The sequence below is a fragment of the Triturus cristatus genome, chromosome 4_1, assembly GCF_964204655.1.
Source record: "Triturus cristatus chromosome 4_1, aTriCri1.1, whole genome shotgun sequence".
In the NCBI taxonomy this organism is placed as follows: Eukaryota; Metazoa; Chordata; class Amphibia; order Caudata; family Salamandridae; genus Triturus; species Triturus cristatus.
Window position 1 is genome coordinate 792,563,854 of NC_140585.1, and position 144,179 is coordinate 792,708,032.

The window sequence follows — 144,179 nt, forward strand, 5'->3', positions numbered from 1 at the left end:
GTCTTTATCTTCCAGGCACTGTAGTCATTTGTTTGCACAGCAGCTGGGGTGGGATTTCATTGCCTAGCACTTCCCACTTGCGTGTTTGCACATTGCCTACCAGCTGACACCGATATTAAACCTGTTCCTTGGTTGCATTGATTTTATTGTACATGTGCTTGTTTGTACATTAGCTGGGGGGAAACCTAATCCCTCATGCCTGACCACCTGTGTATTTGCACATTACTAATTAGTTGTCCTTGAGTCTCCCCCTTGCTCGTACAGTCTCTTTTTGGCCTAGGAAGTGGTTACAACCTGACAATCCTGAAGGCACTGTTAAAATGCGAGGCAAACATACAACCCCTGCATCCACAAAGCCAAGCTGCTGCTCCTCCTCTCTGGAAGGCTACATCAAATGTTCTATGGGGGCTTTAAACAAGAAAATAGAGAACATGGAGTGCCATGTATCGCCCTCTGGCTGAGGGAGTTAGATCTAGTCCCACTCCTTTGGGAGAATCAGGAACAGAGGGCTCATAATTTACATAATGTTTGACCCCTTTGACTCCCCACCCCGGCCGGGAGCTTATCTCCCTAGGATTTTTTTTCCGACATCTATCTTATAAGTCTGTTGGCCCTGATCCTCGACTTGTTGCTCCTCCTATTTTGGGCACCCATCCTTTTCCACTTGCATTTTCAAATATGTACAATGTTTTGAATGTCTTGCAGGTAGTAGATTGATTTCAAGAAGGAGTGGTTACCCCCTATACTTCGGGCCTGAACGTTCCCCCAGCCCCTATTAGTTCATCTCTTTGCCATACTAACATGTCCCAAATAGTTTTCAATGCTCCTACCTCAAGTACTCCCCCGTTGCCCAGCAACGGGATATTGGTAAGGATTTCTAACAAGTCTGGTCCAACCACCCCCTTATTTCAATCCAGAGACAATGGGTTATGTGTTTTTTCTCATAGAATATCTCGGGGCTTCAGAATAAGTTAACTGCCCCAGATTGGTTTGAGGCGATCTGACGCCAAAGTTATTAGCAAATCAAAAACAGCTTTTTAATAGAAATCAGGTCCTAACTATAACTACCTACTGGCGACCACCAATTCACCTCTCGGCTTGTGCTGACTGTCAGTAAACCTGGAGAGTGGATCCTTTCCATGATAAAGGTTCGCATTTGGTGGTCAGGTCGTTGACCCTATGTGTGTACTGCGGAGTTTGCTTCTCCTTAAGGAAAATGACTTTGGTCTTGTTTAGCCTCTGTTGTGGATAACGATGACTTGATCTCCACTGTAGTGTGAATTAGAAAACCTCTTAATCGCTTTTATTACACCATGCTAGGACAGGGGTTAAATGATAGACATAGTTGATTTAATTCCACATGTAAACAAGCTTATAGATATTTGTGGGCTGCCCTTCACTGTGTCCCAGGAGATTATTCTGTTATTAAGCCTCTAAGAAAACATTATAATGAGGTGTTAGCCTATAGGAAAAAGGAGTTAAGGAAAAAGGCCTGGTCAAATCTGGTCCCAGCAGCAGAAACCAACGATAATAATCTGTTCTGGTATACCGTAAATGCCCTGTTTCTGAAAAATTATTCGATCCCCGAAGTAACATCACATGTCGCCTTATAAGCTTGGGTAGATCACTTTAAAGGGATTTTTGATCCTCCGGCCAATAGTTTATCTAAATCCAGCCCACTGACTAATGCAGACACAGACATGAGACCCATTTTCAAAAATAGCTTGCACTTGAATTTCAGCCTGGAAGAGGCCCTTGTCGCTTTGAAAGGTTGTGCCAACGACAACGTCCCAGGACCCACTGAGGTCCCGGTTGATGCCTTTATTGGCATAGGTGAGCTATGGGGTCCCATTTTGACTAGAGTTTACAATGCAGCAGCAATGGCCTCAGTACCCTCCCAATGGGTCAATTCCATCATTGATCCCATCTTTAAGAAAGGGGATAGGTCCAACACGAAGTGCTACCACACCATCTCCCTCCTTCATCTGCAAAGCTCCTGGGAAGGGTTGTTTTGCAGAGACTGGAAATCCGATAATTCCATTCTCTCGGATGTCCAGTATGGATTTAGGAATGGACTGGAGACGGTGGAATGATATTGAAACCTCAAACTCCTGATCAGGAAATACACAAAGGTGAAGGCAGGATCCCTTTAATTGTGTTTTGCCGATCTTAGAAGTGCTTTTGATTTTAGTGGATCACTCAATTCTGTAGCACACCCTGCTGTCATATGGGGTCCCTGAAAATACTTTTTGTCTTCTTTCCCGGCTGTATGAGAATCTTATAGCTAATGTATGCTATGGCCCCAATAGAGAATGTTGCCTATCTTTTAGAATCAGACAAGCTGTGAGACAGGGGTGTGTTGGCCCCATTTTTATTCTCACTTGTTATAAATAGTGTGTATAATACCCTCCAGTCCTTGCAGGCTGATGCATCAACCATTGCTGGTCGCCTAGTTCCGGTGCTCCTTTATGTAAATGACACAATTCTACTGTTTAGGACCACTGCTGGACTGCCGAGATTAATGGACACCTTTGCTGGGTTCTTGGAATCGAAGTAATTAAAGATAAATAAATCCAAGATATTTACAATGTCATGTGGGACTACATCACAGAAGGCTAGATTTTTTTTCATGTAGGGTGCCCCCATTGCCAATGTGAATTCTCTTTGCCATCTGGACATTCTCTTTTCTAGTAACGGTTCTTGGGTCCAACACATACAGAATGCCTGAATGATGAACAGAGTGTGCCAGGGAGTGTTTATGTTTTCCTGTAAATTTGGCTGCTGCCCTATCAAGGACATGATTACCATCTATAAAGCGAGAGCACTAGGGTGTCCCTTCCTAATAGCGAGTCGCAGGAGGATAGACAATTGTTTTGCACTGGAATGCGGATACAAAACAATCGCAGTTTACCACCTACTTCAAGTAGGTAGTATGCCAGTCACTAAGGGGAAGGGGTGCACAGGGGGCCCTTTCCCCTTTGTAAATGGTAGAGAAAATGGCCACGCAGCCCCCTCCAGAGGCCGATATCAGCCCTGGGGAAATGTGCTGCCTTTCCAACAGAAATGATAAGAAGGCTAGGACCCATATTTTGGCCTGCTCCGGTCCTTTCCTATCCTGAAAATTTCACGGTGATTCGTCAAGCGGGGGCCGGGAAAAAAGGGGGTCCCAAAACGCGTTTTCCCCATGCATTTTCTCATAGGACCTTTTGACGCAGCTACAGCCCGAACTGCTGAACAGATTTATACCAAATTTGGCAAAGAGGTAGTCCTCAGTTCAGACTCATGCCTTTTGCTTAAATGGTGTAAATCCGTTCAGTAGTTCCTGAGAAAATCAAAATCAAAATCATAGATGTATCTATGGCCTCGGAGGATCTGCGCACCCTATGCGCACCCAGTGCGCACCCTGCCATGCACAAGATGTATTCTAATTGGCTGTCAACACTCCAGATCAGGAGGTGTTGACAGCCATCTTGTGCCTCGGTAGAACCGAGGCACAAGAAACCTAAAAAACAAACGCGAAAAAAGCAAAAAGGGGGCAGGATAGAAACACCCTAGGCCTGCTCAAGGGGTCTAACACAACAAGAACCCCCCAGGGCCCAAAAAAGCATTTTTTTAAAAAACAAATCGGCGAGATTCGCGCATCCAGCGCGAATTGCGGCCGAAAAAACAACAACAAAGAAGCGCGGGCTCCCGCGCTTCTTTGGTACTTGGCCCCCGGGGGGGCCAAATCCCGGGGGCAATAGTTATGTAAAGGGGGGCCCTGAGGGGCACCCCAGCCCCGGGGACCGCCACCCCCGGGGCTTATTTCAATTGTGTGGGGGGGTTCGCAGGCCCCCCCAGCCCCGGGGATTGCCATCCCCCGGGGCTTCTTAATATTCATTGGGGGGGCTCTCAGGCTTCCCCAGCCCCGGGGACAGCCACCCCCCGGGGCTTCAATTTTTTCATTGGGGGGCTCTCAGGCCCCCCCGTGGCCCTGGGGCCCGCCACCCCCTGGGGCTTTATTTAAAAAAAATATACCTGGTGTGGGGGGCTCAAGCCCCCCCACACGCCCCGGGGACCGCAACCTCCTCGGGGCTCTAAATATGTAAATTGGGGGGTGCTTGAGGGACCCCCCAGCCCCAGGGACCACCACCCCCTGGGGCTTTGAAAGAGATGGGAGGGGGGCCACGCGGCCCCCTTCCTGGAGCCCTTGATAGCTCTGGGGACCGCCACCACCCAGGGCCGGCTCCTGTAGTGTCCCGACACTGCCGTTTGCAATGACAGGGCGGGAGCCTCGCGGCTCCCACCCTGTCATTGCAAACTGCTTTGCTATTTGGAAGAGAGAGCAGGGAACCTGCTCTCTCTTCCAAATAGCAAAGCAGATTGCTTTCCACATGGAGAGCAGCATGTTAGCTGCTCCCCATGTGGACAAGCAAAGCCGGCTCCCGTAGGATGCGGGGAGCCGGCTGGGACCGTGGGGGGATTGGGGACCCCCCCACGGTCCCCAACGGAGTGGGCCAGCCCCGGGGGATGGGGTCCTCGGGGCTATTAGTGGCCCGGGAGGGGGCCACGCGGCCCCCCTCCCCAAAATGATTTTTTTATTTGTTTAAATAAAAAATAAAAATGGGCCTGCCCCGGGGGATGGGGCCCCCGGGGCCATAAGTGGCCACAGGAGGTGGGCAAGGCAGCCCCCCTCCAAAATAAAATTTTTCAAAAAAGGCCCATGCCCCGGGGGATGGGGTCCCTGGGGCACATTATGGCCTCGGAAGGGGGGCCACGCGGCACCCTTACCTATTTTTTTGTTTTAAAAAATAAATTTGAGAGCAGGCCCTGGGGGATGGGGTCCCAAGGGGCAATAAATTAGAAAAAGAAGGGGGGCTACACAGCCCCCCTTCTCAAAGAAAAAAAAAAAGAAAAACGGGATCGGGCCGGAGGCCATGCCCCCTTCTTGCACCACTCTGCAAACGACCTCCCAGGCGCGTTTGCAGAGGGGGAACAAATTGCCCTTGAATACTGGGGGCCCCTGGGGGCCAACTAGCCCACCAGGTACCTCCAGTATGCGCCAGGGAGCTACGTTGCAGAGAGGTGTTCTGAGGCCACGCCCCTTTTTACACCACTTTGCAACGCAGCTCTGTGGCGCTTACTGGAGGTAGCTGGTGGGCTAGTTGCACCCCAGGGATCCTCAGTATTCAAGGGGAGTTAATCCCCCAACTTAAAATGCGCCACGGGCGCTCTTGCACAGTGGTGAAGGGAGGGGGCGGGGCCTGAGTTCACATGTGTGCAAACACTCCCTGTGCCCGGTTTAAGTTAGGGAATTAATTCCTTGTCAATACTGAGGGTCCCTGGGGGTCAACTAGTCCACCAGGTACCTCCAGTAAGCGCCACGGAGCTGCGTTGCAGAGTGTTGTAAAAAGGGGCGTGGCCTCTGAGCACCTCTCTGCAACGCAGCCTCCTGGCGCATACTGGAGGTACCTGGTGGGCTAGTTGGCCCCCAGGCACCCACAGGATTGAGGAGGAATTAATTCTCTAACTTAAAACGCGCCACAGGGTGTGTTTGCAGACATATCACCTTAGGCCACGCCCCTTTCCTTCACCACTGTGCAAACGCGCCCTGTGGCGTGTTTTAAGTTGGGGAATTAATTCTCTTTCAATACTCAGGGTCCCTGAGGGCCAAATAGCCCAACAGGTATCTCCAGTATGCGCCAGGGAGCTGGGTTGCAGACAGGTGTTCAGAGGCCACGCCCCTTTTTACACCTCTCTGCAACGCAGCTCTGTGGCGCTTACTGGAGGTACCTAGTGGGCTAGTTTGACCCTAGGGACCCTTAGGATTGAAGGGGACTTAATCTCTCAACTTAGAATGGTGACAGGGCGCGTTTACACAGTGGTGAAGGGAGGGGACGGGGCCTGACAGGATGTGTGCAAACACGCCCTGTGGCGCGTTTTAAGTTGGGGAAAAAATTCCACTTCAAACCTGAGGGACCATGGGGGCCAAGTAGCCCACCAGGTGCTTCCAGGAAGCGCCACTGCGCTGCGTTGCAGAGAGGTGGTGCAGGCCGTGCCCCTTTTGACATCTCTCTGCTACGCAGCTCTGTGGCACTTACTGGATGTACTACGAATTCCGATTTACTCACCTGTTATCAGGAGAGACCTCAGTGCTGCATCTTTGACACCAGTACTGATCCTGAAAAGTAATTCTAACCATACTTACCAGTAACTTGAATTTCCTTCCATAGGCTGTGGAGTTTTGGAACTTTAAAATATTCACCTAAAATCATCCGAAGAACGAATTCCGATGTACTCACCTGTTATCAGGAGAGAACCCAGTGCTGCATCTTTTAGCCCAGCACTGACCCTGAAAAGTAATTCTAATTGTACTTACCAGTAACTTGTATTTCCTTCCATAGGAATCCATTGTCTGGTTTTCAGCAGAAAAGTTTCTAAGTGTCTATTTTCACAAACTAAAAATATTCATTAAAAATTGCCTGTATGACTTAAATGTATTCTTTCAACTGTTTACAGGAGATGCACCAGTGCTGGATCTAGGATCCACCACTGAGTAAGAAAAAGTGACGATCACACTACTTACCTGCTAAGTGAATTTCCTTCCATAGGGTAACATTGACTGGTTTCACTTGAAAATTCTTCTAAGTGTGGAGTTTTGGAACTTTAAAATATTCCTATAAAATCAGCAAAACTACGAATTCCGATTTACTCACCTGTTATCAGGAGAGACCTCAGTGCTGCATCTTTTAGCCCTGCACTGACCCTGAAAAGTAATTCTAACCGTACTTACCAGTAACTTGTATTTCCTTCCATATGAATCCATTGTCTGGTTTTCAGCAGAAAAGTTTCTGTGTGTATTTTCACAAACTAAAAATATTCCTTAAAAATAGCCTGTATGACTTAAACGCATTCTTTCAACTGTTTACAGGAGATGCACCAGTGCTGGATCCAGCATCCACCACTGAGTAAGAAAAAGTGACGATCACACTACTTACCTGCTATGTGAATTTCCTTCCATAGGGTAACATTGACTGGTTTCACTTGAAAAATTTTCTAAGTGTGGAGTTTTGGACCTTTAAAATATTCCTATAAAATCAGCTGAACTACGAATTCCGATTTACTCACCGGTTATCAGGAGAGACCTCAGTGCTGCATCTTTTAGCCCAGCGCTGACCCTGAAAAGTAATTCTAACCGTACTTACCAGTAACTTGTATTTCCTTCCATAGGAATCCATTGTCTGGTTTTCAGTAGAAAAGCTTCTAAGTGTCTATTTTCACAAACTATAAATATTCCTTAAAAATCGCCTGTATGACTTAAACGCATTCTTTCAACTGTTTACAGGAGATGCACCAGTGCTGGATCCAGGATCCACCACTGACTAAGAAAAAGTGACGATAACACTACTTTCCTGCTAAGTGAATTTCCTGCCATAGGATAACATTGGTGATTCTATGTGAAAAACACTCTACAAAGGAGAACCATGATATGTTTAAACAAAAGTAAACAAAACTATGGCAGAAACGCCATGTTGGTTGGTAATTGGTGGCAATGTGTAAAAAATCGAAGGTGGATACCAAGTCACTGAGAATGTCCTTGAATTTGAAAACACCCTATTTTGCATATTTAAAGTACAAATTTAAAGAATAAAAATATAAAACAAAAGCAACTACGTAAAAGGAAAGGACAGAAGAGTTATTATGTAGGTAGTAACGACACGGTGTTCTCAGTGAAGAGGTGAAGTATAGTAATATAGAGAGCTGAATATATAGGTTATGGGAATAAGAATGTAGACATGTTTGTAGACATGTTCTTATATAGAATCATCTATGTCATTTATAGCATGTGAAGCGTACATTGAAAATCTAGAACAACCTGATACTAAAATTTGCTATGAGTACTGATTTCAAAACTTGTACAGGGGTGTTCTGACAGAAAAGTCCCTCACATGGCGATGGACATGTACCCCTGCCCTGAGTGTCCCAGCTGCAATGATGTCTGGATCCAAGGTGCTGATTTTTCTTGTCATGAGCTAACACGGTTTATGCATGTGCACCATTGGACCGGTAGGGGCGCTCAACGCACTACCCTCTTTGTGGTGAAAGTAGTTTGCTTTTTCTAGGAGTTTAGTAGCACAAACACGGTGGTGGCTGCATACCTTGTAGTGATCAATAGAAGTGAACAGGCCTTTTTGCTTGTGTCATTGGAGTGAGGCCTACAAGCTCACTCATGTAAAATTCCACTGATTTGTGCTTAACTCACCCTTGGCCCACATCAATTTAGTATGTACAGCTGAAAAGCACATGTGTCGTTAAACGTGTGTGGTTTGTGTATGTGTACCTGTGAATGATACAATACATGGAGGATTCTGGGTTCTATTTTGGGAGACTCGGGACCGACTTGAGGAGCATGTGAAGGTAGAGGAATCCCTCAGACAGGATTGTGGATTGCTCCAATTGTGTGAGCTGGGTGGGATACACTCTGGAGGAAGGAAGAGCAAAGCTCTTTAGTACACTTCAAAGGGTGCTTTTGATTGAGGAAGAGGTCACTGGGAAGGGGACTGGACACACCTCAGGAAGGAGATGGGACTGATAAGAGAAAGGTTGGGGCCCTGGGGTAACCTTTTGTTACACATATCACTGTGGCTGACATCCAGGTGTTAACCTCTAGTCACTCTCATGGCCTGTGTTGTGGCACTATCAGAGTTGTAGTCACTCCTGCTGTGACAGACTGCTTTCTGGAGAAAGGGAAGAGGAGTTGGCGTTTCAAAAGGAAGCAGACTCCCATCACAGTCACTTATCAGAGTCTCCCCCTAGTTTCTCAATGGCCAGGTCTATATTGGCATGCAAAGGGAAGATTTGGTCTTTGAAAGCTGCTTTCTGAAGCTTTCTCTCCTTTGTGACTGATCCAGACCCAGCCCTACTGGCCTTTCAGGTGTCATTCACAGAGACTGATTCCCAAACAACCAGTTCTACACAGTAAGGGGAAGGGTAGATTGGGTCTGTGACAGCTGCTGTCATAGGTTACCTATTTGTGACTGATTCATTCTTGGCCCTACTGGCCTCCTACGTGTTCTTCATAGAGACTGGTTCCCCAGTAGTCAGTTCTGTATGGTTGGGAAAGGAAAGATTGGGTTGTTAACCGTTGCTGTCTGGGGGTGCCATGTCCCACAGTGTCTGTGCCCAGTGCCAGCTTCATTATCATCTAGATGCTGTCCTATGGGTGTGGACCCCCTCTCCCTGTATTCCAGCTTCTCCTCATTAGCCCCCTTCCCCCAACTTGTCCACCGGGACCCCAGCTCCTCTCTGGTTGGCCCTATAGGGGAGTGTAACATGCAAGGTCACCTATTTAGTGCCAGCTCTCATGCAGTGTGGGCATTGTGGGTAGTGAGGGGGATTCTCACAGTCACTCACAGTTCAAGCTGTCTGAGGTCACTCAGATGCTCCCAGTATTGACTCTCTAAGGTCTCAAAATGTATCACAATTTCTCACAGTCCTAGCAGTCTGTTGTTTTATTCACAAGCTCTAATAGTCACTAGTTATGTCATAATCATATGCAGTCTGAGGTCTCACAGTCACCCAAAGTCTTGTCCTCCTGAGTACTTATAGATACATAAACACACAAAAAAGAAGGGGCGAGAGGTTCAACTCTGTTCCCATTCTCCCTGAATGAATCCCCTATCAACACAAATGGGGGAAAGGAGGGAGAGACTGGTGGTACAGAACGTGCACCTGTCTCTTCACAGCATCTTTGCGGAAACTAAAGGGCACCTTCAGGTGCTCATCCCTATGTACAAGAGGTTACATGGACACCGAATAAGATAAATAACACTTTCCGAGTTGCAGTTAGTATGTCTAGTTTGGACCCATGGGTATCTGAGTCAACTCTCTTTGTGCTACATGTAGTGAGCATACCCCGCAGCTTCCACATGGGGTATGAACTGACACCGGGTCCATAGTCTCGGTTGTTGTTATTTTTCTTTGAATTGTGGTCTCGTGTGTACCACCATGTCCCTGATGCTAGCACTTCTTTCTAAATGAGAACAAGGGAGTTGTGACATGTAAACCATTCGAGTTGATGATCCGCCAGTTCCTTGTAATTATTTTTTTCATATAGTTCGAGGCAGTGTTGTAGGTGGTTACACATGTTATCTTATCCTCCTCCGTCTTTTCTTTTTCCTCCAGTAGGGCCCCTCTGTTGGAGTTCCTGGCCCTTTGTTTGGGCTCTATCCACGACTTTCGGGGTAGTCCTTTGCCCTCAATTTTGTCCGTAAGTTTTCCGATTCCCGATTATAGTCTCCTATCTTAGAACAGTTCCTATGGAGACGCAGAAGCTGTCCAAAAGATAGGTTCTCACGGAGGGATTTGTGATGAAAGCTCTTCGAGGAAAAGAGATTGTTCTTATCTGTAGATTTATGATAAACCTGTGTATTCAGTCTTCCTTCCTCTGCTTTGATCACAAGATCAAGGAAGGGTAAGGATGTGTTGGTAATGGTAGATGTAAAGTGTAGGAAGGCATTACTTTGAATGAGTCATTCTTTTCTTTTCTTTTTGGACGTGATTAAAGTCATGATATTAGAATAAATATTTATAATTTAGCATATTAGATGCAGGAATTACCTAGTCATGGAAAAAGAATTTACTTCTTCTTCAAGCCCTCAACCACGAGGAAAATGAACCTGACAGAATGTCTCTCTTTTGTTCCTGCATTGGTGAATTTTACAGTCTGTGACTACAGGGGGATACTCCCGCTTGCGCTCCACTGGGAGCACCTACACATATGAAACTTGGTAAGAAGAACCAATTTCCATCTTTACTTTTACAGATGAGAAGTGTATAAATTGTTACACATATTGATACTCCTAAAAAGCAGCACTGGAAAACACGAGGTTTTGTGGTTTGTTTTGTATCTATGTAATGTATTTATTTATGTCTTTCAGTAACACACACAAGTATTTACATAGAAAATGACAAGCAAGGTCATTATTAGTGTTTCATTTATCACATTTGAATCACAAACACTTCCTTGAAGATTTGGTAATTAACCAGGAAAGGGAGTGTTATACACCAGGGATCCCAAGTCCTGAAGAAGGCCGGCACGACCCCGGTTGGGGCAATTTACACGGCTGAAACATGTCGACATAACAAGCAGTAGAGGAGAAGAAGGGGGTCCTGATGTTTTCCCCAATACATTCTCCACCTATTTACATTTTATCCTAACCAGGGAACCTCAGAATAAAGTTAAACAGAAGGCATCTCTGAGTTAGTTATTAGACTTCGCACTACTACACGTTTTACTGCATCCCAACACATTTATGTTTGTTTTTGTCTTCCCCTTCCTTTGCTCCATTCCAGGCGTTGGTGAGCGCAGGGATGTTGTAGCAGCCCTATGATGAAGCATGCCACTACCTAGGGCGAGGGCAGTTTTTTAAGATACTCATAGGTACTCCCGGCCTTGACCATTCAAGGTCTCAAAATGACACTAAACTTATGTAGGGTCTCTTAATCCCAGCTATTTCGGCCTATCTAGATTTGGATGGTCTTTGTCATGTGGGGTCTCACAGTCTGTCTCACAGTCACTCACAGTTGTGTCATCCTGGGGTCTCACAGTCAGTCACTCATAGCCCAGTCAATACAATATGTCACGACTGTTCACAGTCCAGTACATAAGCCTGCTCACAGCCCCTCAATGCACCAGTCATTTGGAGACACTAATCCACTCAGAGCAAAGCCCAACAAGATCTTATAACTTGTATGTGCCCAGACCATCCATTGCCTCACAGCCGTGTACAGTCCTGGCCTTCTGATATAGCAGAACTGCTCTCAGAGAGCAACGCAAGGAATCAAAACATCTCACAGCCACAGGCCACGGCGAGTCTTACAACATTTTACACAGGAAGACTAGAAGTTGCAGGAAAGCTGGAGGGCTAAGCTCTTCAGCCATCCTACTTGCAGATTAGAAGAGGGCTGGGCAGTGATAGCAAATGACTTGTTTTTCAGTGCTCGAATCCGACCGTGTTGTCTTGTGAATGCAAATGAGTCGAAAGTGTACCACTAGACACACTTCTAAATATCCAGTCATCTTCATGGGAACTCTTCTATATCCTCGTTGGTTTGATTTCCATTTTCCTCAGAATTTTATTTCACCAAAAACATTCTTCCCACGTTTGTTGAGACAAGATTTTTAAATGTGAACAAGAGACAAATTAAGGGGCATATTATCAAGGAACTGCGTTAAAACTATCGCCGCTGGTGTGAACATGGGCTTCTATGGGAATTCTCAAGGGTGTATTATCAAGCCCATTATCGCCGCTTTAGCGGCAGTTTTCTGCCGCTAAAGCGGCGATAATTTGAACCCAGTCCCTTGATAATATGCCCCCTAATTTTCACCCCTACACCCTCAATAGACACTTCATCCATGGAATGATCACGTCTACTACTACTAGTCTATAGGAAAAGACCCCCTCTCTTTTTAATGTCTTTACTTTACATTCAGAGAAATTACCTCTTTTCCCACACTTATTGCACTTAGCATGTACCGCTGGACAAGCTGTGGCATTGGCTTTATTTCCACTATGACCACACTGATAATATTCACTTATAATGTAATACTTTCATCATCACCATCTACTATCTTTTTCACCACACATACCTTGTCATCAACCTTTAATTCTGAAACAACTTTAATTTCTTTTGACATACTCAAGTCCCCAACACATTTCATCATCTTTTCCACTCTAATTAATTTGTCCAGTGGTGGTGCATCCTTCCTCTAAAGTTCTTCTCTCACTTTATCTTATTACATTTTAATACCAATTGATCAGGTTTCCTCTTTTCAACCATATTTCCAAACTTACTACTTGCCGCTAATTTCTTTAAACTTGTTACAAAGACTTCCAAGCCTTCTTTTGTACCTTGTGCTGGTAAGCCAAAATGGAACCTTTCTACAATAGGACTTACTCTTGGCAAATAGTACCCATCCAATTTCTTAATTACAATTTCAGTCTCATTAAGTGGTCTTTTGTCGTCAACATCCAACGACTGTAAATTTTCTAAAGCAATAGTGCAAAACCTCATGTTTCCTTTTAGCAAGTAGTTTTGTGCCACATACACTGGCATACATCTGGAATACTTTCTTCCACTTGCTCCATGACATAAGATATTTACCAGGTGTTGGAAGAAAGAACAGAGGAGTAGTGTCATTTTGCATTAGAATGGAGGAGGAGTGTCATTTTACATTCTGGCTTTAAAACGAATAAGCTATTACCAGGAAGATAACAGAAACACATGTTCAATAGGCACTACAATGGTACAGATACACTTGTCACCAAGCAATAACACGTTGTTAAGTATATGTCACTGGTGTGGGTATGCCTATCACCGTTTAGGAACAGGCAGCAGACTGTACCTTTTGTCTGAAGAAGTACTTCAAGTGAGCCAAGGACCAAATTCCAGGTGTGCCTACCACCACACGGTAAGAGGCTAGCCAATTTCAAAGGTGCGCCTATCACCATGAAGCAACAGGCTAATAGTCTCTGTCTTGATGGTACTCTCCTATACTAACAAAGGGGCATATTTACAAGGGCTTTATCTATGCTTTTTTGGCTTTTAATGCCAAAAAAACGGAGATAAAACTATCACCCTATTAACAAGAGGGTGCTAACATGCATTAGTGAATGTTAGCACCCTTTTACCCGACGCCTCCCCTTGCATCTCTAATGAGATGCAAAGTGGGCGTCACTGGGCAGTACAACCTAGTAAACATCGCTGATGTGCACATTGCGATATTTACAAGGCTGCCAACGCAGTTTAGCAGATGTTAGTTTTGGGCAAAAACTGCTGTTTTCGCTGAAAACTAACGTCTGCTAAAATGCAGACTTAGGCATACCTAATATGGGGGTGGATTGTGCTGATACGACCACAAGGTCATATCAGCAAGGTTATCGCCGTTTTGCAGGGAACATCGCTGGAAAGCCAGCGATGTTCCCTGCAAAACGGCGATTTCCCCGCTCTCGCTGGTAATTATATCGCCCTGGGGAAACAAGTTGTAAATAACGCGCTAACAGGGCAATATAATCCAGCCCTCTCTTCTCAACTCGTTACTTCTTACAGCCTTCAACGCATGTAAGTCATATCATGTCAAGATATCTGTGTGCCAGTCTAATTATCAGTTTTGAAATGATCCCATCTAAATTACAAAGGAAACTATCAAATCCCTAGCAGTATTATGTGATAAAACCACACTGTAGGATCATCAGTACCAAAGCTAGCGCAATGTGTTGGAACGGCGTCTGCGGAGGAAACGCATCTTCTTTAATATGATGTGTGAAACCCTACTAAAGAGTCTCAGTCTTGTGCAATGGGCTGTTTCCTTATGCCTGCCCTCTCTTTGAAGATAGCCAAGGAAAGGCTACCTTACCCATGCCTGGACTTCCGGTGAGGTGGGGCTCTTCCAATTTATTGTAATATGCCTCTTTTCTAGTAGTAAGGTCATGTCTATAAATTTAATCGAGGCTTTGCTCGAGGCCGGTCAGGAAAAAAGCCCAACACCAATAGATCTAGGGAGTTATCTAACCGTCTGCCCCTAACCTGGGACTGTAGATCGGCAACCCCAGTCTAATAACCAGTAGGTGACCCACAGGACCAATGCATATGGGGTAACTCTGCATCAGGAGCCTGGATCCAGGTACAAAGTAAGGATGCTCCCGGGTATATCTTGGCAATATGGTGTGTAGTCAGGTATGTCCTATTCAGGACGATGAACTGAATATATTTGAAAAGTGAGTTACAGGAGACCTTGTGCACATAGCATAATATTCGCTGCCACTCTGAGTCATGGAGCGGGCGAGCTAGGTCCCCTTCCCATTTTATGCAAAGGGAGCCCGTAGACTGGTTCTGCTGCTGCTGGAGGTGAGCTTTGGGCAACCAACAAACCAGTAGCGATTCCGTATTTTTAACACAAAATAGACAGCGCAGAAATTGTTTCATTAAAGCGTAAATGAGGAAATGCCTAGGAGCATATCTGACTCAGACATAAGGGCCTCAAACATACACAATTCTCCAGCAGTAAATAAATCAGATAGAGTAGAAATACCACGGTCTGCCCACAACCCCAAATGTGTCAGATGGATACAATCGGTGTCAGTCTGTAATCCATTAAGAGGAATAGTTTGAGCATATGGGGAGACATTCGTGAGGATTATCTATGAATGCTGAATACAGTCCAGTGAAGTGAAAAATAATGGCGTTTTGAGGACAATAATACCAAATTAAGACACCAGGAGCTACAATCCCGCACAGAGAGGACAGTTTCATACAGTGAACAACCTGCCAACCAATGTGCAGGCCATTGAAGCTGTGCTGTGAGATGATGCTGCTCAATATCCAGGAGCCGCACCCTGCCCACCTAGGCTAAGGGCCTGATTTAGATCCTGGCGGATGGGTTACTCCATCACGAAGGTGACAGATATCCCATCTGCAGAAATAGAAATCCCATTAAATCTAAAGAACTGGCAAGCTCACCTGGGATTTTCTGCTCTCTACTACTTCTGCTCTCTACTGATGAAGAGCTAAACCGAGAAACACAAGTCTTGAGATAACAGCACTACCTGCACCAACTTTGGTGAACAACTACAGACACATTAAAGTAAGCCACCTGGTGGGAGCCAATGGAGACTCACCGCTGTGCGGAATGACATCAGGTCTGCCATACAAATCAGGATGCCCCAAACAGCCAGTCGCACTGCAGCGGAGAAACCGCCCAACCAGAGATGGCGGAAGCTCGACAGCAGGGCGCGATACCAGATTCCCGGTCCATTCCACCCGGCCCTGACCGCCATGGATCCAGCTCTACTCGTCTTCCCGGTGCTGTACCTGATACATCACCAGCAAATCATGCACCGTCGCAGATGCCGCCTGAGGTACGCAATAACACAATTCCGCACACAACCACAACACACAACTCATGGGCTGATACAGGGTCCCTGTCCACACCAGACACACTGGTGGGGACAGGAACACATCCATAAGTGTACCCAAACATGTCCTACCTGGCACCAAATCAACCCTCCGCATCCAGGTCACCAAACTACCGCGATCATGAGGTAATGTCCCGGTCACGTCACCGCAGTGGTGAAGACGCGGGAAACCATGCGCACAATGCAGGAGGCAGGGCCAGGGCCAGGCATGGGCAGTGCACAAAGATCACAGGGCCACACCTCCACCCTCCACACACTAGGCCCCTCAACATGAAGGGACATGCCATGTGCACCTCATGTGCACCCACATGCACAACAACTAGCTAGGTGAATCCACACCCTGCACCACAAAACAATCAACTAGGGAGACAGCCACAGCAGGAGTGGCTGCAGAGGAACACACAGCACAGAAGCATGGCCCAGGGCAACCCACACACCACCACAACACCACACACATGGCAAGACAACTGAGTCCAAGCACAAAGGAACACACACAGAGAATGAACAACCACTCCACTGGACACACAGCCTGACAAGTCACACAGACATACCCCACACTGACACACAGCCACATACACAGACCACATGCCAGCAGCAATGGAGCACAACATATAGGAAAGCCAAAGTGAGGTGCACACAAATGGAATGCCACGGAGATAACCACCAAGCATGTGTACATCACATGCAAGACAAGGAACAGAGAACAACACCCTCAGACCATCAAAGCACACAAGGCTGGCACATTGAGTGAAGTCAAACCACAGTCACCTCAGTGCAACAACTCAGGGAGACAGCAAGGCAACCCATGTATAGGCACAGGGATGAAAGGAAGGCCCTGAAGTAAAACTGTGAACAGCCACACATATGTATACAATTACTTCACAGGACTATGCCAGCAGCACAACCCACAGGGCCCATTGACACACTCCATGACTGTCAAACACAAGTACGAATCTCCACGCATCCCCCTCCTCACACCTGCAGCACACAACACCAGTGTCAGACACACAGAAGGGTGTCAATAATGTCCAATCAATACACAGACAAACAATCGCACTGCCTGGGGGTATCCACAAACATCACACACACACAGGGATGCCAGAACCAATGTCTGCACAAAAACAACAGCCAAACACATACCTCAACAAAAACACACACAGAACCACAACAAGACCAGACATGACCTGTGCAGCAAAACTGTGGAAAGGCAATGGGAGCACATACAGAACAGGAGTGCACAACCTCATCAGTCAGGAACAATGCACAGACAACATACCACAACACAGACAAGAAGTGCACCAACAAAGAACAACACAGCCACATCAAACACACTACAGATGCACAGGCCAAAACATCACATAGCAAACACAGCAGGACATCAGGGGATGCACACCAGGCAAGGACAAGGCAACATACACCCACAGCACTGCATGCACAACGAGCCATGTGTGCATACACAACACATCAGTCCCACACAGATATGAGTGACACACCATGAACAACCACAACAACAATCAAAACAGCACACTGACAACATCATACTCAGGAACTCAAGCAGCACCTCAAAATACACACATACACCCAACACAACACCCACTGATACACAAGTCTGGGACACAAAAGTGGAAACAACTTGACCAGAGGACTGGGCAGCACAAACACTTGAACTGCATATGAGCAACCATGAGTGCTAAACAGTACAAGAACATCACATATAACTAATTGGGAAAATGTCCTGAGTGGCACATTGCTCCTGGCCAAAGATCTGCACCACAAAGCACAGTGTCACAAATAAAGCACCATGTGACAGCAATGCATGAGAAAACACACCCACAATGTCAGCATGGATCAGCAGGTCTGCACAGTGAGTGCAAACAATATCAAGACACATGGCTGATCAACAAAACACAACACTGAATTGCCATTCACACACTCTGCATTCTCACAATTGCCAAAAACAACAAGTAGGAGTCAGCCTCAGGGTTGAACAATCCAAACAACAGGCAACCAACTCATGGGTAACACATGTGTGTAGTTGACATTGCAGGGGCACACACACATCAACACTACCAACAAAGTCACCCCCTGCACACTGCACACTTCTTGACCACCCAAGTGCACACATTGAAAGTAACCAATGTGACTAGGATGACTGACCATCACAAGATGAGCATACACCTACACTGCTGGGCACACATGAAAGCAAGAACACACATACATGATGACCCTGGCCAGCCTGCCTGCAATCCTGTGGATAGAATCCCCCTATGTAGTAGCAGTGCCCCCAAACCAGACATGTGTACAATATAGCCAACATGAGCAAAGAATGAATATGATAACGGTATGTCATCTAAAAACAACATCATTGCACCCACAAGTATTAGAGTCAGGAAGAACTGAAGTCTCTGTCAACCCTGTGAAAATAGAATAAGTGAGACAAGCCATTGGCAAAGTTGAAGTGGCACACAAGCATGTGTCACAGTAAACCATACACACACAGAAAAAACTTTATTTAGTAAGGACGCAAACAAAACTGACAACAGGAGCAACTGTCTTTATTCACATATTGCACAGATAGGCACCAAGATTAGAGAAGAGCAAGGCACACAATGCACAGTATGTCCATGAAAAGTAGCACAGGCAAGGGGAAAACAGCAAAGCCAGTGGCCAGTCCAAGGTGCAGAGTATGTCCATGAGAAGCTGCACAGGCAAGGGGGAAAAAACAAGCCCAGTGGCCAGTCCAAAGTGCACAGTATGTCCATGAGAAGTTGCACAGGCAAGGGGAAATCAGCAGCAAGGCCAGTGGCCAGTCCAAGGTGCAGAGTATGTCCATGAGAAGCTGCACTGGCAAGGGGAAATCAGCAAGGCCAGTGGCCAGTCCAAGGTGCAGAGTATGTCCATGAGAAGCTGCGCAGGCACGGGGAAAACAGCAAGGCCAGTGGCCAGTCCAAGGTGCAGAGTATGTCCATGAGAAGCTGCACAGGCAAGGGGGAAAAAACAAGCCCAGTGGCCAGTCCAAAGTGCACAGTATGTCCATGAGAAGCTGCACAGGCAAGGGGAAAACAGCAGTGAGCGACAAGGCCAGTGGGCAGAACAAAGTGCAGAGTGAGACCATGAGAAGCTGCACAAGCAAGGGGCACACAGCAGTGAACGATAAGGCCAGTGGGCAGGACAAAGTGCAGAGTGAGACCATGAGAAGCTGCACAGGCAAGGGGCACACAGCAGTGAACAACAAGGCCAGTGGGCAAGACAAAGTGCAGAGTGAGACCATGAGAAGTTGCACAGGCAAGGGGCACAAAGCAGTAAACAACAAGGCCAGTGGGCAGGACAAAGTACAGAGTGAGACCATGAGAAGCTGCACAGGCAAGGGGCACCCAGCAGTGAACGACAAGGCCAGTGGGCAGGACAAAGTGCAGAGTGAGACCATGAGAAGCTGCACAGGCAAGGGGCACACAGCAGTGAACAACAAGGCCAGCGGGCAGGACAAAGTGCAGAGTGAGTCCATGAGAAGCTGCACAGGGAATGTGTGCGACTGCACCCTGCCATGGTCAGCAACACAGTCAGGGGGTAACAATGGGCAGTACAGGCACCGCTGTAGGAGAGATAGGTGTGTGAGGGTGACTACCACTCAGACTTGGCTGTCAGTTGGACTGGGAGCTGGCTGTGTGTCGGGGACAGTTGGAGCACTTGACCTGGGAGAGAGAGTCCCAGCTGAGGTAGAGGCATCAGTGGCTTAGGAAGTCGGAGGGCTGCTTGGACCAGGTGGTGTAGTGGCACGTGGAGGTGGAGCCTTGCTGACGTGAGACACAGTGTGGGTGGGAGATTGTGGAGGGGTGCTTTTTCACTATTTGGGGATTTTAAATGGCTTCCCTGTCTTGGGGTTAGTGGGAGGTGGCGTAGACACAACAGGCACACTCACCACCAAAGCAGCATCAGGTGCATACGCTGGCCCTCCCTCTGGGGACGTGCTGGATGCAGCGGTACGCTTCGCCTGCCCTTGCCTTTGCCCCTCCATCCCGTTACCCAGGTGTACCCCCTACAGTGCCCTCCTTTCCCTGCTTCACTGGGCTTGGAATGGGAGTCGAGGTAGTGGGTGAATAAGCCTTTGAGCCCTTCTTATGTGTACCCTTGTCAGGCACCGCCTTCTCAGTGACCAAGGAAACACTCTGCTTGTCTTTGCGAGACACTTTTGGGACAGGAGAGTCCTTGTCTGGGGATGCCTCTGAGGCATGTGAGCCTGCGGCCTGCTTCTTGCTTTATGTCCCTTGGTGTCACCTGACGGGCTTTTGCCTTTTTGCTCTGGGGTGGCTTTAGTTTTCTGTGGGGATGGTGTCTGCTCCCTGGACCGCGTGGGCTGCTGCTGCTGCTGTGTGCTATGTGTGCTGTATCGTGACCTTGAGGTTTATGGAGCGTGGTCACTATCGTCAGATGTGGCCACTGGCATGGGGGTGGACAAAGGGACTGGAGCTGGACTATGAGATTGTGCCAGTTGAAGGACTGCCGTCACTGTGGATGACAAAGACTGGACAGTCCGGTGCAGCCCACCCACGTCTGAATGTATGCCCTCCATGAAAGCAACCACCTGTGCCAATTTTTTGTCGTGGTCTATGAATGCATTGAGGAGAGCTGTCCGGCCTACACACAGCTGGCGCAAAAGGTCCTCAGACTCAGCACTGATGGCATCAGGGGGGACAGGGGCAAGGGCAGCTATGCCTGGGGTGAAGGACACTCTTCCCCTCTTACTGGGGCAAGCACGGGCAGCACCAGAGGAAGTGGCTGTGTGGGTGGGCACTGTTCGCTGTGTGGTGGAAGATGATGCAGAGTCCCCGTTCCCTGTGCCCGCCAACATGGATGCATCACCGCTGACATCAGATGACGTTGAACTTTGCGTCTCTGGCTGTGATTCCTCCAGCAGACTCCTATCCCCCTCCAAGGCGATGGTCACATCTGTGTCACTGGGCTCCTGTGCAGCTGTTGTGCTTGTTTCCCCACCACTGGTGTTCGTCCCCTGTCCCTCCGTGACCACGGGAGATGCTGCATGAGAGAAAGAGATGTAGGGTCAGTTCAGTGTCAGCAACATTACAAACATATGCAAGCAAAGCATCACTGAAGATGACTAAATCTACATATTGCACACCACCCTGTGCAATCACATTGTGCTAACTCACTTTATTGACTCAAACAGTGCGCATAAACAAGAAAATCAGGCATAAGTGAGCCATGTGAGGACCACACAGCACAACAGACTGCTGGTGGCTCAGTTCAACCAGACGCACAAATAGCTCAGAGCACACATAGGGCCATGATGGGGGCAAGGATGAAGCCTACAACATATTGCCACTGTCAGATCTGGATGGAGCAGGAGGGTACAACACAGATACAGACTACAACATGACATTCCACAATAAACATGAGCCCATGCCATCCACCATGTTGTCCTTTGGGGCACAACTACTGTTGCACATTGGCATCAGATGTCTACACTTCACAAATCTGAGGTCAGGCAATGCATGCATTGATGAAAGCACACTCAGAACAGGCACACTGCCGTTCACTTCCATGGGATTTCCCAGACTACCCCAATGCAGACCTGAAACCCACGACTCAGAATGCAATGGAAATGCTCAGTACTCAAATTACATTAGGAAGTACAGGTAGGGCAAAAGCATGACAGCTGCACCCAGCACAGAGGCCACTCACAAGCCACTGCATCAAACTACCAACATCACATAGGCCAGCGCTGGCACAGGCTGTGTACACATGCAGCCACTCACAGCCAAAGTCACCCTTACTAGAATACTCACCCATAGCTTGCTGCTGATGCTCCTTCAAACGTACATCCAGGTCAGGCTGTGTCACGGCCAAGGTGCGGACCATCAGTGGTGTCATGCTGCGCCATGTCAACCTGCCAGTGCGAGGGAGCAGCCCCAAGGTCATCTCTGCCACGTTCTTTGCCAGCCGGCTGATGTTGTCCCATCTCTTGTGCCAGTGGGTGCGCCGTCGGTTTGAGACACCCAGAGCCCGCACCTTGGCCTCAATGGCCCTACACACAGCCTTACGATGGTGTACCTTGAGCTGCAGGCATGGGAGACAAGAGGGGGAAATGATCAGTGACACAGTGTTATGTAACAAAATCCCTCAGGACATTAGTATGATAATGGCTCATCACAAATCCACTGATCTGTTTTTCTGAGACAAAAATGCATCTCACATTCTACATTTGCATGGGAAAAGCATACGTAAATGCATGCAGGTGTGAGGGGGTAGACAATACCTGCACATTTCATACACATGCAGGATGCCAGCACAGAAAGCCATGTGTAGTTTGCCCACATCTACTGTCCATATCTAGGTTGAGCAAGACATACATCACATATCAACATGGGTATAGGGGTAGACTCACTGTGTCCAAGACTGCGCAGCCCTCAATGTCCCTTCCCTGTGAATAGATAACTGTGTCATGGATGTCACATTGAGGGACATGATCTCACAAACCCACAGGCCTGTCATGTGCAATGTACAGTACAGAGATGGCTCATTGCTAGAGTGCAATGAGATGAGACACATGTAAAACTCTGTAAGTTCTATGATCTGTCCTTGTCATTTTGGGCGGTGACTGTGCAGGCCATGTGGGCTCACACGGAGATGGACAACAGGGAACCACACAGCCATTCACACAAGCAATCACTGTCCTGATGCTTGCGTTACCAACTTGCAGAGTCACTGTATGGCTGACAAGACAACACATGTCCCTCAAATATTGATCTGCAGGCAGGGAAACGTGGTGCACACCCCTTCCCACTGGAGAAAGCATGTTAGGCAGCGCATGATACGACCCCACACCCTCAGGCACATACTGCATCAGACCAACTACATGTGTGCTCCCCCTGTACTCTCACCTCCCTGTTGAAGACTCACCACAATATTAGGGGCACCATATAGCCTTGGGTACTGTGTGAGCACCTCGTCCACCAGGACCTCCAGCTCCTCGCTGGTGAAGGGACTGGCACAGATCTTCTCAGTCCTTGCCATCACTGTGGACATGAGACAGCACCGGCAGCAGCAGCAGGCGAGGGGTCTCATGCAGCAGTCCCTGGAGGCAGCAGCAGGTGATGGGTCTCAAGCAGCAGTCCCTGGAGGCAGCAGCAGGTGAGGGGTCTCAGGCAGCAGTCCCTGGAGGCAGCAGCAGGTGATGGGTCTCAAGCAGCAGTCCCTGGAGGCAGCAGCAGGTGATGGGTCTCAGGCAGCAGTCCCTGGAGGCAGCACCAGAAGGTGAGGGGTCTCAGGCAGCAGTCTCTGGAGGCAGCAGCAGGTGATGGGTCTCAGGCAGCAGTCCCTGGATGCAACAGCAGATGAGGGGTCTCAGGCAGCAGGCTCTGGGAGCAGTGGAAATGTGAGGCTCTCTCCCACCCATATATATCCCACCTGGGGTCGTTTCAGTGGTGCTAAGGTGCTGCAATTGGTGTTCCAGGTCTGCCTTTTTCAAATTCATCCAATGACCGGCTCCGCGGTGGTGGAGCACGCCTACCGCGATTTTCAAAATTGCATCATGCTACCGCGATTGCACTTCCCATTGAATGGAAGGGCATGGTCCATGGCGGTGACACACCGCTGGTGCCAGGAGGTGGCTACTGGGATTTGAGTGCCATAAATTGATATGGGTGGCCGGGATTTGGGTGGCGGAGCATGCCAACCGCCATTTAGCGATACATATGTACCTATCACTACTGCGATTGTGTCATGGTCCATGGCGGTGACACACCGCAGGTGCCAGGTGGTAGCTACCGGGATTTGGGGGCCATACATTGACATGAGTGACCGGCATTTGGGTGGCGGCGCATGCCAACCGCCATTTAGCGATGCATATGTACCTATCCCTACCGCGAGTGTGTCTTGTGCATTTGCGGTGACACACCGCTGGTGCCAGGCGGTTGCTTCCGCGATATGGGTGCCATACATCGAATATTCTGGCCGTGATTTTGGTGGCGGAGTATGCCAACCGCCATTAGAAGCTATGTATATGCCTATCCCTACCGCAATTGTGTCTTGTGCATTGGCGGTGACACACCGCTGGTGCCAGGCGGTTGCATCCGCGATATGGGTGCCATACATTGCATATACTGGACGTGATTTTGGTGGCAGAGCATGCCAACCGCCATTTGAAGCTATCTATATGCCTAACCCTACCGCGAGTGAGTCTTGTGCATTACAAAACACACTCGCGGTAGTGATAGGCATATAGATAGCTTCAAATGGCGGTTGGCATGCTCCGCCACCAAAATCACGGCCAGTATGGGTGGTCACTACGACGAGGCTGCAGCATCACATTGTTGACTCTGTGCGTTATTGGGTTTTTGGAGCGCGTTTCAGGCACCTATGGACACATCATGCTGTGCCAATATCAATGGTAATTTATGGACTTAGAACAGTGGACACTTACATTTAATCATGGCACTGGATGTCATTGATACGGTCTCCTGTTACGAATGACAGCCTTTACATAATATCTACCACCAAATGCCACACTGTAATTCCTAATGTTACACAACAATTACCCCCAGTTTCATACCTGACACCATACATGAACCCCAATTTCATATTGGAGCCCATATGTCACCCTAAATTTCAATATTTACTCATAATTTAAATATGAATGTCATCACTGAACACATGTCACCCTGTTGTCATTTTGGCAAGACCAATTACAGCCTTCATGTAATGTTGTTTGACACACTAGCAACTCCTACAGTGTATGTCCACATGTACGTGTGGGTGATCTACATGCTCAAGGATGTTAAGTAAATCAGCACCACACTTGGCATACTCTACATTCTTATTCTTTGTCACTTGGTATATGCCTTAGTGGATATTTTGTCTACATGTCTGCCACCTGTAACCACAGTGACTTGTTTTGTTGTGTCTGGTATGTGCTCATGTTGTTGGGACTGTCGTATGTGATTTTGTCACATGTATATTTCCACAATGGTGAGTTTGTTGATATTGGATTTGAGTTGTGTGGTAAGTTCCATTGGTACTCACCAACAACTAGTGCATTTCCATTGTTCACATCCAGAATTTTGCGTTGGATGATGGACTGTATGCAAAATTGGGGATAGTGCTCACTGCCTGCAAAGTTTGATATGGCATTTGTGAACAGTCAACGGTGCTCCACTATTGCCTACACATTGATGGAATGGGTGTGCTTTGATTGGCAGTAATTGTGTGCAGTGTTGCTAGGTTGCACAAGTAGGACACGTGTGCAGTCAATTGCCACCAACACGAGTGTATGTGCCAGCTATGGCGTGGTAGCCTTGCTTGCTCACAAGCTGTTCCTGCGCAGTGTGGGTGAACTGAATGTGCTGGTGAATCAAGATGATGAGAGCATCCAAGACAGGTGAGTTGTACCTTGATAGGGCTTCCTGTGAGACTCATCCAACTCTTACTTTTGTTCATATGAAGGTACCAGTGGCCACCAAGTGATGAACAGCCAGCAGCTTTCTCTGTGGAGGGATGTTGATTGTCCGCTGTGTCGGTCCTGCCAGCCTGTGGGGAATGTGGCTTTGGAACATGTGGTGTGAAATTACATCCGCTGATGTCATGTGTCTGAGGCTATTGTGCATTTGTAAGGCACCCAGTCTATTCATGCGCTGACTTGTTGGTATACTGGGTTGGGTTTGTCCTGGTAGTGTTGTGGGTTGGTGTAGTGGCACTGTTGTGTCTCCAAGCAATTGGATGATTATCTCCATGGCATCTGCTGTAGTTCATATGTGTCTTTGGGCAGTGCTACCTTCATACTGCATGTCATTGTTCTACTTAAGAGCAGAATAAAGGTTGTCTACAGTCCCTGCTGACCACATACCTTTGACAATCTGTCTGCTTGTTGAGAGTATTGGGCAGTGGTGTAATGGTGGCTTGTTACACGGGTACACCTACTCTGCAAATGCTCTGCATTATCTGTCACTGTCAAACTTTGAATTGTAATTAGCAGCAGATATGGCCTGTCTACTGATGACAGTGGATATTAGCACATGCTTGTGAATATGTATGTGAATGTCTCTGAACTTGTGTGGATTTTAAGTGGCCTGAATCCAAAACAGTCCTACTGAACTAGCCACATTGTGTTGTTAATGTGTCCCCTGTCATGATTGCACAAGAAGGTGTGGCAGGTACAGCAGCCACGTGGAAGCCAGCAGTGTCTCTGCTTCCCCCATGTCCTGTATCATATACTCTCAGGGCTGGGTACACAAGAGCTTGAAATGTAACTATTAGCATTTACAGAGACAGTTTCCATGTTGGTTCTACTCACTGTGCAAATACAGAACAGGTGTACGAATATTTTGTACAAGGTGGCACAACATATTACTTGCGCTGTATGCTTTAAGTGATGCCAGTCAATGTTAGCACTGTGACAGGAAAAATTTACGATTTTGGGCACATCTAATTGTGTGTTGCAATGACGTGTCCCCTTTCATCTCACCTAGGAGGCGACCTAATGTGTATCGTCCCTTCACCCTGCTGGCTGACATGGAGGATAATGACGTAATACGCCGATTCCGTCTGGACAGAACAAACCTACCAGACCTATGTGCAATGTTGGAGCCACACCTGCGTCCTTACAGGACATATCCAACAGCACTCACAGCAACGTCAAAGGTGATGGCGTTCCTGCATTTCTTGGCTACTGGGTCATTCCAGAACACGGTGGGCATTGCAGGGGGTATGTCTCAACCAACCTTCAGCATTGTGCTACGGGATGTCCTGTTGGCTATGATGTAATACAAGGACCGATTCATACATTTCCACAGGAGGCAGGAATTGGCAAATGTATAGGGTGATTTTTATGCACTTAGACACATACCTAATGTTGTTGGTGCAATAGACTGCACACATGTTGGCCTGGTTCCACCACAGGCACGGGAGCACATATACAGGAATCGGAAACATTTCCATTCCATCAATGTGCAGGTGGTGTGCCAGGCTGCCATGATCATCTCACATGTCTGTGCCAAGTTTTCAGAATTATCCCACGATTCCTACATCATGCACAACAGCATTGTGCCCCAGCTGATGGCCAATCTGCTTCCGGAGCGGGCATGGATTGTGGGTGAGTATGCAGAGTCAAGTCATGTGCTATATGTATGCTATGCTGTCCTCGGCCACAGTTAAGACACTCAATCTGTATGTGTATTTCACACTTAGGTGACTCTGCATATCCCAACGGCCCTTGGATGCTGAGCCCACTACGCAATCCCAGGTCACCAGCTGAAGTCCGCTACAAGAATGCCCATGGGAGGACACGTCAGGTGGTGGAGTGAACATTTGGACTCCTGAAATCGCTTTTTCGCTGCCTGGACAAGACTGGAGGGGCTCTGCTATACTCTCCCAAAAAGGTGTGTCAGATAGTAGTAGCATGCTGCATGCTACACAACCTGGCCTTGCGAAAAGGGATCCCCTTGATCCTGGATGATGATGACCAGCCGCAGCCCCGACCTGCAAACCCATAAATGTCGAGTGACGAGGATAGTGGAGAGGAGGAAATTGTCGACCAGCGTCAACAGCTCATCAACAACTACTTCACTTGAAGGTGAGTGACAATGTACAACGGGGCCGTTGTCTGCTGATGTTGTGCTTGGTGAAAAGGTCTATGTGAGCTTTGTGACTGCAGCCTGTTGTTGAGTCAGTGCTGGCTGCAAATGTGTTGGGAACAGGGTAGTTTGGCACAGCTACTTGATGTCTATGTCGGTACTGTTGCTCATTGTAATGTGTGCAGATTGGAGTACCTTGATGACAAGTGTTGTGCGATGGTTGATAGGCCACCACCTGAGTAGCGACTAATGTTCTGTTGTGTTTTCCTAGGTCCCTTCAGCTTCTACTTGCCTGCAGAGAATCCCTGCTCCTGTGACATTGTATTCATGGGTAACATTGTACATACTGTGATCAACATGGAGCAGACACAACTATATTGGTGCGTGATTAGTGTTTATTTACAATGGGTATCTATGAGAGGGAAGTGGATATTTACATTAAATGTGAATGGTGAATCAATGATTTGACAGGGATGGTAGATGAGACAATTGATTAAGCATCACATTGATGTGGTGACACAGCCCAACAGACGGATGCTATTTCCATGGCAGTGTGGGTGAGGACAGTATACAAAATCAATGACAGGGTGAAGAGGGGTGCCATCATGGCTGGCTCCTTGACTGGAGTATGGCAGGTGCTTTGCACGGGATACTCCCAAGGATTTCTTCAGACGGCCCCTTGATCTTTTGGCAGGGGGGACACAGGTGCAGGCTCAAGGGAGTCTGAGGAGTCCCCCCTCTCCGTGACCGCAGGGGAGGATGTGGAACTGTCATCCTGTGGGCCACCGGAGGGAGGTGGAGGTGTTGGTTGTGCCGCAGGCCTGTCCCTCAGTACTGCCACTAGCTGGCCCAAGAGGTCCACGATTTGGCCCGTGCGGTCCACAAGTTGGCCCATGCGGTTGTCTATGGACCTCAGCATCTGTTGTTGCTCACGGGCTTCTTGCTGAGCCTGTCCCATTTGTCCCTGGGCCCGTTCATAGGCCCCAACAACTCTGGTGATGTTTGCCAGGGCTTCGGTCCCAGTGTCCTGTTGGCTTCGAGTACCAGTAGGCTTCCCACCTGGCCTGCTGTCACGGACCTGTTGCCACACCACTGTAGGCACCCGCCTACTCTCCCTGACCTCTGCAGTTGCTGGGGTGGTTATCCTCTGGGGCAGGGTGAGTGTTGCAGGCAGCAGTGGTAGTGGTGGTGGTGGTGATGGTGGTGGTGGTGGTGGCACAGGTCGTTCCAGCAGGGGTCAGCATTGATGTTGTTGCTGAGTGGAGGGGCAGTGGGGGCCTGGGACAGATTGCGCCCTGGCACAGCAGATGGGTCGGCTTGGACCTCCACCTCCTCAGTATCCTCGTAATCCGCATCAGAGTGTCCATGTTCCGGGGGAGGGGACTGGCTCTGCAGGTTGAGGTTGTCGTCCTCTGCAGTCAGTTGCTGGTCACCTGTGGGATAGAGGGTAGATGGTCATTGACTTACACCCCTCAAGCCTGCTGTGTTTGATGTCTCTTATTTACATGTTATGCTACACACAGTTAAGTATTTCACACATTGTATGTCTGCACAGTGATGTGCGTCATGACATGATGTGGAGTTACATTCATTATTTTCCATGGTGTGACATGTAATTGGATACCATGCCCCACATGTAGGATTTCTTATTACGATGAAAGGTTGTCATCTGACAACTGGCGTCAATACAACTTGATGTGAAGCATCTTTGCTGATTACTCTGCCTGGCAGCCATTACATGTGCGCATGAACTAGCCATTGTCATATCATGCCTACCTTTGTCATGTCCTGTGCTTGGATTTCTTTGTACAACAGACCATGCTTGTTTAGTTTTCCTATGGTCCTTCATGCTCAGCACCCATGGAAGGTACAGATGACATTTGGGGCAGTGCATGTATGGTCCCGGATTTGCGTACACATGATTTTTGGGGAGTCACAGTTACGTACGCTTAGCTGTCTTCATACTGTCAATAGATACATTGTTTGGTTCTATTTTGGTGTGAAGTGAGGCCTTGCGTTGTCATACGGCTCAAAGCTTTTGTTGAGGGATGGTAGGGTGCATGCACTGTCGGCTTACCTGCCCAGTTGTCATTTTGGGGGGTCTTTCTGATACATGCTAAGGGGAGGATAGAGTGCTCCATCCTGCTGAGGGGGGACAGGGGGGCTGGTGGGACTTGTGGAGCAGGCCTCCCTACCCCAAACAGCCCTCCCTGTGAAGATGGCTACCTACCTGTTAGGTGAGGGTGAAGCAGATAATGGTTGACACATGCTTCTGGGTGGGGTGTAGTGCTCCATCCTGCTCAGGGGTGGGACAGGGGTGGCTGGTGGGAGATGTAGTGCTGGGTCCCAAGACACATTCCCCCTCCCTGTGAAAATGGCTACCTACCTGTTAGGTGAGGATGAAGCAGAAAATGGCTGACACATGCTTCTGGGTGGGTGTGGAATGCTCCATCCTGCTGAGGGGGGACAGGGGTGGCTGGTGTGAGTTGTGGAGCAGGCCTCCCTACCCCAAACAGCCCTTCCTGTGAAGATGGCTACCTACCTGTTAGGTGAGGGTGAAGCAGACAATGGCTAACTTATGCTTCTGGGTGGGGTGGAGTGTTCCATCCTGCTCAGGGGAGGGACAGGGGTGGCTGGTGGGAGTTGTAGTGCTGGGTCCCAAGACACATTCCCCCTACCTGTGAAGATGGCTACCTACCTGTTAGGTGAGGGTGAAGCAGACAATGGCTGACACATGCTTCTGGGTGGATGTGGAATGCTCCATCCTGCTCAGGGGGGAGAGGGGGGCCTGGTGGGAGTTGTCGAGCAGGCCTCCCTACCCCAAACAGCCCTCCCTGTGAAGATGGCTACCTGCCTGTTAGGTGAGGGTGAAGCATACAATGGGTAACACATGCTTCTGGGTGGGGTGTAGTGCTCCATCCTGCTCAGGAGTGGGGCAGGGGTGGCTGGTGGGAGTTTTAGTGCTGGGTCCCGAGACACATTTCCCCTCCTTGTGAAGATGGCTACCTACCTGTTAGGTGAGGGTGATGCGGATAATGGCTGACACATGTTTCTGGGTGGGTGTGGAATGCTCCATCCTGCTCAGTGGGAACAGGGGGGCCTGGTGGAAGTTGTGGAGCAGGCCTCCCTACCCCAAACAGGCCTCCCTGTGAAGATGGCTACCTACCTGTTAGGTGAGGGTGAAGCAGACAATGGCTGACACATGCTTCTGGGTGGGTGTGGAATGCTCCATCCTGCTGAGGAGGGGGACAGGGGTAACTGGTATGAGTTGTGGAGCAGGCCTCCCTACCCCAAACAGCCCTCCCTGTGAAGATGGCTACCTACCTGCTAGGTGAGGGTGAAGCAGACAATGGCTGACACATGCTTCTGGATGGGTGTGGAATGCTCCATCCTGCTGAGGAGGGGGACAGGGGTAACTGGTATGAGTTATGGAGCAGGCCTCCCTACCCCAAACAACCCTCCCTGTGAAGATGGCTACCTGCCTGCTAGGTGAGGGTGAAGCAGACAATGGCTAACACATGCTTCTGGGTGGGGTGTAGTGCTCCATCCTGCTCAAGGGTGGGACATGGGTGGCTGGTGGGAGTTGTAGTGCTGGGTCCCAAGACACATTCTCCCTCCCTGTGAAGATGGCTACCTACCTGTTAGGTGATGGCGAAGCAGACAATGGCTGACATATGCTTCTGGGTGGGTGCGGAATGCTCCATTCTGCTCAGGGGGGCCTGGTGGGAGTTGTGGAGCAGGCCTCCCTACCCCAAACAACCCTCCCTGTGAAGATGGCTACCTACCTGTTAGGTGAGGGTGAAGCAGACAATGGCGGACATATGCTTCTGGGTGGGTGTGGAATGCTCCATCCTGCTGAGGAGAGGACAGGAGTGCCTGGTGGGAGTTGTGGAGCAGGACTCCCTACCCAAAACCGCTCACTCTGTGAAGATGGCTACCTACCTGTTAGGTGAGGGTGAAGCAGACAATGGCTAACACATGCTTCTGGGTGGTGTGTACTGCTCCATCCTATTCAGGGGTGGGACAGGGGTGGCTGGTGAGAGTTGTAGTGCTGGGTCCCAAGACACATTCTCCCTCCCTGTGAAGATGGCTACCTACCTGTTAGGTGAGGGTGAAGCAGACAATGGCTAACACATGCTTCTGGGTGGGGTGGAGTGATCCATACTGCTCAGGGGTCGGACAGGGGTGGCTGGTGGGAGTTGTAGTGCTGGGTCCCAAGACACATTCCCCCTGCCTGTGAAGATAGCTACCTACCTGTTAGGTGAGGGTGAAGCAGACAATGGCTGATACATGCTTCTGGGTGGGGTGGAGTGCTCCATACTGCTCAGGGGTTGGACAGGGGTGGCTGGTGGGAGTTGTAGTGCTGGGTCCCAAGACACATTCCCCCTCCCTGTGAAGATGGCTACCTACCTGTTAGTGATGGTGAAGCAGACAATGGGTGACACATGCTTCTGGGTGGGTGTGGAATGCTCCATCCTGCTCAGGGGGTACAGGGGGCCTGGTGGGAGTTGTGGAGCAAGCCTCCCTACTCCAAACAGCCCTCCCTGTGAAGATGGCTACCTACCTGTTAGGTGAGGGTGAAGCAGACAATGGCTAACACATGCTTCTGGGTGGGGTGTAGTGCTCCATCCTGCTCAGGGGTGGGACAGGGGTGGCTGGTGGGAGTTGTAGTTCTGGGTCCTAAGAAACATCCCCCCCCTGTGAAGATGGATACCTACCTGTTAGGTGAGGGTGAAGCAGACAGTGACTGACACGTGCTTCTGGGTGGGTGTAGAATGCTCCATCCTGCTGAGGGGGGTACAGGAGTGCCTGGTGGGAGTTGTGGAGCAGGCCTCACCACCCCAAACAGCCCTCTCTGTGAAGATGGCTACCTACCTGTTAGGTGAGGGTGAAGCAGACAATGGCTAACAAATGCTTCTGGGTAGGGTGTAGTGCTCCATCCTGCTCAGGGGTGGGACAGGGGTGGCTGGTGGGAGTTGTAGTGTTGTGTCCCAAGATACATTCCCCCTCCCTGTGAAGATGGCTACCTACCTGTTAGGTGAGGGTGAAGCAGACAATGGCTAACACATGCTTCTGGGTGGTGTGAAGTGGTTCATCCTGCTCAGGGGTGGGACAGGGGTGGCTGGTGGGAATTATAGTGCTTGTTGGCTGGACACATACAACACAGTTGATCTTGGATATCTTTGTGGTGAATCAGGTTGAGTGGAGATTACATCGGTGAGACCTCTGTTGGATATTGTGGTGCTGAATAATGGACTTGGGCCTAGGAGATGTACCTTTGTAGTTCTGCAAGACAGTACATAGCAGTGTGATGGTATAAATTTGTTAGTACTTACCAACCACCACTCCCCCGGCTATTCCTTCAAGACTCTCTGGATGCAGTATGGCAAGCACTCTTCAGGTCATGCCACCGCTTCTGTATTTCCTGCTTGTTGCGGGGGTGGTCCCTACTGCATTGACCTTGTTCACTATCCTCACCCACATTTGGGTTCTGGTGGCTAATGGTGTCTGTTGGACCATGTTACCAAAGAGTTGTGGTTCAACTCTGATTATCTCATCTACCATGACTGTCAACTCTGTTCCTGTGAATTTTGGCATTTTGTGTGGTGCCATGGTGTGTGCTGTGCTGATGTTTTGGGGGTGCAGTTGTGAGAGTGGTGTGGGTGGTGTAGGTGGTGTGTGTGTGTGTCGTGGTGGTGGTGTGATGTGTGCAGTTTTGCCTCTCCTTTGTGCTCTGGTGGGTCCTTCATTGTGTAGTTTTGCAAAGGATTGTGGTCAGGGAAGGGGCTGGTTTTATGCTCAGCTATGTGGGTGTGGCTAGCTAGCGTAATGCTGTCAGGTGTGTTGTGTGGGTTGTCCTGTGATTTGTTGTTTTGAATTTGCCATGGCTGTGTGTCATTGGGCTGTTTTAGGTTCATTTGGGGGCAGGGCTAGTTTCCTGTGTGCATTTGGTGGCCTTATTGTGTGTTTTTGTAATCGGACGCCATTTTTTTCACGGAGCCTCCGCAGCGATGGCTATGCTGCAGCCCTTCCGCAGGATATCACATTCAGTAATGTTCAAGACCGCGGTGGTTGGATAAAGCGGAACGTACCGCTGTGGAATCGGGGGAATCATAATGTCACGGGCGGGTACTCCTTGTGCCTGGCGGCGATTTGTTTATTTTTCGCTGCAAATCCGACCGTCGCGGTCGGATTTTCACCAGCTCTGCTGGTTACAGGCAGATTTTCGATGCCTCTTACCACAGCGGTCGGAATATTTTGGCGGTTTATTATAATCTGACCGGCGTTTTTCCCGCTGGTCCGGCGGCGGCGGTCTTTTCCCACTACCATGGCGGTCGGCGTGGTTTTCCTACCGTCATCGTAATCGGCCCCCAAGTATCTTTGTATTCCTTGTTCAATATATCCCCTGCTCAGGGGTGGGACATGGGTGGCTGGTGGGAGTTGTAGTGCTGGGTCCCAAGACACATTCTCCCTCCCTGTGAAGATGGCTACCTACCTGTTAGGTGATGGTGAAGCAGACAATGGCTGACACATGCTTCTGGGTGGGTGCGGAATGCTCCATCCTGCTCAGGGGGCATGGTGGGAGTTGTGGAGCAGGCCTCCCTATCCCAAACAGCCCTCCCTGTGAAGATGGCTACCTACCTGTTAGGTGAGGGTGAAGCAGACAATGGCGGACATATGCTTCTGGGTGGGTGTGGAATGCTCCATCCTGCTGAGGGGGGGGACAGGGGTGGCTGATGTGAGTTGTGGAGCAGGCCTCCCTACCCCAAACAGGCCTCCCTGTGAAGATGGCTACCTACTTGTTAGGTGAGGGTGAAGCAGACAATGGCTAACACATGCTTCTGTGTGGGGTGTAGTGCTCCATCCTGCTCAGGGGTGGCTGGTGGGAGTTGTAGTGCTGGGTCTCAAGAAACATTCCCCCTCCCTATGAAGATGGCTACCTACCTGTTAGGTGAGGGGGAAGCAGACAATGGCTGACACATGTTTCTGGGTGGGTGTGGAATGCTCCATGCTGCTCAGGAGAGGGGACGGGGGGGCCTGGTGGGAGTTTTGGAGCAGCCCTCCCTACCTCAAACAGCCCTCTCTGTGAAGAAGGCTACCTACCTGTTAGGTGAGGGTGAAGCAGACAATGGCTAACACATGCTTCTGGGTGGGGTGTAGTGCTCCATCCTACTCAGGGGTGGGACAGGGGTGGCTGGTGGGAGCTGTAGTGCTGGGTCCCAAGACATTCCCCCTCCCTGTGAAGATGGCTACGTACCTGTTAGGTGAGGGTGAAGCAGACAATGGCTGACACATGCTTCTGGGTAGGTGTGGAATGCTCCATCCTGCTGAGGGGAGGACAGGAGTGCCTGGTGGGAGTTGTGGAGCAGGCCTCCCTACCCCAAACCGCTCTCTCTGTGAAGACGGCTACCTACCTGTTAGGTGAGGGTGAAGCAGACAATGACTAACACATGCTTCTGGGTGGGGTGTAGTGCTCCATCCTATTCAGGGGTGGGACAGGGGTGGCTGGTGAGAGTTGTAGTGCTGGGTCCCAAGACACATTCCCCCTCCCTGTGAAGATGGCTACCTACCTGTTAGGTGAGGGTGAAGCAGACAATGGCTAACGCATGCTTTTGGGTGGGGTGGAGTGCTTCATCCTTCTCAGGGGTGGGATAGGGGTGGCTGGTGGGAATGATAGTGCTTGTTGGCTGGACACATACAACACAGTTGATGTTGGGTACCTTTGTGGTGAATCAGGTTGAGTGGAGATTACATCTGTGAGACCTCTGTTGGATATTGTGGTGCTGAATAATGGACTTGGGCCTAGGAGGTGTACCTTTGAAGTTCTGCAAGACAGTACATAGCAGTGTGATGGTATCCATTTGTTAGTACTTACCAACCACCACTCCCCCGGCTATTCCTTCAAGACTCTCTGGATGCAGTATGGCAAGCACCTTCTCCTCCCACGCAGAGTATGGTTTTGGTAGAATGGGAGGGCCTCCGCCAGTCCCCTCAGCCAGCTCATGGTTCTAGGCCCTCTTCTTCTTGACAACACTCTTCAGGTCATGCCACCGCTTCTGTATTTCCTGCTTGTTGCGGGGGTGGTCCCTACTGCCTTGACCTTGTTCACTATCCTCACCCACATTTGGGTTCTGGTGGCTAATGGTGTCTGTTGGACCATGTTACCAAAGAGTTGTGGTTCAACTCTGATTATCTCATCTACCATGACTGTCAACTCTGTTCCTGTGAATTTTGGCATTTTGTGTGGTGCCATGGTGTGTGCTGTGCTGATGTTTTGGGGGTGCAGTTGTGAGAGTGGTGTGGGTGGTGTAGGTGGTGTGTGTGTGTGTCGTGGTGGTGGTGTGATGTGTGCAGGTTTGCCTCTCTTTTGTGCTCTGGTGGGTCCTTCATTGTGTAGTTTTGCAAAGGATTGTGGTCAGGGAAGGGGCTGGTTTATGCTCAGCTATGTGGGTGTGGCAAGCTAGCGTAATGCTGTCAGGTGTGTTGTGTGGGTTGACGTGTGATTTGTTGTTTTGAATTTGCCATGGCTGTGTGTCATTGGGCTGTTTTAGGTTCATTTGGGGACAGGGCTAGTTTCCTGTGTGCATTTGGTGGCCTTATTGTGTGTTTTTGTAATCGGACGCCATTTTTTTCACGGAGCCTCCGCAGCGATGGCTATGCTGCAGCCCTTCCCCAGGATATCACATTTAGTAATGTTCACGACCGCGGCGGTCGGATACAGCGGAACGTACCGCTGTGGAATCGGGGGTATCATAATGTCACGGGCGAGTACTCCTCGTGCCTGGCGGCGATTTGTTTATTTTTCGCTGCAAATCCGACCGTCGCGGTCGGATTTTCACCAGCTCTGCCGGTTACAGGCAGATTTTCGATGCCTCCTACCACCGAGGTCGGAATATTTTGGCGGCTTATTATAATCTGACCGGCGTTTTTCCCGCTGGTCCGGCGGGGTAAGTCTTTTCCTGCTACCATGGCGGTCGGTATGGTTTTCCGACCGCCATCGTAATCGGCCCCCAAGTATCTTTGTATTCTTTGTTCAATATATGCCCTGCTCAGGGGTGGGACATGGGTGGCTGGTGGGAGTTGTAGTGCTGGGTCCCAAGACACATTCTCCCTCCCTGTGAAGATGGCTACCTACCTGTTAGGTGATGGTGAAGCAGACAATGGCTGACACATGCTTCTGGGTGGGTGTGGAATGCTCCATCCTGCTTAGGGGGGCCTGGTGGGAGTTGTGGAGCAGGCCTCCTTACCCCAAACAGCCCTCCCTGTGAAGATGGCTACCTACCTGTTAGGTGAGGGTGAAGCAGACAATGGCGGACATATGCTTCTGGGTGGGTGTGGAATGCTCCATCCTGCTGAGGGGGGGGACAGGGGTGGCTGATGTGAGTTGTGGAGCAGGCCTCCCTACCCCAAACAGGCCTCCCTGTGAAGATGGCTACCTACTTGTTAGGTGAGGGTGAAGCAGACAATGGCTAACACATGCTTCTGGGTGGGGTGTAGTGCTCCATCCTGCTCAGGGGTGGCTGGTGGGAGTTGTAGTGCTGGGTCTCAAGAAACATTCCCCCTCCCTATGAAGATGGCTACCTACCTGTTAGGTGAGGGGGAAGCAGACAATGGCTGACACATGTTTCTGGGTGGGTGTGGAATGCTCCATGCTGCTCAGGAGAGGGGACGGGGGGCCTGGTGGGAGTTTTGGAGCAGCCCTCCCTACCTCAAACAGCCCTCTCTGTGAAGAAGGCTACCTACCTGTTAGGTGAGGGTGAAGCAGACAATGGCTAACACATGCTTCTGGGTGGGGTGTAGTGCTCCATCCTACTCAGGGGTGGGACAGGGGTGGCTGGTGGGAGCTGTAGTGCTGGGTCCCAAGACATTCCCCCTCCCTGTGAAGATGGCTATGTACCTGTTAGGTGAGGGTGAAGCAGACAATGGCTGACACATGCTTCTGGGTAGGTGTGGAATGCTCCATCCTGCTGAGGGGAGGACAGGAGTGCCTGGTGGGAGTTGTGGAGCAGGCCTCCCTACCCCAAACCGCTCTCTCTGTGAAGACGGCTACCTACCTGTTAGGTGAGGGTGAAGCAGACAATGACTAACACATGCTTCTGGGTGGGGTGTAGTGCTCCATCCTATTCAGGGGTGGGACAGGGGTGGCTGGTGAGAGTTGTAGTGCTGGGTCCCAAGACACATTCCCCCTCCCTGTGAAGATGGCTACCTACCTGTTAGGTGAGGGTGAAGCAGACAATGGCTAACGCATGCTTTTGGGTGGGGTGGAGTGCTTCATCCTTCTCAGGGGTGGGATAGGGGTGGCTGGTGGGAATTATAGTGCTTGTTGGCTGGACACATACAACACAGTTGATGTTGGGTACCTTTGTGGTGAATCAGGTTGAGTGGAGATTACATCTGTGAGACCTCTGTTGGATATTGTGGTGCTGAATAATGGACTTGGGCCTAGGAGGTGTACCTTTGTAGTTCTGCAAGACAGTACATAGCAGTGTGATGGTATCCATTTGTTAGTACTTACCAACCACCACTCCCCCGGCTATTCCTTCAAGACTCTCTGGATGCAGTATGGCAAGCACCTTCTCCTCCCACGCAGAGTATGGTTTTGGTAGAATGGGAGGGCCTCCGCCAGTCCCCTCAGCCAGCTCATGGTTCTAGGCCCTCTTCTTCTTGACAACACTCTTCAGGTCATGCCACCGCTTCTGTATTTCCTGCTTGTTGCGGGGGTGGTCCCTACTGCCTTGACCTTGTTCACTATCCTCACCCACATTTGGGTTCTGGTGGCTAATGGTGTCTGTTGGACCATGTTACCAAAGAGTTGTGGTTCAACTCTGATTATCTCATCTACCATGACTGTCAACTCTGTTCCTGTGAATTTTGGCATTTTGTGTGGTGCCATGGTGTGTGCTGTGCTGATGTTTTGGGGGTGCAGTTGTGAGAGTGGTGTGGGTGGTGTAGGTGGTGTGTGTGTGTGTCGTGGTGGTGGTGTGATGTGTGCAGGTTTGCCTCTCTTTTGTGCTCTGGTGGGTCCTTCATTGTGTAGTTTTGCAAAGGATTGTGGTCAGGGAAGGGGCTGGTTTATGCTCAGCTATGTGGGTGTGGCAAGCTAGCGTAATGCTGTCAGGTGTGTTGTGTGGGTTGACGTGTGATTTGTTGTTTTGAATTTGCCATGGCTGTGTGTCATTGGGCTGTTTTAGGTTCATTTGGGGGCAGGGCTAGTTTCCTGTGTGCATTTGGTGGCCTTATTGTGTGTTTTTGTAATCGGACGCCATTTTTTTCACGGAGCCTCCGCAGCGATGGCTATGCTGCAGCCCTTCCCCAGGATATCACATTTAGTAATGTTCACGACCGCGGCGGTCGGATACAGCGGAACGTACCGCTGTGGAATCGGGGGTATCATAATGTCACGGGCGAGTACTCCTCGTGCCTGGCGGCGATTTGTTTATTTTTCGCTGCAAATCCGACCGTCGCGGTCGGATTTTCACCAGCTCTGCCAGTTACAGGCAGATTTTCGATGCCTCCTACCACCGCGGTCGGAATATTTTGGCGGCTTATTATAATCTGACCGGCGTTTTTCCCGCTGGTCCAGCGGGGTAAGTCTTTTCCTGCTACCATGGCGGTCGGTATGGTTTTCCGACCGCCATCGTAATCGGCCCCCAAGTATCTTTGTATTCTTTGTTCAATATATGCCCTGCTCAGGGGTGGGACATGGGTGGCTGGTGGGAGTTGTAGTGCTGGGTCCCAAGACACATTCTCCCTCCCTGTGAAGATGGCTACCTACCTGTTAGGTGATGGTGAAGCAGACAATGGCTGACACATGCTTCTGGGTGGGTGTGGAATGCTCCATCCTGCTTAGGGGGGCCTGGTGGGAGTTGTGGAGCAGGCCTCCTTACCCCAAACAGCCCTCCCTGTGAAGATGGCTACCTACCTGTTAGGTGAGGGTGAAGCAGACAATGGCGGACATATGCTTCTGGGTGGGTGTGGAATGCTCCATCCTGCTGAGGGGGGGGACAGGGGTGGCTGATGTGTGTTGTGGAGCAGGCCTCCCTACCCCAAACAGGCCTCCCTGTGAAGATGGCTACCTACCTGTTAGGTGAGGGTGAAGCAGACAATGGCTAACACATGCTTCTGGGTGGGGTGTAGTGCTCCATCCTGCTCAGGGGTGGGACAGGGGTGGCTGGTGGGAGTTGTAGTGCTGGGTCCCAAGAAACATTCCCCCTCCCTATGAAGATGGCTACCTACCTGTTAGGTGAGGGGGAAGCAGACAATGGCTGACACATGTTTCTGGGTGGGTGTGGAATGCTCCATCCTGCTCAGGAGGGGGGACGAGGGGCCTGGTGGGAGTTGTGGAGCAGGCCTCCCTACCCCAAACAGCCCTCTCTGTGAAGAAGGCTACCTACCTGTTAGGTGAGGGTGAAGCAGACAATGGCTAACACATGCTTCTGGGTGGGGTGTAGTGCTCCATCCTACTCAGGGGTGGGACAGGGGTGGCTGGTGGGAGCTGTAGTGCTGGGTCCCAAGACATTCCCCCTCCCTGTGAAGATGGCTACCTACCTGTTAGGTGAGGGTGAAGCAGACAATGGCTAACACATGCTTCTGGGTGGGGTGGATTGCTCCATCCTGCTCAGGGGTGGGACAGGGGTGGCTGGTGGGAGTTGTAGTGCTGGGTCCCAAGACACATTCCCCCGCCCTGTGAAGATGGCTACCTACCTGTTAGGTGAGGGTGAAGCAGACAATGGCTAACACATGCTTTTGGGTGGGGTGGAGTGCTCCATCCTGCTCAGGGGTGGGACAGGGGTGGCTGGTGGGAGTCTTAGTGCTGGGTCCCAAGACACATTCTCCCTGCCTGTGAAGATAGCTACCTACCTGTTAGGTGAGGGTGAAGCAGACAATGGCTGATACATGCTTCTGGGTGGGGTGGAGTGCTCCATACTGCTCAGGGGTCGGACAGGGGTGGCTGGTGGGAGTTGTAGTGCTGGGTCCCAAGACACATTCCCCCTCCCTGTGAAGATGGCTACCTACCTGTTAGGTGATGGTGAAGCAGACAATGGGTGACACATGCTTCTGGGTGGGTGTGGAATGCTCCATCCTGCTCAGGGGGTACAGGGGGGCCTGGTTGGAGTTGTGGAGCAGGCCTCCCTACTCCAAACAGCCCTCCCTGTGAAGATGGCTACCTACCTGTTAGGTGAGGGTGAAGCAGACAATGGCTGACACATGCTTCTGGGTGGGTGTGAAATGCTCCATCCTGCTGAGGGGAGGACAGGAGTGCCTGGTGGGAGTTGTGGAGCAGGACTCGCTACCCCAATCCGCTCTCTCTGTGAAGACGGCTACCTACCTGTTAGGTGAGGGTGAAGCAGACAATGACTAACATATGCTTCTGGGTGGGGTGTAGTGCTCCATCCTATTTAGGGGTGGGACAGGGGTGGCTGGTGAGAGTTGTAGTGCTGGGTCCCAAGAAACATTCCCCCTCCCTATGAAGATGGCTACCTACCTGTTAGGTGAGGGGGAAGCAGACAATGGCTGACACATGTTTCTGGGTGGGTGTGGAATGCTCCATCCTGCTCAGGAGGGGGGACGAGGGGCCTGGTGGGAGTTGTGGAGCAGGCCTCCCTACCCCAAACAGCCCTCTCTGTGAAGAAGGCTACCTACCTGTTAGGTGAGGGTGAAGCAGACAATGGCTAACACATGCTTCTGGGTGGGGTGTAGTGCTCCATCCTACTCAGGGGTGGGACAGGGGTGGCTGGTGGGAGTTGTAGTGCTGGGTCCCAAGACATTCCCCCTCCCTGTGAAGATGGCTACCTACCTGTTAGGTGAGGGTGAAGCAGACAATGGCTAACACATGCTTCTGGGTGGGGTGGATTGCTCCATCCTGCTCAGGGGTGGGACAGGGGTGGCTGGTGGGAGTTGTAGTGCTGGGTCCCAAGACACATTCCCCCGCCCTGTGAAGATGGCTACCTACCTGTTAGGTGAGGGTGAAGCAGACAATGGCTAACACATGCTTTTGGGTGGGGTGGAGTGCTCCATCCTGCTCAGGGGTGGGACAGGGGTGGCTGGTGGGAGTCTTAGTGCTGGGTCCCAAGACACATTCTCCCTGCCTGTGAAGATAGCTACCTACCTGTTAGGTGAGGGTGAAGCAGACAATGGCTGATACATGCTTCTGGGTGGGGTGGAGTGCTCCATACTGCTCAGGGGTCGGACAGGGGTGGCTGGTGGGAGTTGTAGTGCTGGGTCCCAAGACACATTCCCCCTCCCTGTGAAGATGGCTACCTACCTGTTAGGTGATGGTGAAGCAGACAATGGGTGACACATGCTTCTGGGTGGGTGTGGAATGCTCCATCCTGCTCAGGGGGTACAGGGGGGCCTGGTTGGAGTTGTGGAGCAGGCCTCCCTACTCCAAACAGCCCTCCCTGTGAAGATGGCTACCTACCTGTTAGGTGAGGGTGAAGCAGACAATGGCTGACACATGCTTCTGGGTGGGTGTGAAATGCTCCATCCTGCTGAGGGGAGGACAGGAGTGCCTGGTGGGAGTTGTGGAGCAGGACTCGCTACCCCAATCCGCTCTCTCTGTGAAGACGGCTACCTACCTGTTAGGTGAGGGTGAAGCAGACAATGACTAACATATGCTTCTGGGTGGGGTGTAGTGCTCCATCCTATTCAGGGGTGGGACAGGGGTGGCTGGTGAGAGTTGTAGTGCTGGGTCCCAAGACACATTCCCCCTCCCTGTGAAGATGGCTACCTACCTGTTAGGTGAGGGTGAAGCAGACAATGACTAACACATGCTTCTGGGTGGGGTGGAGTGCTCCATCCTGCTCAGGGGTGGGACAGGGGTCTCTGGTGGGAGTTGTAGTGCTGGGTCCCAAGACACATTCCCCCTGCCTGTGAAGATAGCTACCTACCTGTTAGGTGAGGGTGAAGCAGACAATGGCTGATACATGCTCCTGGGTGGGGTGGAGTGCTCCATACTGCTCAGGGGTCGGACAGGGGTGGCTAGTGGGAGTTGTAGTGCTGGGTCCCAAGACACATTCCCCTTCCCTGTGAAGATGGCTATTATAATCTGACCGGCGTTTTTCCCGCTGGTCCGGCGGGGGCGGTTTTTTCCGCTACCATGGCGGTCGGGATGGTTTTCCGACCGCCATTGTAATCGGCCCCCAAGTATCTTTGTATTCCTTGTTCAATATATCGCTTTTTTGTCTTATGGCTTCTCTTTTCCGTACAAGGATAATTCTCAGTTCCTTCTTGCTATTTTGCAGGGTACAGGTGGAATCCTCCATAGGGACTGTTTCATCTTTCTCTGTTAATAGTTTACTTATGTGAGCTATTTTGGCATGATGGCCAAATAAGAAGCAATCTTTTATTATTTCCTTGGTAAACATTATGCCTACCTTGCTCCACATGCTCTACCAAGTGATAATCGGGCTTAGCTTAATTGTGTCTTCTTCATAAGATACATCTTGTTCTTTATGTGTAATGTAGGTTGATGTTGATTGTGGCACTGCTAAAAGTCTACGCAGAAAGAGATTCTCTAATGCGTCGGCAATACTGTGCTGTTTGTCACACCCCATAAAACGGCCTCATATATTACTCTTAAAAGGCATTTACTTTTATATAGATGTAGCTTTTCTTATAGGCTAATTCCCTATTTTCTCGGGAAATCTAAATATTGCTTCAGTTGTCCTTAAAATTTGGAACTTCTCAATTGGGGGCACCATTGTCTTCATCTTGAAAATTGAATACCCAAATATGCAAGGTTATGAGTTTCCAGTAACTCGGTTCCCCTAATACATTGTGCTCTATTTTTTTTAATTTCTAATTCCCACATACCACTGTAAATGTTTGCATTAGATTAAGCTGCAAGAGTCCATGTTTGTGAATCGCAATGTTCTTTGGTTTCACCATTCCAATTGCACTTTACCCTATACAAGCCCTGAGCTTAGATCACTCTTACCTCAGAAATTGTGTTCACTCTTCTGAATTCTTTGTTTTTTGTCGGCTCTCTATTGTTTCTGATTTTCCTCCGGGTGTCTCATGTCTCTTCCTTTTTTCCTTTTTACATTTGGCAATCATTTACTGTCAGCCTTATCTCTTAGGCCGAATCACTGACATAATATCGACAGACACAATATCGACCTACATTTTTATCGACACAAAAATATCGACAACACTAATATCGTCACCCTATACTTAATTAACAAAATACACTATTATCGACCCCAAAATATCGTCAAACATAATTATCAATTACAGTAATATCGAACACTTAAATATCGTTAACAAAAATATCGAACATCCTTTAAAAAATACATGTCCAAAACATCGATCACACTAATATAGACAATAATATTATCGTTTTTGTAAAAATATTGACAATTCAAAAATACATAAAACAAACAAAATTAAACACCATAATTATATTTAAATAATTAAACACACACTGCATATAAAATACAATATATTTCATAATTTTAGCAAATACTACAACATATTTTAAAACATTAAATGATAAATACACTATTAATAACAATTTAATTTCATATTTAGATTATTTAACATCACATATAAGATAATACACGTTTAAATAATTTAACATGTGAAAAAAGAATAACTGACTCTTAATTAGCATTTTCCATATACGGAAAACAACTACCAAAACGATTAAAACAATAAAGATTAACCAATAAAAACAGACAATATTAAAATGAACCAATGAGATTAACAAAACAATTAATACAAACACTATATAAAGAAGAAAAACGTATTCTTATTTTACACCTTAAACCAAAAACAATAAAGAAGCCGAAACTCTTCCTGATTTCTACCAGAAGCAAGGACTTCTTCAAAGAAAAAGGTATTACATTCTTCAAAACGTAAGTACATTACCATCTATCAAATAACTGTAATGCTAATACTCAAAAACTACTATTTATCATACTCAAATAATTAATATTTATCTTTTTTCAATTTATATCTCCTCTACAGATAATTCTCAAACCATGTACAAAATTACAGATCAGCTTCTAAGTTCACCTAACTAATTAAGTAAGTATTCAGCAAACAGCATTGTAACAAATTGTAAAATACCCAACCAAACCCCAAATCCATCTCAAACACCCACCATGTACATATTTTACGAAATAAGTAAAAATATGTTTTTCTCTTCCGACAGAAAGATCAACAACTTGACAGAATTCAACCAACAAAGAAAAAACATCTCCGTTTAAAAGCAGCTCAAAACCAACATTGTAGGTATGTTAATAACAATGTGTATTTATTAAGAAAAAAACATATACATTCTTCAATTTTATTAATTTTAATATACATTTTTGTAGAATTTAACACATCACAATGACAAAAGGCGCCCAATTTATCTCGTCCTAAAAAGGAACATTTTTGCTATGTTGCATGGGGTATATCTATACCCAGGAAAAGCAAAGTGGACTAAAAGTAAATTGGAAATGTAGCCAGTACTATTCAAATAAGTGTTATGGTCAGGCAACAACTAGAGAAACAATTGTTTTGTATACAAGAAGCATAACCATCTTCCAAATGTAACTGAAATAGAGGTTAGGAATGCCCTTGATAACAATAAAGAAGCTAGCACTAGCTCACAAAAACCTACGACTCAAATCCTTAAAGAATTGCTGCCTAGAGTACCCAAACATGCTACTGGGCAAATGCCCTCTATTTCTTCATTAAAAAGAACGATAGCTCACACTAAAAAAGCCACAACAATTACTGCATCTGCTCCAAAAACTTTTGAAGAGGTGGTAATTCCCCCAGAACTATCTATAACTCATAATGAAGAACCCTTTGTTCTCTATGACAACAAATGCAAAGAGAAAAGAATAATTATGTTGGCAACTACCAACAAATTAATAAAACTACAACGATCAGAAACATGGATGATGGACGGGACTTTTAAAATCTGTCCCAAACCATTCTTTCAATTATACACCATCCATGCCCTTTATCAGAACACCAACATCCCCTTTATCTATGCCTTGCTACCCAATAAACATAACTCCACATATATGGAAGTACTAAGTAAAATTAAACAGGAAACAAATATTTATTTTCCACAGAAACTAATAATAGATTTTGAGCAGGCAATGATAAGTGCTATTCTAAAGTCCTACCCACATACATCAATTCAGGGATGTTACTATGTTATGTTATGTTATGTCCATTTGTAACGCGCTTGGCTACTCGTGAGTATCCCGGTGCGAAACCCAAGGGGTAGAGGAAGGGACCATCATGTGAAAAGATGTGTTTTAAGCTTCTTTTTAAACGCTGCAAGGTCTTGAGTGGAGCGAAGAGCGAATGGAAGAGCATTCCTGGCCATGCTAGATTTAACCACGAGGGAACAGCACCCCACCCTCTGGAGCTTGAAACGCGGGACATGGGCAAAGCAGAGGAACGAAGAACGCAAGGCCCGCGAAGGGACATAGAAGGAAAAGCGCCTCTGGAGATAGAGGGGACCCTGACCGTGGAGGGCACGATGGGTTAAGACCAAGAGTTTGAATTTGATCCTAGCCGCCACAGGCAGCCAGTGAAGAGAGTGCAGATGAGGAGTAACACTCTTCCTTGACGAAATGCCCAGGAGCAGTCTGGACGCCATGTTCTGGACCACCTGTAGTTTTTTAATCAGGCACCCAGGAACCCCGGCATAGAGGACATTGGCGTAGTCCAATCGAGAGAGAATCAGTGCACAGGTGACAGTTTCTCTAGCAGCCTGCGGAAGAAGTGGAAAAAAATTCCTAAGAGTTTTTAGAAGACCAAAGCAGCAGCCAGCGGTTTTCCTGATGTGAGTAGAAAAGGATAGATTCTCCTCGAACCAAACACCCAAGTTCTTAGCGGGCTGGCCCACGGACAGGGGTAGTGGAAAGTCCTGCGGCCACAACTGCTCACGAAAGTCAGCGGGAAATTTGCCAAAAAGCAAAATCTCAGATTTTTGTTCATTGCACTTAAGCTGTCCACCCGCCAACCAATTGAAGATGGAACGAAGGCAATGTTGCGCCGCAAGGACAGAGTTCGATTTTTTATCCCAGGTGAACAACAACTGGGTGTCATCCGCATAGGCCAATACCTTAGCCCCAAGATCTTCAGCCAGATGGATCAGTGGCGTAACATAAATGTTAAAGATCAGAGGGCTAAAGGAAGATCCCTGCGGGACTCCAGTAGTGACCGTATGGAGAGAGGAGTAAAAAGGGGGGAGCCAAATCTGCTCAACCCGCTTCTCCAAAACAGACCTAAGCCAGCCCCAAACAGCTCCTGAGACTCCAACCTCTGCGAGACGGGCCAAAAGAAGAGCATGTAGGACGTATCAAATGCCGCTGAGAGGTCCAGCAGAATTAAAGCTGCCCTACCCCCGGCATCAAGGCACTCCCGAATCGCCTCCACCACCTCAACCAAAACAGTCTCAGTGCTGTGAGCAGCACGAAAACCTGATTGAGCTGAGTGCAGAAGTGCCTCGGTCTCCACAAATTCTGTTAATTGCTTGTTGACCACCTTCTCATAGCCTTTGGCAATGGCTGGTAAAAGAGAGATGGGCCGGTAATTGCCTGGATTAAGAGGATCGAGAGAGGGCTTTTTGAGAAGGGGTAGAATCTTCGCCTGCTTCCAACCCTGTGGAACAACCATTGACTGAAGAGACAAATTAATAATAGATTTAACTTCGAGGTGAACACTCTCCGCTACCACAGCCAGAAGCCTGGCCGAACAGGCATCGGCAGGGGAACCAGATTTTCAACCCCTGAGAGTTTTAAGAGTTTCCAGGGGGTTAACTGATCTAAAGGTAGACTGCATGCCAGAGGGGGTCGCAGGTTGAACCGCCAGCGACCCTCCACAACAGCCATTACCTGAGGAAAAAGAGGCCTGAATGGCCTTGATTTTATCTCTGAAGCACCCTGACAGAGTGTTACACCAATCAAAAGAGGAGGGAGTACCGCTAGCTTGGGCCAACGGAGAAGTAAAACTCTGCACAATGGTGAAGATTTCTTTAGTGTGGTTCCTGGCCGAGTCAATGCGGGCTGCAAAGAAATGCCCTTTCGCCGTAGCTATGGCAGCATAATAAGTTTTTTGCATTGCTCTAAGTTTTGTTTTAGCCACGGGGCAATAGTCACTCCGGCGCAAAGCCCGCTCCAAAGTTTTACACTCGTGTTTAGCCACCTTGAGAGCAGGAGTAAACCACGGTTTGGAGGGCGCAGCTCTAGCAGGTCTAATGGGTTGAAAGGAGGCCACAGAGGCCACTGCCCTGGACACCCAGCCAGTAAACCCTGACAGGCACTCCTCCAGACCCCCAGACAAGACAGGCCTGGAGGTGTCCAAGGCTTGTTCAAGTTCAAAAGGATCAAGTTTCCCAAAAGCTGGCTTCTGGTAAAAACGCGTCAGAGTCTCGGCATTAGAGACAGTTCAGGAAAAATAAGATATAAAATGGTCAGACCAAGGCACTGGGCAGGGATCCCTTAAAAAAATAGGAAAATTGGAACAGATTGGATCCAAAATGTGTCCGGCCTGGTGAGTGGGAAGGCAGACGCACTGGCTAAGTTGGGCAATATGAAGAGTATCCAGCAGGTCAATCACCTCCCTATCCTCGGGTTGGTCCATATGAAAGTTCAAGTCACCCAAGACCAGATAATGGGAGAACCTGACAGCCCTAGAGATGATCGCATCTCCACAGGCCTGAAGAAAAGGACCGGCCGATCCAGGGGGCCTGTAGATCAAGGAGACACCAAGAGTGAAATGAGCTGACAGGCGGGCGCTGAAGTCAAGCACCTCGCAGCCTGCCCAAGCCGTTGTGTCCCCCAAACGAAGATCCCATAGATCTTTATATATGACAGCAACTCCGCCGCCCCTCCCCCCCTGACGGTTGACTCTAAAGATCCTATAGCCCACAGGAGTAGCCAGTGAGACAATGGGGTCAGAAGTAGAGTCAAGCCAGGTCTCCATAAGGACCAACATATCTAGTGAGCCGTCCTCCAACAGCCCAAATATGTCCGCATGATGTTTCTTGAGTGAGCAGACATTTATCAGCGCTGCCGAGAGCTGGAAAGGTTTAGCCCGCTCATTGGGATGGCAGTCCTCACTGGCTGAAAAGACACGCCCCCCCCAGCTTGAATCCACATACAGTATAGGCCCCTAAAGGCATCACCGCCACATCCCAAGTGTGAGACAGGCGGCAGGCCGCCACATCCATAGCTCTAAGCAAAGCACTAGAATAATTTCGACATACCATTGAACCCCGAACGGCCGAGTAGCATGGCCGACGCCGGTCACTTTCGGGACGCTGACGTGCGCAGACGGGCATGCCTTAGGCACGGCTGCTGGACGCGTCCGCTGCGCGTCCGTTCAGCGTGCATTAAATACGCCCGGGTGCCGCAGAACTAGAGCGCCAACCAGCAAGATGGCGCCTCTCGGCAGCACCGCGGGACTTCCGGCAGTGAACTAACCCCCTCACCCCAACAGAAGTCGATATCAGCGAGGAGGTAGGGGAAATGTTCAAAAAATTTAATTTATTTTAAAGTGCAAGTATGTGGGTGGGAGCAGCGACCAAAAGTGCAAATGCCCAAAGTAGCAGCAAAGAATTATTAAAAACGAAGGTAGCAAAATAAAAACAAACAGAGATAAAAAACACGTAGTCACGTAGGCAATCACAGTGCCACTAAGCAAAAACACAGCGATTCAGACACATGTCACTCCGTGCAAGCCCCTCACTATCATTTCAATCAGTGTCTATGGAGACACCTTCAGAAATCAACACTATGGGCCCAATTCTGATGCGGTTAGGAAATCTTCCCGATCAAATCGGTTTGGAAATAGTTTCCGACCGACTCGGATCGGGAGAGTCCGACTGACTGAGTATGATGCATCCAGATGCTTCCAGATACGATTTGGTTGGACTCCCATTGACTTCTATGGGAGCCTATGTTCCTAACCGCATCGTAATCTGGCCCTCGGTCGGGAAGACGCGTTCCCAAACCGATTCGGAAGGAGCAAATGCCGTTAGGAGGCCTTTCTAACTGCATCGTAATCGGGGCCTAGGTGGGAATGCTTTCCTAACCGCATTGGAATCTGGCCCTAAGGGGGCGATTATGATTTCGGCCGGAAAACGTTTTACCCGACACGGACCCGTCATTTGTTTCCACCGAATCGTACACACGCCTCCCGAATGTCTGAGTACGATGCGATGCGTGAAATTTACAACCGACTTGGCCGGAAAAATTACTTACAGCGGGAAAGGAGCCTGACGCGATAAACTCGTACGCGACCGACTCCATGTAGTCAAGCATCGACACGACCGACTCGGACGCAAACAATGCCACATAGTCCAGCATTAACACAACCCAATAGACACGTACGGGACCGATTCTACACAGCCAAGCACATACACGACGCAACAGACTCCGGCTCATCCCTGTTGAACGTGTTCTGGTGCGATTCAGAGCTAAAATACGCCTCGTCCGAATGCTTTGAGGTGCTGTAAGCGGTGCCCTGTACAACGCGTAGAAAATACGCATCGTACTTGCGTGTACGGAAAATGCTTGTGAATGCCTTCCGTATGACTCTATTTCAGGGTTTCCTGAGCCTGTTCGGATGTGACATAGAGCACGAATCAGAGCAGACGATTTGGTCGGAATTTTGTCTGTAATACGCATCGTACTTGCTCGTTTGTAGATAAAAGCTCCGGATACGAGTCGGTCGGAAGGTAAGCCTACGAATAGCATTGGGAACGCCGTTTTTCCGAGATCGGAATCAACCCCTAAGTGTTTAATATGCGACAAACAGTTCATTTGCATACCAAATAAAAAAACGTATTGCACTGGCCTACGTCCCTGTTACTGATGTGGCCGAACATTACAATCTTTTAATAGAAAGTCCTTACTACCACCAACACGAACAATAATTAAGTCCCCTCCTAGACTATTTTGAAGATACCTGGGTGGGAAGACTCCATAGATCAGGACATAGGAAACAACCAAAATACCAAATTCCATGGTGGAATATCTACCATAGCACACTAAATCAAGAGGCAAAAACAAACAATGCTGTTGAAGGTTGGCATAATGCCTTCCAAGCAACAACAGGACGAGGTACACCTACTCTACACAAACTCCTACTCTCCCTCCAAAAAGAACAGAGGTACCAACAGCTACGAATGGAGCAATCTATCACACAAATCAGGCCTAAACTAGCCAAACAAACTAAACAAATGTTTGAATACCTACAACAACAAGTCATACTATACCCTACAACAAGAGGCCTAGAATACTTAGAACTAATTGCCAAAAGCCTACTCTAAACTCTCAAACCAGTGTAAAATATATAATACATTTCTGTTGAAATTATTAAAATGCATACAAATTATTATTTTGTTTTTAAACTAAATAATTTGTCTAATATATTTTTATTAATAAATAAATATATATATATAGACATATTAGAATTTTGAAAAAATAAACAACAATAACAGTAAATGTTATAGCATTTCCCTCCCACAATAAATAATTAAATAAACTTACCATTTCTGTAGCTGTAGACAGAAAATCCCACTTCTTGTAAAACAAAGCTGGTAGCTAATATTCCAAATAGAAGAAAAATGACCCCCAAAAAAATGAAAAAATCCAACTGTTCCAAAAAGTAATCCTCGATCCGTAAATTCACAATCCATAAACCATAAAAAAACAGAAAAAGTGCTTAAAAAAAGAAATGCTCCATGAAAACCCAAAAAATTAGGGAAGTGTAAAAGAATTATTAGTTACTTAAACTAATATACACTTCCTTAATTTAAAAAAATGCAATCTTGTAGTAACCGCAACTCCGATCAAACAAAACCTGTAAAAAACACACAAACATTCCCACCCACACAAATATACACATAATATACAATATAACAGTATTACAAACATTATTCACACCATAATAACACATATCCTACCAGACTTTAACATTTCTAAACTAGGTCTAAAAAAAATAACGATACACAAATCGTCAAAACGAACGCATTAAAAACACCACAACTCTACACACACTAACTACAACTTAACTACCTTCAAATTAAATTAAAAATGTAGTTTAAATAACTCGCCCCTAGCGATGATGACATCTCTAACTATCTAGAATATATACAGCTCCCCTGGTTCCAAAACTGGCAGCGTGACTTTTTGATACGCCCCATTGAGGTGGCGGCAGTTCGGCTCGTGCTGGGCTCGATGCGTGAGGGCAGTGCCCCCGGTCTTGATGGCCTCACGGTCACATTCTGTAAGGGCGTCAGCGATCTTCTCATCCCATATCTTATCTCTTTATTTCACGAGATAGCTGCAGGTGGTATCATGCCCCCTTCCATGCGTGAGGCATTGATCATTACTCTTTTATGTAGGTGCCCCTCTTATCGTCCGCTCTCACTACTCAAGGTGGACCCCAAGTTGTTTGCAAAAATCTTGGCGAACCATCTGGCGCCGCTCCTCCCTCAGGTAATAGGCCCTGAACAGGCTGGGTTCTTACCGGGTCGCATGCTATCATATAACCTCCGCACGGTGTTTGGTGCTCTTCAACATGTTCGTCCCGAGGTTAAGTCCGCTGTGGTTTTTTTAGATGCAGAGAAGGCATTTGATTAGATTAAATGGACGTTTATTAATGCTGTGTTGCGATGAATGGGAGTTGGAGAGGTCTATTTGCAATTGGTCTCGGTATTATATAATTCCCCGGTAGCTCGGGTTCGTATGGGAGATGTGGTCTCTACTCCGTTCCAAATTTTGCGGGGTACTCGGCAGGGGTGCCCACTCTCCCCGTTGTTGTATGCGGTTGCTGCCGAGTCCCTGCTGTGGGCACTGTGTGAGTATCATGGGCACAGGGGGCTTCGTTTTCCTTTTGATAACCTCATCACCTCTGCGTACGCTGATACGCTTTTATATATTCGCGATCCCGAGACCCATTTATCTCCCGTGATACGTGAGGTGCTGCGCTTTGGTGGCCTCTCCGGCCTAAAGATTAATTGGGATAAATCCATATTGTTTCCGCTGACGTCCTCCACTGTGCAGTTTCTGCTCGATTTTCCACTACAATGGGCAACTGAACTGGTCCGTTATTTGGGCATTCAAGTTCACTCTGACGTGGATGTGGTGATAAAAGCTAATTATGGTAAAGTGGTTGATAGACTCGGTGATGACATAGATAGATGGATATGTCTCCCACTGTCTTTGGCTGGTAGAGTTTCTTTAATGAAGACGGTTGTGCTTCCTCGCCTGCTCTTTCTTTTTGTTAATATTCCAATAGTGGTTCCACAGCATCTATTTTGAGAACTCTGTTCTTTAACCCTTTCCCTGCGGGGGTAATTCCCCCACGGTGCGGGGGGAAGTGGTCCGTGGCGCCGCTGTGCTTGTGACGAGCTCAGCTTGTCATGACTCACAGTGGAGCTGTGCTCATGACGAGCTGAGCTCGTCACGACCCCGCCCACTGATTAATTCTCCCGCACAGGCGGGGAATTTATCACACGCGGGTGGGCCGCGGCCGTTATGACGAGCTCAGCTCGTCATGAGCGCAGCTCCACAGTGAATCATGATGAGATGAGCTCGTCATGAGCATGGATGGAGTTAATGACCAAATTAGCGTGGGCTGGTAAGTCCCCTAGGGTCGCTTTGGACACTCTCATGCTTCCGTACACTGCCGGGGGTCTGAATTCCCCAAATTTTGAACTGTATTACAGGGCCGCACAGGCCTATCATACATACAGCTGGGTACACAGGCCCCCTGATTTACCTCACCTTCAGATTGAGAAGGTTGCTGCCGCCCGCACTCCCTGCTCGCTTCTTAACGCAAAACCCTATAAGGCGCTGTGGCATTCTGGACTCGATTAACTTGGTTGTGCACGCGTGGAATGTTTTACTCAGAATGTATGATGGAATGCAACTATATTCGCCCCGAATGCGTGTAGAGGGGTGCCAATGGTTTGCGCTCAGCTCGGAGAGGGGGACCCTGGACTCCCTCAGCAAATTGCGTATTCATACCATGGGTGATCTATTCAAGCATGGGCGGTTGGGTGCGTGGGAAGACGTAGGGGGTGCAGACAGTGTGCATACCGCTCTGACAAGATTCCACTTTTTTAGAACCCGGCATGCTTTGCGGGCGATACTTGGGGAAGAGCTGCATGAGCCCTATGACATCCCCCCTCTGTCCATACTGTTGAGTGCTCAGACCCCGTGCAAGTTAATTTCTAAGCTATATGCCTCGGCCCTGGTCACGAAGATTCCATCCCTCAGCAGAGTTAGACAGGCCTGGCAGCAGGATGTTGGCATTCCTATTACAGATGACATATGGTTTTACTGCTGCGAAGTTACCCGCAACATTTCTATTAATGGTCGCCATAGACTCGACCCACTTAAAATTTTTAAACAGAGTTAATCATTCCCCCTTGCGCCTTTTTGGGTATGGGTTGCGAGATGCTGATAATTGTGAGCGGTGTTGTGCGCCGCGTGCTGGTTTTTTCCACCAGGCTTGGCAGTGCCCCCAGGTAGAACACTACTGGGGAACGATTTTCCAAAAGCTGAATGACATTCTCGGGCTAATCATTGCACCAGACCCCTTGTTGGCGTTCCTAAGTTATACCAAACCCCTTAAGAAAAATGTGCGTAAGTTGGTGGCTATTGGTCTTGTCCTGGCCAAGCGCCGGCTAGCGATGCGATGGATGAGAGACCCTATGCCCACGGTGACAGAGTGGGAACACGACATGATATACTGCAACACCCAATCTGATGTCTATAATGAAATGCTCCCTCCTTGTAATCGTCCTAAGAGTTTTTGGGGTCTCTTTGCTCAATATCAGGCTGCGCAGAGAGCATCGGCAGATGCGGCAGAAGACTAATGTATAATTTTTATTTATCTCAGTAGACATAATGCCTCATAATGTTAATGAAGATGATTTTACATGAATCTGTGATGTTCTTATGTCCGCTTGTACTCTTGATAACAGTATTCTACCAGCCCTGCCCATCAGTTGAAAGCTTTTTTTCTCTATTGCTGTAACATTACTCATGCCTCACCTGCCCTTCCCCTAACTGTCACCATGTTTTGTACCGATATTGTTTAGTCTTGCATTTGCCTTAGACCTAGGTGATCCACATTTGTATTATTTAATTTCCTTTTGTATTATTGAATAGGTGGTGTTTTTTCCTTATGTTTTAAAATGCAATAAAAGACAATTAAAAAAAAGGTAGTTTAAATAAAGAAAATTAATCTTACCTTCCTCGACGCGAAGCAGCTCCTGACCGCAACCATCTCCCCTTTGAAATAACCCAAAACAAAATACAAGCCCCTAACAAATATGGCAGCTTCAAATCTATAAAATAAATATAATTGAATTAGAAAAATGTCATTACATTATATATAAATTACTTACATATTTAATTTAAATACTGCAATTTATATCTTATTTGTTTAAATGTATTTTTCATTTTTATATCATTGTAAAATTATATTAATAAATATTATTAAACACTAAGGGGTCTATTAGGATGGCGGTCAGAAAATCACTCTGACCGCCATGGTAGCGGAAAAACACCGCCCACTAGGACCGTGGCGTAACTGCCGGTCTAATTAGTATGCTCCGCAGTTAAAATCGGACTGCGGAGGTACGATCGCGGCTTTCAACATTGCGGCAGTTGCTGCTGCCAGCAGCACCGCCGCCATGTCCAAAAAAGCATGTCCAGCATATCCCTGCACTGCGTGGCAGGCACTGCACAGTGCCTGCCACCTGGTGCAGGAAAATGTAGGGGGGTACCCATGGTACCCCCCCAGGGCACCCACACCCCCCCAAACACATCGGGGGCCCACAAGACATTCTCTGCATGCCTTTCCATGGCGGTTCCACCGCTGTGGAAAGGCTGGCTACCGCCGGCATCATAATCATGCCGGCGGAGCCTGACTCTGCACGGCCCCATTTTAGCAGTCTAGCTCCGCCCACCAGGTAAGTATGCAGACTGCTACAGGCGGAAAAGTGGCGGGCGGGAAATCTCACCACGGCGGTCATCACTGCCATGCTAATGGGACCGGCCGTTTTCTGGGTTGCGATCTCAGGCGGATGACCGCTGCCGGCCCGGCGAATGCCACCGCCGGCCCGGCGGCGGCAATCCGACCGCCATCCTTATAGACCTCATAATATTTAATATTATAATTCCATGTATTTACAAGTTCCGTACAACATTTATGAAAAACTTGTAATTTTTATTTATAATTAAAAAATGTCTACCTTATAATAAAAATGTTTATAAATTAAACTATGTAATAATTAATAAGATTAATATTTTATATATTAAAATTATGAATTAAAATGTATTATTATTTTTGGGGGAAATGTAACTAGGTTTATAGTTAAAAAATGTTTTATAAAATTGTAAAAATAGTTATATCATTAATATGTTACCAATATATGTAACTAAACATAAAATGTTCACAATACCAAAATGAAATTAACTACTGTTAAAAATAAATATATATTTTTTCTAATTTATGTAAAAAAATGTTAACCTACATTATCTGTTACTACAAAGTTTACACAACTGTTTAAAACAATGGACCAATGTTATAATAAAAAAATGTCTTTAATTATAACATGTAAAAATATTCATATGTACGAAACATTTTGTATTTGTAAAATAAATAAGATTTTCTATCTCTATATCTTTATTTTCTAACATATTTTTATTAAAATAAATATTTCTTGTTGATTTCTAAATCATTTACAGTAAATACGCATCTTTAAAAAACTTAAAATGTCTAATTTTGTGTTTTATTAATGTTATATTCAATGTTACATATTAAGTTAATTTTTATTAAATATGGTTTCTAAAATAATATGTTTTAATTAAGAATACATACTATGTTTTCATTTTTAACTATCTTATAATTAAAATATTATACTACTTTAAACTATAATATTTTTTTAAGATTTTAAATTAACACGTATAGCTAAATTACCATTCCCACTCCAGTTAGCATAAATACAGGATAGGTGCTGGACACTAAACTTAATTAATTTACTATTCCCACTCCAGTCAGTATTAATTGGAGTAGGTGCTGGACACTAAATTTATTTAATTTACTATTCTCACTCCAGTTAGTATTAAATAGAGGTAGGTGCTGGACACTAAAGTTAATTCATTTACTATTCCTACTCCAGTTAGTATTAATTAGAGGTAGGTCCTGGACACTAAACTTAATTAATTTACTATTCCCAATACATTTAGTATTAATTAATGGTAGATGCTGGACAGTAAATATTACTAATTTACTATTCCCACTCCAGTTACTATTAAGTAAGGGTAGATTCTGGACAAAAACTTAATTAATTTACTATTCCCACTCCAGTTAGTATTAATTCAGTGTAGGTGCTGGATACTAAACTTAATTAATTTACTATTCCCACTCCAGTTCGTATTAATTAGGGGTAGGTGCTGGACACTAAACTTAATTAATTTACTATTCCTACTCCAGTTAGTATTAATTAGGGGTAGGTGCTGGACACTAAGAAGTCCATTAGGATGGCGGGCGGAAAAGCACCCCGACCGCCTTGGAAGCGGGAAACAACCGCCTACCGGCACCATGGGAAGCCAGCGGCCAAATTAGGATCAACAGCCCCAAAAAAACGCCTGCGGCGGAACAAGGCCAAGAAAAACCACCCGTAGCGGGCGGAGATAGCCAAAATCCAACTGCGGTGGTCGGATTCGCAGCGGAAAAACACCTACCCGCCGTAAGTATAGCGGAGACACCGCACCGGAAATTAGGATATTTCTGACGGTCCCACGGTATGTACCGCTGTCTCCGACCGCCGCGGTCGCACAATGGGATGAATGGGAGAGCCAGCGGAAGAGCTGAAGCACAGCCACCGCGGCAGACGATCCGTAAAAAATATGGCGGGCGAAGCAAAAAACCCACAAGAAGGCCAAAAAGTGCACACAGAAAACTAGCCATGCCCCCCAAATACACAAACACACCCCAATGACACAACCACATGACAAAAAGAAAAATACAAATCCCAGGACAACACACCTGACAGCAACACCCCAATTGGACACACCCACATAGCTGAGTATAAACCCAGCCCTTTCCCTGACCACAATCCTTTGCAATACCCCAGCTGACAGGAGAGGCAAAGGACACAACATCACTAGCCACACCACACACAGCACCACCTCCACACCTGCACAACTAACCCCCCCTGCACAACACCCTATACACAGCACAATCACAACCACCACTCACACTCCTGCACCCACAACCACTTTGCACACCACACACCACGGCCACACAGAAAATGTCCAAATTCACTGAGAGTGAGTTGAAGGTCATGGTAGATGAGATAGTCAGAGTGAACCACAGCTTTTTGGTACCCTGGTCCAAGAGAGACCATTAGCCACAAGGACACAAATGTGGGCAAGGATAGTCCCAAGGGTCAATGCAGTAGGGACCACCCTAAGATCAAAAAAGGAGATCATGAAGCGTTGGCATGATCTGAAGAGGGTGGTCAAGGAGAGGAGGAGCAAGAACCGTGAGCTGGCTCACAGGACTGGCGGTGGCCCTCCCATTCCACCAAAACCATTCACACAATGGGAGGAGAAGGTGCTTGCCATACTGTATCCAGAGAGTCTCACTGGAGTAGCCGGGGGAGTGGAGGCTGGTAAGTACAAACAAATGACTACCGCCACTCTGCTATGTACTGTCTTGCACAACTACAAAGCTACACCACCTAGGACACATACCATCCATCTGTACCACACACTCACAAAAACATGGCTTACAGATCCAACATTCACCCACTCCCATTCACCCCAAACATAGCTACCAACATAACCATGGGGGCATGTGTACAGGCAGACAGCACTACAACTCCCACCAGGCCCATGTGTCCCGCAGCATCAGCAAGATGCATCCCTCCCCCCCACCCCACCCAGAAGCATGTGTCAGCCATTACAAAACCCACATCAAACACACAGGTAGCTAGCACTCTTCCCTGGGAGGGTGTCTGGGGGTGGGGGTCCTGCACCACTAATCCCACCATGCCCCCTGTCCCACAGCCTAGCAAGATGTATCCCCCCACCACACCCAGAAGCATGTGTAAGCCATTACACAACCCACACCTGAGCAGGATGGAGCATTTCCCCACCCAGAAGCAGTTGGAGGCCAGCATAGTACACCAAACAAACTTACAGGTAGGAACCCATCTTCACAGTGAGGGTGTTTGTGGGTGGGAGGCCTGCACTACTACTCCCAACATTCCCTCTGTCCCACACCTGAGCAGGATGGAGCACTCCCCCACCCAGAAGCAGTTGGAAGCCATTGCAGTACACCAAACAAACTTACAGGTAGGTAGCCATCTTCACAGTGAGGGTGTTTGTGGGTGGGAGGCCTGCACTACTACTCCCAACATTCCCTCTGTCCCACACCTGAGCAGGATGGAGCACTCCCCCACCCAGAAGCAGTTGGAAGCCATTGCAGTACACCAAACAAACTTACAGGCAGGTAGCCATCTTCACAGTGAGGGTGTTTGTGGGTGGGAGGCCTGCACCACTACTCCCACCATGCCCCCTGTCCCACACCTGAGCAGGATGGAGCCCCCCCCCCAGCAGTTGGAGGCCATTACATCACCCTCATCAAACTTACAGGTATGTAGCCATCTTCACAGTGAGGGTGTTTGTGGGTGGGAGGCCTGCACCACTACTCCCACCATGCCCCCTGTCCAGCACCTGAGCAGGATGGAGCCCTCCCCCCAGCAGTTGGAAGCCATTACATCACCCTCATCAAAATTACAGCTAGGTAGCCATCCTCACAGTGAGGGTGTTTGTGGGTGGGAGGCCTGCACCACTACTCCCAACATTCCCTCTGTCCCACACCTGAACAGGATGGAACACTCCCCCACCGAGAAGCAGTTGGAAGCCATTGCAGTACACCAAACAAACTTACAGGTAAATAGCCAGTACGTGCACCCACCCATTAGTCACAAATTAAATGGTGCCATATGAGAACACCAGCCTTCTCATTGCACAAAGAGGCAGGTGGCTATCATGTTCAGAAGGAATCTCAAGGTAACACAAATCATCGCAGAAAGCTGTGCTGGAGCAGAAGTCCTAGGGATTAAAATATCGCTAAAATCCTCATGTATACTGCTTATTGTAGTATATCGTCCTCCGCAGAGCTCGCCGGAATTTAATGACGCCATTTTTGAGCTGCTGACCGATCTGGCATCCAGATATAAGTCCCTGGTAGTAGTGGGAGACTTTAATTATCATTGGGATGAGATCCCCAGGGGGCCCACGGCAGCTGAGTTTGGATCCAATCTTGCGACCCTTTCTCTAAACCAGCTTGTTATAGGGCCTACCCATGAAAAGGGACATACCCTCGATCTTGTCTGGTCCACCATGCCTCGAATGGAAATCCTAGGGGTCAGCCCCTGCATTTGGTCGGATCACTATCTGATCAAGGGCTGGGTCCCAGGGGAGCCTTTAACTGCGGCCCCTCCACAAACAAGGAGGAAGGTCCGTCCATGGAAGAAGATCGAGGCCGACTCCTTAGTCACAACTCTTCTCTCCTCCCCCCCTCCGAAGAGGATGCAGGGGAACCTGGACGCAGAGACCTTGACCATCATGACCTGGATCCGCTCTGCTTTAGACAAACTAGCCCCAGAACGTCTAGAGCTCACTCGGAAAAAAGGGAAAGGAGCTCCTTGGTTTGATGCATCCCTTAGGGAAAGGAAGCAAGCTCTCAGGAGGGTGGAGCGAAGCTGGAGACGGGATCACGGGCCTACAGAGGCACTAACATACAAAACTCTTCTGGCCAGCTATAAACGGGCCATCCTGGCTAGGAAAGCCGCCTTCTATGAAGGACGGATCAGGGAGGCAACGAATAAACAAAGGGAAACCTTTATTATTCTAAGGGAACTCACCCAGCTGAATGACAAAAACAGCGGTCTGGCCCAGCCTGACTGCGACACCTTCCAAGGTTTCTTCCTCCAAAAGGTGCAGGACATCCTGTTGGATATCTCTACGCTCTCGGACAGCCTACCAATGCAACTTGGTACAGACAGCTTGCAGTCTGCGGGAGCTTTGCTTAAGTTCCCAACCATCAATGGAGAGCACCTGATAGAACTGGTTAGCCGTATAAAATCAGGATCCTCCAGTGATCCCTGCCCTCCGAAAATTTTCAAACTAGCCTTGCCAGGTATCCAATCCCAGCTCCTGCAGCTAATCAATGCTTCATTGGAAGCGGGTTACCTCCCAGCATCCCTGAAGGAGGCTAGGGTCTCCCCACTTCTGAAGAAAGCAGGTACCGACCCTAAAGTACTAAAAAACTACAGGCCTATCTCTCAGCTGCCTTTCCTAAGCAAGATCTTGGAAAAACATGTCTTGAACGTAGTTACCAACTACCTTGAGGAACACCATCTCCTACATGCCAGGCAGGCAGGATTCCGACCACAACATAGTACGGAACTGGTGATGGCCACGGTCACCGACGAGCTAAGAGTAAGAGCTGATAATAAACAACCCTGCGCTCTGATTCTGCTAGATCTCTCGGCAGCTTTCGATACGGTCAGCCATTCCATCTTGCTGAGCCGTATCGCGAAGCTGGGGATTGCTGGCCAGGCATACAAGTGGTTGGAGTCCTTCCTGTCGGGTCGTACTCAGAGGGTCCAGACGGGGGACCAGTTATCAGGGAGTAGGGATGTGGCCTGGGGGGTGCCTCAAGGATCCGCACTCTCCCCCCTACTGTTTAATATCTATCTGCAACCCCTGATTGAGGAACTCACGCGTAAGAACTGTGAGGTCTTTAACTACGCAGACGACACACAGTTACTGGTCCAGCTGGGTGATACACCAGAGGCCCAGGAATCAGTCAGAGATCTTCTGAGATTCACGGTCAACTGGATGACTAACAACTTCCTTAAAGTTAATGCAGATAAAACGGAGGTTTTGGTGGTGACCAACATAGCCAATCCCTGGGATGATCTGTACTGGCCCCCAGAACTCGGCAAAACCCCCAGCCCTGGGACGGTAGTGAAGAGTCTTGGCCTAAAGATCGATGCGGCTCTCACTATGGCCCCCCAAGTGTCGGCTGTGGTAGGTTCCTGTACTGCCGTGATGCGGCAGCTGCGTAAACTTACTGCCATTCTCTCTGCCTCCACGCTGCAGACTATTGTCTCAGCAACTGTCATCTCGAGGCTAGATTATGGAAATGCTCTGTACCTGGGCCTGTCACAGAAGCTGATGAGGAAACTGCAAGTCGTGCAAAACGACGCTGCCAGACTGGTCTTTTCTCTTCCCAGAAGTGCACATGCATCCACTCTCCTTCGCAAACTGCATTGGCTTCCAGTGAAGCTTAGGGTCCATTTCAAAGGCCTCTGTATGGCCCATAAAGCACTTTTTGTCAATGCCCCGGAATATGTCAAACAGCGCCTAAGGAAGTATGTTCCCGGTAGGTCCCTACGCTCTGGGTCTGTCCCAAATCTGGTTCAACCCAGATTCAATCTAAAAACTAAAGGAGGTAGTGCTCTCTCAGTGCTCATTCCTCAACTCTGGAATGACCTTCCTTCTAGCCTGAAGGAAGAATTTAACCTTCTTTCCTTCAGGAAAAAATTGAAGACATTTTTGTTTGGTACAGTAACATCTTCGGTCTAATTGGAGTTGGCAGATGGTTGGGAGGCGGCACGATGTTGTTGGTCGCCTGTTTAGCGCTTAGAGACCAGTGGTGATAAGCGCTCTATAAGAACCATATAACATAACATACCTACCCCATTGCCAAGCACAGTGTGCACACAGGTAAGTTAAGGAAACTGTCACAGCTACCAAAGTATGACACACCAATGCACAAGTAGAAGAAAGTCAGGGCGCAATCATGCACAGCACCTAGTTACATGTGCATCGCCATGGGGCAAGTGCAACAAGGATCATTTGAAAAATATGAAAGCATGTGTGGTGGTACAAATCAAGATATGCACATGACAGGACAAAGGTATGCAGGAGATGACGATGGCCAGTCCATGGCCAGATGTGACGTCTGCTAGGTCAGACAAATAAACAATGAGTTCTCAATTGAACACATGTTGTGCCAGGCCCTAGATGGTAACAAGTCCCTGTAATCCTTAATTGTGCACGGGTCGCATGGTATGCCTTGACACCTCACACCATGGACAAGTAATGCCTGTACCACTGCATCATGTCAGGAAGCACAGTAGTGCATATAGTCAACAATGTGATGATCTGTCAATTGTGAAGTGTACAAAAAGTGAATGACACACAGCTAACACAAAGCTTGCCGGGTGCACTACAATGACCATTTCCTAACTGACCCACAGGTGACCAAGAACTCACTGCAGAGGACAACATAACAACCTTCAGAGCCAGTCTCCCACCCCGGTACATGGACTCCCGGATGTTGACTCCCAGGATTCCATGGACGATGAGCTTGAGGCCCATCTAGTGTGCCAGGGAGCAACAGGTCCCAGGACCCCATTCCCCCCCCACCACATCTGCACCAACAACAACTTCACAGCAGACCCCTGCTGTCACGGCCTGTGCGGCCACCGCCACCACCACTACCACCAGTGCTGCCTGCAACAGCCTCCCTGTCCCAGAGGATGATCAGCACACACCATCGACGGAGGAGGGCAGGGAGAGGATGCGGGTGCCCACCGTGGTGAGGCAACAGGTCCGTGGCAGCAGGGCAGGTGGGAGGGGCAGGGTCACCCACGGACACCAGGAGGCTGGGACCCAATCCCTGGAACACATCACCAGAGTCCTGGGGCCAGGCACGGTGGCGCGCGCCCTGTGTCCCTGCCGCTGGGGTTGGCCGGGCTAGTGACCGCCATAGGTAGGCGGGTGTTCGAGTCCCCTACAGACCTACGTTGGTGTCACAACAGAAAAACCAGAGTCCTGGGCGCATACGAACAGGCCCAGGGACGAACGGGCCAGTCGAACGAACTGTTGCACAAGCTCATCCTGCTGATGATGTCCATCGACACCCGCATGGGACAAATCGTGGACCTCTTGGGCCAGCAAGTGGTGGTACTGAGGGACAGGCATGCGCCACAGACAACACCTCCATCTCCCTCTGGTGGGCCGCATGACAACAGTTCACCATCCTCCCCTGTCCCCACAGAGAGGGGTGAGTCCTCAGACCCCACTGGCCCTGCAGCAGACCCCCCCCTACCAAACGACGAAGGGGCCATCCCAAGAAGACCCTGGGAGTATCTGGAGGCCAAGCACCTGCCAGACGCCAGTCACGGAGCCAGCCATGATGGCAACCCTCTCCACCACTGCATTGACTTTTTGGACTGTCCTTCCCCACACTGCCTTGTGAATGCCATCTGTCTGTTGGACTGGGTCCCCACAGCAATGTGGTGACTACTTGATTATCTCATCTACCACAACTGTCAACTCCCTGCTCCACCCCCCCATGGAAATGTACACCCCCCCTCGCATCTCACCATTGCAAATAAAATATCCTTACACACATGTTGTCGTGTCTGCTCCGTCTTTATTGCAGGATGTACAGTCTTCAACATGATCACAATGTACCAGGAGCATGGGCTGTATGTAGGCAAGGAGAAGTCGAAGGCACCTAGGGAAACACAACAGAACTACTTTCACTGGTCTGGGTGTGGCATCACAGACATCACACAGCCCCTACCATCAGGATAACCCAACATGCACATATCACAATGGGCAACAAGTGTCAATATACACGTCCTGTTGATGTTCCCAAATGACCTGTCCCAGAAACATTGCCAACCACCACTGAGTCTACAACTTGGCTGCAGCTACAATTCTCACATGCCCCTTCACGACAACAGCGATATCAGCAGACAATGGGTATGTTGCACATTGACACCCATCTTCAAGTGAAGTAGCGGGTGATGAGCTGTTCACGCAGGTCAACACCTTCCTCCTCTCCACTGTCCTCATCACTGGACACGGCTTGGTTTGCAGGCTGGGGCCTTGGGTCCTCACCATCATCCAGGGTCAGGGGAATCCCTTTGCGAATGGCTAGGTTGTGGAGCAGGCAGCATGCCACTACAATCTGACACACCTTCCTGGGCGAGTATGCCAGTGCACCTCCGGTCTTGTCCAGGCAGCGGAAACGTGACTTGAGCAGACCAAAAGTACGCTCCACCACATGACGTGTCCTCCCATGGGCCTCATTGTAGCGGACTTCAGCCGGGGACCTGGGATTCCGCAGTGGGCTCAGCAACCAGGGAAATGCAGAGTCACCTAGGTATGAAAAACACAAATAGACATTGCAATGTTGTAGAGGCTGAGGGCAGCAGATCACACACCCAGCATGCTCACCCACAATCCATGCACGCTCGGGAAGAAGATTAGCCATCAGCTGGGGCACAATGCTGTTCCGCAGGATGTAGGAGCCTGGGAATTTGGCACACACGTGCGAGATGGTCATATCTGCCAGGCACACCACCTGCACATTGATGGAGTGGTAATGCGGTAAATGTGTTCACTTGCCTGTGGTGGCACAAGCCCGACATGGGTGCACTCAATGGCCCCAGCAACATTGGGGATGTATCCAAGAAGATAGAAGTCTCCCTTCGCAGCTGCCAATTCAGCACCAGTGGGGAAATGGATGTATCTGTCCTTGTATAGCATCATGGTGGACAGTACATCACGCAGCACCATGCTGTACATCGGTTTTGACATCCCACCAGCACTGGCCACTGTCTCTTGGAACAATCCAGTGGCAAAAAAATGCAGGGCTGCCATCACCTTATAAGTAGGGGTGAAAGCTGTTGGATATGTCCTGCAGCACTGCAGGTGGGGCTCCAACAGATCCCAAAGGGTTTTCAGGGTGGCTCTGTCCAGGCGGCATTTCCGTATCATCGCAACATCCTCCATGTCCTCCAGCACTGTCAAGTGACAAATCAAATTTGGCCTCCTCCTAGTGGAGATGATAGTGAACACATGTCAATGCAATACATCATGCGATGTGCACAGCAAATCACGTTCTGGATGACACAATGACAACAATGACTGACATCAACCTTGACTAACAGACCAGCTCACATGTAGGGACACATTCATGAGCACAAAGGCCACACCAGTCAACTTACACAAGATAAGTACCTCAAACACCACCTTGGTCAATGTGAATGCACATAGGGATACGGCCACATTTCAAATGGGCACGCCTGGGAGTATAGCATCCATCAAATGTGTAAATAATCTAATCCACTGTCTCATACCTAGGTGCTGTACCTGTAACACCTCAATGCATCATTACAACCTGGCACACATCCACCACACAATGACCACAGTCGGCGCTGGAATGACGAATGTGTGCATGAGCAGACATGAGAGGCAATGCAACATAGTTCATCATTCATTGAGACGAGCATCGCTGTGATTGTCACTGCAACTCAACACATTGACATGTGTACACATTGTAGAGTCCAGAACAGCACTGTCCTGCCTTCACCAACATCAAATCCATAAGTGACATGTGAGTGGGTACAGGAAGATCTACAAAACACAAACATGGCATGTGTAGCCATCAGTGTAGTAAATGGGAGATTGGCCTCGTGTGCACGGTGATGTTCCATTGACCATCTTGGCACTGTGCCCTGTTGATGTTTGACAGATGGCCATAGCGATTGAATGGCACCCAAATCGCGGAAGTTACCACCCGGCCCTGGCGGTGTGTCACCAGCACCCCCATTCACACAAGTGCGGTAGTGATAGGCATGGAGACATGTGGAAATGGCGGTTGGCATGCTCCGCCGCATGAATGGCGGAGCCTCGTGTCAATGTATGGCATCCAAATTGCAGCAGCTACCGCCTGGCCCCGGCGGTGTGTCACCAGCACCGCCATTCACACAAGTGGGGTAGTGATAGGCATGGAGACATGTGGAAATGGCAGTTGGCATGCTCCACCGCATGAATGGTAGAGCCTCCTGTCAATGTATGGCCCCCAAATCACGGTAGCTACTGTCTGGCCCCGGCGGAGTGTCACCAGCACCCCCATTCACACAAGTTCGTAGTGATAGGCATGGAGACATGGGGAAATGGCGGTGGGCATGCTCCGCCGTTAAAATCGCGGAAGCGCACACCGGGCCCCTGCGGTGTGTCACCGCCATGGAGCTTGCCCTAGAGCCAATGCGAAGCTCACTAGCGGTGGCATGATGCAATTTTGAAGATCACGGTAGGCGTGCTCCGCCACCGCGGAGGCGGACATTGGCTGCATTTGAAAGATGCACCATCGCGGTAGCGCACTCCGGGCCCCTGCGGTGTGTCACCTCTATAGAGCTTGCCCTAGAGCCAATGCGAAGCTTGAAAGCGGTGGCATGATGCAATTCTGAAGATCGCGGTAGGCGTGCTCCGCCACCACGGAGGCGGACATTGGCTGGATTTGAAAGATGCACCATCGCGGTAGCACACCCTGGGCCCCAGCGTTGTGTCACCGCCATGGAGCATGCCCTTACAGCCACTGGGAGCCATGATTGTGGTGACATGATGCAATTTTGAAGCTTGCGGTAGGCGTGCTCCGCCACCGCGGAGGCGGTCATTGGATGCATTTGAAAGAGACAGACCTGAACCACCAATTGCTGCAGCTTGGCACCTTTGAAACAACCCCCAGGGGGCTATATATGTGTGGGAGTGATCCTCACATTGCCACTGCTCCCAGAGCCTGCTGTCTGAGACCCCTCACCTGCTGCTGCCTCCAGGGACTGCTGCCTGAGACCCCTCACCTGCTGCCACCTCCAGGGACTGCTACCTGAGACCCCTCACCTGCTGCTGCCTCCAGAGACTGCTGCCTGAGACCCCTCAACACCCAAATCCGCTGCTGTTGTCTCATGTCCACAGTGATGGCAAGGAAAGAGAAGATCCGTGTCAGTCCCTTCACAAGTGAGGAGCTGGAGGTCCTGGTGGACGAGGTGCTCACACAGTACCCTATGGTGCCCCAAATGTCGTGGTAAGTCTTCAACAGTGGTGGGGTAGGGCAGGGGGGCACACATGTAGTTGGACTGATGCAGTATGTGCTTGGGAGTGTGGGGTAGTGTCATGCACTGCCTGGCATGCTGTCCCCAAGGGGAAGGTGTGTTTACCCTATGCCACAGGTTTCCCTGCCTGCACATGTATGTATGAGTGACCTGTGTTGTGTTGTCAGCCATACAGTGACACAGAAGGTTGTTCATGCTGTAGTCAGGACAGTGATTGCCTGGCTGGATGGCTGTGTGTGCCCCTGTAGTCCATCTCAGTGTGAGCCCAGCTGGCCTGCACAGTCCCCACCCACAGAGACAAGGACAACTCACTTAACTTACAGAGTATGACAGTCTTTTCACATTGCACTCCAGCTATGGTCCATCTCAGCACTGTAGTTTGCACACAACGGCCCTTGTGAATGGCATTTTGTATTTGTGAGATCATGTCCCTCTATGTGACCAACATGACACATTCATCTATTCCCAGGACAGGGACATTGATGGCTGCACAGTCTTGGACACAGTGAGTCCACCCCCAAACACAGGTTGACATGTAATGTATGTGTTGCTCAAGCCAACAATGGACTGGAGATGTGGGCAGGCTACATGTGTGTTTCAGTGCTGGCATCCTGCATGTGTGTGAGATGTGCAGGGACTGTGTTCCCCCTCACACCTGCATGCTTTAACATCAGCTTTTCCCATTCAGGTGTCCCATGTGAGCTGTACTATAGTTTCTGATTGACCTATCATTGGATATGTGATGATTCTGTATCTTGCTGCTATACTGATAGATGTCGGTACGTAACATGACACTGTATTACTGATCATTTTTCCCTCTAGTCTCCCATGCCTGAAGCTCCAGGTACACCAGTGTAAGGCTATGTGGAGGGCCATAGCAGCGAAGGTGCGAAGTCTGGGGGTCTCAAACCGACGGCGCACCCACTGCCACAAGAGATGGTTCGACATCAGCCGGCTGGCAAAGAATGTGGCGGAGATTACCTTGGGGCTGCTTCCTTGCACTGGGCGTCTGGCATGGCGCAGCATGACACCACTAATGGGGCGCATCTTGGCGGTGACACAGCCTGAGCTGAATGCATGTTTGAAGGAGCATCAGCAGCAAGCCAGGGGTGAGCATTTGGGGAGTCTGACTTTGGCTGGGAGTGGCTGCATGTGTACAGAGCCTGTGCCAGCGCTGGCCTATGTGATGTTGGTAGTGTGATGCTGTGGCATGTAAGTGGCTGCTGGCCTGGGTGCCGGTGGCATGCATTTGCCCTACCTGTACTTACAAAGGTGATTTGGATGCTGTGCCTTCACATTACATTTGGCGTTGTGCTCTTCAGGTTTCTTCTGCATTGGGGTAGTCTTGGGAATCCCATGGGAGGGAACGGCAGTGAGCCCAATCTGACTATGTGTACATCAATGCGTCCATTGCATGCACCCAGATTGGGGAGGCCTACACATCTTACAGCACTGTGCAACATTATATTGTCCCCAAGGTATGACATGGTGGGTGGCGTGGGCTAATGTCCATTGTGGACTGTCATGTTCTAGTCTGGGTCTGTGTTGTCCCCTCCTGTTCCATCCAGATCTGTCATTGACAACAAGTACTGTGCCCCCATCATGTCCCTAGGTGTGCTCAGAGCTAGTTGTGTGTCTGTTTTAACAGAGCCACAAGCAGGGTGTTGTGCTGTGTGGACATCACATGGCTCACTCATGTCTGAGTTTCCACGCACTGCTTGAGTCTATATACTGAGTTGGCACGATGTGATTCCACAGGACGGTGTGCAACATGTAGATTTGGTCAACTTTTGTCATGCATTGCTTGCATATGTTTGTTCTGTTGCTGCCATTGACCTGACCCTACATCTCTCTCTCTCATGCAGCATCACCTGTGGTCACGGAGGGACAGGAGACGGACACCAGTGGGGGTAAAGGTAGCACAACAGCTGCCCAGGAGCCCACTGACACAGATGTCGCCAGCACCTCAGAGGGGGACAGGAGTCTGCTGGAGGAATCCCAGCCTAAGACGCAAAGCAACACATCATCCCATGCCAGCGGGGATGCATCCAAGTTTGAGGGCACAGGGAACGGGAACTCTGCATCGACTTACACCACACAGCGGCCATTGCCCACCCTCCCAGCAACTTCCTCTGATGCTGCCCGTGTTTGCCCCGGTAAGAGGGGAATAGTGTCCTTCACCCCTGGCACCACTGCCCCTGCCCCTGTCCCCCCTGCTGCCATCAGTGCTGAGTCTGTGGACCTTTTGCGCCAGCTGTGTGTAGGCCAGACAGCTCTCCTCAATGCCTTCATTGACAATGACAAGAAATTGGCCCAGGTGGTTGCTTTCATGGAGGACATACATTCCGACATGGGTGGGCCGCACCGGACAGTCCAGGCTTTGTCATCAACAGTGACGTCTGCCCTGCAACAGGCACATACTCACAGTCCAGCTCCGGTCCCTTTATCCACCCCCCTGGCAGTGGGTACGTCTGACGATAGTGACCACGGTCCACATACGTCCAAGTCACGATACAGCACATGAAGCACACAGCAGCAGCAACACAAGCGGTCCTGGGCGCAGACCATATCCCCACAGAAGACCAAAGGCACCCCAGAGCGCAGGGAGAAGAGTCCGTCAGGCAACATCAATGGACAGAATGCAAAGCAGCAGACCTCAGGCACACATGCCTCATTGACATCCCCATCCAAGGACTCTCCTGCCCCTAAAGCATCTCGCAAAGAGAAGCATACAGTGTCTGTGCCCACCAAGGAGGTGGTGCATGCCAAGGGTATTAGTAATTACAGAAACTCCTAGGCAATATCAATAAAGTAAACAAATTACACAATATATATGACAATAAAAAGACCAAGGAAGACGGAAAAAATATGTTCAAAGTTGTTACTATTTTAATCATTTCTTCTCATATTATTTAAACAAATGATATTTATACAAAACATTTAAAAAATGAAACACAATATTTAACACATTACATATAATCAATGTGTATAAATAAAAGGTTAAAAAGTGGCAAAATCGTTATTAACTCGACGCGCGTTTCGGCGTATACAACGCCTTCTTCAGGAAAGCCACACAATTATAGATCCTGTTTCAATGTGATGAGTTCCTAGTAATTAAAACCTGCAACTCCATAGTTTGTGGATGTCTTTAATTCCAATAAATGGCTGCTTAAAATGCAATGCACCGGATGTGCAACGATGTCTTATTAATTTTATAATCAACAGTTTCACGAAAAGGTCTGATGTCTGGTTGTCAAACAAGCTTCGTATAGGTATATTGGAAAAGCGGCCTGGTTCTACTAAATGTTAAAATCAGTAAAATGATATTCTGGAAAGCCTCTTGCAATAGAAGAAATTCAACGAAGAAACTGGAACAAGCACTGGATATGTGATAGTGTTCCAAATATGTAGCTCAATAAGCATACACAGCAAAGGACTTATCTGATAAAAGGAGGCTTCAAGTAGGCCCAAGCCAAGGATGGCTGCCGGTGACGCCTTCGGAAAAGAGCATGCCAAGGGTATACCTAGGAAGGGCTCCAAGGCAGAATCACCAACCACCTCGACTCCCGTTCCAAGCCCAGTGAAGCAGGGGCCGGAGGGCACTGTAGGGGTAACACCTAGTAAACAGGAGAAGGGGGAGCAGAGGCAAAGCCAGGGAAAGAGTTCCGCTGGGTCCAGCACATCACCAGAGGGGCTGCCTGCACCTGCAGCAGCTGTGGTGGTGAGTGTGCCTGTTGTGCACACACCACTTCCCATTGATCCACAGTCAGTCAAGCCATTTAGGATCCCCAAGAAGTGAAAGGGTACCCCTCCACAATCTCGCAGCCACACCGTGTCTCCCGTCTGCATGACTCTACCTCCACGTGCCACTACACCACCTGGTCCAAGCAGCCCTCCGGCTTGCCAAGCCACTGATAGCTCTACCTCAGCTGTTCCGCTCTCTTCCCAGTCAAGTTCCCAAACAGTCCCCGAGACACAGCCAGCTCCCAATCCACCTGACAGCCAAGTCTGAGTGGTAGTCACCCTCACACACCTGTCTCTCACACAGGTGGGCCTGTAATGCACATTGTTGCCCCCTGACTGTGTTGCTGACCATGGAAAGGTACAGTCGCACACATTCCCTGTGCAGCTTCTCATGGACTTAGTCTGCACTTTATCCTTCCCACTGGCCTTGTCGTTCACTGCTGTGTGCCCCCTGCCTGTGCAGCTTCTCATGGACATACTCTGCACCCTGAACTGGCCACTGGCCTTGCTGCTCTTTGCTGTGTTGAACTAATTCCTGTGCAGCTTCTCATGGACATACTCTGCGCCCTGAACTGGCCACTGGCCTTGTTGCTCTTTGCTGTGTTGAACTATTCCCTGTGCAGCTTCTCATGGACTCAGTCTGTACTTTGTCCTGCCCACTGGCCTTGTCGTTCACTGCTGCGTGCCCCCTACCTGTGCAGATTCTCATGGACTCAGTCTGCACTTTGTCCTGTCCACTAGCCTTGTCGTTCACTGCTGTGTGCTCCCTGCCTGTGCAGCTTCTCATGGACTCAGTCTGCACTTTGTCCTGCCCATTGGCCTTGTCGTTCACTGCTGTGTACCCCATGCCTGTGCAGCTTCTCATGGACATACTCTGCACCCTGAACTGGCCACTGGCCTTGTTGCTCTTTGCTGTGTTGAACTATTCCCTGTGCAGCTTCTCATGGACATACTCTGCACCCTGAACTGGCCACTGTCCTTGTTGCTCTTTGCTGTGTTGAACTATTCCCTGTGCAGCTTCTCATGGACTCAGTCTGTACTTTGTCCTGCCCACTAGCCTTGTCGTTCACTGCTGTGTGCCCCCTGCCTGTGTAACTTCTCATGGACTCAGTCTGCACTTTGTCCTGACCATTGGCCTTGCCGTTCACTGCTGTGTGCCCCCTGCCTGTCCAGCTTCTCATGGACATACTCTGCCCCCTGAACTTGCCACTGGCCTTGTTGCTCTTTGCTGTGTTGAACTATTCCCTGTGCAGCTTCTCATGGACATACTCTGCACCCTGAACTGGCCACTGGCCGTGTTGCTCTTTGCTTTGTGGAACTATTCCCTGTGCAGCTTCTCATGGACATACTCTGCACCCTGAACTGGCCGCTGGCCTTGTTGCTTTCTGCTGTGTTGACCTATTCCCTGTGCAGCTTCTCATGGACTCAGTCTGCACTTTGTCCTGCCCACTGGCCTTGTCGTTCACTGCCGTGTGCCACCTGCCTGTGCAGCTTCTCATGGACTCAGTCTCAACTTTGTCCTGCCCATTGGCCTTGCTGTTCACTGCTGTGTGCCCCCTGCCTGTGAAGCTTCTCATGGACATACTCTGCACCCTGAACTTGCCACTGGCCTTGTTGCTCTTTGCTGTGTTGAACTATTCCCTGTGCTGCTTCTCATGGACATACTCTGCACCCTGAACTGGCCACTGGCCTTTGTTCCTCTATGCTGTGTTGAACTATTCCCTGTACAGCTTCTCGTGGACATACTCTGCACCCTGAACTGGCCACTGGCCTTGTTGCTTTTTGCTGTGTTGAACTATTCCCTGTGCAGCTTCTCATGGACTCAGTCTGCACTTTGTCCTGCCCACTGGCCTTGTCGTTCACTGCTGCCTGTGCAGCTTCTCAGGGAAATACTCTGCACCCTGAACTTGCCACTGGCCTTGTTGCTCTTTGCTGTGTTGAACTATTCCCTGTGCAGCTTCTCATGGACTCAGTCTGCACTTTGTCCTGTCCACTGGCCTTGTCGTTCACTGACGTGTGCCACCTGCCTGTGCAGCTTCTCATGGACTCAGTCTGCACTTTGTCCTGCCCACTGGCCTTGTCGTTCACTGTTGTGTGCCCCCTGCCTGTGTAGCTTCTCATGGACATGCTCTGCATCTTGTGCCTTGCTCTTCTCTTCTCATGGTACCTATCTGTGCAATATGTGAATAAAGACAGTTGCTCCTGCTGTCTATTTTGACAGTGTCCTTACTGAATAAAGTTCTTTTGCTGTATGTAAATGGTTTACTGTGCCACATGGTCTGTGTGGCACTTCAACATATTCAATGTTCGGGCTCACTTACTCTCTTTTTTTCAGGGGTGACAGGGTCTTGAGTTCTTCTTGACCCAGATACTTGTGTGGGCAATGGTGTCAATTTCGAATGGTTAGCAGTAGTTTTAATTAGTTCATGTTGGCTATATTGTACACATGTCAGGTTGGGGGGCACTGCCAGCACAGAGTGGGTTTCTGCACACAGTATTGCAGGCAGGCAGTCCAGGGTCATCATGTATGTGTGTTCTTCCTTTATGTGTGCCCAGTGGTGTATGTGTGTAGTCATCTTGTGATGGCCAGTCACCGTAGTCCCATGGCTTACTTCCCATTTGTGCTCTTGGATGGCCAGGTAGTGTGCAGTGTGAAGGGGGTGAGTTTGTGGGGAGTGTTAATGTGTACATTCCACAGCACTGTCAACTACACACTTGTGTCACCCAGGAGTTGTGTGCCTATTGTTTTGATTGTTCATCCCTGTGGATATGGTTGTATGCCCATGTGTGAGTTGTATGTTGTGCACTGTGCAGTGTGTTGGTGTGTCCTTGCAGTTCTGTCTGACTCCTACTTGTTGTTTTTGTCACTTGTGAATATACAGAGAGTGTTACTGGCAAGTCAGTGTTGTGTTTTGTTGCACATCCATGTGTCTGGTGGCTGTTTGTGGGGACTGTGCAGACCTGCTGCTCCACACTGCCATTGTAGTTGTGTTTTCTCATGCATTGCTGTCACATGTTGCCCTCTTGCCTCCAGTGTGGCATGTTGTGTGTGTTGTCATGCTATTCCCTATCTGTGCTACAGCTGCCTACCAATTTTGGGTCTGCACTCCCTCTCTTTGTGTATGGTACACTCCTGCCATGTCCCCTACTGACATGTACACTTCACTTTGGTGTGAGCTGTCCCCTTGGTTTGTATGTGTGTGTGCCTCCCCATGACTTCATTTGTGACACTGTACTTTGTGGTGCAGTTCTTTGGCCAGGGTCAATGTGTCACTCAGGGCATTTCCCCAATGGGTCATGTGTGATGTTCTGGTGCTGTTTGTCAGTCATGGTTGCTCCTATGCAGTTCAACTGTGAGTGCTGCCCAGTCCTCTGGTCAAGTTGTTTCCACCTTTGTGTCCCATACTTGTGCATCTAGTGGGTGTTGTGTTGGATGTATGTGTGTTGTTTGTGTTTTTGCTTTACTTCCTGGGTGTGCTGTTGTCTTTGTGCTGTACTGTATGGTGTTGTGTGGGTTGCTGTTCTGTCACTGATGTCTGTGTGTGTCTTGTATGCTTGGTGTGCACACACAGCTTGTTGTGCATGCAGTGCTGTGTGTTTATGTTGCCTTGTGATTGCCTGGTGTGCATCCCTTGATGTCCTGCTGTGTTTGCTATGTGATTGTTCTGCCTGTGCATCTGTCGTTTGTTTGCTGTGGCTGTGTTGTTCTGTGATGGTGCACTTCTTGTGTGTGTTGTGGTATGTTGTCTGTGCATTGATCCTGAGTGATAAGGTTGTGCACTCCTGTTGTGTCTGTGCTCCCATTGCCCTTCCCCAGTTTAGCTGTGCAGGGCACAAAGAGCACAGAGCCACACCTCCACCCTCCACACACTAGCCACCCCTCTGAAGGCACATGCCATGTGCCCCTCCTGTGCACCCCCACGCACAACAAGCCAGGTGAATACACACCCTGCACCACACACCAAACAACCAGGGAGACATCCACAGCAGGAGTGGCTGCAGAGGAACACACAGCACAGAAGCACAGGGCCAGGGCAACACACACACCACAACAACACCACACTCATGGCAATAAAAATGAGTATAAGCACTAAATGAACACACACACATACAAGGAACAAATATCCTACTGGACACACTGCCTGCCAAGGCACACAGACATAACCCATACTGACACACAGACACATACCACATGCCACCAGCAATGGAGCACAACAAATAGGTAAGCCAAATGGAGGGGCACACCAATGGAAGGCCATGGAGAGAACCAACAAGCATATGTACATCACATGCAAGACAAGGAACATAGAACAACACCCTCAGCCATTAAAGCACACAAGGATGGCACAGTGAGTGAAGTCAAACCACAGACAGCTCAGTGCAACAGCCCCGGGAGACAGCAAGGCAACCCATGTATAGGCACAAGGATGAAAGGAAGGCCCTGAAGTCAAACTGTAAACAGCCACACATATGTATACATACTTCACAGGAGTTCACCAGCAGCACAACACACAGGGCCCATTGACACACTCCATGACTGTCAAACACTAGTAGGAATCTACACACATACCCCCCTCACATCAGCAGCACACAACCCCAGTGCCAAACACACTGAAGGGTGGCAATATTTTCCAGTCAATACGCAGACAAACAATCACACACCCTGGGGGTAGCCACAAACATCACACACACACACAGGGATGCCAGAACAAATGTCTTCACAAAAATAACAAACACATAACCCAACAGAAACACACACAGAACCACAACAGAACCACACATGACCTGTTCTAGCTAAACTGTGGAAAGGCAATGGGAGCACAGACACAACAGGAGTGCATAACCTCATCCATCAGGAACAATGCACAGACAACCTACCACAACACAGACAAGAAGCGGACCATCACAGAAACACACAGCCACATCAAACAAACAGATGCACAGGCAGCAAAATCACATAGCAAACACAGCTGGACATCAGGGGGTGCACACCAGGCAATGACAAGGCAACATACACCCACAGCACTGCATGCACAATAAGCAGTGTGTGCACACCAAGCATACCAGCCCCACACAGATATGAGTGACATAACATTAACCCACACAACACCAATCAGCACAGCACAAAGACAAAATCACACCCAGGAAGTGAAGCAGTACCATAGCTAACACACATACATTCAACACAACACCAACAGAAGCACAAGTCTGGGACAGAAAGGTGAAAACAACTTGACCAGAGGACTGGGTAGCACACACAGTTGAAGTGCATATGAGCAACCATAACTGCCAAACAGCACACGAACATCACACATAACCTATTGGAGAAATGTCCTGAGTGACACATTGCTCCAGGCCAAATAACTGCACCACAAAGCACAGTGTCACAAATGAAGTGATGAGGAGGCACACACACATGTAAACCAAGGGGACAGCTGACATCAAAGTGAAGTGTTCTGCCTGTCAGTAGGGGACATGGCAGGAGTGTACCATACACAAATAGAGGGAGTGCAGCTTCATAATGGGTAGGCATCTGAAGCACAGATAGGGGATGGTATGACACCACACACAACATGCCATACTGGAGGCAAAAAGGCACCATGTGACAGCAATGCATGAGAAAACACAACCACAATGGCAGTGTGGAGCGGCAGGTCTGCACAGTCTCCACAAACAGTATCAAGACACATGGATGATCAACAAAACACAACACTGACTTGCCAGTCACACACTCAGCATACTCACAATTGACAAAAAAAACAAGTAGGAGTCAGCCAGAACTGCAAGGACACACCAACATACTGCACAGTGCACAATATACAACTCACACATGTGCATACAACCACATCCACAGGGCTGAACAATCAAAACAACAGGCAACCAACTCCTGTGTGACACATGTGTGTAGTTGACAATGCAGTGGCACTCACACATCAACGCTCCCGACAAAGTCACCCCCTTCACACTGCACACTTCTTGACCACCCAAGAGCACACATTGAAAGTAAGCCATGGGACTAGGATGACTGGGCATCACAAGATGACCACACACATACACTACTGGGCACACATAAAGGAAGATTACACATACATGATGACCTTGGCCAGCCTGCCTGCAATCCTGTGGATAGAATCCCATGCTGTGCTGGCAGTGCCCCCCAACCTGACATGTGTACAATATACTCAACATGAACACATTAAGAAAATGAGAACTGGTTTCTATTTAAAATTGACATAATTGTCCCCACAAGTATCAGGGTCCGGAAGAACTGTAGTCCCTGTCACCCCTGTAAAAAATAGAATAAGTGAGCCAAGACATTGGCTATGTTGAAGTGGCACACAGAGCATGTGGCACAGTAAACCATATACACACAGCAAAATAATTGTATTCAGTAAGGACACTGACAAAACAGACAACAGGAGCAACTGTCTTTATTCACATATTGCCCAGATAGGCACCAAGAGTAGAGAAGAGCAAGGCACAAAATGCAAAGTATGTCTATGAGAACCTGCACAGGCAAGGGGCACACAGCAGTGAATGATAAGGCCAGTGGGCAGGGCAAAGTGCAGAATATGTCCATGAGAAGCTGCACAGGCAAGGGCAAAACAGCAAGGCCAGTGGCTAGTTCAGGGTGCAGAGTATGTCCATGAGAAGCTGCACAGGCAAGGGCAAAACAGCACGGCCAGTGGCCAGTTCAGGGTGCAGAGTATGTCCATGAGAAGCTGCACAGGCAAGGGCAAAACAGCAAGGCCAGTGGCCAGTTCAGGATGCAGAGTATGTCCATGAGGAGCTGCACAGGCAAGAGCAAAACAGCAAGGTCAGTGGCCAGTTCAGGGTGCAGAGTATGTCCATGAGAAGTTGCACAGGGAATAGTTGAACACAGCAAAGAGAAACAAGGCCAGTGGCCAAAACGTAGTGCAGAGTATGTCCATGAGTAGCTGAGTGTGTGATCCGCCGCAGAACAACAGGTTTCACAAGGGTCCTGACCAACAAAGTCGATCAGAACCTCTGCCGTAATCTCTCTAGTTGCATTCGCTGCAAATCGCAAACTAATGCTTGGAGAGGGAATCCCCTCCCACACATATGGAACCTTAGCGCATGCAACACATTTTAAAAGATCACACACTCACTTTTAGTGTAGATCTCACATTCACATAGTTTAAGGTCCTGAGGAAAGCCAGTTACTAATGGAAGGCCTGGCTGAAACATGTAGACCACCCACCGGATGCAGGAGTTCCTAATTATTATTCCACCTACATCCATTGCCTTGCTTTTACCGCTACCAGAGGCCCAGATATTAAAGGTAATCCCCGTGGGTACTGGGACCACTGGATAGCTTTTAAACTTTCACTTGCACTCCACTATCACTGCACACTCAGTAAAATACCTGCTCTGCTGTAATACAGGCGTTGAAGCACACCCGGGACTCATTCGGTGTCACTGGGTGGCCCGATGATGAAGCATGCCACCAACTAGGTTGGTGGGTGAGGGCTTCATAAGGAAACCAAACAGTTTCCCTTCCCTTCCCATACAGTCCTGAGTCCTGTCTCACGTATAAATAGGCTAGTTCTCTTTTGATCATGTATAATAACCTTGGGGATACGGATTAGCTATCTAGTCCTCTCTCTCTCCTTGATAATTGAATATCTTCTCAGTCCTTGCCATCACTGACGACATGAGGCAACAGTGGCGGAATTGGGTGGTGAGGGGTCTCTGGCAGCAGTCCCTTTAGGCAGCAGCAGGTGAGGGGTCCCTGGCAGCAGTCCCTGAAGGCAGCAGCAGTTGATGGGTCTCTGGCAGCAGTCCCTGGAGGCAGCAGCAGGTGAGGGGTCTCTGGCAGCAGGATCTGGGAGCAGTGGAAATGTGAGGCTCCCTCCCACACATATATAGCCCCCAGGGGTCGTTTCAAAGGTGCCAAGCTGCAGCAATTGGTGTTCCATGTCTGCCTTTTAAAAATGCGGAGCACGCCTACCGTGAATTTCAAAATTGCATCAAGCCACCGCAATTAAGGTTCCCATTGGCTGTGAGGGCATGCTCCATGGCGGTGACACACCACAGGGGCAAGGCGGGTGCTACCGCGATGGTGCATCTTTCAATTGCATCCAATGACCGCCTCCGCGGTGGCAGAGTACGCCTACTGCGATTTTCAAAATTGCATCATGATGCCGCAAATAAGGTTACCATTGGCTGTGAGGGCATGCTCCATGGCGGTGACACACCGCAGGGGCCAGGCGGGCGCTACTGCGATGGTGCATCTTTCAATTGCATCCAATGACCGGCTCCGCGGTGGTTGGGCACGCCTACCGCGATTTTCAAAATTGCATCCTGCCACCGCAATTAAGGTTCCCATTGGCTGTAAGGGCATGCTCCATGGCGGTGACACACACCACTGGGGCCAGGCGGTAGCTACCGCAATTTGGGTGGCGGGGCATGCCAACCGCATTTGGGCATGTCTCCATGGCTATCACTACCGCACTTGTGTATTGGGGATTGCTGGTGACACACCGTTGGGGCCAGGCGGTAGCTACTGCGATTTGGGTGCCATACATTCACATGAGGCACCGCGATTTGGGTGGCGGGGCATGCCAACTGCCATTTGGGCATGTCTCCATAGCTATCACTACCGCACTTGTGTATTGGGGATTGCTGGTGACACACCGCTGGGGCCAGGCCGTAGCTACTGCGATTTGGGTGCCATACAGTCATATGAGGCACCGCAATTTGGGTGGCAGGGCATGCCAACCGCCATTTGGGCATGTCTCCATGGCTATCACTACCGCACTTGTGTATTGGGGATTGTTGGTGGCACACCGCTGGGGCCAGGCGGGAGCTATCGCGATTTGGGTGGCGGGGCATGCCAACCGCCATTTGGGCATGTCTCCATGGTTATCACTACCGCACTTGTGTATTGGGGATTGCTGGCGACACCGCAATTTGGGTGCCATACATTAACATGAGGCACCGCGATTTGGGTGGCGGGGAATGCCAACTGCCATTTGGGCATGTCTCCATGGCTATCACTACCGTACTTGTGTATTGGGGATTGCTGGTGACACACCGCTGGGGCCAGGGGGTAACTACCGCAATTTGGGTGCCATACATTCACACGAGGCACCGCGATTTGGGTGGTGGGGCATGCCAACCGCCATTTGGGCATGTCTCCATGGCTATCACTACCGCACTTGTGTATTGGGGATTGCTGGTGACACACCGCTGGGGCCAGGCGGTAGCTACCGCGATTTGGGTGCCATACATTCACACGAGGCACCACGATTTGGGTGGCGGGGCATGCCAACCGCCGTTTGGGCATGTCTCCATGGCTATCACTACCGCACGTGTGCATTGGGGATTGCTGGTGACACACCGTTGGGGTCAGGCGGTAGCTACTGCGATTTGGGTGCCATACAATCACAAAGGCCATCTCGCAAACATCAACAGTGCACAGTGGCCACATGGTCAATGGCACATCATTGTGCACACAATGCCAATGTTCCATTTACTCCACTGGTGACTACACATGCCATGTTTGTGTATGTGATTTCGTAGATTGGCATGTACTCCCTCACATGTCACTTATGATATTGAGGGTCCTGTACACAGGACAGTGTTGTTATGGACTCTACAATGTGTACACATGTCAATGTGTTGAGGTGCAGTGACAATCACAGCAATGTTTGTCTCAATGAATGATGTTCTTTTTTGCATGTCCTCTTACGTCTGATCATGCACACAATTGTCATTTCTGCTCAGACTGTGGTTATTGTGTTGTTGAAGTGTGCCAGGTTCAAATGACGCATGAAGGTGTGTCAGGTACAGCAGCTAGGTATGAGATAGTGGGGTTGATTTGTAACACATATGCTGGATTCTATACTCCCAGGCGTGCCCATGGTAAATGTGGCCATATCCCTATGTGCATTCACATTGACCGAGGTGGTGTTTGAGGTACTTGCTTTGTGTAAGTTGACAAGTGTGCCATTTGTGTAGCTGAAGGTGTCCCTACATGCAAGCTGGTCTGTAACTCAATTTTGATGACAGTCGTTGTTGGCGTTGTGTCATCCAGAACGTGAGATGCTGTGCCCATCTCATGATGTATTGCATTGACATGTGTCCACTTTCATCTCAACTAGGAGGAGACCAAATCTGCTTTGTCACTTGACAGTGCTGAAAGTCATGGAGAATGAGGCGATCATCTGGAAATGCCATCTGGATAGAGCCACCCTAAAATCCCTTTGTGATATGTTGGAGCCCCACCTGCAGCCTCGCAGAACATATCCACCAGATTTCACCCCAACGTATAAGGTGATGGCGGTCCTGCATTTTTTGCCACTGGATCATTCCGATACCAAAGAAGATGATGGACGGAGCGCTTGAGCAAATCAAACACTCACCCCCAGTCAATAGATCTGGGTTTAATCCATCATCATTCTTTAGTTCGCTCCACCTCCCCAGTTCAGACATGGCCATATGCAAATCAGTCTGACCCTGTGCCTCATGGGAACAGTCCAGCCCAAACTGCCAAGTCATGTCTTCCCTGGACCAGAAACAAGCATCCTGGGACCGGTTTCGGGTTCATAACCCTCATCAGCTAGGCTATCTTGAATCCAGTGGCAAAGTGAGCAAGGGACCCACGTCTGGGCATACCCTGCCAACTTAGGGCGAACAAAGCGATACCAAAGGGGATGATGGACGGAGCGCTTGAGCAAATCAAACACTCACCCCCAGTCAATTGATCTGGGTTTAATCCATCATCATTCTTTAGCTCACTCCACCACCCCAGTTCAGACATGTGTGAGAAAGTGCCATGTTTCTTGCATGGTATGCCCCCACTTTTTGCTGAATTGCTGAATGTACTTTGACTGAGTGTGCCCTGGACTCCTGCCAATCAGGTGCCCAGGGCCTATGTTCCTTCCCTAAAAACCTCAAACCCAAATTGGCAAACCCTGGCCACATGTCAGCCCCTGGTAAATGGTACCCTAGGTACCCAGGGACTTGTGACCAGGGAAGGCCTCTAAGGGCTGCAGCGCTCATTGTGCCTCCCTTAGAGGCCCTGTACCCTAACACACACACGCTGCCCTTGCAGGCTGAGTGTCTGAGTACAAGACAAAACAAAGAGTCGACATGGCACACATCCCTGTGTGCCATGCCCACCATCTACACTGCCCTGGCATACATCAGCCACCACTCTAGCTGGGTGCCCTAGGCCAGTGGTGTGGGCACAGTTGCATGAGCCCTGTGCTCCTACAGTACCCAGGTCCGTTCCTGGGCACTGTAAGTGAAGTGCTGCCATTTAAGAGAACATGGTGCTGAGAGCTCGTCAAACACGAACTCCACAGCACCATAATGGCAACACTGAAGACTGAGAAGTTTGGTATCAAATTTCTCAGCACATTAAACCCGCACTGATGCCAGGGAAGAGGTGTGGCGCCGCGGCCAGTGCGACTGACTCCGGAATCGGGGGATCATGGTTCGATCCCCAGCGCTGGCGGCAGATTAGCCTAGCACCATGTGACTCTGGGCAACAGCTTGCTTAACCTTCCCGACAGCCCCCAGCGCTTTACAATGGATTATTCTTATTAATATTATAATGTACCAAGCACCCCAGAGGGCATCTTAGACCTACAATCCACCTCTGGTCTTGGAGGCTGCCTAGGCTGCCACACAGCAGACATGTTGCTGGACCCCTGGGTAGGAGAGCCCCCGCTCTCCTGGGCCTGCAACAATGCACATCCTGGGCAAGGTGCTAGGTCTCCTCCCCCAGGATGGACAGGGGGAAGCTTCAAAGGCATGCCGCCTCTGTGAGCTTCCCCAGGCCACTTGCTGCTCCCACTCTGGCGGGAAGCCTGGCCGGAAACCCCAAAGAAGGACAGGGGATGTGCCAGCCTGCCAACCCCACACCTCAGGTGGGGGAGGCGAGGTGAAGCACATCTCCGGGCGCTCGCCATCTTGAAGATGAGAGGCCCTGCCCAATCAGGACTAGGCTACTGCCCCCCTCCCACAGGACAGTGGCAGGATAGGGGGTGTACCCACCCCAGGGCAGGGACCCATGGGTCCCTGCCCTTTACCTACCTGTAACGCCCCTAAATCTAGTATTTAGGGGCACCCTGAACCTTCCTTCCTTAGATTCCAGATTCCGAAAAAACCAAGAAGAGCAAGAAGAAAGAAGACCTGCTGTGCAGCTGCTAAGAAGAGGAAGACACCAACTGCTTTGGCCCCAGCCCTACCGGCCTGTTGACCCTCGAACCTGCTCCTGCTACATCCCGGCACCTCTTGTGGCCAGCAACCTCACAAACCCCGGAGGACCTGGCTACCTTTTGGCTCTAAGCACCCTGGACTCCCATGAGCAGAGGCTCTGCTCACAACCAGCTTCTAATCCCTGGCATCAGCCCGGAACCGCGAACCCTGCACACTCTGAACCCGCACCAAGCCAGGCCTGTGGCGGAGTGAATAAAGACCCCGAGGACATCCCCCCGGCGACTGTGACCCCGAATCCGGCACCCAAGGACTCACCACGATGCTCCTGATGATGCCTGCAGCCTCAGAACCAGGTACCCCCCCAACTGCGATCAACAGAGGGTAAGATTTCCCGACACCAAAAGGCACCCCTGCACCGGGCACCCTGCGGCCCCCTGTGCCCAACTCTTGGGTACCTACCTATCATCCAACTACCCAACTTACCTCTCGAAGTGGTGGTGGCACCTGAAGAATCTTCGTCCCCGAGCTTGCAGCCTTTGTTCAACCAGGAGCTTTCCCATTGAAAACCATTGAGCGCCCGAAGGCTCAAAAGCACCCTGCACCCAGCCGCCCGAGTGGCCCTGTCAGTGTAACCTCTACACCTATCTACTTCCCCATTTGACCTGAGAAAGTGACCAGGAGCCCAGCTCTCACAGCCGCGTGGCCTGCTATTCAGCAGCCACCAACCAAGGCCCCCTTGCCTCCCGTAGGATAACATTGGGCCTAACTCACTCTGCACCCGGCTGCCCCTGTGCCGCTGAGGGTGTAACAACAGTACCTACCTGACCCTGGAAGACCCCTGAGTCTGTGCCCAGAACCTTAACTCTGCCAGTCGAGTACTTACCCAGAAGCCGATAACCCAATTTTCCTCCATAGGGTAACATTGACTGGTTTCTTCTGAAATTTCTTTTAAGTGTGGAGTTTCTAAAACTTAAAATTTTCACCAAAAATCAACCGAGTAACGAAAAAGAAAATACTCACCTGCTATTAGGGGAGATCCCAGTGCTGGATCTTGGTGCCCAGCACTGACCCTGAAAAATATTCACAAGCGTACTTACCAGTAACCCAGTTTTCTTCCATAGGAAATCATTGACTGTTTTTCTGTGAAATTTCTTCTGTTGATTTTTGCAAACTTCAAATATTCTTTAAAAATCGTACCAACTGTGAAAACGTAATTACTTACCTGTTTTAGATAAAGGTCCCAGTACTGAATCTAGGAGCCCAGTACTGGATTACAAAAGTAACGAGAACCTACTTTACCTGCAACTTGAATTTTCTCCCATAGGGAATCATTGACTGTTTTCTATGAAATTTCTTCAAAGTGTCAACTTTTAAAATAGCAAAATATTGCCTAAAAATCACAACCGTAACTAAGTCGACTTTTATCACTTGTTTCTAAGAACTGTCCCAGGACTGAATCCAGGATCCAGGCCTGGAGTTACAAAAGTAATCCTGAAAGTAATCTATTGCAAATAACTTAAAACTTCCATTGAACTCAATGCATTATTGTGTTTGAAATGTAAATGTAAATGTAGTGCATTTATATAGCGCTCCGCTCACCCCCAAAAGGGTATCTCAGGCGCTGTGGAACCCTTCCTGGCCTTTCCCTGTGAAGTGCACACTCCTGGGCACCCCCAAGGTGAAGCCAGGCATCCTAGCGCTGTTGTGGAGATTAAGCAAGGTATTGCCCAGAGTTGCAGAGTGGAACCCATGATTAGAATAGGCACCGAGGCAAGAATTATCGGGTCCGGGGAAATTGAGCCCAAGACCCGCCGAGTCGGGAATTGAACCCTGGTCCGGGCCAGACCTCTGCATCAGGGTCTGCCGCTCTAACCATTGAGAGACACTTCTCTGCCTATTGCAACAACCTGTAACCAGTATTTACAAAAGTCAATTGCATATTGCAAAAGTATTTACCTAAAGCATCTCATTCTGAGAAAGTATATTTTAATACCTATTGTTGGTTCTAAAATAAAACAACCATATATTTTTATATAAACCATTGGCGTAGAGTTCAGTTATTGAGTGTGGGAGGCCATTTGCTGACTGAGTGTGTACAATAAATGCTTTCCACTGTCCTTACTGCTCGACCAAGCTACCACTTTAGAGAGTAAGGTTATATCTAACTTTAGCCCCCGCCAAACCTCTGGGGACTGTGGACTCTGTACACACTGTACCTATTTGGGAGCAGTATATACAGAGCCACTTTCTCACATTGGTGGATCAGCGGTGGGATACAAACTTGCATTTGTTGGACTACTTAGTTACCATCTGATCACACAACAGAACTCTTAAAATTGCCTTTAGAATTCTGATTGGTCTTTTCCAAAATACTAAAAGTCTTGTCAGGGCCTTGCTTAAGTCCCATTAGAATTTTAGAAAAATAAAAGTCACTATAGTCAGGGTAGAGGATTAGAACTGTCAGGTTAGAATGACTCAAACAAACCCAGCTATTAGTGAAAATAATAACATGAACCTGGTGGAGGAGCTCGACCTCACACCTTACTTACACTTGTCTTTCAAGGAATTGAGGTCCCTATGCAAACTTAAAAATATATCAATGGGCCTGCATCCAACCAAACTAGGTCTCCAGGAGCTCTTGGCTGAGTATGCTAAGGACCACCCATCTGAACATGGTGATGGCTAGTCAGATGAGGAAAGGGAAGAAGAGGGGGTGGATAATGACCCACCCCCCCACACACTATTCCCTAGGGAGGAGAGGTCCCCCATACCCTTGAATCCAAGAATTAGCATCTGGGAACCTAGAGTTCACACAGGTGACCCTGGTACCAGAGAGATCACTGGGGGGCCCACCAGTGAAGAGGACAGCCTTTTCGCAAGGCTGGCCAAAAGATTGGAGCTAGAGTCCAGGCTCCTGGCTCTAGAAAAAGAAAGGAGAGATATGGATTTAGCACCCATCAATGGTGGCAGCAATAATAAAAACAAGGATAGGGAGGAAACTTCTGACCCTAAAATCCCCAAAGGGATTGTCCCTAAATTTGAAGAAGGTGATGACATCACCAAATGGTTCACAGCCTTTGAGAGGGCTTGTTAAATAAGAAGAGTAAAGAAACCTCTCTGGGGGGCACTCCTGTGGGAACTGTTCTCTGGTAACTGCAGAGACAGGCTTCTGACCCTCTTGGGGCCAGAGGCAGGATCCTATGACCTCATGAGGAAGACTGTGATTGAGGGATTTGGATTTACTACTGAGGAGTATAGAATTAGATTCAGGGGGGCTAACAAAACCCAGACCCAGTCCTGGATTGACTTTGTAGACTTCCCAGTAAAGACACTGGATGGTTGGTTAGCTGGACATGGTGTGCAGGATTTTACTGGATTGTACAATTTGTCCATGAAGGAACATATATTAAGTAATTGCACAAATGAAAAGTTACATCAGCATTTGGTAGACCTAGGTCTAATTTCTCCCCAAGAATTGGGAAAGAAGGCAGACCACTGGGTCAAGACTAGGGTGACAAGGACAGCCACTGGGGGTGACCAGAAGGTGGTCACAAAACCTCCCCAGGGGAAAGGTGGTGAGAATCCCCAAGATAAAAAGTCTGAGTCTTCCAAAGGGCCCCAAAAACCTGTTCAGGGGGGTGGGACCCAAACTACTCCCTATGTGCCTCAACCCTATAGGGGGAAGAACTTTGATCCCTTAAAGGCCTGGTGTAATAACTGTAAGAGGTCAGGACACCTAACTGTAGATACATATTGCCCCCACAACAAAGCCCCTAAGGCACCCAGTACAGCTACTCCTGGGGCAGCAAGTATACAGATGGGATTAGAAGTGTACCCTGAGCAAATCTGGGAACACACTGAGGCAAGTCTAGTCTCCCTGGGGGAAGTGGAGTTTGCCACTGTAGCTGTGTGGCCACCCAACTTAAAGAAATATTTGCAGTACCCCTGGGAGAATGGAACTAGGGTAGAAGCTCTGAGGGATACAGGTGCCAGTGTCACTATGGTGAAAGACACACTGGTTTCCCCTGAGCAATATTTGATTGGGAAGTGGCACCACTAGTCATCCCATGGCCATGGTGACATTAGGCTGGGAGGGGTTACTGGCCTGAAACAGGTAGTGGTCTCTCCAAAGTTGCCAGCTGCATGTCTGCTGGGAAATGATCTGGAAACCTCAGCCTGGGCTGAGGTTGAGCTAAAGGCCCATGCAGCCATGCTGGGCATCCCTGAATTGGTGTGTGTGCAAACCGGAGCACAGAGCAAGAGGAAGGGTGAAAAGGTTGGTCTGGAGCCTGGAATAATGGCCCAACCAACCAAGAGAAAAGGTAAGAAGACTGGGGAACCAGCTTCTGTGCAGCAAAACATTCAGGACCCCTCTCTTTGGATACCCCTGAAGGAACTGAGCCCATGGAACTTGACCCTTACCAGGTTGAACTCTTGGGCCCAGGGGGACCCTCTAGGGAAGAGCTGTGCCAGGGTCAGCGAGACTGTCCCACTCTTGAAAGCCTGAGGCAGCAAGCGGTTTCAGAAGCAAAGGGAGATGTCAGTGGTACCCACAGAGCTTATTAGGAAGAGGGATTACTGTATGCTGAGGCAAGAAACCCCACTCCTGGAACCACCAGGAGGGTGGTAGTGCCACAGAAGTACAGGGAGTTCCTCCTAACTTTGGCTCATGACATCCCCCTAGCTGGACATCTGGGGCAATCCAAAACTTGGGAAAGGCTAGTTAGTCACTTTTACTGGCCCCAGATGCACCAAAAGGTGAAGGAGTTTGTCAGCTCCTGTGTTACCTGTCAAGCCAGTGGCAAGACAGGTGGCCACCCAAAGGCCCCCCTCATCCCACTACCAGTGATGGGGTTGTCATTTGAAAGGGTAGGAGTGGACATTGTGGGTCCACTTGAACCTCCCACAGCCTCAGGGAACAAATGTATACTAGTAGTAGTGGATCATGCTACTAGGTACCCTGAAGCAATTCCGCTTAGGACTACTACAACCCCTGCAGTAGCCAAGGCCCTCCTGGGTGTCTTCACCAGGGTAGGGTTTCCTAAGGAGGTGGTTTCAGACAGAGGTTCCAACTTCATGTTTGCTTACCTGACACACATGTGGAAGGAGTGTGGAGTGCAGTACAAGTTTACTACACCATACCATCCACAAACCAATGGCCTTGTTCAGAGATTCAACGAGACATTGAAAGGCATGATCATGGGTCTCCCTGAGAAACTTAAAAGGAGATGGGATGTCCTGTTACCATGCCTGCTTTTCGCTTACAGAGAAGTACCACAGAAGGGAGTAGGTTTCTCACCCTTTGAACTTCTATTTGGTCATCCTGTGTGGGGACCACTTTGTCTTGTAAAAGAAGGCTGGGAGAGGCCTCTTCAAGAGCCCAAACCAGACATAGTGGAGTATGTGCTTGGCCTAAGGTCCAGAACTGCTGAGTACATGGAGAAAGCATCCGAGAACCTTGAGGCCAGCCAGGAGCTTCAGAAGCACTGGTATGACCAAAAGGCTGCACTGGTTGACTTTCAACCTGGGCAACAGGTGTGGGTTTTGGAGCCAGTGGCACCAAGTGCCCTCCAAGACAGATGGAGTGGCCCTTACCCTATCCTAGAGAGAAAGAGTGAGGTCACCTATTTATTTGACCTGGGCATTAGCAGGACACCCAAAAGGGTTATCCATGTGAACCGTCTTAAGCTCTACAATGACAGGGCCGACATCACCATGCTGATGGTGACTGATGAGGAACAGGAAGCAGAGAGTGACCCTCTTCCTGACCTCCTCTCCTACAGCCCACAAGATGGGTCTGTAGATGGTGTGGTCTTTTCAGACACTCTCTCTGCCCAACAGCAGACTGCCTGCAAGCAAGTCTTGCAACAGTATGCTAGCCTCTTTTCCCTGACCCCTGGTCCTGACAAACTGGTGTACCCATGATGTGGACACTGGTGACAGTGCACCTGTCAAGAACAACATTTTTCGCCAGTCAGACCAAGTCAAGGAAAGCATCAAAGCTGAGGTCAGCAAGATGCTGGAGTTAGGGGTCATTGAACCCTCTGAGAGCCCCTGGGCTAGCCCAGTGGTTCTGGTCCCCAAACCTCATCAACAGGGTGGAAAGAGAGATATGAGGTTCTGTGTGGACTATAGAGGGATCAACTCTGTCACCAAGACAGATGCTCCCCCTATTCCAAGAGTAGATGAGCTGATAGATAAATTAGGGGCAGCCCAATTCCTCAGTACCTTTGACTTAACTGCAGGGTACAGGCAGATTGGCATGGCCCCAGGAGCAAAAGAAAAGACAGCATTCTCCACACCTGATGGGCATTATCAGTTTACTGTGATGCCTTTTGGGTTAAAGAATGCCCCTGCCACCTTCCAGAGGTTGGTGAACCATGTCCTGGCTGGGCTGGAGTCCTTTAGTGCAGTTTATCTTGATGATATTGCTGTATTTTGCTCCACCTGGCAGGATCACCTGATCCACCTTGGGAAGGCTTTAGAGGCTCTGCAAAATGCAGGTCTCACTATCAAGGCATCCATATGCCAGATAGGGCAGGGCACTGTGGTTTTCCTAGGCCACCTTGTAGGTGGATGCCAGGTACAACCCTTACAACCCAAGATCCAGGCCATCCTGGAATGGGTAGCTCCAACAACCCAGACCCAAGTCAGGGCATTCCATGGCTTGACTGGGTACTACAGGAGGTTTGTGAAGGGATATGGGTCCATTGTGATCCCCCCTCACAGAACTCACCTCCAAGAAGATGCCCAAGAAGGTTAACTGGACAGTTAGTTGCCAAAAGGCTTTTGACACCCTAAAAGAAGCAATGTGCTCAGCACCAATTCTAAAAGCTCCAGATTATGTCAAGCAGTTCATAATGCAGACTGATGCCTCTGAGCTAGGGATAGGAGCGATCCTATCCCAGACCAATGATGAAGGCCAAGACCAACCTGTTGCTTTTATAAGCACGGGCTACTCCCCAGAGAGCAGCGTTGGAGTGCCATTGAGAGGGAGGCCTTTGCTGCGGTTTGGTCCCTGAAGAAGTTGAGGCCATACTTGTTTGGTACTCACTTCCTGGTTCAAACTGACAGCAGACCTCTAAGATGGCTAATGCAGATGAAAGGGGAAAATCCAAAACTACTAAGGTGGTCCATCTCCCTACAGGGAATAGACTTTGAAGTGGAACACAGACCAGGGACTGCCCATGCCGATGCAGATGGACTTTCCAGGTTCTTCCACAGAGACAATGAAGACTCCATAGGGCAAGGTTAGTATCATCACCTTTCGTTTGAGGGAGGGGGGGGGGGTTGTGTGAGAAAGTGCCATCTTTCTTGCATGGTATGTCCCCACTTTTTGCTGAATTGCTGAATGTACTTTGACTGAGTGTGCCCTGGACTCCTTCCAATCAGGTGCCCAGGGCCTATGTTCCTTCTCTAAAAACCTCAAACCCAAATTGGCAAACCCTGGCCACATGTCAGCCCCTGGTAAATGGTACCCTAGGTACCCAGGGCCTTGTGACCAGGGAAGGCCTCTAAGGGCTGCAGCACTCATTGTACCACCCTTAGAGGCCCTGTACCCTAACACACACACACTGCCCTTGCAGGCTGAGTGTTTGGGTACAAGACAAAACAAAGAGTCAACATGGCACACATCGCTGTGTGCCATGCCCTCACAGAACTCACCTCCAAGAAAATGCCCAAGAAGGTTACCTGGACAGTTAGTTGCCAAAAGGCTTTTGACACCCTAAAAGAAGCAATGTGCTCAGCACCAATTCTAAAAGCTCCAGATTATGTCAAGCAGTTCATAATGCAGACTGATGCCTCTGAGCTAGGGATAGGAGTGATCCTATCCCAGACCAATGATGAAGGCCAAGACCAACCTGTTGCTTTTATAAGCAGCAGGCTACTCCCCAGAGAGCAGCGTTGGAGTGCCATTGAGAGGGAGGCCTTTGCTGCGGTTTGGTCCCTAAAGAAGTTGAGGCCATACTTGTTTGGTACTCACTTCCTGGTTCAAACTGACAGCAGACCTCTAAGATGGCTAATGCAGATGAAAGGGGAAAATCCAAAACTACTAAGGTGGTCCATCTCCCTACAGGGAATGGACTTTGAAGTGGAACACAGACCAGGGACTGCCCATGCCGATGCAGATGGACTTTCCAGGTACTTCCACAGAGACAATGAAGTCTCCATAGGGCAAGGTTAGTATCATCACCTTTCGTTTGTGGGGGGGGGGGGGGGGGGTTGTGTGAGAAAGTGCCATCTTTCTTGCATGGTATGTCCCCACTTTTTGCTGAATTGCTGAATGTACTTTGACTGAGTGTGCCCTGGACTCCTTCCAATCAGGTGCCCAGGGCATATGTTCCTTCCCTAAAAACCTCAAACCCAAATTGGCAAACCCTGGCCACATGTCAGCCCCTGGTAAATGGTACCCTAGGTACCCAGGGCCTTGTGACCAGGGAAGGCCTCTAAGGGCTGCAGCACCCATTGTGCCACCCTTAGAGGCCCTGTACCCTAACACACACACACTGCCCTTGCAGGCTGAGTGTTTGGGTACAAGACAAAACAAAGAGTCAACATGGCACACATCGCTGTGTGCCATGCCCTCCACCTACACTGCCCTGGCACAGGCGCGCAACACCCATTGGGCTCACTGGGCTTCAGCCTCCCCCGTCATATGTGACAGCCCGGCTGAGACAGCCTCGCGGGCTGGCGTCCGTCTAATTGCAGCCGCACCAGAGTACTTCACGGGTCTTTAAAAGACCATTTACTCGTTAATGAGGCTTTTGTTGTGTTTTCACCCCTTCTTACAGCCACTCTGCCTATGGCTGGAAGACTTAGCCCCCCCCCCCGAAATCTTTTTCAGCCCCCCCCGAAATTTGGCTCTAGTTGCCCGCCTGCCCTGGCATACATCAGCCACCCCTCTAGCTGGGTGCCCTAGGCCAGTGGTGTGGGCACAGGAGCATGAGCCCTGTGCCCCTACAGTACCCAGGTCCGTTCCTGGGCACTGTAAGTGCAGTGCTGCCATTTAAGAGTACATGGTAATGAGAGCTTGTCAAACATGAACTCCACAGCACCATAATGGCAACACTGAAGACTGAGAAGTTTGGTATCAAACTTCTCAGCACAGTAAACCCGCACTGATGCCAGTGCAGGATTTAATGTATCAAGCACCCCAGGGGGCATCTTAGAGATGCCCCCTGAAACCTAACCACAATCCACGTCTGGTCTGGGAGGCTGCCTAGGCTGCCACACAGCAGACATGTTGCTGGACCCCTGGGTAGGAGAGCCCCCGCTCTCCTGGGCCTGCAACAATGCACATCCTGGGCGAGGTGCTAGGTCTCCTCCCCCAGGATGGACAGGGGGAAGCTTCAAAGGCATGCCGCCTCTGTGAGCTTCCCCAGGCCACTTTCTGCCCCCACTCTGGCGAGAAGCCTGGCCGGAAACCCCAAATAATGACAGGGGATGTGCCAGCCTGCCAACCCCACCCCTCAGGTGGGGAGGCGAGGTGAAGCACATCTCCGGGCGCTTGCCATCTTGAAGATGAGAGGCCCTGCCCAATCAGGACTAGGCTACTGCCCCCCTCCCACAGGAGAGTGGCAGGGTAGGGGGTGTACCCACCCCAGGGCAGGGACCCATTGGTCCCTGCTCTTTACCTACCTGTTACGCCCCTAAATCTAGTATTTAGGAGCACCCTGAACCTTCCTTCCTTAGATTCCACATTCCAAAAAACCGAGAAGAGCAAGAAGAAAGAAGACCTGCCGTGCAGCTGTTAAGAAGAGGAAGCACCAACTGCTGTGGCCCCAGCCCTATCGGCCTGTCGACCCTCGAACCTGCTCCTGCTACATCCCGGCACCTCTTGTGGCCAGCAACCTCACAAACCCTGGAGGACCTGGCTACCTTTTGGCTCTAAGCACCTGGGACTCCCATGAGCAGAGGCTCTGCTCACAACCAGCTTCTAATCCCTGGCATCAACCCGGAACCGCGAACCCTGCACACTCTGCACCCGCCAAGCCTGGCCTGTGCCGGAGTGAACAAAGACCCCGAGGACGTCCCCCCGGCGACTGTGACCCCGAATCCGGCACCCAAGGACTCACATCGAAGCTCCTGACGATGCCTGCAGCCTCAGAACCAGGTACCCCCCAACCGCGATCAACAGAGGGTAAAATTTCCCGACACCAAAAGGCACCCCTGCACCCTGCACCCTGCGCCCTGCGGCCCCCTGTGCCCAACTCTTGGGTACCTACCTATCCTCCAACTACCCAACTTACCTCTCGAAGTGGTGGTGGCACCTGAAGAATCTTCGTCCCCGAGCTTGCAGCCTTTGTTCAACCAGGAGCTTTCCCATTGAAATCCATTAAACGCCCGAAGGCTCAAAACCACCCTGCACCCAGCCGCCCGAGTGGCCCTGGCAGTGTAACCTCTACACCTATCTACTTACCCATTTGCCCTGAGCAAGTGACCAGGAGCCCAGCTCCCACAGCCACGTGGCCTGCTAGTCAGCAGCCACCAACCAAGGCCCCCCTGCCTCCCATAGGATAACATTGAGCCTAACTCACTCTGCACCCGGCTGCCCCTGTGCCGCTGAGGGTGTAACAACTGTACATACCTGACCCTAGGAGACTCCTGAGTCTGTCCCCAGAACCTTAACTCTGCCAGTCGAGTACTTACCCAATAGCCGATAACCCAATTTTCCTCCATAGGGTAACATTGACTAGTTTCTTCTGAAATTTCTTCTAAGTGTGGAGTTTCTAAAACTTAAAATATTCACCAAAAATCAACCGAGTAACGAAAATGAAAATATTCACCTGCTATTAGGAGAGATCCCAGTGCTGGATCTTGGTGCCCAGCACTGACCCTGAAAAATATTCACAACCATACTTACCAGTAACCCAATTTTCTTCCATAGGAAATCATAGATTGTTTTTCTGTGAAATTTCTTCTAAGTGTCGATTTTTGCAAACTTCAAATATTCTTTAAAGATCGTGCCAACTGTGAAAACGTAATTACTTACCTGTTTTAGATAGAGGTCCCAGTACTGAGTCTAGAAGCCCAGTACTGGATTACAAAAGTAACGAGAACCTACTTTACCTGCAACTTGAATTTTCTCCCAGAGGGAATCATTGACTGTTTTCTATGAAATTTCTTCTGTCAACTTTTAAAATAGCAACATTTTGCCTAAAAATCACAACAGTAACTAAGTCGAATTTTATCACTTGTTTCTAAGAACTGTCCCAGGACCGAATCTAGGATCCAGGCCTGGAGTTACAAAAGTAATCCTGAAAGTAATCTATTGCAAATAACTTAAAACTCCTACTAAACTCAATGCATTATTGTGTTTGAAATTGTGTTGCCTATTGCAACAACCTGTAACCAGTATTTACAAAAGTCAATTGCATATTGCAAAAGTATTTACCTAAAGCATCTCATTCTGAGAAAGTATATTTTAATACCTATTGTTGGTTCTAAAATAAAACAACCATATATTTTTTATTTAAACCATTGGCCTAGAGTTCAGTTCTTGAGTGTGTGAGACCATTTGCTGACTGAGTGTGTACAACAAATGCTTTACACTGTCCTCTGATACTGCCTTACTGCTCGACCAAGCTACCACTTTAGAGAGTAAGGTTATATCTAACTTTAGCCTCTGCCAAACCTCTGGGGATTGTGGACTCTGTGCACACTGTACCTATTTGGGAACAGTATATACAGAGCCACTTTCTCACAACATGGCCATATGGAAATCAGTCTGACCCTGTGCCTCATGGGGACAGTCCAGCCCGAACTGCCAAGCCATGTCTTCCCTGCACCGGAAACAAGCATCCTGGGACTGGTTTCGGGTTCATAACTCTCATCAGCCAGGCTATCTTGAATCCAGTGACAAAGTGAGCAAGGGAACCACGTCTGGGCATACTCTGCCAACTTAGGGCAAACAAAGTGATACCAAAGGGGATGATGGACGGAGCGCTTGAGCAAATCAAACACTCACCCCGAGTCAATTGATCTGGGTTTAATCCATCATCATTCTTTAGCCCCACCCCAGTTCAGACATGGCCATATGCAATTCAGTCTGACCCTGTGCCTCATGGGAACAGTCTAGCCCGAACTGCCAAGCCATGTCTTCCCTGGACCGGAAACAAGCATCCTGGGATCGGTTTCGGGTTCATAACCCTCATCAGCCAGGCTATCTTGAATCCAGTGACAAAGTGAGCAAGGGACCCACGTCTAGGCATTCCCTGCCAACTTAGGGTGAACAAAGCAATACCAAAGGGGATGATGGACGGAGCGCTTGAGCAAATCAAACACTCACCCCGAGTCAATTGATCTGGGTTTAATTCATCATCATTCTTTAGCTCACTCCACCACCCCAGTTCAGACATGGCCATATGCAAATCACTCTGACCCTGTGCCTCATGGGAACAGTCCAGCCCGAGCTGCCAAGCCATGTCTGCCCTGGACCGGAAACAAGCATCCTGGGACCGGTATTGGGTTCATAAGCCTCATCAGCCAGGCTATCTTGAATCCAGTGGCGAAGTGAGCAAGGGACCCACGTCTGAGCATACCCTGCCAACTTAGGGCGAACAAAGCGATACCATGGTGAGCAAGAAAACATTGTATTTAGGCCCAGATCTCTGTACTGGGGTGAATGTATGACATTGTTTTGCATTCTGTCCATCCACTGTTGTTTTTGCATTTGTTACCCCGAGTGGGAAGGGTATGCCCAGACGTGGGTCCCGTGCTCTCCATGCCACTGGAATCAAGCAATCCTGGCTGAAGAGGGGTGAAACCCCGAAACCGGTCCTAGGATGCTTGTTTCCAGTCCAGGGAGGACCTGGCTTGGCAGATCGGGCTGGACTGTACCCTTGAGGCACAGGGTCAAGACTGATTTGCATATGGCTGGGTTCATACTGGATCGGCATGGTGAGCAAAAAAATGATGGATTTAGGCCCAGATCTCTGTACTGGGGTGAATGTATGACATTGTTCTGCATTCTGTCCATCCACTGTTGTTTTTGCACTGGATCATTCCAGCACACGGTGGCCAGCGCAGGTTGGATGTCACAACCTGTGTTCAACTGCGGCGCTCGGAAACAGCGGAACGTACCGCGGGACCATCGGGGATATCCTAATTTTCCATGCGGCGTCTCCGCTATACTTGCGGCGGGTTGGTGTTTTCCTCCCGTGAATCTGACCACCGCTGACAGATTTTGGCCATCTCCACCTGCTACAGGTGGTTTTTCTTGTCCCCGTTCCGCCGCGGTTGGTATTTTTTGGCGGTTAATCCTAATTTGGCCACCGGTTTTTCCTCTGTACCGGCGGGGGGTAGTTTTCCGCTTCCATAGCAGTCGGGGTGGTTTTCCGACCGCCATCCTAATAGACCCCCAAGTGAGGATCACTTTTATGTTTGCATCACAATTGATATTAACCAAATGAACACTAATGGTCTCAATAAAGTGAATTGAGAAGGAATTAATTGAAAAGTGGAAATTACTTTTTTGTTTTATTGCAAGTTGGAGACACCCCTCAGTCCGTGAGGATAGTGCTTTCAGAGTATGTTTGATCCTCATACTCAGGAGGATTTACTAACCTGCACCACCTACCTTTTTTCAAATGGGAAAAATTATTACTAAAAGGCGTGCGCTGATCTATACCACTGTGGATCTACATTTTAAAACTGATTTCGGACCAGTCCGCCCTGAGGGAACTTGCTTGCGAGATAGTTCTTTGGCGCTGGAACACTTTTGACTTTAAATACAGAGTTGGAGTGAGACTCCCGAGACTCAGACAATTAATGCGGCTTCACCTGAATATCACCTATAGTGAATAGGGAATAACCACTATTGCTAGAGGGGTGGGGAGTGGACTCATGAAACCACCTAAAGAAACACTAGAGCCCTGACCTCTGGGGATTGTGAGAGTTGCCATGTTTTCCTTTGTATTAGTAGCAGCAAAATATTTTTCTGAGAGGCAAGTATTTGGCCGGACAATCATTACGGCTGCTGCTGTGCTTATTTTGAGTTGCGAGTCTGTGTTCATTCCCTGTATCCCCCCCCCCCCCAATGATTAAATAATGAAACAATGATGGGCTGGATTGTGGTCCAAAGTAGTTACTAATGACTGACATTAATGCAAGAATTCCTCCCATCACTTTTTTGTTTTTCTCAAAAGGAGCCCAGACAGAGCCACACTGGAGGTGAATTACTCCATATATGTTTAGAGACAGTAGTACAGTGTTCCATTTATTTAGCTGTAAAGAGGCACCATTTGAAGGTGAACTCTCTACATATGGTCAACCTTTCCACATCACATTTTATTTAAATATTTGCCATGCCCCACCTTCTGTAGGAGAATGTTTGACTCATTTGATACATTTACATCAAGACTTTAAAGAGGTAAAACCAATGAGCAGCACCCCATACTCAATACTATTCCTGCACCCCTAAAAGTTACCCTCTATGGTTGGGCATATTCCAAAATTGTGGTAAGCCTACTTACATCTTACAAGCTTACAAGCTTTGAACGCCAGCATCAATTACCTTATGAACTCTCTCCGCTCATCCTATAGAACTGCGCTCCTTTCAAACTGGATTCCATCAGAGCAGGCAGTCGTCTTGTTTTCCTTCCTCTTTCTAAGAGGCTACAAAGCCAAGCCTCCATCACAATTCTTATAAGTTCCATGTATTATTTATGATAGGCGTAGAGACATGGTGAAGGAATGATGTGATCTTCAGGAATCAGTACCCACTCAAGTCATATGTCTTATATTGCTCTTATTTCTCTTGATCTACAGCTTCCAGGTTCCTTCCATTGGTCTTTGCCATTGATGTCTCTGCGTTGACATTGCTGTTCCAATACAAAATGGTTGTATATAAAAGTTCTACCTTTTCAACACCATCTTCACAGGACATTTCCTTAATGATTGAACCCTCATTTCCATTCATTTATCTTCCTATCCACGAATCCTATCGCCATACATTAATGTACCAGCCACTCGGTTTCTAACCTGCACACCCCAATCACAATTCCTGTACCCCTTTACTAAATCTTCTCTCACCTAATCCTGGAATTCTTTTCCAGCCTGTCAGCTCACACTCCCAAATAACAAACTAAATACAAGTTTCTCCTTTGTCAACTAACTTTGCTTATATGGACTATAATAGTTTCTTTCAAATGTCCCGTTATGAGTCTCTCTGTTGTTTTTGTTCTGTTTGTCACAGTAGCAATATCTCTAACATACAGACAGTTTCAGTCTGAACCTCTATAACATCCATCCACCTAAACAACATACCAGGGGTTGCCCAAACAGCTTCCCCTATAGTGTAACTGGTCAAAAACATTTCTCACTAAAGCTCAGTCAGCAATCCTCTACATTCTCCCCCCAATGCGTCAGTGAGCTTGAGGGTTCTCAGTTTCATTGCTTCCAGGAACACCACAGCAACAAACAGCAGCCATTTCTCCTTCTTCAGCCACCAACTGAAAACTATTCTATTGCAAATGAGGCGACGGCGGTGTCATTGATCGCTCTGGCACCTCTCAACCCATCTACTATCCCCTTAGTGCAATGCTTTGAGTCAGTCGCCCAACACAAATTCCCTGAGCAGTGTGTACACTCGCTCGTTCTTTAATACCTCTTAATTTTGAGTATTTTACTCAACCTTGGCTTCCTAGAGGTTAGACCAGTCTGCCAACCCTTGTCCTCATTGAAGTCATTGCCACCATCCATCAGAACAAATGTGTATGGAATGCAATCCCTTGTCTCCTTCTGCGTCTTGAGCCGCTCCTCGTCGAACTACCCTGCCCTTGTGCACTTGATCCATCGGTCTTATGGCCTCGGCAAACAGCTGCACTGTCCATTGTAAGGATGGTCCCTTCAGGAGCACGGTAACCTGTGGTGGGACTTTGAGGTATCTGAACTGTCTCAGGCTGTGCACTTCCTTAATGATCTTTCTAATTTCCCACTTTGCAAGTAGAATTGAGATGTCCCCTGCGGAGCACTCCTAAATTCCATTTGGAGCACTCGCCTTTGACACCTCTGCCTTCAGCTGCAGCATCCCCAAAGTTCCAGTAACATGGAATGCCTCTTTCACTAATCCCAAATCACCATCAAATGGGAAGGTGTTTAATGTGCTAGGCACCTGATCTGAGATCATCTTGCTTCCCGCCACACCATTCAAACATGCTACCTTAATCATAAAGAAACAAATGTCTAGCAGCCGCTGTGCATTGACTTAAGCTTGTTAATGCCACGCCCTACTCCCATGCTATGCAGGTAAAACTTACGAGCACATTGATAAGAATCACAAAACAAATGTTATCTCACACTTAGCCATCCCAGCTCACCTTGCACATCTCTCTACCCATTCCACTGTCAAATCTGTCCTGGATAAACCCTCGTGCAGTCCATGCGTTCCATTTATTTATGCACCACTTGGCCCTGTAGGTGTGAGAAAGGTAGAGAGAAAGCGATCAGAGAGGGAGAGAGGGAGAGACAGGTAGAGAGAGAGCGAATGGCTGAATGGAAAGAGACAGATTGCACAAGAAGACGAAGGGGGCAGGGCAGATTTGAACTTTTTTGCCAGGGCTGGTCATGATTTGCCAGTTCGGCCCTGCCTGGATTGTTTAAGGGGCAGCAGCCTCAGTATGCAAGTCCAAAGGAGGAAACAGGCTTCAGGTGAGCAGAGAGCTGGACGTTAATAGCTTTTCAGTCCCAAACTCTTAGACACTCCACTTGGAACCCAAGTACCTCGCTCTCTTTGCCTGAAAAGTCCTCCTTTAAGGCAGTCACCCATCCTCTCCCGCGCATAGATTAACACATCTTTTTAACACAATGTGAGTCAGATGCAGCTGCAATATTACCTTATTGCCAAGCCCTAAATCATGTATTTTATGCAGAATTGTAATAAGTAGTGTATCTCTGTTGTCAAGAACAATTTTTGCCTCCTCTGCCGTACCACTTGAAAATGTTCCAATGGAGTACCAAAATCCAAAGTCTTTCTTTTATGGCTATAGAGCATGTCCAGAGCTTTAAATCGGATGAAAAAACTGGGGGTTCTCTCAAAGCGTCATTGCCGATGTAATTAGGGCGTGGCTTAAATACAGGTACATTTAAAATCTGTGCTTAGCATAGCGTGCCGCATTTTGATGCTTCTGTCACTGCATCCAGATATATAATACAATAAGTAACATGGCACATTCAACTAGCCGAGTTAACATTGATTTTTGTCACCGAGGGTGAGGGCAAAAATGGAGAGCCCATCAGGGACCAGCTTCCGCACTTGCTTTATAGAACTGCCGGTGCTCAGCACCGGCAGAACCCGGCCAACTTAAAGCACTGAGTATGTCTCATAAACTGTATTGTTACCGATCAAGGTGTCTCCTTTTGTCACTTTTCTGATGAAGGGAGCGCCGTTCCACAGAGGAGATCGCCACGATATATTCTCTCTAACTCCTTTCTACTGAGAGCACAGTGCGTGAGTGGAGGTCGAAGGGCCTATTGCGGGGTGACATGGTGACAACTGGTGCGTGCGGGGTGAGATTCCTTACTTCCACTCTGCATCACCAAACCAGCAGCCAAGGACAACGACCCTCTACCCCTCTTAGCTGAAGAAAACCCCGGCATCACGTGGCTCCCCAGGCAACACCACCTAAATTGCACTCCCCAATTTGATGCCCGGTTATTAGCTCACGTCATGGTGGCACACCTCACTTGCCCAAATTCCGAGGAGAAAAATGTCAGTTGCCTCTCTGTCTACATATACCCACCGTGTATAATATCACTGCCAAAATAACATCTTGCAATCAGATAAGGAGGTAACATTCGTGCATCTGTTCTAAGACAAATGTGATGTTTGTGTGTGTGAGCTGTTGTATCTTAGTGCTGCCAATTGTTATGGAGTAAGTGTGTATTAGCAGCTCCCATGAAGGCACCAGGGCTCGAGACAGGCACGAGAGAAGGCGAACATTGATTATTTACATGTTACTGCACCTGTCAAAGAAAAGAGAGGACTCGAGGGTTCTTCTGTAAAAATATGGAAGCTGCGCCTTAGTTCAAACACAGCCTTTCAAGAAAAATTGCATCTGGCTGGCTGTCATTGAAACGGTGCCAACGCTAATGTGGTGCCAAGGAAGAATTAAGCATTGGCTGTGGGCTATTGGCATAAAACTCAGACTTTAATTTGTCGGGAGGAGCCAAGGTATGCTGGTGGTATGTATAAAATGCTGCAGTTAACCACAGTGCATTGTCATACATTTCTTATGTCTGCTTTATTGCGTGCATTAAAATGATTGACTAACCTGCATCATCTTAATTAATGTCGACGATTGCCAGTTCTTCCCCCGTACGGCGCTCAGATGCACTTTCTAGAGTTCGTGTTATGTCCCAGTGTGGCAAGATGATCTCAATCAAACATGAGGCGTAATCAAGATATTTTTTATAGAAAATAAAGGTGGGTGTGAAGGCCAGATTTCAGTGTTTGTTTTTTTTGTTTCTCTCTTTCTTTCTGATTATTGGCGTAAGTCTTAGCTCTTTTGGTGATGATGCAGAGAGAGTGATTTGGTTCTTTCTCGTGGATTGGTTTTGAGATGCATTCTTGTCACTCTGGATTCCTCTGGGTACATTTTTATACGTTTTTGCTGAAACGTTACATATTAATGTCTTCCCTGCAGGCACCTTGTTTGCTCGAAAGATATTAAAAAAATGTCCAATTTACTTGAACAGGTGCATTGTCTCCCCATTACCATTTAATTTCTTATCTACTGCCAGCTCTTGCATTGGCATTTATGTAAATATATATGTATGTCCGTGTGCATATAGGTAGGAATGTACAGTGTAAATAAATGTCCACTCTCCTTGGCATAGGACAAGAGATCCCTTTTGGGAAGGTCTATAGGATAAAGTCCATCTCTGAGCTTCAGGTGTGGTTCTGTGGCGTATTTGAGACATGTGGAATATTTGTAATAATACTCAGCGTGTAGGTATACAGTGAAATCGGGGAGGGTGCCCACAAGCGCATGATGATAGCATACGTTGTGCCACCAGTCATCCAAGCAGGAGGAAGTGGGCACCACTTTTGCATGTGCACAGCACAGAGCGCACTTGTAACGGAGTTTAATTGTGACACAGTTTTAATGGAAACGAGTCACACCACAGCAGGTCACAGCCCAGCTCATAATATAGGACCACCATCAAGATGCTTTCAAGACTTGGTCACTACTGCTACCGGCCATTTATCCAAAGAGACCTCCACACATGCCTCTTCCCACAGTTTGATGCAGCCTCCCACATTATGGTTATTGAGTGGACATGCAGTGGGGCATTGCCCCCATGAACTCTGAAGCCTGAGTTTTCCAAGGCACAAACTAGAGCACTCCAATAATTGAAATTAGGGGTGGGCGGAATTTGCGAAATTCACTTTCGCAAATTATCGCGAAAATGTTAAAAATCTCCGCAAACACGCGGAAATATCGCGAAGATGCGGAAGATTTTTCCCCGCCCGTTCGAGGTATTTTCTGCTAGGTCGCGGTACGCCAATTTACCCATACGGTTGCTTGCGGGCGCGGTCAGCTTGTTTACACTTGTCTTGCGGAGCATGATCGCGAGAAGAAAGACGTGATCGCGCGACGAATGACGTTACTGCGGGCGCAAACTGTCGCGAGACAGCGCAAATGGCTACCAACAAACCAACATCTCGTGAAGAACGCGACCGGATCGCGAAAACTTGTCGGAGAACGCGGGGATTCAGGTAAGGCGATCGCGCGCACGCGAGAATGTATTATTTTACAGCGCGAGCAAGCAAAAAATTTCCGGTAAAATGCGGATTGCGGAAATTTTGACATTTTCGCACTCTCTGTGAAACGGGAAAATGCCAAATTATTGCAATTTCCGCGAGCTGAACGGATTTTTAGCCCAGGCCTAATTGAAATGCTAGCTTGACGTTATTGTTACAGGCTGCAAGGCTCTTGGCTAATCCCATGGGTGGCTTGCTGAGCTCTATCACCAAAGAGGTCAAGCTGGGTAACTCTGTGAAAGACCCCATTAAAAGAAGTTGTGGAATTATCCCCACCAGCAGTCTCTTCTGGAGACCCTTCTCTCTTTAGTCCAGGGGGTATATTTACAACCAAATGGCGCAGCGCAGCACTGCAAGCAATTTAGCAGTGCCGCCCTGCGTCATTTAAAAAATGCAGGATGTGCCGTATAGACAAGAATACAGCGCACCCATGTGTTTTCCCTTGCTCCAACACTAAAAAAGCTGCCTAGGACCAGCGCAGGCACCTTTGCACCATGGTGCAAGGGTGCCTGCATTGCAGAGATGATTGTGTTTGTGCAGAAAGGGACTACCATTTTGGTATTCACAGAAGGCACTTACTCATTTTGGTATTCACAGAAGGCACTTACTCATTTCGGTATTCACAGAAGTTAGGAGTCCTAACTTTAGGACTCCTAAATGCCTTCTGTGAATACCGAAAGTCTTAAAATTAGGATTTTTCGCAGTTTAGTAGTCCTAAATTTAGGACTCCTAACTTTAGGACTCCTAAATGCTTTCTGTGACTACCGAAAGCCTTAAAATTAGGATTTTTCTCAGTTTAGTAGTAGTATAGTTAGGACTCCTAACTCCTTAAAATTAGGATTTTTCTCAATTTAGTAGTCCTAAATCTAAATTTAGGACTACTAAATTGAGAAAAATCCTAATTTTAAGACTTTCGGTATTCACAGAAGGCATTTAGGAGTCCTAAAGTTAGGAGTCCTAACTATACTACTACTAAACTGAGAAAAATCCTAATTTTAAGGCTTTCGGTAGTCACAGAAGGCATTTAGGAGTCCTAAAGTTAGGAGTCCTAAACTTAGGACTACTAAATTGAGAAAAATCCTAATTTTAAGAATTTCGGTATTCACAGAAGGCATTTAGGAGTCCTAAAGTTAGGAGTCCTAACTATACTACTACTAAACTGCGAAAAATCCTAATTTTAAGACTTTCGGTATTCACAGAAGGCATTTAGGAGTCCTAAAGTTAGGACTCCTAACTTCTGTGAATACCGAAATGAGTAAGTGCCTTCTGTGAATACCAAAATGAGTAAGTGCCTTCTGTGAATACCAAAATGGTAGTAAGTTTAGGATTTTGTCTTAAGTTAGTTCTGTGAATCGGGCCCAAATTGTTTATTTGTTCTAGGCCCGGGGAAAATTACAATTACGCTGACATAATTCATATAATTTCCGGAATTTTGCGTTACACTTTTTACAAACATTCCGTAAAATTACACCATGACGCCACATGGCTTAATTGGGAGTAGACTGATAAAAAACACTATAGAGGCAGCACCAGACCCATGCTGGTCCACAAACACTAGCGGCTCTTGCTATCCTCACAATGAATTTGACGCAAGAACAAACTTCACACCAAAATATAGACCAAAAAGTTAGATTTAGTTCATGTACTTTTTCCAAAATGTCATGTGATTGCGTAAAAGTAAATTACTCACATTTTTCACACCCCCCTGATTTTTCCTGAAAAGTGGACGTGACTAAGCCGCAACGGCAGACCTGGCAGTAACTGTGCTCGGTTTGCATCCAGATGTGCACTTAGTGTAAAGTTGAAACATGCCTGACTGTACACTTCATGCGTGTGACCACCTGAACAGAGTTTTACATAAGTATGAGGCATATTTTATGTCCTTTGCTTTGGTCAGGTGAGTGCTGTGCATGTTGACATGATTACGCAGGTTAACGATATGTGTATATGATTCTGATGACTTTCATCCATGGTAGCGGGGGATATCTGTAGGTTTCTCCCAGGAACAGGATGGTCGCTTGATGGATTGTGTGAGCAAGTTCTGGCCTCCAGTGTGCAGAGTCCGAGGGCATGATGTGCCAGTTGGATAAAAGGGCATGCCTAAAGCCTGTCGGATTGGAATGTTCTGGTGAGAGTCGGAGTCCCAGAGGGTACCTGAGGCAGAGGAAGCTTTCAGGGAGCCTTTAGGGTATTCAGGGGTCACTACAGAGAATGCTGCAGTTGTTACTCTAGTTAGGAAGAGACAGTGGGAGACAGCCTCTCAGTAGACCCACAGGACATGCACTGTGCATCACCGATGTGACTCCCATTACCCTATGTCCTAGAAAGTCTTGCTAGGGAAGCTACTTGGACAGCAAACGGGTAAAATAACTCAGGGAGCTAGCGGTTGGCACTTAGTTCCACTATCAATAGCCTTGTAGATAAAGAAGCTACAATGGTCTGGTGTGTGTGTGTATATAAGAGAATCCCTAGATGAGTGCTTCTATATACCATCCAGTTTGCTTCTCCAAAGTCTCCGTAGGCGTTATCACCCTGAGAAGGATTCCTTTGTTTCTCCCTTCGAAGGACAACACACTTTACACACTATGTGCACCCTCTGACAGATTAACTTGACATGGCACATTTAAGACTGTTTATTTGAAGAGGACTTGTGTATTTCCTGGATTGCTTCAAATCTCAGCTCGTAACAATGTACACAATGTACTCACTGTGGGTGACGTCTTTGCTCTGTGATGATTTTCACTCATTTCTGCTGTGGCCGATGAATTTCTAATTCACAGTTCCCTCAGGTCTGCTCTTGTATCTACCTTCAACCACTGAGCCAAGAAAATGGAACCTGTATTTTTCTTGAATACCTGATGCAAATTGTGCTCGTGCGCCTGCAATGTAATGCAATTCAATTAGTTCAATTTTTTTCAAACCCCTGTACATAATATTGTTTTTTAAATCTCCCGATATTTAGATGGCACAGGGCATACATTATATTTTGTTTTATTGTGCCCAGTACACATTTTGTCTGTTTGCAAATAGAAGTTTGTATGCTCTTAGCCCCATGTTGCCCACTTAAAACAATTCTAAAGTATAAGTATTATCTCCATCACTATTCACAGTCACCAGCCTCCATGGGCACTCTCACTACCCATTACCCATCATTACTACACCTCTGCCATCTCACTGACCCATCCACCCCAGCCATCATGCCTTCTCGCAGATCAAGCAAACCCATTAGCACCCGCATGATCTACCCTCCTCCACTAAACACTAATGAAACACAATGATACATGGACTACAGTCTATCCCTATCTCTCTATCTTATCCATTTTGTTCTGCATATGGAACGCCTGTCCTGCTTGCCACATAACTACCTATATCCTAGACCACGTTGAATCTCATTCCCCATTACATGTCACATTCATCAGAAAGACACAGATCCATTGTGAGAAAGTGGCTCTGTATATACTGTTCCTTAACCCCTTCGGTGCCATGCCCTTTCCCCCTCCTGTGCCGGGCGTTTCCCACGTGGGTGGGTTTCATGACGAGATAGTCTCGTCATGGGCACAGCGCGACCGTGCTCCATGACGAGACTATCTCGTCATGGGCACAGAAGAGGCTAATAGGTACAGGGAGTCCACAGACCCCAAGGGTTTAACAGAGGTTAAAGTTAGATATAACCTTACTCTCCAAAGTGGTAGCCTGGTCGAGCAGTAAGGCAGTATCAGAGGACAGTGTAAAGCATTTGTTGTACACACTCAGTCAGCAAATAGTTCCACACACTCAAGAACTGAACTCTAGGCCAATGGTTTGTATAAAAAAAATATATGCTTGTTTTATTTTAGAACCAACACTTGGAATTAAAATATACTTTCTCGACAGGAGATGTTTCATAAAAATACTTTTGTATATGCAATAGACTTTTTAGTAAACAGTTACAAGTAGTTGCAGTAGGCAACTCTATTTCTAAACACCATACATTGAGCTCAATGATAAATTCAAGTTATATGCAACAGATTACTTTTTAGATTACTTTTGTAATTCCAGGACTGGATCCTAGATTCAGTCCTGGGTCAGTTCTCAGAATCAGTTGATGAAAGTCGACTTTGGTACTGTAATGATTTTTAACTAATATTTAGCTATTTTAAAAGTTAACACGGAAAATATTTCAGAGCAAACAATCAATGATTCCCTATGGAAGAAAATTCGGGTTATAGGTACAGTAGGTTATTGTTACTTTTGTAATCCAGTGCTGGGTGCCTAGACTCAGTACTGGGACCTTTATCCAAAACAGGTAAGTAATTACGTTTTCAGATGTTATACGATTTTTGAAGAATATTTAGAAATTGCAGAAATCAACACTTAGAAGAAATTTCACAGAAAAACAGTCAATGGTTTCCTATGGAAGAAAAATGAGTTAAAGGTAAGTATAGTTGTGGGTACTTTTCAGAGTCAGTGCTGGGCACCAAGATCCAGCACTGGGAGCTCACCTAAGAGCAGGTGAGTAAATTCGTTTTTGTCACTCGGCTGATTTTTGGTGAATATTTGAAGATTTGAAAAGTCCACACTTAGAAGAAATTTCAGGAAAAAGCCAGTCAATGTTACCCTATGAGGAAAATAGAGTTTGCGGTTTAAGGGTAAGTACTCGACTGGCAGAGTTGAGGTTCTGGGCACAGACTCAGGGGTCTCCCAGGGTCAGGTAGGTACAGTTGTTTCACCCTCAGCGACTCTAGGGCGGCCGGGTGCAGAGAGAGTTAGGCCCAATGTTATCCTATGAGGGATAGGGGGGCCTTGTTAGCAATTCAGCAAAAAGTGGGGGCATACCATGCAAGAAAGATGGCACTTTCTCACATCCGTTCAAAAGATACAGTCACCCCAGCTGCCCTCCACACTGAGATCACCACTTTCTCCAACACGCCACGCAGCAACCAGAGAGTTAGAGATGCATTTTTAATTGAATTTTAGGTCATAAGAAGCACATTATGCAACATATTTGAACAGGGCGCCGGATGTATTAAGTATCGAACTCAGACAGGAGTACCTGGTTCAGTATGAAATAATATTAGTGTCCAGTAGCGGCTCGTGGAGGGAGTTCGGTGGGGCAGTGAGGCGGGGCGGGGGAGGGGCAGGGTGGGGAAATGTAAACACCGGAATATGGATGAACGGAGGTAAGTACACATTTAAATTAATAAAACGAATTACTTTGCGCGCACTGCTTCGCATTTTGAACAGTTGTGTAATTCCTTCACACAGCCAATTTTTGTTTGACACACCATATGTGTAAGGTGAAAAGGGAGTTCAGTTAACTTGTGTTTATACCACCTTCCATATCAGCTCCTCACACCCAACACCGTGGCATCCCACGGGGTCCATCCTATCCCCTCTACTATTCAACCCCTACCTAACTTAGTTACCAAACCTGAGTGAATCATTCAACCTCTCCTGCTACAACTATGGTGTACTAGCATTTCGACAGTTCTGCCGCTGCATGCCAAGTAGTTTTAATTGTGTTAATAAATTCTATTTATAACTGTGTTTTATATTGCAACAATTTTAATTAATCTAGCAATAAAATCTTTTTTCTTTGTTACTTACGTGTTACAACTATGTAGATTAGGGGTGGGCAGAATTTGCGTAGTCGCGCTACGCAAGCTCCGCGAAGCGGTAAAAAATCTCCGCGAGCACGCAGAGTTCCGCGAACACACGGAATTGCTTCTTCCGCCCGTTCGCGATGCTTTTTTCCTGTTCGCGAATGCTGTTTGTGTGCTCGGAGGGAAATATCTTGTGAACACGGATTGTGAATGCACGAACAAGCAAAAGGTTCTGCAAAGCCGCAGATCGCTGAATTTTTGGCAATTCCGCGTTCTCCACGGAATGCAAAATTACCCAAATTCCGCAAGCAGAACGGAATTTACCGCCCAGGCCTACTGTAGATGACATCCAATCATTTTTTTTAAATGGATGGTCTGGAAGACCTCTATGATTTACAGCTTGATGACTGACTACGGGCCATAAACACATGGATGATAAATAACCATCTAAAGCTAAATAACGCTAAGACAGAGCTTATGACCCGCAGACAATGTCAAAAATACCAGCCTACTGCCATATGAACCGAGGAACATGAAGCCCCTCCAAAAATATCAAGAGAAGTCATCAACCAAGTAGAACGTATCCATTCAGACCTATATTTGATACCATATTTTAACAACTTAAATCAGAGTTCCTTCTACACAATGAATATGAACAACAATATCTCAACTGGCATTATTTTCTAGAGTTGTAGGTAAGCTGGTACAAAACATTGCAAGAAGGTAGGGAGACTCATAGTTTAGTTAAATGTGCCAAAGGCATCACATATTGAACAATTATAGAAGAGAACATGAACTTAAAGGGGTACAAACAAAATGGGGAACAGTTATTACAGCACTGTAAGCAATAAATACATACATAAGTAATCCGACGATCTATGTGCACACAAGCGCTTATGACACTCTAGGTGGACGGCGAAGGTGACACGTGAAACAGCGGTGGGAAGCACAAGGTGAGAATGTGACAGTAGATGCAGAGTACTTGTGGCTCACAGATAAGTATTTACATGAATTGGTATAAGTTAGGCATTTTTAGAGAACCAGAGTATAGTGCGCCACAAGTTGCGCTAGGATGTTGATGACATTTTGATCCATGTAGATTAGGATCATCATCAGGACCAGGTTACCGGATGAAGGGTGCTGAGCACAGTAATATGATGTGAAAAAAGGGAGAAGGTCTCCCAGCCGATCGTACCCGACGGCGTCCTGTGGATTGGGGTTCTGGCCCAGGCTTCCCGCCAGTGATCTGCTTACGCCCAGGCCCCCACCACGTACCCGGCATTCCGACCCCACCTGGACCAGACGTTACAAGTGAATCGGGGTCCGCCTATGAGTGAATACACACCCCCCATCAAGACCCCACAGGGCTCCGGATAAAACTTGGTTCCCATCCCCCTGCACAATTGCCTCACCCCCCTAGCACCGATTCATCAAACTTCGCCTTGCTCTGTTGGTGGCATCCCTGGTGTGTTTAAGCCTTGCTGACCTACCGGCTTTCAGCCCTCCCTTTTTCACATCATCCCATTGTGCTCAGCACCCTTCATCCGGTAATATCAGTTGAGATATTGTTGTTCATATACACTACTTCACCCAGATCTCAACTTGGTCTATGGGTTTACTCCTGTTTATGCATATTCTACACAATGAAAACATTAAGGGGTATATTCTCAAGAATGTGTGATACTACCGCAAGAGTAGCTTATCGCAACTCACCACATCGCAGTCCATCGCGGGAAAATAACTCAGTGTCAACGTGGTATTCCCAAGCCGGCAGCAACATGCGATAGTCCCACGACAATGCGTCGGACCAACGTGTTAAAACCAATGCGACGCCACAAAAATGCGAAACACCAACGCCAAAAAAGCCGCGATGACGCCAATCGCGATACAAAAATCTACGAAAACCAGCCACAGGCCTGCAATCCCCATGCGACATGCGGGAAAATGCACTACAAAAGGTGAAAAAAACCACATAAAAAACCAAACAACAGCGAAGCACAATGGAGTCAGCCGGAGCAAATGCAGAGGACAACCAGAACCCCACAAGCCCCCCGGAGGACCAGCCTGGGACTTCGCGTCAGGGAAGGCCAAGTAGAAGAAGAGTAGGAAGAAAAGGTTCAGTCCGTAGGAAAACAGGATCCTGATAACGGAGGTGATAGAACACCATCAACTACTGTTCGTCACCTCCACTGTGTCACTGGCAACTAAAAATGGAATATGGCAGACCATCGTGGACAAGGTGAATGCAGTCAGAGTGCTGAAGAGGACAAATGGACGAGGTTAAGAGGCGCTGGAATGATGTCAAGCTCAAAACCAAGCAGAAGCTCGCAAACAACCAGAAGGCGGCAATGCAGACAGCAGGTGGCAGTCCAGCACCACAGGAGGAGCTGGATGAAATGGAGGAAATGGTGTCCACAGTCATCAGGGGGGACACGGTGGCAGGAGTTGGGGGCCTGGACACTGTTCAACAGGACCGTACACAACAGCAACAGGGTGAGTAACGACCAGGGACTGGGGGGACGGGGGGATGGGCACAATGGCACACATGCATAAGTGAGCACAGCTCATCATCAGACAAACCATGCCCTAGACACCCAACTGCCACCAAGATACCAATGCACCCACGAATGTCACATACCAGCACTGTATAAGCACAGAAGGCAGATGCACACTGCATGTAAGGTATAAGGGGCAGCCAAGTCAGAGCTGCAGGGGCGACTCCCCCAAAATGCGGCACACACTTCACATGCAGAGCACCACAACATTGACAACGACGTGGCACAATCCACAACACGTCCACAACAGAACAGGGGACACAACTGGTCCCGCTTGTGTGCAGTAACTGGCCAATCACATATGGCATCGCAGGGAAATGTGAGTTGACAATGTACAAGTACAAACACACATCCGTGAAGTGGTAGAAATGTCCACTGTACCACATCACATAGGCGGCTCTCCACAAACAGTCACAATATACACTGTTATTCATGCATGGAAACATGTTCAATGCGTCAACATACATGTGAGCACAATGTTAAACTGCATCTCCCCTTCACATTGCAGAGGGAAATACAACACCTCCTGCAGAACAGTCGCAACCTCTCTTCCCTGATGACGAAGAGGACAACCAGACCTTCGACCCAGATGCCATCCAACAGCTTGTGGATAGCCTCCGCACCCCACCTCCAGGAGCAGGGCAGCCCAGCTGCTACGAGGAGGCCCCACCCCCTGCACAGTACACACAGCAGGCAGCACCCACCACCAAGGCTGACTCCCAGGACCCCCACGACCAACACATGGTCTTCCAACTCCATGTGTTGGGGTGCCAGGAGAAGCTGGCCGAACAGGTGCAGGTGGGGTTCGACCGCATGGCAGACAGACTAGACGCCATACGTGGGTGTCTAAGTGCCATCAGGGACCTTAACGGACATCGACAGTCCGCTCCATGCTCTCCAACGAAGCATGTCCGACATTGCCAGGGTCCTGGCTCAGAGGCAAGAACGACTGTCCAGTCATAGTGGCTCCAGCGAGCTTGCCCGGGAGTTGGGACTCATGCGGAGGCTCATGGAGGACAGGAAGCGTAAGCGTGCGGAAACAGCGGCAGACACCAGCGAGAGTTTGTGGGGTCCCTCAATGCCATAAAGACCATCCTCATGGCATTGCTGCAACAAGGCCTGCCGCCGATGCATGCTGCTGCAACCACTCCATCCACATCTCCGGCCACTGATGTGTCAGTGCCACACAGTGCGGAAGACATTCCACCTCCGGCCCCTGCGGTGTCACTGCCACACAGTGCCGGAGACAGAACACCACCACCCACAGGTGAGGCACCTGAAACAGCAGAGGACGAAGATGCGGATGAATCTGGCCTTGTGGTCATAAGGAAGCGGTAGCATCCATGTCTGCCATATGGCCTGTTAATGCTTGATTCTGCCCTCAGCACCATCCCCTTCCAGTGTCCGCCGATGCATTCTGCAACACTCACCTTGGACCTCGACATGGACTGCCATATTCTGTCTGGTCACCCATGACACAGATATCAGACTGTGGAGTGAACTCCTCCACTACTGAGGAACATGTCATTCACAGAAGGACTCTGGATGGCCTGCCACGGGCCGACACTGCAAGGTGGGATTTGCATGGCCCTGTAGTGCTCCGCATGCAAGACACCATTGAATGTGCATTAAACATTCATTTTCACAACGATGTGTCATGTCTATGATCTTGCAAGTGTGGAGGCACGAATGCATGTAGGATCATTGATTGCACCTTACGTCTATGTTGCTTAAGTTGTGGGACTTGGGTCACAGGGTGACACACTGCCGATTGCGTGCTGGGTGGCGCCGACACTAGAATGGGGAAACACGCTTTTGTTACTTCCTTGTCCAGGCCAGAACGGAAGCACGCACACAGCCCCGGGATCATTGTTCACACACCTACGCTGGACTGGCATACGCCAGGCCAGTCCACTCCGCTCACGCTCACAGGGGGGAGGACAGGTCTTCCCTGTAGGGATCTGCTGCTCACAGGTCTAGTTGTCCGCATGCCACGGCCACTCCCTCATGGCTGGTTTACACCCACACCACACCCATTCTGCACCGGTGTCACAGGACATGTGACCATGCCAATAAAAAGGGCCTGGCGCACCTGCTGGATGCCATTTCCACTCTACAAAAGGGTGTCTCCATGTGGGTATCCTTCATGCATGAGGGCCTAGGGCCCTGCCACATCACATTGCCCAGTGCCGGTGGTGACATGATGGCATCTGCACCACGGGACTCAATCATAAAGGGTCCATGGCTAGCGGTGCACAGACTTGGTGGCACCGGATGCACTGCGGCAGGCACAGGCACCCCGCCATGGGACGGTGTATTTCGGTGCACTGAGGTAGGGGCACCTAAAGTGCTGAGCGGGTATGCAGCCTGCGATGATGTGCCATCCGGGTGTTCCGGAATGGTGGCATTGGTGTAAGCCCTGCTGGACCACAGTGTAGGCCTGAGCCAGCGGGCAGTGTGTGCCTCCCGCCACGTGGCGTCGCCTCACAGTTCACAGAGTTAGTGGCACCTATTCGGCTGAGCAGGTGTGCACCCTGCGATGATGCCCTGTGCACTGATGTGTTCTCTGCCATTGCGAAATCAGGACCCAGAATCATGTGTGGCGACCTGGTGGCCCTGGGGCTTGGAGATCCTACAGGCATGTGGTGTGCCCTCTTGGAGACACGCCGGTGGCGGAAGGTGAGCAGTGAGGCCTGGTCGTGCAGGAGTGGGTAGTCTCCGCTGGGCGGCGGGAGGGGCTGGGGTGCAGCAGCCTGTGTGAGCAGGGGTGGGTAAGTGGTGATGGAGTGCGCTACTGTATGGACTCTCCCATTCATGTCTCTGTCAACTGTTTCAGATGAGTGACCTGGGGGACTGCAGTGTGTGCCGGCACGTGGTTGGAGACACACCGGTGGCTGCAGGTGAGCAGTGGGGCCCGGGTCTGCAGTGTCAGCAGTCTCTCTCCCTCTCTCCCTCTCTCTTTCTCTCTCCCTCTATTTTTTCTCTCTCTCCCTCTCTTTCTTTCTCCCTCTCTCCTTCTCTCTTTCTCTCTCCCTCTCTTTTCTCTATCCCCCTTTCTTTCTCTCTCTGTCGCTCTCCCTCTCTGTCCTTTGATGGGTGCATGACACACCTTCTTATCTGTCTTTCTGTCTTGCAGGCTGTGACTTACGGAATGCCCGGAGAAGACAAACAGTGCCTCTTCGTGATTGTTTTTATTTGTTTCATCTGTAATAAAGATTTTGCTTTGGTTCTATGATGTGGATGTGTGTTTCAATTTTGTGGCCACGCCTGTCTGTTAGGTGTTGTAGTTGAACGACTTCAGGCAATTTGTTTGGGTCATGGTTTCGTGGGGTTGATGTGCATTCTCCTTGTCAGGAGGGAAGGGGGGGTGGTGGAGTCTGGGGTGGGGGTGGGGGTATGTGTTATTGCCCTCTTGGTGCTCCGGGCTGCATGTTTAGTTGCTATGGGGTGTCTATTGTTCTTCATGCTTGGCTATGGGCTGTGCTCCCTTGTCTGGTGCAGGTTGTCGTCCGAGTTTGCAAATGGGCAGAGCAGGTGTTAGTTTCCTGCTGCTATCACGCCTTGTCGCATGTTTTGTGATCTTATTGCCGATGTGGCTGGTCGTTGAGAATGTTGTGGAGTAGTGTTGTTGCAGCTTTTTGCTCAGGAACACCTAATCTGCATCTCAGCGATAGTTGCGGGGTCATCCATGGATAGTTTTTTTAGGTTGCTACCGCAGGTAAACTGGTGGTAGCGGCAGTTTGCACCGGCTCGTGAATGGGGCGATGGATTTATTGCGACTTTGGCTGGGCTAAAGTGCCGTTAACTCAGCGATAGCTCTTTGAGAATATGCCCCAAAGTTGCTTTCTTCGATGCCAACAGAAACTGCATGCCATTATCTCACTTGTAATCTCCAAGCTTGACTATGCCAACAGCCTATGCCTTGGCACACCCTCATTCAAAATACAAAAAATACAACTCATCCAAAATGTTGCTGCAAAATTTTTTCTCTACCTTCACCCAAGAGAACACATACACATAACTCCCGTCTTGCAATCGCCCCACTAGCTCCTTAAGCAAAAAGGGCAATGTTCAAGGCATTTTGCATTGTTCACAGAGCCTCCAAGGGAAATGACTGCTATAACTACAAGCTGAATTCAAGCAATACAAACAAATTAGGACACTGCACTCCAGGCTTGCACCACTTATACCCCCTTACCAAAAGAAATCCATAGGAGGCACTGCTTTCTCACCAAGCTCTGCAACACACTACCAGCCAGCACTAGAAGCACTCAGGAGCCTATACACTTCAGAAGACCGTTAAAAACATTGCTATTATGAAGACAACTACACCATCACACATCCCAGCAACAGAAACTGAAAAGATAGTAGCACCTTCAAGCTTAATCTTTAGCTTACAACATACAGACTGGAGACAACCCAACTAGCAAACTACTTTTGGTAACTAGGTAAGTTAGGGAGAGCTGACCTATGATTTTGGTGCATTCCCAGGTTTACTAAAGCTAGTAAACCTGTGAATGTGCCTAAATGGTTAGCCTTCCCCAGTGATGCACAATGAGGAGAAATATCTTTATTTCTCCTTGTTAAGTGCTGCATTCTGCAGCACACATAGAAGGAGAAATACGCATCTAAAAATTATTTTTGTGCAGGAAGTTACCCCTTTATGCACAAAAACAATCCTGCCTGTAAAACAGAGACCCTGCACCTTGGTGCAAGGGTTCCCGTGTTGGCGCCGGGCTGCACATAGTGTGCCAGCACTAGGAGAGAGCAGAAATGTGCCATATCTTTGTAAATATAGCAATTTTCTTCTCTCTGTCTTTCACACAATGCACTGCAGCAAGTTGCCTTGCTGAGTTGCATGAAATGTAAATAAATATGCCTCAAAACCCAGTGCAGTAACCAGCTAAGTAGACTATAATAATAAGAAATACCATAAATGGGGCTCGTGGAGCTGTTCAAAGCTGCCAGTGACTGAAAAACCATAAATGATAGTTTATGCATTTTTATGTCTCACACCTTATCATCCACTACAGTGCCACATGCTGCAACCCATAACACGATAACCGCACCTCGGTGGTCATCATGCACAACATGAAAACACTTCCTATACTGGATCCCAAAATAAAGACAAAACACTGTAAGGGAGGGAAAGGATCAAGGTCCAGACTGCGTCGTGTTAGACAAGGTTTTATTCTGCAATAACGTCTTCTTTTTACAGAGGCCTGTGTCAACAGTCAGTGATAATACATCTTATCCCCGCTTTGTTCTGTGCGTCGCTCCTTTCGTGTTCAGGATGCAAATCTCCCCCGCTTGGCCGTGTCACTCCGGTACATAAAGAAAAGGGAGAACAGTGTCACTGCCTCATATATCAATTGTAGTAGGGAAGGGAGAACACCCGTCAATTGCCATGAACAACCGGAAAGTGTGCTTGTGTACGGGAAGCGGGTAAGCAGGGAACAGTAACAGGGAGAACCGTCCTAACGGTCGGACTTCTTACCCCTTCAACCCACCCCGCAACTTTATTCTGTACCTTCGTAAGCCATGCTCCTCCAAGAGCGTGGCTGGGCGAAGTGAGCAAAAGTTGGCCTCCTGGCTTGTCCGGCGTCTTCGGCTCTTCCGCAGTCCTTTGCAAGAGCGGCTGCTCCTCCGGTGGCATGCCCTGCATTCTCTCTCCGGCGTCCTCCTCATCTCCACTCTCGCGTCTTCCGGGGCCGTCACCCCCTTGTGCAGGAGATCCGCAGGACCTTATTGGGCCATGAGCGATGACGTCCTTGTTGTGGGCGGCATCCATGGAGCCCGTCTTCCAGTTAAAGGGAGCCTGTTCCAAGAAAAAGGTGTCCGCCACTTGCGTAGTATCAGGCGCGGCAGCCCAGTCGTCCTGCTGTGGAGAGAGAAGAGTACTGTTGAGAGGAGGTACGGTCCACCAAGATTTAGTTGGTTCATTTCCCTCTCGGTGTGGGGGGAAATCGTGACACACACACACCACCACATACCATCATAGGGATAGTAAGCTCTATATAAACGGGCAATACAATACAATATTCATCACTTTCATCACCAAGATTTGTTTTGATCATGCTAAAATCTTTGTTTCCATCCTACTTCAGTCAGAGTTAATAAACAAAATGTACTGCTGGTATATGTTGAAATATCTGTACAGTTCATTTACAGGTATATTCTTTTTTTATGAATTAGAAATAAAGCAACATCCTACAGTATTTCTTTTTGCACTCCCTGTACATAATGCCACTGGAATTATGAGATTCTGTGGCCATGGAACTATGCGATTCTGCGGCTGCTGTGTTTTCGGCATAATTATGAATTTATTGCATTTGGCACATTATCCATCTGCTACATATTCTGCTGATTTTAACAAAAAACGAATTTTGTTTCTAGCTAAAACAGATCAAAATTTACTAAATGTTTTGCAACATGTGCTGCAGTGCAATAAATGGCCACTTTTTAGTTATGTACAGCTGTATTTGGATGTGGGACCAGTACTAATAAAGTGAAGCATTTGCTCAGACAGGGCTAAAGTGTAAAGAATGACAAAATAATAAAGTGATACTATTAATAAACATGGAGCATCAAAGCGCAACATTGATGTTTTCTTGCCTCATAAATTAGACAACACGGCCACAGAATGTAGGCCTCAGCTGCTGCCTAATGCCAGTGGCCCTGTCTATACCACAGATTGTCACAGAGTTCACTTTAGACAATCCTCTCGCTTTCCAACGGAAGAAAAGTAAACAACATTTTGTGTTAAAAGAAGCAAATTGTCAGAAGACAGCTTGACATTTAAAATGTCTTGGAACATGCAGCAATGTAACAAGATTAAAACAACACTTAAAGGCATTTTTATTGATCATTCACCTTTTGCACCTCTGCACCTCTAAAGGGTTGCCAGCTGCCTCGCTCATTTGGGGGGGCAAAGATTATTCTGGGCTGGCCTGGCCCTCAAATGCCCCCACCGTAGCTACGGCCCTGTCTGCTTCAGGTCATAAGGTTAGGTTCGGGGCATCTCATGTTCTAACAACCATTAACCGTCCGTGGAGACATCTTGTATTTCTTGCAGCTCTTGTAATATATTTTCCGAACACCCACCGATAGGGACCCTGCGAAGTCCCCTAGCCTCTTCCCTCTGCAATGCAATCCCCTTGGCCCTACCCCATTTTAGTGTTGCTGCGCGTATTGTTGGTAGTGTAGTTGCTTTCCAATGCATTGTTATGGCATGACGAGTGATTAGCATCACTAAATCTATGAATCTTCTGGTCACTTTGTGGGTCTTTTTACACCTAATTAACCCCAGTAATGCACCTTCCAGGGTGCGAAGGTCTGTGCGGTCTGTCGGTGTGGCAAGCCTATTTGTAACTTTGGTCCACAGAGTTGCAGCAGCTGGGCATACCAGAATATGTGTACCATATCCCCATTTTGTGTATGGCACCTGGGGCAAAGACGGGAGGAGCCAAATATTTTATGTAAGGCAGGGGGGGTAAAGTATGCCTTATGCAGTATATTATATTGTATGTACTCAAATTTGGCATTTCTGGACACCCTTGGTGGTTAGGGAATGATTTGTTCCCATTCTTTAGGTGTTAGGTCACGGTCAATATCCACCTCCCAGAATTGACACATGGATAACAGAGGGTCGGTTGTCATATGAGTCAAAGCTTTGGCGAACCAAACTATGATCTTGCGGTAATTTCCCATAATGTGTAGGGCATGAGTCAGTGGGTGTTGTTATGGTTCGGTGTCTCTTGCATTCCACGACCCAACTCTGCTACCAACATGCCATAGGCTAAAAAATGCCCCACTGGCAACTTGTTTTACTCCTGTAATTGCCCAAAGTGTATTAACGTCCCATCTCTGAACAGATTTCCTATGGCTAGGGTGACCAGAATTTTAAAGCCAAAAAACTGGACTCTTCACAAAAATAGAAGAAGGACTTCAGTTTTACGTCACACATAGAATGACAGAGATCCTCAGCAGAGAATTACAGAACAGGCAGTTAGAACATACATAAAACATAAGCCAGTAGCTTGCCTTTTAATTACATTGCTTTCTTGAAACAACTGCTAACTATCCCTGCTTTGTAAAACATAAAAAAAGCACCTCCCGCCGTTTTCAGTCGACCCTTTCTAAAAACCGGTACATGAGCTAAACTTCCTGAAATCTGCCGGGACAGCTGGTAAAAAACTGGGACAATCCTGGTGAATCCGGGACACCTCGTCACCCTACCTATGGCGGTCACCTCAGCCTCTCTCCACACTACCAAATCTCCCCTACCTGTGAGAGCGCATAATGGCCTTATGAAGTTCAGGCCAATAGCCGGAGAATATGGAGTCATGTCCAGCATAATACATAAGCCTCTCTTATAGCTTTGGCAGGCTATGCTCACTAGGCCATTCACTGCATGAGGGGTCTCCGCTGCAGGAAGTAGTGCCGTCCCCACCATTTCCTGTGCCCTGAGTGTCGGCAGCCCGCCCACCTTATCCAGCTGCCCCTAACTAGCCATCTCCAAGCCCCTGCAGTTGTGCAGCTATATATTAATGTTCAATGTTTGGTGCCCCTAGGCCTCCCCTCTCCACTGGGAGCTGCAGCCTACGGAGTGCCACTAGCCTCCTGCCCCTGTTCCAAATGAACCCCCCCAACATGGCATGTAGTGCCGTGAAGGTGGATCAGGGTATCGATATGGGAAAATTATGAAAAAAGTTTAGACGGCGGGGGAGTATTATCATGTTAGAAAGGGATATTCACTACTTGTACCATAAGTAGGAGAGTACTCCAGAAGGTCATCTGAGGGCGTAGGGAGGATATGTCCCTAGTCATATTCCTGTCAATGAGATCCTGTGTAGTGTGGTAGGCGCGGATGCCCAGATATCGGAGAGAGTGAGTTTCTCATCTCACCGCCTGGTCTCCCAACATAACCTCCTGCGGGTGGCAATCAGCACATAGAGGGAATAAGCAAGATTTTGTCCAGTTGACTCACAAAAAAAGTATTATGAAAAGTGGTTTAGAAGATGTCTGGCACTTTTCGAGCCCTGAGTCATCAAGGTGCCGTGCAGGGATTGGCTGGTGGATGCTGTAGCCACGCTGTGATATGGTGGCCCTTGACAGAGGCCCTCTGGAATTGGTGGACGAATTCTGAATCTATTAGTGTGAAGTAAGAGAGTGATTTGAATAGAAAGTAACTGAAAGCTTGCCATAAAGGAAAATCAGTTATCACAAAAAGAGAAAGACGTAAATAAGAAGGAAAAGTTACCCTTCAAGGTACCCCAGCTAGGGGGATGTCGGCCAAGAAAAGGTTACGCATTGCTCAGTCTTCCCGCCAGGATGGTGGTAAAAATGTTATAATCAGTGTTCGATAGGGATATAGGTCTATATGAATCACAATTGGCGGGGTCCTTGCCTAGTTTCAAAATAATCTAATTGTTGCTTCATTCCATGATTTAGGAAGTTCCATCCCGTTCTCTAAAATCTCTCTGATTCCCTCTGTCAAAAAGGGCGCTAGGACTTCTCCTAGAACCATATACAGTTCCGCTGGTATCACATCTGGCCCAGCGGCTTTCCCACCCTTAGATGCATGTAGGGCCTTCCTCACTTCTTCTTCTGTTACGTCTTGATTGAGACTCTCTCTCTGATCTTGGTCCAAAGGTTTAACTGACTCGGCTAACTAGACTATCACCTCCTCTTCTGAGACCTCATCCTCTTGGGAATACAAATCTCGAAAATATTCAGAAAAGGCCTCCTCCAAGTCAGAATCATTAGTTAACATTACATCAGACTGCCCCACCTTTATTCCGTTGAGATGATTTCTATTTTGTTCTGCCTTAATCTTCCAGGTAAGCGCTTCCCTGCTCCATCCCCATACTCAAAGTGGGTCAGCTTGCTCGCATCCCATCTTTTCTTAATCCTATTTTGTAGGGTTTCACCCACTTGATTTTTAAGTAATGCAAGTCTCTCTTCCCTCTGAGTGTTCCTGCCAGCTATCAAAGTTCTGTCTGTTTCTACCTTTCTCATTTCTGCCTCTAGTTTACCTAGCTCTAGTCTGTATTGTCTATTTCTATAGCTAAGTATACTTATGATCTTGCCCCTAATAAAAGCTTTCAGCGTATCCCACACTATCCCAATTGGGGCAGAACCACAATTAATTTGTAGAAACTCACTCACTTTTATCTTTAAGGCATCTATTATTTCAGTGTCTGTTAAGATAGTGCGATCCAAAGTCCACCTTTTATCCTTATGTCGGCAGTCATTCCTCATTGTTTTTTTTTTTTTTTTTTTTTTTTTTGAAACCGTTTATTACAAATCTTCAAGAATATACAATTATGGGCCCACAACCTTCCGGCCGGCCGCAAGGAATAGCAGAAACATATGGCATACGTTCATAGAACCTTTGGCATTACAAAGGAGCATAAGCAGGAGTCATCAACATCATGGGCCACAGCCATAATACGTCACAGTGCGGTTTCATTTTATACAAACAACAAGAAAACAACACCCACAAGGCTACCCTACAGTCGAAAGTAGCAGCACGTGCTCCCCAATGGCGAACCCCAACTATTAGAAGAGTCCAAAGAGGGGAAGGGAAACAGAGCGAGGACTGGGGGAACCCTGTGCCCGGGGCTAGGGGAAGGGGTCAGCTAAGGGGACGGGGCTGGTGAGGCAGCAGGCAGCAATGGTGGCGCGCAAATACTCCCACGGTAGGCGTTCCAGGGGCCCCACACTTTCACCCATGTCGCAGGCTTACCCCTCGCGACATACACCACCTTTTCTCGAAACATGCACCAGTCCATGTGCTCTTTCCAGGCCGACACCGTCGGGGGGTTCTGGGATCCCCACAGTTGCGCAATGTCACGCTTAGCAATCATATATCCCAGAGTCACCCACCACGTTTGCGGAGCCGAGTAGTCAGTTGGTTCCCACACATTCAACAGGCATCTCCTCGCTTCCGGCAGCAGCGCAACACGCGTAACCACTCGCAGGACCTCGTGCACACCGCGCCAGAATCGCTCCACCTTCGGGCATTCCCATAAAATATGCAGGAAGGTCGCCACGGCTCCACAACCACGCTTACACAATCCATCCACAGTGTAGCCCATGCGTTGAAGCCTTGGCCCCGTCATGTAGACCCGGTGGAGTATCTTGAGCTGGACGAGGCGAAGGCGAGCCGGTATAGCCACCTCCTTCGGAGAGGCCACCGCGGAGATCCAGTCCTCATCGTCCAATTCCAGACCGTCGGCAACCCAAGCCTCGCGAAGGCCAATCAGCAAGCCCGATCGATCATTAATCAGTTTTTTATAAATAAGGGAGATCGTACTGTCTGGGACGTGGCCATCTAGCACTCTATCCTCCAGGGGGGAAGACTCCGGGATGGAGGCGACGTCTGGGAAGACGGAGCCCAGTGCATGACGGATCTGCAGGTATCGAAAGTATTCACTGCCCTGCAACTGAAACTCCGTCTGCAGCATCTCGAATGTTTTAAATCCTCCCCTCGACCAGAGATCCCCCACTTTACTGATGCCTATCATGTCCCATTTCGCGAAGCCCTTCGAGGTCCAGAGAGAGCCCAACTTCTCAGACGCATACAGCGGTGACGCCCGGGTCAAACGGTCCTTCCACCCCATAGCTGCATTAGCCGCATGCCATACGCTGACCATGACACGCGTAGGTCCCGTCAAGCGAGCGTCGGGCGCGCCAGAGTAGAGCGCTCGATTGTAGTCGCTACCGGGCAGTAGCATCTTGTCCATCTCAAACGCCGGGTTCAAGGCGGGCCCATAGAGGCCATGGTTAATTGCAGCTAGCTGGGAGGCCCAGTAATACCGTTTAATGTCCGGGAGGGCAATCCCCCCGTCATACCATGGGAGCGTCAACTTCGCCAGGGCAATGCGCGGCCTCCCGTCCCAGAACAGGCGGCGCTGTAAACTCTCCACCTCACGGAAGTAGCGCGCCGGGACTGGGTCCATAGTGTTCTGGAGAGCGTATAAGAAACGTGGCAACGACATCATCTTAAACAACGCCGCCCGGCCGAGCGGCGAAAGCGGCAGGCGCCGCCAGCGCACGACGTCCTCCTTCAAGCGCTGGAGAGGGGGAAGCAAGTTCCGCTCGTAGCGAGCCTCTGGGTCCAGAGTAATGTAGACACCCAGGTATCGAAACCCCTGAGAGGCAATCTGAATCGGACAACCCCGCGGAAGGACAGGAGCCTCCCCAGAGAGCACATACACGCATGATTTAGCCTAGTTGATGACAAGGCCTGAGTTCCGGCCGAATGAACGTAAAACATCAACCAGGACTATGAGTGACTTACGTGGGGAGGCTAGGTACAAAAGGATGTCGTCAGCGTATAGGGACACACGGTCCTCATACTCGGGGGTCCAACGGAGACCACGGATGGAGGGGTGCCACCGCAGCCACTCCGCCAGGGGCTCCAAGGACAGCGCAAACAGGAGCGGCGACAAGGGGCAGCCCTGTCGCGTGCCCCGGCCCAGCTCGAATGGGGCCGAAACTCTTCCATTCACCACCACCTGCGCCAATGGGCCCGAATACAACAATTTGACCCAACTGATGAAGCCCGGGCCGAATCCAAACTTCGCCAGCATCGCCCAAATGTATGGCCACTCAAGCGTGTCAAACGCCATAGTGGCGTCTAAGGACGCCAAAATGGCCGGCTCCCGCACGAATGGGACACGTGCGAGAACCCCGTGCAAGCGCCGCAGATTAAGGGCTGTGTTGCGATGGGGGATAAAGCCGGACTGGTCTTGGTGGACCAGGTCGCCCACCACGCCGACCAGCCGATTGGCCAACACCTTGGCGAGGATTTTGGGCTCCGCATTCAAAAGCGAGATAGGCCGATAGGATGTGACCCGGTCCCGAGGCCTCCCCTCCTTGTGGATCACCACGATAGTAGCCAGACGCTGGTCCGGCGGGAGGGAGCCCAGCGAGTGGGCCGCCAGGAACATCGCGCGGAGGTGGGGCGCCAGTACATCTGGTCGCAACTTATATAACTCGATAGGGATGCCATTTGGGCCCATGGCCTTGCCGGAGGCAACCGAACTTATGGCGAGGGCAATTTCGTCGGATGTAGGAGCGGCATCCAGCGACACCCTGTCCTCCTCCGAGAGGGAAGGCAGCGCGATATCCCTAAGCAGGGAATGGGAGTCCTCCTCCGAGCAAGGAGAGACCGGAGAATACACCTCGCGGAAATAATCCGCGAAACAGGAGACAATTTCTTCTGGCTCGGTGACACTCACACCATCCGTCCTCTCAATCAGCGGGACCACACGATTCACTCTCTCCTTTTTATCCAACCACGCTATCAGTTTGCCCGCCTTATCACCCACATCATACAGTCGCCCCTGCTGCTCCCTACTGAGGCCCCTGGCTGCCTCCGTAACGAGGGCCCTGTAGGCCGCCTGCTTAAGTTGTAGGACATGCAGTGCAGCATCCGTCACTCCGCCCTCTAAATCACCCTCCAATTCAGCAATTTCGGCCTCCACCCGGGTAACCTCCTCCCGCTCACGCCTCCGGGCATGGGAAATGAGGGACAGGGCCTCTCCTCTGAGAACTGTCTTGAAGGCTTCCCACAAGGAGATAGCCGAAGGGACGGACCCCACATTCTCATCAAAGTATCGCTGCAGGGATTTAATCACAGCAGCGCGAATGGTGGGGTCGCGCAGGTACCAGGCATTGATGGGAACTACCCTGCCCTCACCCCTCGGAAGGACATCAAAATGGAACAGGAGCGGGGAGTGATCTGAAATACCCCGCGCCAGATGGCGCACCTCCCCCACACTCCCAGCATAGGCCGCCGGGACAAGGACATGATCAAGCCGTGAAAGGCTACCATGTGCCCCCGAGTGGAAAGTGTACTGCTGCTGCGTGGGATGTTTTAAGCGCCAGCAGTCCACCAATCCCAGTGTATCCAAGAGGCCAGATAGCCACGCCTGGGCCCGGGGGAGGTCCCTAGGGGGGTGACGATCCAGAGTCCCAGAAACCACCGCATTGAAGTCCCCCCAACCACTAGGAGTCCCCCCGGAAGGCCCAGGAGGAGGCGCCCCAGGTCTGCAAAAGTGGTCGCCTGCAACCCCGGTGGGACGTATACCGATACAAAAGCCACCACTTTGCCCTCCATTCTCCCCATTAAAACAGCATAGCGCCCCCTATCATCATGGCGCACCTCATCAATTTCCAACGGGAGCGAGTTTTTCACCATAATGCCCACACCCCGTGAGCCCGACGTGAAGCCCGAGTGGGCCACCAAACGATAGCCACGCCGATTCATGGCACAAAAAGAGTTTCCAATAAGGTGTGTCTCCTGCAGGAAGACTACATCGGGTGAGATTCGTTTCAAATACTGCAGGACCACACCTCGTTTGATCCTATCCCCCAGTCCATTAACGTTCCAAGACAACAAAGTCAACTCCCTACCCCCCATAACACACAGGAGCCATCAATCGTCCCCCGGAGAGCACCTTAAAAACAATACAGAAAAGGGTTTGCCTTGTGGTAAAAACGAACAACAACACCCCACCCCAACTCCCCCCCCCCAACAGAACTCCCCCCTCCCTGCACCCCTGCATGAGCCCAAACAGCCCCCCCAAAGTGCAGTGTGCCTGTCGCCCCATAGATGGTGAAACTAACTAAACCCCCAGAGGAGGAGGGAGAACCCCCAAGAGACCCCACACGACCTCCACAGGAGGAGACTTACTCGAACAGGCGAACAGTCAAAAGTGACATCAATTTTGTCCAGAGCGAGGCATAATATTAGTCCCTCAGTCCTGATCCGGCGGGCCCTCTCCCCCCACCGCTCCCCCCCCACCCCCCGATCCCGATCCCCAGGCAAAGTATCCAGCCAGTCCCCGGCTGCTTCGGGACGATCAAAGAAGTGCGTGCGGCCATCCAACTCCACCCGCAGCTTAGCCGGGAAAAGCATAGCGTACTTAAGATTTAGGTCCCGTAGACGACGTTTGACTCCGAGAAAGCTTAGTCTCTGCTTTTGGACCGCTGGGGTGAAGTCAGGATAAAAATTTATATCCATATTGTCGAGTCTGACCGGCCCCTGTAGTCTGGAGGATTGCAGTATAGCGTCTCTGTCTCGGAAGTTGAAAATCCGGGCGATGAGAGGCCTCGGGGGGGCTCCGGCCTTGGGCCTTCCCCCGGGAACCCTGTGGGCCCGCTCCACCGCGAAGAATTTACTCAGTCCCCGGGGCTGGAGGTGGGTGAGAATCAAGTCCTCCACGAATAGATCCGCCGCCGCCTCCTCCCGTCCCTCAGGCACGCCGAGAATACGGACATTGTTCCTCCGGGCCCGACCCTCAGAATCCTCCAGGCGACGATCCATCAGCGCGCTCGCCTGGCCAAGCCGGCGCACCTCCTTTTGGAGGGCTGCCACATCCGTCGTGAGGCCCGATGTGGTGTGGGCCAACGAATCAACCCGGTCATATGTCTTGGATAAATCGGCCCTTACCAGGCCAACATCCACAAGGACCGAGTCAATTTTCTGCGCCAGGGTATCAAAACGCTGGTCCACCGAGGCCTTCATCTCAGCGATGGCGCCCATCACGTCTCGCAGGGTCAGGTCCGCGGGCAGAGCAGGAGCATCAGTCGGGCCCTCAGGGGACCTACGCGGCACCTCTGGAGATCCCTTCTGGAGGGTGTAGCGGTCCATGCTGTTAGACTGGGGGACTGCGCCACGTCGGGTCGATTTCACCTTTGCCCGATCTCCATCTTGCTTTGTGGACATGGTTCCAGTCCCACGGCCGTGCCAGGCACGTCGTAAAGGGCGGGAAATCCGGTTCACGGGATCCGGGGGGGGGTCACCACAGGGCCACGGGGCAAGTCACAGCCGGCGGGTCGGCAGGGCACCCCAACGGGGCCACACTACCTCACAGTGCCCCGCGACCCAACCTCGCCGAAACAGCAAGGAGGGTGCCAAAGCGAAAGTGAAAGTGCGGGGTACGCGAGCCGCCGCGCCCAGCCCGCCGCTGTTGTTGACTTTGCCTCCGGATCACCCCACAACTCCAATCCGGGGTCCGGCGTGGAGAAGGCCGGAAATCTCGAATCGGTGCTACCGCCGGAGTCCGAGGTCCAATTTGGAAGCGGAAAGCGGGTGCCACCTCAGCTCGGGCTCACCAACACAGTCCCCTCATCTAGGACAGGATATTGTCAGGATATATGTAGGAGGTCGCGGAGGTCCTCGGGAGCCTCGCACCTACGCGGCCATCTTGGTTGCGCGCTAGGCTCCTCCCCCATTCCTCATTGTTATTATTACTGCTGAGTGGTCAGACAGATGTGTGACAAGATATCAATGTCTAACACATTTTTTTAAAGACTTGCCTCTACCAAAAAAAAAAATCGATCCTCGATCGAGGCCCATATTTTTTATTATGAAATGAAGTGCCTTATAGAGCTCCTGCCCTCTCTCTCCATAGATCACTAAGGGCATGTTGCCTCATCATAGATCTCAAAAAGGCCCGGGATTTTGGAGTAGGTATAGCCCTACTATTACTGGATTTATCCAACTTTAGATTCATAATGACATTAAAATCTCCTGCCATTATAACCGGGCCAGGGAAGTCTAGTAAGTTGGTGAACACTGATTTTAAAGGTTCGCAAACATCCTGGTTTGGGCCATAATAGCCTACTAAAGTTAATGGGTGTGTGGAAATTTAGCGTGCAAACTGAACATTATCTGCGCCATCTTGCCTCTCCCCAGCGCCACGCATAGCAAATGCACGGCCGCCATTTTAGGCACCCCACTCTCTCTCCCCGCTCACTCTCGATCGCCAGCGCTTTCCCCCGGCGCTGCGAGCATCCCCCGCGCGCCGGCCACCCCCGCTCTCTCATACAGGCCATAAACCCTCTCCTTCTGCGCGACCCTGCTACGGAACCACTTCCGACCGACAACCCATACATGGTCATGCCTCTCCTTTGATAACCCCCCTTCCTCTGCGCCCCATTGTCTGAACTGGTCCCAGGCCATCACCTAGCCCTGCGGATGCAGTTTATTGCCCCTACTGTAAGGGAAACACCCCACATCAAAGGGATTACAGTAGAATCAAAGCCCCTACCCCCTGAGACCCGGCCGGTTGCACACACCCCCCGGGAATTAGCGGAATTCCCTGCTGCGCGATAGCCATCTCCCACTGCGGGTAGGGTGGGAACCTCTACTGTAACCATGTGTGGGATCGGATCTGAGCCGGGGCTTCAGGGGATATTTCCCCGCACATCAAGGGAATCTCAAGAATGTACTATGTATAATAAAGCAATAAACCAGTGTATAAGAGACCAGGTCTCAGAGATGCAGTTAGAGCACCTCGTGACGATACCTTGCTGTCTGATCTGATGTGTTCTGCTCCGACGGAATAAAACCTTGTTTCCTGCCTTCCAGTCTCCAGCGCCTGCCTCTTTTATTGGTAAATTATCGAGTGGTATGAGAGGCGATTACCGCCGGGCAAATACTTGAAAGGATACCGACTGAAACTGCCGCTACCATTTAACAATTGGCGTCCCAAACGTGGGGCCCATCAGCGACACGTGGATCCAGTGGGAGAGGTCCCGACGACAGAGTGAACGACTGCAACGATCGGGAGAGCTCCTGCCCAATAGACCCTCGTCTGGCAGCCGATCATCCGAACTTCACTGGTTCCGAGCAGACCTCTCTCAAGTGATCTACGGTCCTGACTGGGAACCATCAGGAGTGCCGCGGCAAATACGGAGAGTAGAGGACGATCGGGCGCTGGAGGCGGAAGACGAGAAACTGTCCACGCGGTCCGGGTAAGGTCGTGATACACGACAAATTGAGAAATAATTGATTGATTGTTTAATGCTCTGGAAATACTAGTATTGCTCATTGATTGTGCTCATTGATTGTTCTCTTTGAGATATTCGCTGTCTACAAACGGGGAGGAGTAGAAATACTCTCTCTCTCTCCCTTTGCAGATAGTGAAGGGTAGGTAACACAGACTTTTGTCCCCGTTGAAACCCGTCGTGCCTATCTTTATCTCCCCATTGATTGATTGTCCGAACATTGATTGTTTTGAAGAATAGTGCTTTTTGAGATATTCTCTGTTTGCAAATAACGTAGAATAGGAATATTCTGTCTAGTCTTTGCAAATAGTGAAGGGTAGGTAACGCAGACTTTTGTCCCCGTTGAAACCCGTCGTGCCTATCTTTATCTCCCCATTGATTGATTGATTGATTGTCCGAACACTAGTTGTTCGATATTGGTTCTTTGGAGGTATTCTCTGCTTACAAATAACGAAGAATAGAGATATTCTGTCTAGTCTTTGCAAGCAGTGAAAAGATAGGTAGTGCTGACTTTTGTCCCCGTTGAAACCCGTCATGCCTATCTTCTCCCCACTGATCGGTAGTTGGTTCTGCCCGGACCGCTTATTAGAGGTGAACCATCCGGCTCCACTGGAAGGCACCCCTAATAAGGACATGTTCACTAAATATGGACTAGTCGCCGTAGCCTATAGCAAGCTGTGGCATAAATATACCAAGAAGGACCCCGAAAGTCAGTGGCCACTGATGGGATCCTTCGACGACCATAAGATAGAAGCGCTAGAAATAGCTCTGCGTAGCAATAAGACGACGCCTACTATGCTTGACAGTATCGGCATGTGGCGCAAAGAAGCAACGCAACGGAAAAAGAGGGAAGAAGTAAAAGCAGAAAAGGAATTACGAAAGGCAGCTCACCTTGCCGCTAGAAAGTTAGAAGAAGACATAAAAGAGAGAAGGGAAACTAAACTAAGACAGGAACCCGAAACCTCAGGCCAGTACGCTGTTAGGACCCCTTCTTTGCTCTACCCTGAGTTGTCCTCCAAGCAGCGAACGAATGACGAGTTACTGTTAGGTCCTCCGATCATTTACATGCCCTCTCCGTATGCACCCTCCCAATCAATAGTACAACACCCACAACCCCCGAACACGAGCGAAAGCAGTACAAGGGCCTCGGCCCTCACGGCCTCCGCGCCGGCTGAGCCTCTTGTGCCGAACCCAACGTCAACCACAACGCCAGTCGACCATGAGATAGGAAAGAAAGAGTCCACCAGAATGAATCGACTAACTAAGAATGAACGAGCAGGAATTGACAAGATAGTAGGGACGCTGGTGGAACGAAAAGAAAGTGAGGAGTATATAACAGACTTGTATAACTCGTATGCCGACAGCCGCAGACGACACTTCGTCGTACGGCTCTGTTATCACGCCCTGAATGCATATGAGGATAGGTACCACGATAAAGGTCCCGAAGGCTTAGCGGCCCTATATAGGAAGGTAGACATTGGGGAAGAAAGAGAGGGTGATGTAACGAACCTCTTCACTCGTACACTCGAGGTCTACCGACACCTTAAAGAACATGGACAGACCACCAAAACAGAAACCCCCATAGCAACTAAGCCCCAGGGAGGAAGGGCCGATGCCATGATGCCCATTAAAGAAGCTGCCCCCTACTGGGTCCCCCCACGGGGTCAGGGAACACACGACGACATCAACCACCAAGATGCGAAGGGAAGGGTTGTATATAACTGGGTCTACCAGCCGTGGGACCGGCAAGATATTTTGACCTTTAGAAAGACTCTACCCGACTTGAGAAAGAACCCGACTGCCTTCTACACTGAATTGGGTACAGCCTTAGGCTCAACGATAATGACGTTAGCAGATATCGACTTGTTCTTTGGGCTATGCCTGCCGGCTGATGTGTGGAAACAAATCCGGAAAGTTGACCACGCTGAGCCGTTCGGATATACCTGGATACAACTCGATACCATAGATAAACAGCGAGAACCAGGACAGAAACCCCCGAAAGCCATCTTAGAGCTCCCAGACAAGATTGTACAAAAACTGAAGACTCTAATCCCAGAAAGAAAGGTAGACTGGTCGATAGTGACGGCTTGCCGCCAGAAACCCCAGGAGGATGTGTCTGAATACTTCTCCCGATTCGAGACTGTGTTTTCCGATTACAGTGGCCAAGACATGACCACCGCAACCGGACACCACCTCTTTGTCCAGAATTATGTAAAGGGTCTGTCACAGGAAGTTTCCCAGAAGCTACAGACCAGCGAGAGTAGTTGGGCAGCCTCCAAACCCGCAGCGATTCTCCAGATGGCCCAATACTACGAAAACCAGAAGAACGAGAACGATAGGGCGTCAGAGAAGAAGAAAAAGGAATTAAAGGAGAGGGTGATGATAGCACAGTTGCAAGGGGTGACCATAGGAAGGGAACCCCCAAAAGAGAATTACCAACCAACCGCTCCTAGAAAGCTACCCCCTAGAGACCATACACCTACACCCTACAACGGACGGAGAGACTTAGATGGGAATCAATGTGCGTTCTGTAGAGGGTTCGGACACTGGAAATCCCAGTGCCCGGTCCTTCTGGAAATGAACAAGAATAGGGACCCCAGAGACACTACATATGACCCCAGAAACAGAGGACAGGGACGAGGGCACACGAACAACACCATCAACGACAGGCCAGGCAGACCAAACACCTTTGATCGCCCCCGACAAAACCAGTATCAGCAGTCCGACTACGAAAGCACCCATGACTTTGCATAGGACCGCCAGGGACAAGGGAGGGATCCAGTCGAACTCCGTGTTGACCAGCAAGGTCCTTACGTTACCGCTAAGGTCTTGGGCACAAAATCTCCATTCCTGGTAGACACTGGGGCGACACGTAGTGCGTTATCTAAACGACTGATTCCTAGGGCACCCTTGTCTGGCTCACACGTAACCTCAATAGGCTTTGACGGAACGCCCTCCACTAACCCCTTATCAACACCAATCTCCTTTGACTTAGAAGATAACACCACTGACACGACCTTTCTGCTCTCCTCCAACACCCCCGATGCTATTATGGGACTTGATTTGCTAAAGCATTTTCGAGCCACCATCAGATGCTCCCCAGACGGAGTTCGAGTCATCCTACACGATAACCCAGATCTGTCCAGACCCTGTCACACACGGCGTATGCTCTCTATAACCGATGCTGATATGTCCCTACTCGACACATTACCTTCACACCTATGGGCTAAAACCGACTCAGATGTAGGGCGCATGGTGATCGACCCGGTACACATAACCGTCCGACCGGACGCAGTGCTCCCGAAGCTTCCACAGTATCGGATATCACCCGAAGGCGAGAAGGCATTGGTGGAAATCATCGAGTCCCTGGTCGAGGCAGGAGTGGTGGAAGAAGTAGTCAGTAATGTTTGCAACAGCCCTATCCTACCCATTGTAAAGAAGCAAGGCGAGGGGGATGAGAAAGCCTACCGTTTCATTGTTGACTTGCGAGAGGTTAACAAAGTAGTCATACCCCAGTACCCCGTAGTCTCAGACATCACCACCATCCTCACCCTGATTCCATCCACTGCCACCATCTTTACTGTTATTGACCTCAAGAACGCATTCTTTTCCATCCCCATCCACCCAGACAGCCGCTACCTGTTCGGCTTCACTTTAAAAGCCCGTTCGTACAGATTCTGCAGGGCACCCCAAGGCTACACTGAGAGTCCCAGTATTTACAGCCAAGCCCTCAAGAGGCAACTGGATGCAGTCCAACTACCCGATGGAGTGGTGTTGATACAGTACGTTGATGACATTCTTTTGGCGGCCGACACCACTCCTCTCGCCGTCACAGCCACCATTCACCTCCTCCGCTTCCTTGCGGAGAACGGTCACAAGGTCTCCAGAAAGAAATTGCAATTCTGCCAGCCCCAGGTAACTTATCTAGGCCACCTACTATCCAAAGACGGGAGGAAACTTACCCCTGACCGAATTCAAACCATCCTAGAAACCCCTGTTCCCAAAACTCAGAAGCAAGTACGATCCCTAGTGGGCCTCACCTCCTTTTGTCGACAGTGGTTGCCAAACTTCAGTCTTACCATAAAGCCTCTGCTTTCCCTGCTGGCTAAGGATGTCCCCTTCCCCCTCCCCTGGACACCTGAATGTCAATCCTCCTTCAAAGAATTACGAGACGCCCTCTGCTCGGCCCCAGTCCTAGGAACCCCAGACTACACTAAACCTTTCTCCCTCTACACCCACGAAAGGGAGGGATGTGCGTTGTCTGTCCTAACCCAGTCCATAGGCCCTAAGCAACGCCCTTGTGCCTACTTCTCTGCCACTCTTGACCCCGTAGCCAGAGCTTTGCCCGCCTGCCTTCGAGCAGTAGCCGCCGCTGCTGTCTCTATCCGGCAAAGTGAGGGGATCGTGCTCTCGAACCCCCTCACAGTATTGGTACCCCATGCTGTTGATACCCTCCTGAACCAAACCAAGACTCAACACCTGACTAGCGCACGACTGACTGGGTATGAACTGACTCTGCTTGCGCCCCATATCACATTGAAACGATGCACCACTCTGAATCCAGCTACTCTACTACCTCTCCCTGACGCTGACCCCAATGCATCCCCTATACATGATTGCGTGACCCTCACCGACGAACAAACCAAGAGTAGGGTTGACCTCCGGGATACTGCCTTCCCGGACCCTGACGGAGAACTGTGGGTGGATGGCTCATGCATCAAGCTCCCTGATGGCACCACCTCAGCTGCCTATGCAGTCACCACAGCTCGAACAGTTGTTGAGACAGCCCGCATCACACAGCGATCCGCACAGGCGGCTGAACTAATTGCCCTCACACGAGCCTGCATCCTGGCAGCAGGGACAACCGCAAACATTTACACAGACAGTCAGTATGCCTTTGGGGTAGTTCACCACTTCGGGCTCTTATGGAAAGAGAGGGGATTCTTGACTTCTCATGGCACACCCATCCTGCATGGAGATCTAGTCTCTGCCCTGACCGAAGCAGTCCTCCTCCCCACACGGATAGCTGTGATCAAATGCCAGGCACACAAGAAGGTGACAGACATTATAGGTCAGGGAAATGCACTAGCTGACATTACTGCCCGAACCACAGCCGAGAATAGGTCCACGACCCGCATGTACGTGACCAGGTCACAAACTGAGAAATGGAAGGATGCTAGGGAAACGATTAGGGATATCCAACTAGCCAGCACACCACACGAATTAACTGAATGGGCCCGGGTGGGATTGAAGGACGATGACGGTTGTTGGCGAACTAAAGACTCGAACAAATGGTTACTACCCGACTCATACTTGATCCCCATGCTGACCATGGCACACTCCCCCGCACACATAGGGTCTGCCCCCATGATCGAACTCATCTCCAACGTCTGGCACAACGACAGAATACCAGACTCAGCCAAACGTCTGGTCCAACAATGCCTAGTATGCCTCCAACACAACCCTGGGAAAGGAACTGCTGTACCCCGGGGAGGGTTTGGGGTCCCCAATCACCCCTTTGAAGTCCTACAAATGGACTATGTCCAGCTAGAAAGGTGCCAAGGTTTAAAGTATGTGCTTGTCGTTGTGTGTGCCTTCAGCAAGTGGGTGGAAGCCTACCCGACCCATGACAACACCGCTATGACTACTGCAAAAGTACTGCTGAAGGAATTCTTCCCCCGATACGGCCTTTGTCGAATTTTGTGGAGCGACAATGGCCCCCACTTCGTAGCCGAAGTTATCCAACTCATCTTAAAAGGGTTGGGTGTAAAACAGAAGTTCCATGCGGTCTTCCATCCCCAATCTGCAGGCCTGGTTGAGCGACACAATGCCACATTGAAGCTTAAGATAGCAAAAATAGTCGCCACCACAGGACTAAGATGGCCAGACGCTCTCCCACTAGCATTGCTATCAATGCGTTCCACCCCCACCAAACACCACTTAACCCCCTACGAGGTCGTCTTTGGGCGGCCCATGAACCTTTGGACTGCACCAAAACCATCATCCATCCACGACGTCCCGGACGTCCTCATGTCTGACTATTTGTATAACCTAACTAAGACATTGTCTGTTATCCATCAGCAGGTGCTGCACGCCATTCCCGATGTTTCCAGGGGCCCGGGACACGACATCCAACCCGGTGACTTCGTCTTAGTGCGTAACTTCCAGCGCACCAAGAGTTTGGAGCCCCGGTGGACGGGCCCCCTGCAAGTCCTGATCACCACCCGAACAGCTCTTCGAGTGGAGGGGAAACGCAATTGGCTGCATGCACACCACTGCAAGAAGGTATCACCGACCCTGACAACCACGGACAACATCACCGCCCAAGAGGAACTTCTGGACAAAGACCGACCATCCCTGAGCCGCTGCCCGGATACAGAGACACTTGAGTTGATTGAATATCCCGATCCCACTGTGCCATCCAAAGAAGGGTATAACTTGCGACGAAAGGAGAGAACTTCGGCTAAGCAGACCACAGGCTAAGTGGAAATCTCAGAACGGTAGCCTAGGCACCTCAAAGGCCACCAGGAGAGAAACTAAAACAAAGTCTGTGGTTCTGCCCGCTACCGAGTCTCTTGAAGGTGATGGAAGCGCCCGACATGAAGATGATGGAAGCAACCGGACGTCCAAAGATCCACTTCAAAAACCCAAAGACTGACCGAATGCACAGCTTTAAGACAATAGCACTTTTCATTTCCCTTCTCTTTTGCCTTCTCCTCATGGTCACCTTCTGGATCGTGGAGGAGAGCACACCCGCTCATAAGACATTGCTGACTACCGTTCAACCTACCACCACGAAAGAACACCATCTGATCTCACTTTCACCCCAACTCCGAGAAAGGCGTAAGGAGTTCTGGAATAACTCTTTTGTGCAGTTACTCCACCAACACAATCTTGCCACCAACGCCACTAACTGCTGGATCTGTGGATTGCTGCCCCATGCCACTGGGCACTCAATCCCCTTCATCCCTTCACCTTTTTCCGTCCATGGTTCCTGCCTCGCCTGGCTGATCCTCCTGCAGGAGAGCTACAAGGACAATGCCACTTCCGGCAGAACCATGTCACACTTCTACCATGGGTTCTGGCTGAACAAAACTGGTAGAACCTCCGCCCTCTTCTGCCCTCTGAGATCGAACACTTCCTTTCACATGGACATCCCCGCCAAAGAACGAATTGAAATGCAAGTGTTCAACAATCCAGCCAGACCCACCTTCTCTTACCTCCGAAAACGGACAGCCGCCACCCTAACAGTGGCCCTGTCCGTCATCAACATCACTGGATCTGTATGCCTCGAAGGCCTGGGGGCACAGCTGGTGGGCCACAGCTCCTGCCTCATCACCCGAACATTGGACTCAGTTGACCCACCTTCCTTTGTTGCCTCCCCGAATATGTACTTCGTGTGTGGTACTAAGGCCTACACCTGGCTCCCGAAAGGTTGGGGAGGCACCTGCTACATCGCCTTTGTCCTTCCTCCGACGTATGTGGCTCCAGCAAACCATCACCGACAGAAACGTGCCAAAGACATTGTACAAACCGACTCCACCAGAGCACAGTTCATGGACGCAGTAAAGGGTCTTGTTCCGCTCTGGGGTCCGATGGCAAACAGCCGTGCCATCCGCCACTTAACCCAGGCAGTCGAAACAGCAATGAACATTACAGCTGGCGCCCTCGCCAACAACACCGCTGAGCTTCAGGCCGTCCGCCTGGTGGCTCTCCAGAACCGCCTTGTTCTAGATGTGGTTCTGGCTGACCGCGGAGGAGCATGCCGCATCATTGGGTCCAGCTGTTGTACCTACGTACCGGATAACTCACCCTCAGTCTACAAAGCAATTGAACACCTCCACAGACTGTCCACAGAGGTCCATCAAGAACAAGAAGAATGGTCACTGGGGAGTTGGTTTTGGGACGCTATTAAAGGTTGGGGATGGAGGCTGTTTTCATTTATCCTCATACCAATCATGATACTATGTGGATGTTGCTTGGGGATTCAGTGTCTGCCACCTTTATGTTCGTTTTTTATGAACTGCATCTGCCCTAAGACCTTGGACTTTGAAACTGAGCGGATGAAAGCTCTGAATGAGGTGGAGGTACGGGGTATTATGGGGATAGATCCAAACTAGGCAAGCTGGCGAGACATGTTAAAAGGGAGGACTGTGGAAATTTAGCGTGCAAACTGAACATTATCTGCGCCATCTTGCCTCTCCCCAGCGCCACGCATAGCAAATGCACGGCCGCCATTTTAGGCACCCCACTCTCTCTCCCCGCTCACTCTCGATCGCCAGCGCTTTCCCCCGGCGCTGCGAGCATCCCCCGCGCGCCGGCCACCCCCGCTCTCTCATACAGGCCATAAACCCTCTCCTTCTGCGCGATCCTGCTACGGAACCACTTCCGACCGACAACCCATACATGGTCATGCCTCTCCTTTGATAACCCCCCTTCCTCTGCGCCCCATTGTCTGAACTGGTCCCAGGCCATCACCTAGCCCTGCGGATGCAGTTTATTGCCCCTACTGTAAGGGAAACACCCCACATCAAAGGGATTACAGTAGAATCAAAGCCCCTACCCCCTGAGACCCGGCCGGTTGCACACACCCCCCGGGAATTAGCGGAATTCCCTGCTGCGCGATAGCCATCTCCCACTGCGGGTAGGGTGGGAACCTCTACTGTAACCATGTGTGGGATCGGATCTGAGCCGGGGCTTCAGGGGATATTTCCCCGCACATCAAGGGAATCTCAAGAATGTACTATGTATAATAAAGCAATAAACCAGTGTATAAGAGACCAGGTCTCAGAGATGCAGTTAGAGCACCTCGTGACGATACCTTGCTGTCTGATCTGATGTGTTCTGCTCCGACGGAATAAAACCTTGTTTCCTGCCTTCCAGTCTCCAGCGCCTGCCTCTTTTATTGGTAAATTATCGAGTGGTATGAGAGGCGATTACCGCCGGGCAAATACTTGAAAGGATACCGACTGAAACTGCCGCTACCATTTAACAGGTGGTCCCCTATTTTTAGGTTTGCTATAATCCATCTGCCGGATTTATCCACCGTGTACTTAATAACCTAACACACCCTTCTTGTTTTATAACCACTGTTGTTACCTCTCTTATATTTGCTGTCTGCTCTGTACATCCTACCTGCTGTACCCATCTTTGTTTCTTAAACAGTGTTATACATTCCTCCTTTACTGGGTGGGTTTCCTGTAAAATCAGAATTTGTGCTGGGAGTCCTTGAGATATTGTAGTATCCTGTATCTTCTACCCCTTGTTCATAGCCCGTTGACATTCCATTTTAATATCTACGTCATCTTTTTACAGTATCTTCCAGATGTATGTGCTGGGCATCATAACATGTCATATCTACCATCTGTCTATTTGAGGTGTTTGGGGACATTTTTTGTAAGTTTTCCCCACATGCTCCCCACCCAGTGCATGCCCTTCCCACCCCCCTTAGAAAGCCACCCCTACTTCCTACTAGAACTAGTACAGGTCCCATTTTCTTCCCAGCCCCCTGTTGTACCCCACCTCCTATAATTACACTAATAAAAAGAAACCCACATACCCCCCCAATTTTTTCTCCTACTCCTCCATTTCTTGTATTATATGTCAGTCACCGGATACCTCCCCCCCTTCTTAATTACATCCAGAAGATCATCAGGCTCTCTGACACTTTTCAAAAAGGGCCTTTTATTATTATGCATGACTCTGAGGGCAGCTGGAAATTTAAGCTGTGCCTATGCACCTGTTTTCCGAAACTCCTCGAGGCGCTCACCGAGTTCCCACTGCCTATCCAGGGTAAACCGGGCCAGGTGTGACCTAATTTCAAAAGAGAAATCCTTCCCCCTTAGAGTTTTCAGTTTCAATGCACCTAGAACTATTTTTTCATTCAGGGCGTACATTTGGAAATTGAGAAGGATTATCCATGGCTTCACTCTATTCAGATTTTTCCTAAAAGGGTCTTCGCTGAATGTCCTTTTCTTGCTGCCTCACTTTCTTCCATCTGGAGGGCATCCTTTATTAATGAGACCACACATTTTTTCAAATTGTCCCCCTCCTGCCCCTCAGGGACATTCTGTATATGGAGGTTATTCTTTCTAGAATTATTTTCCAGCTGTTCCACCTTCTCCTGTAGTACTCATTCCATCCTCTGTATTGCTAGAATCTCCTTTTTTCTGTAATGTAGGTCCACTCTTAGCTCACCAACCTTAGTTTCCACTGTCTGGTTTCTTGCTGCAAGAGAATCTATTTTTTTTTCTAGAACCTCAAAAACATTGCCTATCTCGCTCTGGTTGGCCTCAGATACCGCAAAACCTTTTCTGATGTCTCCGGAGAGTGAGGCAAACATATCCTCTAGAGAACCCCCCCCCCAGTCCCAGCACCAGTATTTTCTTCACGATTTTTTAGAAGCTCTTTCGAAGAGGGTGTTCCCCTGTTGTTATCTGAAGTGTCCCCATCTTCACCGGCCTCCCCTTTCTCTTCTACCACATCTTTTAGTGCCCCTTCTATTTGTGGCTCCATTGGGTGGGTGCCCCCCGCCCCCACCTCTTCAAACGCTCCGGGGCTTCTAGCCTGCTTCTCCATGTCCTTATCCTGGCTTTTAAGGATAACCACTGGTGGGAGAACCTTAAAAAGGTCCTCAGAGAGGGTGTAACTTTTATTTTGTGGGTCAAGATCTCACTTCTACTTTTCTTGCCCCCGAACCTTCTGGGTTTCCAGGACCCCCCCTCTTTAGTACTAAGCCCCTCTGTACCATAAAGGGTTACACATGTGCATGTGACAGCCAATGGCACAAATATACATCTAAGGATGGGGAACTGTGATTCCCACTGAGCGTGACCTTCTATATCCCTCAAATAGAGAATTTGAGGAGAAGAATGTATGCTGAATTAAAGATCCACAGTAGGACTAAGGCATGGAGAAAGCGAGCAGGAGGAGGGTTTGGCAGAAAAGAGTGACAAAGTCATTGACACTGTTGGGGCCTATCCACTGATAGAAAGCGAAGAGAAGGAAAAGGAGAAACCAAAGAGGGAAGCTGAGAATGAGGAGCAAGATGCCGTCATAGATGAGCTCCTTAGTATAAAACCACCCCTATACAATGCAGCAGCCTCTGCACCATATGCTACAGCCCTGGTAACAACAGAGAATGGGACATTTGCAGAATCTTTCTCAAAAGCCCGTCCACCCCCAAGTTATATAAGAAACTGCCGTCCCATGCCTTGCTAGGATCTCTGTGCCTATATAGTAGGCACCCTGCCTTTGTTGAGTGCTGCAATTATTTCCATGGTTGAGGCACTAGTTAGTGCTCTCCTGAGTCAACCTTTCCCAAGTATACCTCAGGATTCAGCAGCAAGTCTCAGAGGGATGGCATTAGTACCCCTACCAGGAGAGAGCTCAGTCAGCAGCGGCATAGGAGGTCAAAAACTACTACAGACTTATCAGTTAACTCGGCAAGTGCAGGGAAAACCCCACAATGAATTAACATCGCCCAGCTGAAAACAGAATTTGAGGAAATTGTCTAAGGAAATGTGGGAATGAATTATCTAGGGTGTTACAGTGAGAACAAGTTGCTCTACGTGAGCAAAGAAGCAGCAAGAGTGGTGAGAGAGGCACATGCAAGGATGGAAAAGGTGGCAGATGAATGCGGAATTAATATAACGTAGCGTAAGAAGTTGCACAAGAACACTAGGATGGCAATTGGTGAGAAGAAGTTAACTATTGAAGTTGAAGGAGTTATGGACACATGTGAGGGAATTGATTGAGAACATCAGAGAATGGAGTGAGACTGAAAAGATTAGGGAGTTGCAGTCCAGGAAAGAGAAGGTTAACGTAAAACATAATAAAGAGAGTGTGAAGGAAGATGGAGGAGCAAATGTAAGGGGGCCATAAAGGAGTATCCTTTGAGAGAAATACAGAGAGGAGCATATGTACATGTTCCGTGGTCACAATAAGACCTTTTCCATTTTACAAACTCCCTTCCCAAACTCAGAAAGAATCCTAATAAGTGCTATACACAGATGGAACAGATTATGACCATCTTCGAGGCACTTTGGGAGGATTTGGATGTATTAGTTGAGGTGGTGGTCCCAAAGAATGAAAGAGGGCAGTTGATTGGCCAACACAAGAACCACCTCAGGTGGAAGGAACAAATGCCCCTTCTCTATAGTCAAAACCAAATTTGATGAAGTCATAAAACATATAAAGACAAAAGTTCCAGAAATGGAGACTGGCCTAAGATTTTCTGACCTGCTCAGGAGTTGACGGAGTCTTTGCATGCTTACTTTATCTTCATATGGATCCCCGTCAACACCAGGAAAAAACATCACCCAAGCCTTCGACAGCAACCGACTGGACTATGGAAACATGCTCTACTCCAGAATCCCTACCCAACTCCTCAGGAGACTACAGACCACATAGAACTCAGCTGCCAGACTCATCCTCAACCTCCTAAAATGCACCCACATTGCCCCCTACCTTAGGAACCTCCACTGTCTTCCCGTTTAGAAGAGATGTCAGTTCAAGAGACTGACACACGCCTACAAAGCCCTCCACGACCAAGGACCATCATACATCAACCATGACTGAACTTCCACAAACCTGCAAGACACCTGCACTCCTCTTTCCACGCCCTCGTGCACACTCCCCGCATTCGTCAATCTGGACTGATATACCCCTACATCTGTGCACATCACCCTCTCTTGCGGACTTCAGAAAGGGACTCAAGACCTGGCTCTTCGACTAAGACCTACGAGACCACAGCGCCTGGATACCCTCAGGGATGAATTGCCATGCTTAAGAAATACTGACTGAATGATTGATTGGGATATTGATACAGGTGTACCGGGAGCACAATGGAATGAGCAATCCGATGGGAGAGAATATGAAGGATTGCTTGCCTCCTTTGTACAGGGGCTAAGAGACGAGATTAGCAATCAAATCAACCAAGGTGTCCTCTGCTGGTAGAGTAAACCTGTTGATGAGATCTTGCAGTATGTGAAATATTGCTGTGACATGTTGGAGGCAAAGTGAAAGGGGCTTAAGAAGAAGTGCATGATAACCCAGACACAGCTGGCACAGAGGGGATGGGTGAAGGTACTTAAAGTTCCGCTCCAAGGACCGAAGGAAGTTCCCATTTACGGATCGGAGGTTAAACCCGAAAACCTCATTTCCGATTTCAGTCCGTAATGCGCGAATGCGGACCCGCCGCTACGGAACCGAAAACTACGTTCTCAGGCCGTAATCTCCGAAAACGAACCGGAACACATTATTCCATACAGGAAATGATTTACAGGAAGTGAGAGACAAGAAATACATCACAGGAAGTTGTTGACAGCCATTTTGTGTTCATTCTGAGTCATCCTCTATCACAGATCAGATCCTCTGACATCCTGCTGCTCTCATCTAACTTATTTTCCCCAAAATGGCTGAGGGTTATGAGGAGAAAGCATCCCCTTTCACTGAAAGGGAATTAGACATCTTAGCTGATGGGGTGCTGTCCAAATATCCTCAGCTATATGGGGACCCAGAACACCAGCTGAGCAATGCAGCCCAGGCCAGGCTATGGGCCAACATCGGGGAGCGCTGCAGTGCAGTGGGAGTCCACACCAGGAGTGCTAGGTCATTCCGCAAGCGCTGGGAGGACCTAAAACGCTGGTACCGGCACAAGGCTGAGGAGCTGATGGGCCAGTCTTCCCAGCACCATGTGCATCAGCCTCGTCTCTCCCCACTGTACAGGAGGGTCCTGCGAGTAGCTTGGCTGACCCTCCATGCTCACCTTGAGGAGCATGAGCAGCAGAGACCTGGTAAGTGCATCATATGCAATATGTGTCTGGGAGAATGTTGTGAGTGAAGACAGTGCTGTACCATTGTGTGTCCCATGCCCCTATTCACCTATTTCGTGTCCATGCAGCAGTCATCAAGAATTAAAAGGCACACTGTGGCATATGGACTGTACAGGGCAGAGTGCATTTTGGGAGTTGTAGTTTCTTCATGACAACTGGGTAAATGAGCCACACTTGTGCATTTTTTTTAAATTTGCCCTGCCAGAACCACTACCAGTGAACTAAGGGTATCATAACTGATGTGTGCATTGGATGAGCAATGGTACAGCTACTGTCCAGTGTGTGCATGGCAGGCCAAAGTCTATTGGATGCTGTGACTTGCATTGCATTTGTTGAGTTTGGGTTTTAATTGAGACAGATCATTATGTGCCATGGAGGCAAGACAGACTTTGAGATCCCTGCCTCACTCTTAATTGTTTCTAAATTTGCAAAGTGTGTCCACTGATACACGTCTTACCCTCAGTGACTTCTATGACATTTCACATGTACAGGTAGCTGTCACAACGACCCACCACTGGTCACCGGTGTACTGCACTACCTCATCAGTCACCAAAGCCAATATGTGGCACAGGATTGTCAGATTTTGTGAAGGGATATCAAAAGGCTGGACTCACAATGTAGCAAAACAAATAGCCCAGACCCATGTGGATGTGTGACCCACATTCAGCATTTGTCTTGTCCTACACAATGCTACACAGCAGATTACATTTGTCCAGAAGTAAAAGAGCTGCGACTACATATCACTGGCAATTTCGATAAAATCTGGACTCTCTCTGTTCTCCTTTGGTGGACTGGTTTTGGAATCTGCACGTGTAGCAGTGACAGGACACACAGATCACAAAAATGCCAAAGTTGAGGGTTGGCCAAAACAGTTGTGTAAGCCACAAATATTCACGTGAGATGTCCATGTCAGATTCAATTCAGGAGATGACAGTGAACATACAAGTAATGTGAGCTCATAAACACTGACAACTGTATAGTGTGATCAGAGGAAAACAAAGTCTGACCTTGGCTCATCTATGTATGTGTCTCATCCTGAATAAAACAACCACTACATCATGATTTTGCTTACATTTCAGCGGGCACAGCCGGCCAAATGGCTGAACAGCAGGACCAGGTCCGGAGGGGGAGGCCATCAGTGCGCCGGCGACTCAGACCTCTTTCGATCAGTGAGGAAG

General features: G+C 49.0%; 1 protein-coding gene across 3 annotated transcripts; it reads right to left on the reverse strand.

Moving 5' to 3' along the window:
• Positions 1-18,871: 18,871 nt before the first annotated feature.
• Positions 18,872-117,052, reverse strand: LOC146855547 (uncharacterized). Of its 3 annotated transcripts, none has more exons than XM_085650623.1 (4): positions 64,022-64,126; positions 54,767-54,863; positions 21,761-22,031; positions 18,872-20,990 (listed from the first exon to the last, which is right to left on the reverse strand). In XM_085650623.1, exons 1-4 carry the CDS (start codon positions 64,096-64,098, stop codon positions 20,359-20,361), a joined length of 1,077 nt encoding a protein of 358 aa, XP_085506749.1. In that variant the 5' UTR covers positions 64,099-64,126; the 3' UTR covers positions 18,872-20,358. The 3 variants fall into 3 exon arrangements, 1 of the variants encoding a protein (XP_085506749.1); XR_014980852.1 differs by lacking the exons at positions 18,872-20,990; positions 21,761-22,031; positions 64,022-64,126 and adding exons at positions 27,929-28,974; positions 105,930-106,100; positions 116,889-117,052; XR_014980853.1 differs by lacking the exons at positions 18,872-20,990; positions 21,761-22,031; positions 54,767-54,863; positions 64,022-64,126 and adding exons at positions 27,929-28,974; positions 105,930-106,100; positions 116,889-117,052.
• Between the last annotated feature and the right edge of the window lie 27,127 nt (positions 117,053-144,179).

Bases quoted from the DNA above. Each gene is read 5' to 3' on its own strand.
- LOC146855547 (XM_085650623.1), bottom strand. From the start codon at position 64,098: ATGCTCCTGGTACATTGTGATCATGTTGAAGACTGTACATCCTGCAAT. The intron at 54,864-64,021 runs GTAAGGATATTT...TTTATTTTATAG, and splicing joins GCAGACACGACAACATGTGT to ATTTGAAGCTGCCATATTTG. The intron at 22,032-54,766 runs GTAAGATTAATT...CCATGCCTGCAG, and splicing joins GCTGCTTCGCGTCGAGGAAG to CTCAAGGTACACCATCGTAA.